The sequence below is a fragment of the Mchenga conophoros genome, linkage group LG8 (genome assembly GCF_057382185.1).
Source record: "Mchenga conophoros isolate Kocher_MC1m ecotype Shallow Benthic linkage group LG8, M_conophoros_male_GT1.1, whole genome shotgun sequence".
In the NCBI taxonomy this organism is placed as follows: Eukaryota; Metazoa; Chordata; class Actinopteri; order Cichliformes; family Cichlidae; genus Mchenga; species Mchenga conophoros.
The window spans coordinates 28,046,796-28,169,613 of record NC_140533.1 but is presented as its reverse complement, the minus strand read 5'-3'; the positions used below and the strand labels follow the sequence as shown (position 1 = coordinate 28,169,613).

The 122,818-nt window shown below is 41.6% G+C and overlaps 4 protein-coding genes across 8 annotated transcripts; 2 read left to right on the top strand and 2 right to left on the bottom strand.

Annotated features, from left to right (window-relative positions):
* Window positions 1-14,151: 14,151 nt before the first annotated feature.
* On the bottom strand, window positions 14,152-24,535 carry gprc5c (G protein-coupled receptor, class C, group 5, member C). Of its 3 annotated transcripts, none has more exons than XM_085285420.1 (5): window positions 24,336-24,535; window positions 20,742-21,749; window positions 18,691-18,791; window positions 16,887-17,013; window positions 14,152-15,023 (listed from the first exon to the last, which is right to left on the bottom strand). In XM_085285420.1, exons 1-4 carry the CDS (start codon window positions 24,496-24,498, stop codon window positions 16,921-16,923), a joined length of 1,365 nt encoding a protein of 454 aa, XP_085141546.1. In that variant the 5' UTR covers window positions 24,499-24,535; the 3' UTR covers window positions 14,152-15,023; window positions 16,887-16,920. The 3 variants fall into 3 exon arrangements, with proteins under 3 accessions (XP_085141546.1, XP_085141547.1, XP_085141548.1); XM_085285421.1 differs by having other exon boundaries at window positions 16,887-17,010; XM_085285422.1 differs by lacking the exon at window positions 16,887-17,013.
* Window positions 24,536-31,863: 7,328 nt separating this feature from the next.
* On the bottom strand, window positions 31,864-41,604 carry gpr142 (G protein-coupled receptor 142). The gene is made up of 3 exons (XM_085283454.1): window positions 41,462-41,604; window positions 35,243-35,397; window positions 31,864-33,345 (listed from the first exon to the last, which is right to left on the bottom strand). The coding sequence occupies exons 2-3, from the start codon at window positions 35,379-35,381 to the stop codon at window positions 32,387-32,389; spliced, it is 1,098 nt and encodes a 365-aa protein (XP_085139580.1). The 5' UTR covers window positions 35,382-35,397; window positions 41,462-41,604; the 3' UTR covers window positions 31,864-32,386.
* Window positions 41,605-52,788: 11,184 nt separating this feature from the next.
* Window positions 52,789-58,842, top strand: btbd17a (BTB (POZ) domain containing 17a). The gene is made up of 3 exons (XM_085285415.1): window positions 52,789-52,919; window positions 54,319-54,610; window positions 56,738-58,842. Exons 1-3 carry the CDS (start codon window positions 52,835-52,837, stop codon window positions 57,810-57,812), a joined length of 1,452 nt encoding a protein of 483 aa, XP_085141541.1. The 5' UTR covers window positions 52,789-52,834; the 3' UTR covers window positions 57,813-58,842.
* A 2,376-nt stretch (window positions 58,843-61,218) lies between these two features.
* On the top strand, window positions 61,219-101,135 carry map2k6 (mitogen-activated protein kinase kinase 6). 3 transcript variants are annotated; one of them, XM_085285416.1, is made up of 13 exons: window positions 61,219-61,289; window positions 61,455-61,578; window positions 80,625-80,691; window positions 82,359-82,407; window positions 82,935-83,048; window positions 84,527-84,646; window positions 85,081-85,197; window positions 85,322-85,373; window positions 87,270-87,397; window positions 90,148-90,225; window positions 90,963-91,102; window positions 94,282-94,327; window positions 95,201-101,135. In XM_085285416.1, the coding sequence occupies exons 2-13, from the start codon at window positions 61,488-61,490 to the stop codon at window positions 95,276-95,278; spliced, it is 1,080 nt and encodes a 359-aa protein (XP_085141542.1). In that variant the 5' UTR covers window positions 61,219-61,289; window positions 61,455-61,487; the 3' UTR covers window positions 95,279-101,135. The 3 variants fall into 3 exon arrangements, with proteins under 3 accessions (XP_085141542.1, XP_085141543.1, XP_085141545.1); XM_085285417.1 differs by lacking the exons at window positions 61,219-61,289; window positions 61,455-61,578 and adding an exon at window positions 72,431-72,449; XM_085285419.1 differs by lacking the exons at window positions 61,219-61,289; window positions 61,455-61,578 and adding an exon at window positions 80,451-80,471.
* Window positions 101,136-122,818: the final 21,683 nt, after the last annotated feature.

The window sequence follows — 122,818 nt, the reverse complement described above, 5'->3', positions numbered from 1 at the left end:
ACAAAAGTTTGATTCATTTGTGGAATGCAAAGTCATGGTTAAGATGATCAGGGAGCTTTGAGAACCTTTCAAGTATGCCAGGCATTTGAGTGCAGTGGAGGCCATGGGGTCGGTTTTCTCCAAGAGCTCCACCAGCTTCTTTCCTCAGGAGCAGCCTCACCCCTATTTTTGATTTAGGAAAAGTTTCACATGGCCCCAAAGTGCAGTCTCAGCACTCCTCTGGGCTTTCTGGGAATTCCCTGAGGTGCTGCAAAGATGAGTCTTGAGTTATTTTACTACAACAAAGTTTCTCTGTGTGTAGGACGTTTTCATTAGCAGGGATTCGATGTTTAATATCCAAACAGAAGCAAAATATGCGTTCAGTTTTTGGATTAGGAGCCCAAAGGACCAAAAAACAAACCAGCAGTAAAACTGGTGTGCACATTTTTTGTTTGGGTTTATTTTATTGGGAGTTTCTTAATTTAACAGCTGACAAGTGTTCAGTGAAATTAAATAGGGTTAAAGGATAAAAGCCTCAAACTTTAGACATCGTTTTGACTTTTTAGAAACTGCTTTGACACAAACAACACGCAGCTTTGCAGTGGCTGCAGGCTTTCTGCAGGATTAGCTTTATCACAGATAATCCCAGTGAAAGCCTGGGTGCACAAAAGGTCTGGGAGTATTTCTAACAACTTGTTGCACATTCACCCGCGCGGTGGGAAATATTTTCCAGGCAAGTGCGAGAAATGTGATAAGACATAAAACAACCACAGACTAACTTCTAAGTGATAGCAAGGAGACGTAAAATAGCCATAAAAAAGCACAAAAACCCACAAAGAAGAATAAAATCAGCACAAGTTGAGTCTCAGAACAAGAACTAAGAGACTCAAAACGAAGGTAAAGGGATCAAAACAAGCACATGTCTTGAGTTTATGAACTTTTAGTTTGGTTTTCTGTAATTATCTTCTGGTATCTTCTTAGATTACGCTGTCTTTAGCTCCATGTTTTTCTTTTCCTCCATTCCTGGTCATAGTTTTTGATATATTTATCTTTATGTATTTTTCTTTTTGTTTACGGTTCACTTCCATTCTCCCATGCCAGCTCCTTTGTTTTGGGTTCTTTTGTGTCTGTGTTTTCCTGTTGAGTTATCACGTTTCACTTCCTGTATTATTTTGTCAGTTGTCTTTTGTGCCTTGTGTTTGGTTTTCTTCGGCGTCTCTGTTGTTCCCCGCAGCTGCGATCACTTTCTTTTGTAGCTCCGTGTGAATAACAAGCTTAAGTTTTCCCATTTCTTTGCCAGTGCATTAGTTAACACTGCCTGTAATGTTTCTGGTTGTTCTGTGTTCCTGCTTCTATGGTTCCTCCTGGATTTTGTCATCTGCTGGATTCTGGATTCTGAAACTCAGACTGGCAGCAAAGTGTTGATTATCATTTCTGTCATGCTGTCTGACCTCAGATATGAGGCATGCATATTTTCCTCTCCTACGGGTTGGTGGTGCAGAATAGGTTTATTTGGTAATGCACCTCTAATAGGGCAGCACTGCATGACTGAGGAAACAGTTTCTTGCTGCTGGTGTGTTAACAGTCTGGGCAAACAGGGAAGAGTGGCACTGATAACTCCCGCTGTTTTGTGAGTCCGCGACGATGAGCTCAGTCTAACAGGTAGCATGGAGGTGTTTTGGTGCTCAGGTGTCCTTCCTCAAGGTCCTGATGGCTGACTCACAGCACCAGCTTTGTCCTGAGCGCACAAAGACCACACTGTTCACTCACTCGTGGAGCCGCTGCTTCCATAAAATCACAAGGAAGTGAACAGTGAATGGCCAGAAGTGGCAGAAAAATATTTGTGTGTGCGAGTCAGTTTACCAGGAAAACAAATAAAGTGTTGAATTGCATTTAAGCATATTTTTGAATAAGAAATCAGTGTAAATTATTGCTGTTGGTGATGGAAAAAACTACATCACAGCACAAACTGGTTGTTGACCTAATCCGATTACATCATCTTTATTGCACATTATCTTTCATTTATGACAAAACTATCTGAAAATGTCTGATAATCAGGATCCAGAATGGAAGTGTACAAATTGCAGTCATGACTACTAACATGTAACAGGCAGTTTAGGGTCATCTGTTATCTGAAATGTAAGCAAGGCTTGGTTTGCAGCACACAGTCCAGTCCAGTGTCTTTTCTTGGGTAGCTTGTATCCATGGCAACATTATTGTTTCTAAGTTATTTTAGAGGTTACTTCTGTGCAGATCAGAAAAGCATGTAAGCTTAACATTTTCCCAAATATTAGAGTTTCAAAGACCTAAACTAGCGTTGACAAGTCCATCCATCCTCCTGCTGCTCTTCATCCCATGAGGGCAACAGGGCAGAGACATCATTTCTCCAGTGCCTTGTGGATCTACCCTGGGCACTCCTTGCAGTAGAACATGCCTGAAACACCTCATCTATCAGGTGTCTGTGTGTTATGTTAGGCAGTAACTTAAAAAAGGTGATCTATGGAAAATATGATTGTAAAAACTGTCTTTGAAATCTGTAAATCAGCTGAAACAATCACATTTGCTTATATTGTTTATCCCCTCACACCACACAAACACACACCACACTGCACTTATATTGTCTGAACTTTGTAGCACAATGAGGGGTTTTTCCCTCAGAGGACGAGGCAGTAACAAAGTAAACAAGAGCGAGGCGGCGGAGGAAGTGTCTAATTAAGCCCAAATGAGGAAGGAGCTCCTCAGAAATGCAGTCAGAAGATAAACCTCAAGCATAATGAGCTGTTTTTGCTGCTACAGTTTCAGCAGGTGCACATCAGCTGCATCAACCCGGGTGATCGTATAATTTCATTATTGAAAACTTTGAACATGTGCAGTGCATACATGAGGAAGAGGAGTTTATATGTGTGGTAGAGGGTTGTGCACACTGTGTGTTACAATATAACAAGTGCTTTTTCCAAAAAGAGTCAGCTGCCGTAGTCACATTTATTTTATTACACTGCTGTGCTTTAAAGTGTGTTTACTGTATGCTTTTTGGACAATTGCAGCAGCTAAAAGTTAAAAAAAACCCCAAACCTTATTAATCTTATTCTGGGCCTTTGTGTAGCCCTTTCATTCATCCCCTGTATCCAACTTTAGATTTTGGCTTTTGGCTCATACTCTGACCTCAATATTTTAAACTTTGACCATTTGTAGCAGTTATGCCACTGTAAAACAAATGTATACGTAATCCTTTTAAAGCTTTCGGTATTTTACAATCTATTTCTTTTAAGAGAATATAAGACTGGTGTGTTCTGTGAAAGCCAATAGAGCCACATTAGTGGTGTGAGTTAATTTTTCTATTATGAGCAATCAAATGTTATCAGAAATCACTGTTTTGGTGCATTGACCCTTTAAGTTAGATTTCCTATAAATCACAGTCAAAATCCATTAGTAAAACAAGAAATTAACATCAGGACATGACATCATGTCCTGGTCCAGAGCATCACACAGTCAGTTCAGTGCCAGTCTGATCAGGGAAATCCAGAATCCTGCCTTTTATGAATTAGTTAGAAAAGAATTTTACTCATTATGACCTCCAATTTTTTGTTTTTTTATTGTTCTATTTTTCTATCGTGTTATTGTAACATTTGTAACCAGGGTTATACATGTTTAATATGAACATACACCACTGTAGCACAATATAAATGCTAAAAAAGCTTCTTTGAAAAGTCTGTAGTTTTCTTTCCCAGGTGAACTTAAATAGTGTCGATGCTCATTCTTTGAATCTGACAGATTGGACTGAACTTCCAACCAGACTGTGGTATAACTCTGTGTTTTCACCTCAGGTGCGCCAGCTGGTAAATCATTCGCTGCCGCTGAGGTCACATGAAGGTCAGTGATGGTTGAGCAAAAGCAAACTGAATTCTTTTAGTGTTTGTCAGGGAAGCACAGGAACACCGACCAACCAGGTGCCTTAAATATTAACACTTGGGCCACCAGCACAGTTCACTGTCGCTAAAGGAGACGGCTATTAGCTCTGCACGTTTCAGCTGGTAGAGATGCCTTTCTTGATGCAACTATCTCGATAGGAACAGCAGTGAAAATGCTCATGAAAGACAGGCTTGGTTTAATCTTTTTTTATTATAGTGTTAACATAACAGTGTATTTGAACGCTGACGTGAGGCCACCAGGTGATGTCCTGCTCGGTTTGGTTTAGTGAGAGGGGCTGGAAGGCAGCAAAGCGGTGGGAGATATTTTGAAGGGACAGAGGTGCTTTGACTGGAGCTGTGAAGTGGCAGAGTATGGGTCTGGCTGCCAAGTACACCGAGCCGAGTCTATCAGTCATTCCTGGAACAAATGAAGGACAAAGTCAAATTACTTTTATGTTACATATTGACTATGTCTGGAAGGAAGCTGACCTTAGTGTTGGTGTTTTGCATCATTACAGACATTATTTAATGTTGACAGAGAATTGCCTCATTGCTTTTATTACCAGTGACAGTTTAGCTGACGCAATTTATCAGACTGCACCTAAAACTGATTTTCATCATCTTAATATTACATATAATGGACTCTGGAGACTCTGATCAAGCTGTCCTTTTAAATGTATTAACTTTAACTTTTATTGCAGTCTAATTTTTTTTTTTAATTTAGTTTTATGTATTTGAAGTTGTTAATTAACTTGTGTCTACAAAGGTTGGTAAAAAAAGCCTTTGTTTCAGGCCTGCTCCAGGTGGAATAAGTTCCCTTTAAAATACGTGTTTCTTGTCATTTTTAATAATACGCTCACTCAAACAAATCCCAAAGATGCTTAGTGCTGCAACTTTTGCCTGTGTGCGAGTATCAGCTCTGGTAAACTGAATTTTGGTAGATGCTTGTTAGGGTGTTTGAATTGGTTATCTGCTAATGCACCCCTTGGAAAGTGTGCCTCACCTCATGACGCTGCCTTTCACACTGTGTACACAGTCCATTACTGTACGTCACATCCATGCCATAAAGTGGCATTTATGGATATTAAAGGCTCAGCTGCAGCGTCGTTTCTTGTTTGCCTCAGTTTATTTCCAGGCTCAATAACAAGCTGTGTTTGTGTTTGACTGATTGGACAGACTGCTCCGTCTCTCACATACCTGGTCTGCCAGTAGCTCACAGTCTGTTTCACTCCTGCCGTAGATGTTCTCACATTGTCGAATATTGTTATGTTTTATGCACCACTTTTTAATAAAAGAAGGAAAGACCAAACATGTCGAGTTGAGAGGGTAGATGATTCCATTACTCTTTAAGTAATCCTTGAAAACAGGTCTCACCCCTGGATGCTCCACAGGTGTTAAGAACTAGCTCTTAACCAGTCCTTAAGTGGTATTTATGCTCTGTCTGAATTGCATGTTGCATGCACCACAACAGTGATTTAATATTCAAGAGCTGCATTTCTGCTTCTAGTCCTTTTCCCCCCCACCAAACAAGAAGGAGACTAAAATGATTAGATTAGATAGAACTTTATTAATCCCTCGGGTGGGTTCCTCTGGGAAATTCGATAAATGCAAACTCGAGCTATAAATAGAATGATTTTAAAACTGATTCAATTTTCAAAAATCCACAAAAAATAACAGTTTAAATGAGCAAAAATGGGAATGAAAAAACAGACACATTGAAGAAATACACAGAGTAAGGAAGGATGATATAAATATAGTATATAAGTGTATCCATTCAACATGAGAGCAGGCAGGCAAGGATTAAGGAGGGAAACAGACAAGGACAGGAAGTAAAACAACAAAGCTAACCAATTACCAAAATAAATCTCCCATTGTGCCAAACCACTGTCCATGTGGACTGAACATGTAACACAGCATTTGTCTTTGTATTTTGAACGTTAAACTGTTCTTCTGTCGTGAACCGAGGTTTGTGCAAGGGCCGGACCCAAAAGCGGACTCAATACACTCACTGAGAATTAGGTACAAGACTTTATTTACAGAAAGAATGGGAACAAAACAAGGATAAACAAGAGCGAAGCAGGAGCTGGTGGGAACGGGCACAGCTTATAGGGAAGGCGTCCCGAGAGGCTGCGATCGGGTCCACGGGAGCTCTGCAACAGGGCCAGACTGAGGAGTAACTGGAAAGTAACTGGGTGATGGTTTCCTTAATGAGAGCTGATGACGGAGGTGGAACGAGAAAGCCAGCACTGGAGGAAGCGAACAACAGGCGGTGAATCAAAGGTGAGATGGTGCAGAGACCTGTACACCAGGAAGCAGAGCTGCAGACAAAGACAGGGCGAGGGCAGGCGTGGCCGAGTTACCCCAGTAAGTGACTGAACGAACTGGCGATGAGTAGCAGGCAGCGCTGGCTTAAATAGTCCTCCAGTAATTGACAGCAGATGGGGCTCAGGTGTGATGCAGGAGGCGCCACCTTCAGACAGACACCTTCAGCTGTATAAATTTTGTCTCCAAGGGTTCCGCCCTTGCATGGGATTCTGCATGGGTTTTCTCCCATTTAGGTTAATCTGTGCTTCTAAACTGGTTTTAGGTATGACTGTGAGTGTATATGTTTATTGATACTAGGGTATCTATGTGAATGTTTGGTTTCTCTACCAAATTAAGCTCGCTAACCTGCTGGTGTATTTAAATAAAAACTGTGTTAGTATTACAAACTGCTGAAATCAATTATAAATACAAACTGCCCCCAATCAGCTGATGGGCTCTCGTCTCATTCCATTTTTTGGATTCAAATTTAAAATTTCCCCTTTGGTGACTCATCATGCCAACCTTCATTTTCAGTTTTTCTGTGAGACACAGAAAGTGCTTTTGTTATCAAAAAGAAGTTCATTTAATTCAAATGAAGAACTACACGTCCTCTTGTGAGCCTGCAAACCTTGCATAAAATGTAAGTTCTGTTTTTAGTAATAACAAGTTGAGGTCAGCGCTTTATCATTTGACTCTTTCCAGAACATGTTCTCCTGTCCTGTCTTATCTGTTCAGCAGCTTCGACATTTTGAACAGAATTCTTATTACACCTTCCATCATATGGATGTGATAACCTCTGGTGAAAACACACGTGTGTTAGGCGGGACCTTTCAGCCTAAAATAGATCCACAGCGCAGCCTTGCATCACCGCCTCAGGACAGTTAGAGGTTATCAGGCCACAGCAGTTGGCTCGGTTATAAATCACAGCCAACAGCATCAAGTGGCCTGAGCTGGTTTAATAAAGACAAGTGAAATATGAGCATGGGGGAAGGTAGTCGAGATCTGTGGGGATACAGTCAGTGGGAAGCAGGAAGAGGATCAAATAAAGCATTTAGCCTCTAATTATGTAAAAGCATTGAAAATGTGGTAAAATGTGCCTTTGAACTGTTGTTTTTATTGTACTAAATATGAAAAACTATACGGTTTAATAAATCATGATTCTTGGGTCTTGAGTGTATCCAGTCTGACTTTTTTCAGATCAGTGATGTAGGGAAGAGGTTTTACAGTCCAGGTGCTGCCTGCTGTTACTAACACCTCGATATCAACACTGTATTATTTCCAGCCTGGGTGAAACTCTGGATCTCTAGAAACTTCTGACCACAGTCTGTATATAAATGAGAGACTTACCCAACTGATCAGTAATAATTTAGACCAGGGGTGGGCAATCTCAGTCCACGAGGGCCGGTGTCCCTGCAGGTTTTAGATGTGTCCTTGAACCAACACAGCAGATTTAAATGGCTAAATTAGCTCTTGCAGTTCTCCAGAGGCCTGGTAACGAACTAATCATGTGATTCAGGTGTGTTGACCCAAGGTGAGATCTAAAACCTGCAGGACACCGGCCCTCGGGGCCTGGAATTGCCCACCCCTGCTCTAGATGATTTAGTATTTTTTTTATTTAGTATTTATTTATTTATTGTCATTGTCAAGAACAATGAAATTGCGTTTGGGGCTTCCATACAACCCAAAAAAAAGAAGAAAATAATAAATACCCCTTAAAACCCAAGTGTACATATTTAACCCAGTGTGACTCCAATGCAATAAGACAATCCTTAGCAATAATGTTCGTAGAAATTCAGACAAAGACCTGAGAAACATGACAAAATACAACAATGCAACCCATTCAATATTATTGTACTGTGAGATATGATATCAGATATGATAGTTATCTATTTAAGAAAGAGGGGGGGGGGGGGGCAGGAGGGGGAAGAGAATAAAGATATGATGCACCAATGCAGACCAGTTCATTGCTATTAAGAAGTTGGATATGGTTATTGTCCGTGAGAGGGGGGCAGAGAGTTCAGGAGCCTCACAGCCTGTGGATACAGGCTGTTGGCCAGTCTGGATGTTCTGGCCTGTATAGACCTGTACCTTCTCCCTGAGGGCAGCAGATGGAAAAGGTGGCGCGCAGGGTGATGTTGGTCCCGCAGGATACTGTGCACCCTCCTCAGACAGCGAGTGGGGAAGATATTACTGATCTCTGGCAGACTTGTTCCAATAATTCTGGAGAATCATGTGCTAACAGCTGTCTAAATGACTCGGCTAAAGTTGGTAGCATGCTTGTTGTTTTTGTCTTTGCACTAGGATGATGTCGGTGTAAATGTGCAGTCATATTCGTTGTGTTCCCACTAGTGATTTCAGGTTAATCTCGTTGAAATGACCTTAACGCCACAACACGGCAAATCTCCGTTAACGAGCTACCGCCGATCGCCCCGTGCATGGGGCTAGACAGCCAACACGTTAACGAGCTAACTGCGCTAACACACTAGTTCCCACCCATGTAATTGAGCATTGCACGGCACATCCAACATACTGTTTTACTTTAGTCCATGACTCGCTTACCTTCAGGGTCATACGTCACATGAAAACCAAAATAATTCCAAACGCCAGATCTGAATGGGGGAGGTCCATGTTGCAAGGAGAGCTTAACTTCTGTCTTGCTAGCTTGCCCTGCGCTCTTCCTTCTGACTATGCTGTCTGTGTTGAGCGCTCAGTGGATCTGCGCTCGACAGTGCAGCCTAGGCGGAGTAGTCGAACGCAGATTCACTGAGCGCTCAACACAGACAGCATCGTCAGAAGGAAAGTTGATAAAATAAATTACAAATGTTGTATTGTACATATGCGTACCGAACCGAAAGCACTGTATCGAACGGTTCAATATCGATACGAATATCGTTGCACCCCTAGTAAATATGTTTATCTCTTGTGATTTTAAGTCAAGTGTCGTATTGATGGAAATGTCAGAGGGAAAAATGAATGTGGGGACAGATCAGCAGGAAATTGGGAGCAGCGTGATCATCCCTGGGTCTGATATGAATCGTATCTAATCAGGAAGTGCACTCACATGTTTCTGTCAGAGGAACACAGCCTTTAAATGGCTGAGGGTTATGGAACCATAGCAGCACTGGTTATGCTTTCCTTTTAATGCATGAAGTTAAATATACAAATATTTAAGTATGGAAGGAAAGTCTTCTAAGAAAATAAACAAAAAAAGTAAGGCCAGTTAAAAATGCAAAGCTGTGTCTCGTGGGAAAGTAAATTTGCACAATAAACATTAACACTTGAAGCAAAGCGTTTGTTTTGTCAGTTTAACAGCCAAAAACAAAAGCACATGTAGTTTTAATGATAACCATATCTAATCTGTGCTTTCAGAGACGGCATGTGCAACACAGTCAGCAGGTCTGCCTTTGAAAGGCTCCGAGGTGTATCAGGAGAGCTGGCATTTGGCACCTAAATAACTGAGATGACTCACATGTGCTGGACTGTACTGAGTAAACAGACACCATGTGAGGCTGTTTGACATTGTCAACATCACACTGTTTTAGATTTCTGTGAACTTTCTCTGCACCTCCTTGAATCCTTCCAGATTTAATATTTAGAGGCTACTGGCTGATTGAAATATGTCACTCTGCTTTGTTTTTTTCTAAACAGAGAGTCATCTGATGGAATATAACTGAAACCAGAACCAATCATGTCTCTCCTTTGATGACCTTGATGAGTTCAGACTCCTCTGATGAAGCCAGCCGTCTGACGCTGGATCAATCAATCGGTTTGCAACAGTTGATGAACATGACTGAATTTGGCTCCTGCGGTTATGTCTCTCATGTAACATCCACACAGCATGATAACAACTACATTCTCATGTTACTGGACAGCCAGTGGCTGCACTTTTATTCAAACAGATATGTTATTTGTATTGTTGCGATGGAAAAAAGTCAAACTTCAAGTAGAGGACATGTCCAACTGGCCATTTTATTCATCTTTTTTTCTTAGAAACTGTGTGTACATATGAGCAATTCATGTAATTAACATTACAAGATCATTTTATTTGCTGTACATTAGAAACTATCTGTGCTAGCAGACTGTAATCCCACATAGTAAAGGCAGTAAAGTCCACTTTCTCTTGCTTAAACTCGGTTAGACACGCTTTCCCCTGAAAACCTTTCTTTCATGTTTAATTGTGTTTCTGTGTCAATATTTAAACTGAATTTGCATAAGCTGTTGTAAACTGAAGACTTCCTTCAAACGAGGCATCAACTTCACACTGAAGTGACTGTAGTTAGTTACTGATTTCACCAGTTTGTTGACATCCATTGTAATTAGGACTGTCAAATCAAACTCTTCAGGCTTGATGCTAAATTGTACAGAGCTTGCAGCAAAAGGAAGAAAACATACTCATTAAGATGCCATCACTCTAACAAGTCAGTGCTGACGTTCCATACTCATATAACCCCCTATTCTGTGAATATATTGTAGATAGTTCTGGCACATTGTTCACATCATTAAATCTCACTGTTATTGTTACTGAACTTTGACCGTTGCATCAATGTAGCAGTTCTTCACACTAGTGGAATGTGGTGACTTTCATAGAAAGACAAGCAAAGACGATGACAAAATGACAATAAAATGTAGAAACTTTAAATCAAAAATCTATCCATCAATTTTCTAGCATGTATCTGAATTTCATCCAGGTGAACACCAAGGTGATCTCAGGCCATCCGGGAGATCTCCAGTATATCCTATCCTGGCGACTTTTCCTTCCAGGACATGCCTGGAACACCTCACCTAGGAGAAGTCCAAGAAGCATCCTGGTCAAATGGAAAATGATCTCAGCTGGCTTCTTTTGATGTTAAGGAGTAGTGGATCTACTCCAGGGGTCCCCAATCCCAGTCCACAAGGGCCGATGTCCCTGCAGGTTTTAGATGTGTCTCTCCACGTTGGTTGAGTGTTCTCCACGTTGGTTGAGTGTGGAGTAAGTGCATATGAGAGCATGAGGGTGGGAATGGATGTTTGTATCTGTGTGTGCCTGTATTTCTGTGTCTATATGTCAGGTTGGGTGTCAGGCGCCACCTCTCTGGGGACATCTTAGGCCCTCCAAGGTATGGAGGCCTATCTCCCCCTACCACCACTTCCCCTGCCAGTGGCGGACTCCCTCAGACATCGGTGCGTTGGTGGTTCTTTGTGTCCGGGGATGGGCGTCCAGGTACACACCGGCTCACTCCTTGGCGGCCGCTTATCGGGGCCTGGAGCCTGGGGCTCGCTCGGGCCACTTCGGAGGTGGGGTGCCCCCGGCCTCTCGGCCTGGGGCTCGGTCACTCAGGCACGGCTGGCTGCCGGCAGAGCTCACGGGCGCGTCACTGCAACTCCCCCTGGCTTCTGCTCCGCGGCTGCTGAGTGAGCCCTCATCTGGGACTCTCCTCAGCTCTTTCTGGGACAGTGGCGCGGCTGCCCCTCTGTTGGTCTTCCTTGGTCTCTTGTGTTCTGGGGGCCTCTGGATGTCTGGAGTTTTGATCTCCTCCATACCTGCTTCATGCCCTGGAGGACGGGGCTGTGGCCCCCCCACACCCTCTAGCAGATCATTACATGAAGGAACCTTTTATAAATTAAAAAAAAAAACAAACAAGCGCGTCCATGCTCACAGGTGTACACACGGGTGATCAGACCCACAAACTACACCCTTTTTGGCTCCTACCTCAAAGCACACTGTGTTCTGTTGATCTTATGTGCTGCACAATAATGTTTAATATTTAGTATTTACTGTCATATTCCCATATATCATTGTGATGTTGTTTATTCTATTACTCTTGTTCTCTTCTGCTTGCTTTCTTTTTTTCTTTCTCAGCAGGTGATCCAGGTGATTGATATATGCATTTTTTTCTTCTTCTTTTTTTTCTGCCCGTTCTGTTGGTTTTTGTCTTTTGCCCTTCTCCCCCGTCCCTCTTCTCAGCTGTTTCTCTTTCCCTCTTTCTTTCTCCCCTTCTTTCCCCCAGTCAAGTCTGTCCTGTATTCAGTAAGTGAAAATAAAATGAACAATAAAAGGTGAATCAAATGGACCATTACGGCAAGGCTGGGATGGTCAATTTGGTAAAGTAAATCCGTTGGGCATCTTTCTTTGCCTTCAGACGACAATTCTGATGGCAAAAGAGCCAAACGGGACAGGCAAAAAAAAAAAAAAAAGAAAAAAAAAAAGTTTTTAGATGTGTCCTTGATCCATCACAGCTGATTTAAATGGATAAATTACAGTCTCAACATGTCTTGAAGTTCTCCAGAGGCCTGGTAATGAGCTAATCATATGATTCAGGTGCGTTGACCCAGGGTGAGAGTTAAAACCTGCAGGGACACCGGCCCTCATGGACTGGGATTGGGGACCCCTGATCTACTCGGATCCCTCCCAAATGACTAAACTCCTCACCCTATAGCTAAGGGAGAGCCACCCTTCAGAGGAAGCCCATTTGTGCCATTACTATCCATGATCTCATTCTTTTCGTCACTACCTACAGCTCATGTAGGTGGTTTTTAACTTACAATATAAAGTTCCTCGAGGTAACTGTTGCTGTAATTTGACACGAAGTAAATACAATCGTACTGAATTAAACATGGGTTGCTTTTACGCTCAGCCTTCTCTTCACCACCATAGATCAGTGTCGCATCCACATCCAGGGATTAAAAATATTAGTGAAAAATAAAGGTGGTGTATTAGTAAAACAGCTAAACTTACTGCAATGAGTCAACCAAATTGTTTCTCATATATGCTAATGTTATAATGCTGATGCAGCCTCCACGGCTTCAACTTGGCTCGTTTATTCAGCCACACATTTTCTTGGTTAATGTTCCAAAGGAGTTCCTGATCCTGCACAATAATTCCTCCACATCACATGCTGGTCAAGGTGGTTAGTGTTAGGATGTTTTGAGTTTATTATATTATTTATCATTTCTAGTCTTTGGTTTCTTTGTTGGAGTTCTGTCTTATGGTTTATGTCTCTGTGTCATCCTTAGTTGCTGTCTCCCCTGTCTGCTCTGTGTCTGTAAGTTCAGTCTGTGTTATGTTTCCTGTTTTACTTTGAAAGTCCATCTCTCATGTAAATGCGTCTGGTTTTGCTTCCTTTGTCTCGTTAGGCCTGATTTGCCCAGCTGTGTTTCCCTCCTGTTGCCCATTCCCTGATTGCTCCTCTGTGTATTTAAGCCCCGTGTTTCAGTTTGTTGGTGTTGTGATCTACCCTCGTCTTGCTGTGTTTTGTCTGCGTAAGCTTATTTTGGATTCCTAGTTTTGTTACCCTTCTGAGTTCAGCATTAAAGCTGTTTTGAGTTCACGTTTTGTTTCCGTGAGTCTACATTTTGGGTCCACCATGCCTGCCTGCACACAGCCGTCACATGACAGTTAGTGAGAGAAAACGTATGCGTTAAGATGATAAATCATTGAAGATTATCCACTTGTTAATGTGAGCTGCAAAAACAACCAAAAAAAGCAGCTGGACTGCTTGAGCTCGAGCTTTTGTGAAAGGGATATGGGAACACTCACCAAAACAACAGGCACTACAGATTTCAGTGGAGTAGAGTTCACTTTATGGTATATGACATTTTATAGGACGACTACTGTACAACAAAGAATGCATAAGACTATTAGTAAAGGTAACTGAAAGCTAAATTGTAAAAGATATAATGGCAGATTCTGGTCATTAACACCCACATAGTTAAATAACGTCCCCTCTCTGCTGGCAGTACCAATTTTGCTCATACAATAGCAGTTCTTATAGTTACATTTACAACATTCAACTCTATGATAAACTTCCTTCAAGAATTTAAAAAAAAAAAAAAAAAAAAAAAAAAAAAAAAAAATATATATATATATATATATATATATATATATATATATATATATATATATATATATATATATATATATATATATATATATATATATATATATATATATATATATATATATATTATTTTTTTTTTTTTTCAGTTTTTGCTCAAATGAATTAGATTTTTTTTTTTTAAATTTTATCCAAAGAAATACTGACAGAAAAGTTGATTTTTCAGATATGAAAAAAAGTCTTCTATGAGGAAATATACTGATTAATAATAAGCTAGCAAAACAGGCTAACCACAGGCAGGTCTCTCCAGTGTAACATGTATTGAACATAATTAAATGGCACAGCAGTGCTTTAGACAGTATTACATATATACATTTATCCAGTACATTCGTGCATCATGACTCACTGAGAGCATTGTACATTTAAATTAATTCAAAAACTTCATTTCATGTGTTAACTTTGTGGTTATCAACAATAATCACAACCCGGGCTCAAAAACATGACTTCAATAATTACATTTAACTGTGCAAAATATCCTTCTAATCTAAGTGAATGCAATCTAACTTTAATGCGTAAATTGAAAATAATGTTGAGTCAAAGACACTTGAAACATTTCCCAGTTTTTGTGGCATCAGTTACGTGACTTTCATCTGTGTGTTTGAGCTCGCGCTTCCCTGTCAGAAAAAGCCGAGCACTGCACAAGTTTTTGTTCTGCAGCAAAGCCGCAGCTTCATTCCGTGCTTTGACTTTCAAATGAAGCTCTTGACTGTCTGATACCCAGGGGAACATAATAAATCAGTCAATGGGAGGTTTATCTGTTCCTCAGTGGGATGACCTCCCATTCATCTCCATGTACTGGGGATGAAGGTTCCTCTTAGGACCAGCTTAGGGAACCACAAACAATAGAAAACAAAAGGTCAGCAAGTATAACCGAGAAAATGTGAACCGAAGTTACTCTGATGGGGTCTGGCGAGCTGAGGCACGTTCACCACTGGGATGTCCTCTGCAGACCATGCCCCTGCAAAAATAAGAAAGAAATTACTTGTTTTTTGGTGTTATATACCCTCTGAAGGATTCAAAAGTGTTCAGCTTGCTCACTAATGGAGGATATCGTCAGCATGAGTTACATGATCACTGGCAGCCACTCCCTAGTTTCCCTTTTGCACCCTTTGTGGGTTTATTACTGTTTTGTTTGCTTATTCTTTTACATAATGTAAGAGTATTAGTCAGTGGAACCGACAACCATTTCCTTTTGCATTGACATTTGCACACCTCCTATATTGCTCTGCCACCATCGCTGAAACCGAGCTCGTCCTAAAGCTAATAAAAATTGAACAACAGCTACATTTGTGTGTCTCAAAGTTTCACAGGACTGTTTTGTGTTTACCTTTGCTTTTCACACACTGTCTTGTAGGGTTTATTTACCTATCCCATTTGGTGTAAAATAACTGTCTGAATTATAATACTACTACTACTACTACTACTACTACTACTAATACTAATACTAATAATAATAATAATAATAATAATAATAATAATAATAATAATAATAATAATAATAATAATACATTTTATTTATAGGCACCTCTAAGACCCTCAAGGTCACCTTACAATAACACAAGAAAAATAGTAGCAATAAAATCTAATACACATGGCAAAATAAAATTTAGACATAAGGTAACCCCCCCCCCCCCCCCAAAAAAAACCCCCCTCCACAACAACAAACAAATAAACAAACAAAAAAACCCACAAGTATAAAAGCTGAGCATGATAAAAACGAACTTAGACATTACTCTCATAACAAGAGCTTTTTTATGTTTATCACTACATTAAGAGTTATTACTTCTATAAAAATGATCACTTTTTATAGCCACGCTGACAGAACTGCATCTTATCTGTTTTGCATTTATTGAATCTGTTTTGTTCTTTCATTTGTCGTCACACTTTGTAAAGAATAGAAACTTTTTCAAGTTACATTTTTAGGGTTACTTGTAGAACTTGCAAATAAAACAACTTTTATAAAGGTCTAAAAAAAACCTACGGATACAAACTAACCTGAACCTGACTGGATGTTGAAAAACTAAAGAAATATTTATAGAAACTTAAAAATAACAAACTGACTGGAAACCACTCACATGTTCATGTTTTACTTAAAACATGGCAGCACGTGCGTGGCTGTTTTTCTTTGCAAATCTAAAAACCAAAACAAACCAGCAACACTTCTAATGACACGCTCACAGTCCCACCTGCATATAGATATCATGACTTCCTGCAAAGAAATCCTAAGCACTCCTGAAAAAGTCTAAATGCATATTTTAGCATCTTTAAGTCAATCTCTACATTAACTAATGCAATTATATTAAATAAAGGTGACAACGAAAAGTCTAATTTTGCGTTTTTGTAGCCCATGAACATAGAAACATTAGCTGCCTTCCTCCATGAATGAGAGAGCTGCACACATTTCAGAGACACCTTTAAAGCCTTTAGGCAAGAATTTCACTTTTTTTTTTAAGATAAATGACAAGCAGTGAAAACCAGTCCCCCAAATCAAGCACTACCTTTTTCATCAACATCTTTTTCTTTGATTATTTCCCAGAGGAATGACACAAGAAGTACAGAGTGCGCTCAGTCCAGGAGCATATGCACAGAAGAGGCAGACACAAGGCCTATAGAGAGTGAACGGCGCAAGATAAGAAAAAAAAATCCAGACAAAGAAGTGATTCATAGTCAACCTGTAGAAGAAGTTGCTATGGATACAGCAGGACCTGAGAGGTCAGAAATGAGCAGAGGCCACGAAGAGAAAAGCATCTGGAGTCAAGCAGGTGATAAAGAGGAGAACTGCAGAGTGACGAAGGAGGCGAGTCAGCTGCTTTCGACCTACACTTGTGTGTGCGTGCTGTGTTCCCGGTCTCCTTTTATGTTGACGGTGTGCTGCTCCCGCTGTTGGCCGCAGAGCCAATGGAAGCTCTGGGAATGAAGATGTCAAAGGACGGGTCTGGTAGCTGCTGCTGTGTGAAGTCATAACAAAGCCGTGACAAAAACATCCAAGAATAGGGACGAAGTGTGTTCACAACTGCCTGCTTGAATTCAAATGACTTCATAAAGCTTTTACATGAAACATAACCGTCATGCCTTTGGTGGTTCACTGCATTTAAAAACATTTTTAAAAAACTTTTCACAGAAATCGCATACTAACTCTTGAGATATTTCCGCAGCAGGTACCGGACATTTGAAAAAGTATGACAGAGCTGACTTGCTTGCAAAGGAAGCGGCACAGAAAGGATATGATTTCTGCATGTACAACTGTAGCATTAACTAATTAGATAGCTGCCAGGATTTTGAGTTAACTGGGAACTCTGTGTTTTCCACTAAATAAACCCTGACTGCACTGATACCACACTCAAAATGCATTTGAATGGTGACCTTGTATACAAAGTCATTAAGGGAGTATAATAAATATTTCATCAAGTTAGATTTGCTGTTAGCCAAATTGATATTAGTCATGTTAGAAAGTTTTTAACAGTTAACTTCTTTGCTAATGCTAACTGCTCAGCCAATGTGATTGGTCAGTTGCAACGTTGATCCTGGACCAAAACTGTTATGATGACATAGGAACAGCACCAGCGTGGGGAAATCTGATTGTGCCCATGCAAACAGGCAAACAGGCCTACAGACCGATCCACGACCATCTAGTAACCAAAGGTAGTAGGAAAAATGAGCATTCCATGAGATTGTTGTGATTGGTTGCTGGGGACTGAGAGCAGAAAATGATTGCCTAGAAACTACTGGCAACAAAATCAGTCTCAAGGAGGTTTCTGGTGCAACAGATTTCATCCACTGACAGCCAGAAACCTCCAACTACTGCCAACCAGCCGGCGAATAAACATTTCACTAGCAACCGGGGGTTATATCACATGCAATATGGTGGACAACGTTAGCTCGTTCAGTTACTTTAATCTGTGACCTCATTGCAACATTTTTAAAGAGTTTGTGATATTAGTCAGTAGTTTCAGGCCTCACAAGCTGACTGGATGTTTATTTTGTGTCCTTATTACTACAGTTTAGTTTAAGGTGGGTCTAAATTATTACTGAGTTGGGTAAATCTCTCATTTATATACAGACTGTGGTCAGAAGTTGAAAATCTTCCCATGTGACCTCTGCGCTTTTGCTTTTCTAAGAAGAACAAGTGCTCTTTAGTCACAAGGTTGGCTCAACCCTAAAGCGTACCTGGTGTTGTGGTTTTTACAGACACTAACGGTGCGCATAATTTACAAAATACATGCCATTTTGAATCTAGTGATTATATAATGCACTTTTTTCTAGAACCCGAGGAAACGCCTCCAGCTGGATGTTTAACCCCTGGCATCTGTGACATTAGAATTAAAGCTGTGATTTAGGCCACACGTGCTCCTGACAACTTTTAAATGTCCACCTGCTTTATTCATTCTCCCATTTTCCTTTGCCTGTTGTTAATTAAAATGCAAATATGGACTAAAGTACCTTGGAAGTGATGGTTGCTGGTGTTATGTGTATATGGTGTTGATGAGGTTTTCACGCTCTGTAAAAGGTTACTGTCACCACTTATTTCCATAAAAATTTGCCTAGTGCAGGGGACAGGTATGTGTGCGAGTGGAGTGGTCATATTCAAATGTGTTTTTCTGTGAATGTATCACTTTTATACTCACATTTCCAACTCCTTTGCTGATGAGAGCCAGCTCAGTGGGCTGGTACACCGAGTTACGCATCTGACCGGTGTAGCCGCTGTATGGAGACACGGGCTTGGAATCTGTGATGAACAGATATAAGAAAATAAATCTTTTAATCACCCAACAATCAGTGTGTGATATCTGTGGCCCTCTTAAGTGCTACCTGGCAATAATCCCCTTCATCTTCATATTACAACCTGCCTGCCCTCCATCTTTTACAAAGTGCCCTGCAGAGATGGCACTATATAACTAACCCCCATATTAAACAGTTGCCACACCTTTGTCGCCGTGGAGACAGCGCAAACAGATGGCGTAATGATTCTAGTGGGAGTGATACAGCATTCACAGATGCAGTCAGACACTTATTAACAAGAATGATTCAGAAGGTAAAATTTTAGGTGGGAATGATGATATTCAGTTAATGGCAGTTTAGTCATACTGTAAGACTTAATGTAAGTTAATGATTACAGTCAAATGTGCTCAAAGCAAATTCTGAGACTTTTTATGACACACATTAGTCTGTGCTAATCAGGAAAAATGTAAGAGGCAGAACCTCCTCTGCATTCTTACACATTGTGCTTATCTGTATAGTAACATATTTTCCTTACAATAGAATAGCACAAAGCCAAAGCTACTCTTTCTACCTCTACATCACAGCTACCTAATAATACAAAAAAGTCCCTTACAGCTTATAAGCAGAGACACATCACCATCCTTGCTACAAAGAACCATCTTCCATTAGCGATCCGTGATAACTATCAGACTTACTGCTCTGATCCTTTGGACTGAGCTCAGATCAGCAGATCAGATTCTGTGGTGTCATCATGTGGACAGAAAACAACCTTTCAGGACATTTTGCTGCATATTTTGTTTGTTCTTGTGTTTTCGAGGGCTAGAAAACATTCATTCATCAGCGCAAGGTCATCGTGAGAGGCAGAGTTTGTAATAACACTAAAGCGAACCTCATAAGGATGGCTATTGTCTGAAAACGTGTCAGGGTGAATGCACTGAAGAGCTCAGACACCGTTCGGTTTGCAGACAAATAGATGACCGGGGAAATGTTTGCCTTTAGGAAACAAACCGAGCGTAGCTGCTCTGAAGAACTTTTATTTCACGGTCATGTTGTATATGGCTGCTGCAGGAAAATCAGGAATATTTGATTTGGTTTTATTGCTGCTATGTAAATGTTATTGCATCATATTCAAGGAAATAAAAGACGGAGCTAAACTACCACCAGAAACATCAGCTCCACTTTGCTTTGATGAAACAAATAACACTGAATACCTCGAGGCAACACAACATTTCTTCTTGGAAATTACAAGGACAAAATCACCCCAGCTTATAGTCTTTATCTCTTTCACAAAGGAGAGAAGATGAATCGATGAATTCATGTATTGCCCAAATCCAAATGATTTTTAGTGTTTTTCTTGTTTACCTTAAACTGGCCTTGATGTGAGATCCACAGGTTTACCCAATCATAGCTTATAAATTCCAAAACATGATTTTTAAACTTTAGACTAGCTTTAAGTTTGAGAATTGTAAGTTTGTAAAAATGTGACATTGAGTCATTCATGAATTCATCTATTCAGTAAAAAATCACCGAAACATCCATAAAAAAATCTGTAAACTGTATTTTAAACAGTCTTAAGCACTTGGAGAACTGATCTCACGTGTTGGTTTTAACATTTATGTACTCATTTTTTATACTCTTATAATCCCCCTTGTCAAAATTATGCTCAGTCTTGTGTTCATCATCTAATTTTAGGTCCTTTGACTGGTTGTCATTTTGACCACTGTAATCAGCTTTGGGTCTATTTGTCCTGGGACCCTTTTAAATGATGCCTTTGCGGATTCAGGCGTCCTATCTGAAGGTCTATTTTGGACAAGGTGCAAAATTGTGAAGCCATAAAGACTTATGACGATGTTACAATCCCTTTATAACAGTTGAAAAAACCCTTCAAAGTTAAGCGTACTTGTGAAGTTGCTTGTTTGAAGGTTTTCTACAGCAGCTCCAAGGCTAAGCTACATACCTTGGTTGGACTCGTCCATGGAGAAAGCCTTATTTTCCACATACACATTCTGGGAGGATTGTCCCTTCAGGATCGTCTCGTATCCGACTCCTTGGTTTTGGCAAAGATCTTCTGTGTAGTCTTGTTGACTCTCATCGTCACTGTTCAGACAGCAGACGTCAGGAATGGTGTACATGATAATGAAGACCCAGGCGTTTGCTACCAAAGCGATGGCTAAGGTTGGGTCATCCCACGTTGGACCCCCGGTTTTCCCATTCCCATACACGTACATGACGATCCACGCCACCCAAATACCCACTGAAAAGAGGCTTGTCACAAGGATGCAAGCGCCTTCCTTCTTCCACTGTGCGTGTTTGCCCATCATGATGGTCAGACTCGCCACCACCACAGCCAGGATCAGCACCATCACGTAGATGAGCGCCATGACAAAGTCCTCGTTAGCAATGTCACAAGGCACGGCTATAGCTTTGCTAGTTTGAGCTGTGGTGTTGGAAGGCACAATTGTAATTATCAGCCATTCTGTGTTGATGATCACCTCCACCAGCCACAGCCCCAACGCCCCAAGACACAAGACCCAAACTCGAGGCCCGCTGTTTCGTCTGGCCAGGATGTTCAGCCTCACACACTGCATCAGCTGGGAGGCGAAGCAGCCGCTGAACAGCACCCCAAAGAGGAACCTCCGTGAAGCACATGTGGAGAAGTTCTCTCCCACGATGAAGGCAAAGGTTAGGCAGAAGAGACCAGCAGTGCAGATCAGGAAGAAGGCGTGAAGAGCTACCGAGCTCTTGCGGTTGTAGTCTTTATGGAAGGGCAGGCTGGCCAGCAGCGAGATGAAGAGCACGAAGGAGAAGACGATGCCAGCTGCCGCTAAGGCCTCCAGCACGATGCCCCATGCAGCTTCAGTGCTACACAGATTGTAATAAATGGAATCCACGTTTGGGCCGCAGCCCTTAGGAGTACTGTTGCTGGCCATGGAGCCTGGGAGTTGCTCTGGGACTCTAGCAGCACCTGTTCAGATGGACAAACAGGGAATGTCTGGGAGAGACACGATAGGGACAGATTTGAACAAAGAGCTAAACCACGTCACCAAAGCTACATTAGGATACAGTTGTCTACACCCAGCTGAGCAAATATCACACTTGCATGAGTCAACGTCGTCATGTTATCCTGGAAAACGTTCTATAAAAAGGTGCTTTGCTTTTATTTAGAGCTTCAGAGAATCAGGGATCTGCAGTCACACTCCAAAAATGTGGGAGGAATGTCACTGCTGGGCTTTTTCCCAACTCTAATGTTAATGATTAACACATCTGTCAACAGACATTGTTTCTGCACATTTACACAACAGTGAGGAAAAAGTGCGTTGAACCTGAGGCTCACCTGCTAAAACTCTGGTCAACTCAAATCCAAAGGTTTTGCTTTTTAGTGTTTTCTGCTGAATTACATCAAATCTGAGCATCTGTTTTGTGAATAAACATCTCTGCAATCCTGGTTTTGTCTTTCTGCCTCGTCTGGCTGTTTCTTTTCGTCCCTATCAGATCCAATTACACCAAACTGAGGACGGTCTCTGAGTCAAATCGATAGATGCGGCGTGCGGACATTCGGTCTTTCTGACCTTCTGTTACTCAATCAGGAAGACGGATCTTTCTGGAACAAAGAGGCAAATATATTCTTTTTCTACATGTCCTCCACTCTGTCACTCCTCAAACAGACAGAATTAACTAATACATTTACTCCCAGTTTCAGGGCGTGACCACCGATCAAACAAAGTTCTTAGACCGTTCATTTTAATATTTGTTGAGTTGTTTTTTGTAACTGTTGCCAGGGGAAATATTATAAGCATATTTAAGGCACATCTTCAATTTCAATACTTTGGTTTTCTAAACTTTTTAGGCCTTTTTTGAGGATTTTTGTGCCGGTGAAACTTTAGAGAATGTCAAATGATGTCTTGCCAGAGTCGGCCTGGCAAAGACTCCAACACAGTCTGATGGCTATCTTTGGAAAATGTGAAGAGGGGCATACATTTTGGGATTTTACCTTTATTTTCATAAATGTGACATCTTTTTCATACTACAGCAATAAAGTAAAAACAATCAAATAACAAAGAAGTTCCTGTTTTTTGACTATATACTAAAGAAATATCTATTTTTTTTCTATTTTTCTGTGAATTAGAAAAATTGTCCAACTTTATACTAACAGGCCATTCTGGACAATGAGATACCAGACTTTTTGTAATTCTGGACATTAACTGCTTTAATTTTAAGAATTTAAGTCATGCTGACAGGTTTCTTTCATTTCTTTCAGCAGCATTTCTTTATCATGTGGACAAACTGAGACGTACTGTTGACATTGCACTTATTTTTCTTATATTGAGATATCCCAGGGTTTAAATGTGAAGTTAAGTTCCTTCACACTCACAGAAAGTGGATTTTCACCCGTTCGACCCACTTAGGATCAAAGTGGGGTATATGCGGCCTACATCCCTGAATTAATACAAGACATTGAATCTGATTGTTGCAATAACTGGAAATGTAACCACAGAAATGTAATCTGTAAAGTGGATTTTCAAGAGTCAAAAGGTTCTTCAGTTTTCTCTAACTTATGATATATGTTTAGCTACTTTACCACAAACTCGCACAGGTAAAACCTACTTTGTGCGCCTCCAGATGACTCAATAGGGCTTCTACACTTTGACCAGCACAGACAAGACATACACTCCAGGTACAAAATCTAGCATCCAAACTCATACTCCTCTACTCCTTTAACCTTGTGTTGTCCTCGGGATTCCCATATACTTGTTTGCCATTCACCTAGGGGTCATTTTTGACCCGAGGACAACACAAGGGTTAAACTCTTATATGGCCTTTTTAATGAAGTCTACTAATCCTATTCACTGTAGCTTTAAAAAACGTCTATATGAAGAAAGAAGCCACTTATAACAGTAAGAATAACTCAGTGAGTCAAAATTAAGAGGTGACACTAAAATGGGACGACAAGTTTACCATTACTATGACTACAAGCCAAGTGCCAGACACAATACTGCGGCTGAAGGTAATACATATTGCACCCTGCACTTTAATCTATTTGCTGTGGTCCTGTCCTCAGGTCTAGGTATAACTCTGTCGTGTATTTCTCGTACTGATATCTAACCTTATCGTGAGCCCATGGGATCACAGGAGTGGGTTTTCCATCAGGAAAATGAACTGAAGAGTATGCTGCAATTCGGGATGAACTCTACTTAAATCTGATTTTCTACATTATGCAACTGAATCTTTCTTATATTCTCTACCCCTCCTTTCAGCTGTACAATCAAACACAACAATGTATAACTTAAGTATTTGAAAGCACGAGCTAACGTGTCTAACTGTTGATTTCTCCCTAAACACAGCTATTTAAAATCTATTTTAATAGAATTGTTTTCAGTGAATAACTTTTCTTTAGTTGTTAATTTAGTGGCACAAACGGTCTTCCATAAACGATCCCCTGCTCTCTCTGTCTAAATACACAGAAATCAATCTGACGCAAAGCTCAGAAACAGGCAGTAAAGCTTCAGTGAGCGTGAATAAAGGCTGTGATGGCTGTGAGGAGTTTAACTACCTGGCTGTTCTCGGCAGATTTCTGCTGGGCGCGGCTCGTTGGTTTTCACCTGCTGCGAACGCGCCGCTATAGTTGGGCAGCAAACTGCGGCACAGCTGATCCGACCGCTCCCAAGTTTAGGAATCCTTTCACGAGCTTTTCCTCTCGGTGTGACTACAGTCATCCCCTCTCCACCTCTCCCCTCTTCGTCTCTCCGAGCACGCACGGAGACGCACACGCGCGCACTGCTGTTCATCACTTCAAAGGACACTACAGCGACCTACCCGCACTTCCGGGAGACTTATAACCCAAGAATGATTTTCTTAAAGCGTTTATGGCCCGGCAGTATCTGATTTGTATCAAATATTCTAGGATATTATGTATCATGTTACACAGCTTGAAGCACAGATATCCGTAAAACCAGGTCACAAACAGTCTTTAAAATATTGTTTAATATTAATGAATCACATCCTAACACACTGGATGTTATTGACTCCTGTTGTAGCGTCAAGGCTACAGCTGCCCTGTAAATCAAGCACATTTTAAAAACTTTAAAAAACGGCAGAAGTCGGGCCTCGGTGTTAGAAATGCGTGCAGATTAGTGCAGGGCACACTGGGCATGTGCAGCAGCAGCTACAGGCGAAAAAAGGAGTAAATACTGTTTTGTATAAATAACTCATTTGCAAAGAAATTTAGACTCTTGATAGAAGTCATTATCATACTCTGCAAAAGTTTTTAACAACAAAATACAGCTAAAATAAAAGTATTTTCTCACTTGTGGCCCCCTTCACAGTAATGACCATGTTTTTCTCCAGTGAAAGGCCACTCAGTTCTGTATGAGTACCTCACACCTTAAATGACACCGTTTCTATTTGTTTCCTCTGAAAGGCTTCCACACAGAAGCTGTGAGCTCAGCCAATTTCAGCGTCAGCCTTCAGTCATGGGAACAGTTTCTGTTTTATTGCTTTATGGTGGTAGCTTCCAGGACACTGCCACATTTTCCCCACTGAAAGCGTCCCTGTAAGGGTCACACACAGAGGCTCAGTATAGGCCATTTTATGTGGCTCTGCTCACAACCAGCTCTTAAGTCACTCTTCCACTGATAATGATAAACAGACATTTTGAGTGAACAGCTGGGCTACCTGAACGTGTGAGTGGTGTGTAGAGACATCTAGTGGAGGATTCGAAGAATTCAGCAGCAGGTGAAGGACGCCAACACCTGCAAGTGTTTATTTCTACAAATCATCTTTAAGAATCTCTCCTCCAATCTCCTTTGCAGAAAATCTGAATGCAGTCCTGTGAAAAAAAGATTTTTTTTGCGTTTTTCATGGGAAAAATGTACTTCTAATCAATTGATTAACAGTTCATTATCAAGTGTTAGCACCTCTGTAGAGGTTTTGGCAGTTTGTTAGTCTGAAGCATTCAGGTGTGTGTTAACACACCCAGGAGTGGACATCCCAGCAAATTCACCCGAAGGTTATACTGTGCAATGCTCAGAGATACTTCAAAAAGATAAGATGCTATATACAATATGAGTATAATACAACGATGCCAGAAAGAGTATTGCACTTAGTCTTATTGCACATGTGTGGATGTGTGTGTTTGATCAGTTGACGTCTTTGTTGTGGAGTCTGACAGCAGTGGGGAGGAAAGACCTGCAAAATCTCTCCGTCCCACACCGTGGGTGCAGCTACCACTGAAGGAGCTGCTCAGTGCTGTCACAGTCTCCTGCATGGGGTGGGAGATGTTGTCCAACAGGGATGACAGCTTAGCCTCCATTCTCCTGTCACTCAAAACCTCCACTGGGGCCGGAGGGCATCCTAGAACAGAGCTGGCCCCGCGGATCAGCCTGTTCAGTCTCTTCCTGTCCCCGGCAGAGTGGTTGCCGCCCCAGCAGACCACACCATAAAAGATGGCTGAGGCCACCACATTTCTTTTCTTCATTATTCATTCGTCATTTCATTTTTAGTTTCTTGACCATCAAATGAAAATAAAAAACAGTAAATCCAGGTAAAGCTAATAAATAAAAGTAAATCAGAATTCAATAAAGACGAAGCACAATTTCATATTAAATGGTGGATGTGATAAGCTGCCAGTTTGCCCAAATTTTGACAATTCAAGAAAAGCTTTTATTTTATTTTGCTGTCTGGCAATACCTCTGTTAGCCCAGAGAGGGCAGCAAGCTCCTTTTCTGCTCATTCTCAATCATTTTAATGCAGCTTCACAGATAAAAAGAGCTGCTGTGGTTAGCACTGCGGCCTCACAGTAAGAAGCTCCAGCTTCCTCATGCAGTCCAAAGACATGTATATTAGGTCCATTACCGGTTCTAAATCACCCGTGGATGTGAGAGTATGAGGCAGCCTGCCTCTTTGCGATGCCCTGTGACCAGTGGAGCCGGTGACCTGTCCTGGGTCAGGCTACAGCCCACCTGGAACAACGAGCTCGCTCTATAGTTCAGAAAAAGGATGGACTCTGATAATATAATACATTCTGACTGTTACATTGTTGCAACTGCAGCCAAAATGTCAACACTTTTATTATTTAAAGCCTCAACATTTAAAGACATAAGCTAGAAATTCTTAAAAGCTCTTCCCCAGTAACAGAATGTTTTGATGCTCGCTGCAGGTGAAAAATGTGCATTTATGTGCTATAATCAACCCTCTGTGACTCTCATGGAGTAAAAAAACAAAAAACAACCTCTTTTGAAATCGATGTGTAAGCGCTGACAGTACAGGTGAAGAATTAGGTGCATGTGAGGTTTTGGGGGAATGATTAAAAGACCAGTCCACACAGACCCTCATGCTTATAAATCACCTTCTGATGCTTCCTGCCTCATTTACCCTTAGTGAGGTTGCTGGCTTCTTTATTCACGATTCTCATTCTCACTTTTTAGCTCCTCCATCTGGCTATCACTGATAAGAATTATGCTTTCAGTTTTCCATTCTCTAAAATTAGGTCCTTCACCTGGCCTTGGAACCAAACAGTTTTTCTTTGAGAACTAAACATCTCCTTGCTTCCTTCCAGCAGAGCCCTGGTGTCCATCAGTTGTCTGTTTCCAGATAAAGATCAGACATATTTTGTTAAAGCGAATCCCTGCAGAGGTAGTGATGCATTATTCTTTGTTCTGGCAAACCCCATTTCATCACTCTGATTTCTTTCTCTTATTTCAACAGGATATTAAATCTGAAACCGAAGAAAAAGTCAGAGTGCAGACAGATAAAGTAAAGACAGATTAAAATAATTATTCGGATTCACTGTGCTGGACTAAAAAGTGCCCATGAAACCTATTTTATCAGCTGGCATCTTCCTTTATTACTAATATGATCAAAAGCTATTATTATTATTATTATTATTATTATTATTATTATTATTATTACTATTATTATGACAAGGCCAGATTTCAAACAAGTTCTTTTCGTCTGAATGTCCAGATTGAAATTAACACCTGAAACTACACAATGGAAATTAAACTGCACTGATCCTTTGTTAAACCTTTATTTTCCCTTCATATGAAACTACCCCAGTGTTTACATGCAGGATCAAACCAACATGCACTCATTGTCTTTAGATTCAAAGTCACGGACATTTAAAAAGTCATTTTTTTTCTTGAGTGGATGTTGTGTGGCAGAAACTCCTATCATCAAAGCATAAAATTATTAATGATGAAAGGCTGAAATCAAGCTGAATGCAAGTCTTTGCAACAGCTTAGCATTTTTTAGCACCAGCAACCTCAGGGAAAAGTGAATGAAATGTCTTTTGGCCAGTGTTACTTCCTGCATTGCTACTGAAACTACATAAAATCTGAACTTTTCTTTAAGTAAGTAAATTGGGCAAACTTCCTCCCTTTGTTGTGTAGTGTAAACTTCCTGTGTTTATTGCATAAGTGCATCTGATAGGACGCCATCACTCTCTGCTGTGCTCTGTCTTTTCATTTGATTCCTTGTGACACCTGCTAAGCAACAGGAAGGGCTCAATAGGAGCAGAGTGGGGGGCCATCAGCAGGTGTTTGAACAGGCACAAAGGACAGGTGTCAGGCAGACGGGGGCCGTGTGGCTGCCGGGGTTTACCTCCTCTACAGTGCCCTTCCCCCAGCGTCACCGCTCTGCTGCCTAATACGATCAGCAGCAGCTCTGTTCGAGTAAATCAAAGCCTGCTTGGACATCTTTGCGCTGTGTTATGTTTGATCATTCATCTCTGACTCCCACTCTCATCACCACCGTAAGGTTGCTGCCACCACACGCTCTCTCTCACCCCCCTCTGCTGTTGTGAGGCAGCAGGAGTCATCTTCAAAGAAACCGTTTGTATCTGCATCTCCGTACGAACTCTCAGAACTCAGCGTGAGCCGACAGCAGGGCCACATGAGCCTGCTGGTGGGGCTCTAACGCTACATGTACCGTTACAGTAAACACGGTGAAGACTCAGGATGGACGAGGGTCAGCAGGGGGCTTGGATTAGAAACTTTTAACCTGAAAGGATGGCCAGATGTACAAACCCAGTATGCACATCTGGGATTTTGTATTAAGTGTAAATAAAAACAGAATCCTGTGAGTCACAAATCTCATAAACCCATATTTTATTCACAATAGAGCACAGAACACACATCAAATGTTTGAAAGAAGAAAATGTTCCATTCCCAGAAAAGTATTTACTCAATTTTTAATTGGATGGTAGCAAAAAAGGTGGGATGGGGAAATAAAAAGCTGGAAAAGAGCTGGAGGAACATTTTGCAGCCAATGGTGTTAATTAGCAGCAGGTCATTAGCATGACTGGGTATAAAAGGAACGTGTTAGAGAGGAAAACTGCATCTACGACTTGTAGAACAATTTAAGAAATAATGTTTTTTGATGTAAAATTGCAAAGACTTTAAATGTCTGTGGTAGACAGTATCAGCCACAGTACATCTGTCTGTGAACAAGAGACAAAGCCAGAACTAAACCGTAGATGTCCATGATCTTCAAGCCCTCGAGCAGCACTGCACCAAAAACAAACACGCACGGGCTCAGAAACACAGCTGACCGTGTCGTCCACAAATGCAGGTTAAAGCTCCATCATGCCACTAATAAGTGAACATGAACGTTCCAGAAACACCGTCATCTTCTCGGAACCAAAGCTAATTTAAAACGAACTGAGGCAACATGATCCATGCTGTCCAGCCTAAAGAACAGGGTGACCATCCAGCTTGTTTTCAGCACTCGGTTCAAAGGTACAGAGGTGCATTAATTCCTACGCACATCTGGAAAGGCACCATCATGGCTGAAGTGTATATACAGGTTGTGTCACTGCCATCAATTCAAAATATTTCGGAATATTTTTCCTAAAAAATGAACTTTTTTAGGAAAAACATTTGATGTTTGTGTCTGGCACTGTGAGCATATTTGGGTTTGCAAATCACACACTCTGTTTTCCTTATGGTCAATGTAAACTTGGCCATTACTTTAGTGCTTTTCTTTATAGAAAAACACTGAACCACGAAGAAGAAGAATGTAACGAATGAATAAATTGTCATCTATATGTTGGTATTATTTGATAGTTATTGATATTTAGAGAGGTTACATTATTTATGTAGCCCACACACGTTCACTAATAATGTTGTCACAGTCACTACTGCAGATACTGATGTCAGTGTGTCTTTGACTGTTTCCTGCTCTCTCAGATCTGCCACTCATCTTGTTGTTCCCTCTGCTCGTCTCATCACTGTGGGGCACAGAGCTTTCAGTCGCTCTGCTCCTCGGCTCTGGAGCTCACTTCCTTCAGTCTTAAGAAATATAGATTCTCTTCTCTTATTTAAGTCACAGCTCAAAACCTACTTGTTTAAAGAGGCTCACTCGCTTTAATACAGATCTTACTTACTTTTCAAAACTTGTTTATTTGGTTTTTTTGTGTTTTTCTCATTTTTATTTGTTGTTTTTAGCATTTAAATTTATTTGAATCTACAGTTGTAGTGATATCTTTTAGGTTTTAGAAAGGCACCCTCAAATAAAATGTATTATTATATTATTATTATTACATCTAGGCTCATCCATGACAGCTACCTCTGTAAACAAACTAAAAATGAATTGACAAATATGTGAGAGGACACAAAATGCATAAAATCACCAGCCTGTCTCCGGCAAAGTACAAGCAGCCACGTGGAACCTAAAAACTCTTAACATCCACACGGTCACCAGTGACCTGTTCATGGAGCTTTCAGCTCCTCTGAATCCCCAAATGAGGATTTATAAAAGAAGTCTGAGGTTAAAATTAATGTAAGGAATTTGAAAAGTAAAGTCTTTTAGTTCTTGAAACTGTTTGTTTATCATGTGGCTAAAATGCAACTGAAATCTATGTGAAGAGGTAAAAATAAAGAATGTGTGGGACATTGTTCTTTGCTCCACTGCTCAGTAGAATAAGACAGAAGCAGACCGCTCCGTCACCTCACAGCTGAATCTCATACACCAAACATGATGCCAAGTTTCCCTGATAGAAGCGGGAAGTGTTCCCACAATTACAGTTATTTGAATTTTCAACCAATTTTCAGTTAGAGTATTCTGATTTCCCACAGACCCCTCCCCTCTGACCGGGTTCCCCTCTGTCACTCAATTTCAAAAGTCACACGAGTCAAGACTTCTTAACAGTTTAAATACATTTTCGATTTTTATTGAATGCAAACAGTTTTTGACCATCAAAGAAAATCCAACCACAAGAAAAAACAATTCACCAATACAAATAAAAAAACTGACAAATGCATTAAGTTACACTAGTTGTTCTCATCTCTGAGCTCGTTCATGGAAACTGATCATTTACGTGCAATTCTTGGACACTATAGGATGAAATGAGGCTCCAGTGTTGTTTGATGTTGAAAGCAGTGCGGAGGAAGAAAATGATTTGTTCTTTTATATCATAGTTTGTATATAAAGGCTGGAACTTCTAAGACTGCAAGTAGAAATGTGCCCTTTTGGCAACTTACATGCTAAAATGTTGCTGCCTTCACTATTCTGCAAGAGAAATACGAGCCCATTAAGCTAATTAATCATATTTAATTATTATTCAGTACCAATTTAGCTGTTTCTAATCAGTGCCGTCTTGCAGTAGGTTTACTTTAACCGGTTATACGACAGCTGTGTCAGAGTGAACTGGTATGACTGGAGCTGTGTGTGTGCAGGGAGCGAAGGCTGCTGTCGTGCACAGTGTGCAGTCCACAGACTCTCACCATCGAGGAACGAGATTCAAATACGTCCTAAATACACTTGAAATATTAGTACATAAAATATTTAACCATGTCCATAAAATTTTACACAATTTAAACCGTTTGCTGATTTTTTATTTCAGAACAGTAACTACTCTGATTTGTTTCTTTTTTCTACCATTTAAATGATTAATAAATGATTTTCCAGGAACATCCGACTGAAAATGAGGCCTCTGGTTGTAAAAACACATCTGTTTATATAAATGTCCAGGGGAAAACCTCCCTCGGCTCCCTCGTGATAGGACTTCAGTAAATAGTTTTGTGATGAGTGCATTGACTCAATCACGTATTTGAAGTCTTAATGAACACAACATAAAGCTCAACTGCAGAAAAAAACTGTTTATTCAACATTATCACTCTTATTCTGACATCTTTGCAGCTTCCAGAGTGAATATCACACCACGTTACATGACCGAAGGAACAGCAACGATCACTGATTGCACTTAATATGCAAAAAGTCTTTAATATTAACATGAATCTACATCTGAGCTTACATTATTGTTCAAAAAGGGATTTTGTCCTTCTGTTTTGTTTTGTAAAAATATAAACAAATCAGTCACATTACTACCATCTATGGAAAAAAAATCTACTTTTATTTCCTCAGATTCTTCTCAAGAAAAATAAATAGGCTGTCACGTTATCTGATTTACATGGACAAACAACACGAGGTCAAACACTGTAAGACGAAAATCATGCTAAGCCGCTATCAGGCCCTCTGAGAGCGCCCCAGGGCCGACCGGTCGCTGCCCACAGTCGTAGCTGGAACACAGTATGCGTCCCTGGGGTGAGGAGTGCACCGGGACCGTGGGATGATGGGTGTTTTGGATTAAGAGGACAAGTCACAGGGTCATGAGGGCTTTCTGGCCCCATGAGGTGACAAGGGGGTGAAGTCCCGCTGAAACCGCTTGCTGTTCCCACTGTACAGAGAGGAAATGGAGGCGTTGGTGGGGACCTGCTGCTGGGGCAGAGCGCGGCGAGAGTAGAGCGGCGACCCCCTGAGCAGTATGACATCCCGCACGGCGCTGCGGAAAGGCTTACTGACGAAGCAGTAGAGGAAGAAGTTGACTGCGGTGTTGAGCATGGCCAGCATGTTGGAGAGGTCATAGGCCAGGTGGATGCGCCAGTCTCGATGAACAGTGGACACGTACAGGTGGTAGATGACCACGATGGTTCTGGGCGCCCACAGGATTGAGAACACTGAGGTGATGGCCAGCAGCATGGCCGTGGTTTTCCCGAGTCTTTGCAGTGGCACCGACTTTGTCCCCTGCTCCTCCTGACAGCGCTGCTCTCTCTGCCTCACCCTCAGTGTGTGGATTATCAGAGAGTTCAGCACTAAGAAGATGCTGCACGGCAGGAAGTAGATGATAGTCACATGTGTCCATATGAGGACGGCGTCCAGCGCTGTGGGTGGATGGCTGTTCCTCCACATGTCTGACCACCAGAAGAAAGGCACGCCCGATGCGATCGATGTTGCCAGGACCACCCCGATAATCTTCCTGGCTCGTGCCGGGTAGCTGATCTGCCGGTGGAGGAGGGGGTGGCACAGCGCCACGTAGCGGTCCACAGAGAGCGGTACGGTGGACCATATGGAAGCGTGGTTGGCTGCAAACTCGGCGACGCTGACAGAGTGCAGCAGGAGAGCGGGGACATCCCGGTGAAAAACTGCCGTCTCCAGCAGGAAGCCGACGAAGATGATGAAGAGCTGGGAGAGAATATCTGAGGCTGTCACTGCCAAGAGGTAGTAGTACAGAGCCTTCTTAGTGCGGGACGCCAGTCTGCACAAGGCCACTACTGTGAGGATGTTTACTGGGACAAAGAAAGAAGCAGAAATGAGATTAAAAGGATAAAAGTCATGAAAATAAAAGCTCTTTAAATCTGTATTTTGGAGTAGATTAATAAACCTTTTAAGAGGTTTTTATTCGATCTGACTGTTGACACTGGTGATCACTTTTATGTCCCAGTGAATACTGAAATAAAGCAACCTAAGGATAACGGCCCAAATAATAAACCCCCCAAGATTTTCTGGCAAGACTAGATCCTACAAGGATTTTGGTTTAGCTGCATAAAGAAATCTGTGAAATGGGAACGGTTCACTTCATCTTTTTCTTAAAAGGCAGAGAGAACAAGCGCCGCACTGTGCTGCATGTCTGCACAACTTTCAGGGAATTTCAGGGGAAATTAAATCAATATTTGGGCCATCATCCCGAGTTTAAGTCCGAGACTTAAACCCAGGGGCTTTTAGGTTTTGGACCTTGTAATTCTGTTTATTATTAAATATTTTCTTTTTGATTCTTAGTTTGCGTGTTGTTTACATTTGTGGCAGGGGCTTCTTTGTGTATTTTCTCAGTCTTCTGAGTCTTTAGTTCTTAGTTCCAGTTACTGTTTATATGAATTAATTCCCTCAGTTTTCCCCGGTGTGTTTTGGTTTCATCAAGCTAAGTTTACTTTTGTGTATGCATTCTGCTGCTTACTTTCTTCATGTTTTACTTGCTGTACTGCTATTTCTGTGTTTTAAAATGATCAGTTTTATTCTCTAAGATAGTGTGCAGGGCCCTCAACCTGAAGGACAAACCAACACTGCGGGTGGAGATTTATTTTTTATATCAGCTGTTTGCTTTCATTTTTCGTTAGACTTTTATCTGCTGAAATGAAATGTTGCCTTTTGTTACTTCATTTCGCTAACAGCCTGCATGTGGTCGCTCATCTTGTAATTCATGACAATATCGTTGTTTAGTATTTTATGGATATTCGTAATGACAGCAAACTTAGCAAAGAAAAATACATTATGGCATGGCAGCGTCTTTGTGAAGGATAAATACAACCAAGTTAAGGCCTCACACAGGCCTAAAGAACAGTTGGTGATGCCAATGAAAGGTCAGTGGCAAAAGCACAGTATCTAAAGCTGTGTAGCATTTGACTGTGAGTGTTTTTCATTAGTATAAAATCACATAGAAAACATTAAATCAGCCCAAAAGTTAATTAAATCAATTTGGCATTGCAGTTTACTTGAGAGACTAAATTACTGAGATGGAGCACATTAATATTTAGACGTTACAGTTAATAATAAAGCATTAAATGTTTCTGTTTAAATCCTTGTTTTCCAAACTCAGAGTTTCTGCTTCTGCTTTTTAGAGTATGTTAAAAAAAGATGCTGTTTTTATTGTCTCTCTGCACGCTGTCAGACACACAATCTCCTCTGTACTATTTCATCTCAGATGTCTTGTCAGCAGTAAGGCAGTAAGATATTTCCACTGCAGCTATTTGGATCATAGTTTTTGACCCTCCAGGATTGCAGACGTTGGCTCTTCGGCCCTGAGAGTTTTTTCCCTTTGGGAGCAGTTATTTGAAACAGCAAAGAGGACATCTGAATGCCTCAATTTCACGTCATCACTGACTTGTAAAAGTGAAACATGATAATGAAGACGTAGCTGGTGTGAGTGCTGTCTGATATGCAAGTTGATCCTAACATGGTTGGCTGGAGTGAGGGATAATAATTGGGTAAATTCCCACACAACCTCATTATCAGCTAATGAAATTAACATAAACTGTGAAAACAGACATCCCCGAGTGTATTATCCACTATCCAGTCCCCATTATAGAAGCATTAATGTACCTCTAACTCACATTTATATTGATCTCTTGAGTCATGTGCGATTCCCTGTTTTCTGATTGGTTTATGTGCTGGCTCGGTTCAAAAGTGTACCTGGTACTCCGATGGAGAGCAGAATGCTGTAGTAGATGACGGGAATGAAACCCAGGACACATTTGGACTTCTGCAGCTCCTCGGGTTTCAGGCCCAGCTCCTGGTTGCCGGACGCCGTCACATTGGGCCAGTCGATCATGACCTTGGCGGCTCCCCTGGCGAAGTTAAAAAGAGAGAATTATGTTTGCAATTGATTAGCAAGGAGAGCTTTACAAACATCGGGTCACTCAACACAAAAAACAAGTTCAGTCCACTTTTTCAGCACATCTGGGGTTGATGCACTTCATACGCAGACCTTATTTCCCCCTCAAATACACCGAAAAGCTCAGTTTTGAAGTGCATTCAGTCACAGATTTTGGAAGACGTATCCAGACCACTGTGAACATGTGTAAACCAATTCCCTCCTGGAGCTCTTTGTGCCAGAACCAGACTAAACTGGTTATTAAAATGTAACCCACCCACCCACCCACCCCTCATGTTATTGAAGATCACATAGCCATTGCTTCTAAAATGAAAATACATCTTTATGTTCGCTGTTTTTTTTGTACAACGTTTGATTGACTAAAATGGTCATGACTGAGTTACACAAGCTAGACTATTTTAAGAAGGAAGAGTGTCTTTTTATTTTCAACCAAATGCAGATTTAAAGACACATCTCTGTCCAAATATGTCTCCCCAGGCTCCACTTGGTGATCTGTTCCTTCATATCCATTAACCAACATTAACTAAGTTAACTTAGTTTATTTTCAAATACTCACTAGAGCAACAACTCTTGATTCATCCACTGCTCAGAATTAGTCCTCAACACACACTCCATTTACTGGCACAAGTTACTGTTCTGTAATTGGAAAATATGTGGAATTGTTTTTCTTAAAGATTTACCAACTTTCTGTGAGAGCCAAAGGCAGTTTGCTGTCAGGCAGTCTGCAGACCAACATCCAAAACCAACATACGTTGTTGGCTTTAGTCTTTTTCTGTGTTTTAAACCTGCCATCTGTGATACTGAGCAGAAGTGGCTCCACAGTGCAGTGGTTTGCACAATCACCCAACAAGTGAAAGATCCTCAGTTTGATCCTGGGAGGAGATACAAATTCCTTGGGGGTGGTTTCAGGAAGGGCATCCGGTGTAAAAATCTGCCATATGAAATATGTGGAGCTGCCCCCTAAAATGCATAAAGGAGCATCTAAAGTAACTTTTATCTATAACACTGAGCAGGACTGAAGTTTTAGTTGGATGTTTCTGAATTCTCTGTATTTCATGTTTTCAAGTTATTTTTTAACAAATTGAGTGTCTGAGACTAAAAACCTGTTTTTGTAACAGAGTTGACAAACTTCAGATTGTTTTTTTTAGTTGATAACACAACTGAAAACGGTAGAACCCAAGCTAATGAGATTAAATGTCTTATATGAAGGCAGACATTGATGTTTGCAATATGGATGTCCCTGAAACTCCTCAGTATGGATCCCTGATTCTAGAAACCAAGAAATTGTATTCATCTTATTTTTGTCTGTGAAGGTTCTCAGTCATCCAGGTCATCGTAGTCAAAGTCAAAGTCATCTTATTTTTCTAACACTAACCAGGCATCTTTCTGCCTCACACTGACTGTACAAAAATCCCCAGGTGAGAATGAAAAAACAGGGCGGTGAGCTGAAAATAGCCAGACAACAATGTTAAATAATCAAAAGGTGTTCATTGTCGAATATTGAATATTTGTTAAGAAAGCACAATTTAAACTATAGTGGAATATTTCTTTAATATGATCTGGTTTACATGGATGTGGTTCGGAGGAACAAGATGATGACAGATCTTCTTTTGCAGACGATGCACCGCTCTCTCTGAGTTGCTCGGTGACGTCTGATAAACGATGTTTGCTCAGCCAAACTGTTTCAGAAATAAACCGTGGAAACAAAAATATGCTAAATCCACTTAGTTTGGACTCAGTCAATTAAACTGCAGGTTCACAACAACAGCAGATGGGCTGACAGCAATGACCCTTCCACTCTCCCACCACCACAGGTCATTATCTTCCCGTCCCCAATTTAACCTTTTCACCTGGGCGCCAGCCATCCTGTTTTTCTCCATCTGCCTGCTTTCCTTATTTACTTCCCTCATCCATGAGGCAATATTTGGACTGCGTTATCTCTCGAGCTTTCAGTGACAAACCATTTGTAGTTGCTCAACCAACATACACATTATCACAGAGCCACAATCACCCCATTTGTCGGTGTTTTCATGATGTAAGCGGGAAAATCACTATCACTAACGTGTAGTCATTTTTAAATTACTGCCCTTCCAAATGCTATTTATGTGCCAAAGCCCTGCATATAAACTATATGACTGGCACATTTTATGGCCCGTAGCAGGAATATGATCGTAAACTCGAGGAGCATCGAATAGCTTAGTGCACGACAGCTTTAATTCACCACAGCCCGATAAACCAGCAGGAGAGAAATGCAATCATGAAGATCAATGATGTACAAAGGAGAGAGGTCGACATGAAGGAGGCTGCCTGCTGCCCTTTTTCTCAATAGAGTCTTAATTTAGTCCCGTGGGAAATTCACCACAAGTCCTCCAAACCTCACTGATATGATATGAAGCGTTTTCTGAATTAGTGTCTTAGTTTAGACAGAAGAAGAAGTATACTAGACCCCACTCCACAAACTACTGTGGACTACTACTGTCTGATGTTACCTTTAGCTGTGGTGGATGCTGTTACACCCAAGCCGTAATCTAACTCGATGAAAGTATTAGCGTGTGAAAATTAAACCAGATGAGACTTGGGTGCAAAGTAATCCGTATTTAACTCCAGATGCTTTGTAATAATTCTGTTTTAGGATAGGTTATGTAGCTTGTTTCCAGATATTATGATATTTTTTAGAGCACCCCTTCTTTCACCAACTCTTTGGTCACTAGAAGTTGAGGTGACATTTTAGACAACAGGGAAAGAAACAATGTATATAGTTTAAACACCAAGAGCCATTTTTTTGGCATCTGCCCTTTTTATTTCTTCTGTCAAGTAAGTAACAGCTGGTTGGTACATCACCACACGCAGCTTTTTGTATGAGATGTTTTCATTAAGCAGCCAAACAGCAAGCATTAGCTAATACTTGTGTTTTAAAGGCGATGTTCCTGGAAAATAATCAAAAATGATATTAGTGTATTTTTAGTTCAGTACTGATATATGTAATTAATACTAAATATGGGATTTTTATTAGGACAGCATTTAATTCTTTCAGTCTCATCAGCCCCCTCTAGGTGAACTGCAGTTATTTTTTAAAACAATGGCATTAATGTAAAGTGGACAGGCTCTGTGACGGGCTCTGGCTGCTGTCACAACCATTTCTAATTGAAGGACAGTCTGAAAAGATATTCTTAGCTTTATATATCAGAGAGCTGTCCGTGATATAATCTGTACTTTGTGAATGAGATTGGGATCAGGCAGGATGCTGTTTAGTGATCGTCTCATGGTGGAAATCAGTAACTGGAGATTGTCCAGGTCCCTGTGCGATCCACTGAGTTTTTATTTTATTTTTTCATTTGGAAGTTTCTGGTTTCCTTCCAGTGCCATGTGTGCTTTTGTTTTACGTCTTCCTCATCTTCTCAGTGACTTCCTGTATTATTTGGGTAATAACATTTGTGCTTCCTTTTTATCCCTTCTTTATGACACCCTGGGTGTGTAAATACGATCTTGCTTGCTCGTGTCACTCGTCAGTTTGTCCTTCTGTTGTTTGTCCTGCTACTCCTTCCCCTTTTCCCCTGTTTTGTTTCACTAGCATACTGGACTTTGTGCATCTTTATTATTATTTTTTCTATCAGCCGTTAGAGGCATGTTCTTTTGTTTGTTTAACCTACTTCAGTGCATTTGGGTCTTCTCTCCAGTGAATTACTCACAGAGATACGCACATTTCATCCACGACCTATAACATTATATTCTAACATCACCCGAGAGTCTTTCACTCACCTGCTAAAAAGATATCTGAGAATCTTTTAAGTTAAAACTTAGGGTTAAATTAAATTTATTTACACTTAAACAATAAAACAGGTGTTTTACAAATATATTAAAACCCTCAACTCTGAAGCTTCTGTAATTTCATAGCAAAAGAGTAAAGAAAAGAAATACGTATGAGGATTTATGTGTTGTACTTATATGACCAAAGGCTCCAGAGTGTTTGTGTTTAAGAATTACATTTAAGTAGACTTAAGTCCAGGCTATAAATTAAAAGCTGCGTCCTTTGACTTTTCCCAGATTCTGAAGTAACAAAATAGAACCATTACAACCCTTTTTTTGTTTATAATTAGAAATATTCTCTTATCTCATTGCTTATTATGGAACAGCTTCCCACGTGTTCAGATAGGATGTCTTATTTAGTATTAATAGATGCTCAGCTCCCATAGGAGGTGTAAGGTGTATGCAGAGATGCATTCAGTGTTTGACCTCAGACAAAATGACGCATGTTTGCTGCGCTGAAGATGAATAATGAGATGTTTTTATGGCTAACTTCAAATATAGTATAAACTTATTAAGTCCTTCAAACTGTTTGTGCTGTCTGAATAATACGGTGGCTGTAAAAACAAGAAAAACAGCAACAAAATGACACTTTTTACTTTTATTCCTCTTTTTGATCTTATTGTTTTGTGTTTAAATGATGGGTTTGGCTTTGTTGCCTCAGGGCCACCGTATCATAGTTCAAAAATTTAGTGTTACTGGAAGAAGAATCTAGTTTCTCTATTTTGTTTTGGTTAATTTTATGTGTAAAGAATGACTCAAGTTATGAACACTATCACTAAATCAACTTTGTTTTGTAATGCACACCATTGTATTGACATTGTGTAATTATTTCTATAAAAGCCCTGACATTGTATCTATTTACTTACTGATAGCAGGTGGAACTGTTCACCATCAAAGACATGCACAGAAGACTGTGCAGCAGGTACAGTTTTACACTTCATCATATTTCCACATCAGAGCTGCATTCTGACAAAACGTTAATGTTTGCATTTGCAGAAATTCTCTTCCTAGATCAAATGGAAACTACAGTGTAATATCACAGATTAAGCCGAATAAGCTGCATGTGAAAAAAGGTGAAATATCCACTGTGGACCCATGAGACTCACTCGGTCTTATCTGCTACGACACCTGATCTGTTTCCTCGTGAGCTGCCTGCAGCAGCCGCAGTGAGAAAGATGATCGTCATGAAAGTCGAGAGGTTGCCAGAAAAACGTGGCACAGGGGACCGTAATTACTCCCGGCAGTCAGTAACCCAGCAGACGTGTTACACGCCAGCCAAGGACCTCTTAAATCCTGAAGCTTGGAGAGTTCTGTGTCTCCACTAGCTGAGAAATTTCTCGTGCAGACATTCACATCTACGCCTCGTGTCCCGTGGGTGCTATTGATTCTGGAGGTGGGAATGCAGCTCAGAGCTTTAGAGGTGTTTTATTAAATCCTAAAATTTACAGTCTTTTCAGTACGTCAGCAGCACAGACGGGACAGTAGAGTCAGTGCACATCAGCCTTAATCAGAAACACACCTCTATCTTTTTGAAGGGACACAGTTTTCCCAGGATCCAAATGCAGCTGGAGCTATCGGAGCTCTGCAGGGGGGTCAGTGTCCACGAAGCTGAAATGAACTCTATCTGTACTCCACTTAATTATTCATCAAGAGATGCTGCACCTGAAAGAGCAGCGCGTGGAGATAAAGGGTGCTGGCAGCATAACTGTACTGCAAACATATCAGGGTTTCGCGTGGCAGCAAGTCTGAAGACGTTTGGTGTTTAAAATCAGGAAAATTTTCTGTGAAAATCAAAACTTGACAGGAAGCAGTGGAGAGAAATCTCCCAGCTGTTCTGATCAGGAGCGCAGATGCTGCAAGATCCTGAGCCACGGTCACCGCTGTGGCTGTTAAGAAGATAGAATCCAGAAGAGCATTTTGGCAGAAAGTAACAGGCACGTATGATGAGAAACGCCTGCTTCGTAGCAGATTAAAGGGTGAAATAACAAGAAAAACACTTCAGGTCAAAGCAAAGCCAATTATGAAACATTTGGAGGCAACACAATCCAGACCCGCTTCTCCAAATGACTTCATAATAACTGTACTTTGATCCATCATCTGAAGTTGGAACAAGTCTAATTGCAGGACAAACAGAAACCTTTATCCTGTTACAACATACTCTGCACAAACAGGGGTTTTCTTTGGCTTAGTCTCATCGCCAGCAGACTTACCTTCACATCCAGTTTTCAATGTGGATTCTCCACCTGGGGTACAGCCGGTCCTCTGCACTGTCACTCCCCCCAGAGGCTCCTACAGAGTCCCTGCTGGACAATCCGGTTAGGAGACGAGGAGGAGGAGAAGAATCCAGGCAGCCGGTACATTACTGCTATGAGTGAACAGAATGAGAGGGGAGTAATGAGGAAGAGGGGAGTGAAAGTAAAGGGGAGGGTGAGGGAGGGAACTGATGTGTGAAGGAGGCAGGAAATGGATCAGAATAAATTGAGAGGGTGTGGGGAAAAAAGATGGAAAACCACAGTGAGTTCGAGTGGGAACAAAAAGTGATCACTTCTCATGTTGAAGCTTCTCGTCAGGATTTCGGTGTGAAGTGTGTTCACACTGGAAATGTGACAAACGAAATAACCTGTCAAAGCAGTCGGATTGATCCACATTCCAAAGTATATACGAACAACATGAGGGACGACACGTAAAGCAGGCTGTGGGAATGTGAAACATTTCCAAGCAGCAGCTACGTCATAAACACTAAATACTGATGACAAATGTGACAGGTCTCCAACGGAAGTGTCTCCATCACCCCGTAGATACAGCAAAATATGGGCCATCCTAGGAATTGTTTTCAATGAGGTTAGAATAATAATAATTATTATTACCATCTTATTAAAATGCAGAGATTGAAATGCAGAAACACAGTCGCACTGACACAAACATTTGTATAATTTTAATTCACAGCATTTCTTTTTTCATTTAAAATGTGAATATTAGTGAGAATTAGTAAAGGGAGATTATTTGCATCAGTAATATTTCCATTTTCATGTCAGCAAATGGAATATGAATCAAAAATACATTTGACAGGACAGGAGCACATCCACACAGCGAGAGGCAAGGCCGTACACTTTTATACCATATATATAGCTAACCAGCCACTTTATTAGGTACACTTTATTGGTATTGAATTGGTCACTCTTGTTTTCAGAGCTGCTTTAAGTTTTGGTCCATGTTGACATGACAGTTGCTGCAGATTTGTGAGCTGCACATCCATTAAATGAATCTTTTGTTGGACTACATCCCAGAGGTGCTTTGGTGACTATGGAAGCAGTTTGAGTACAGTGAATTCACTGCCATGCTCAAGAAACCTGTCACAGGCTGGGTCTCTGACCCGGCGCTCTGAGTTCATTTTGTATTTGTCTCATTTTAGATTTGTGATTAGTTTATGTGTCATTCCTATTTAGCTTTAGTTAAGGAAAGGCAGTTATTATTTATTGTTTCCTTGGTTTCTATGTTTGAGTTCTTGTATCGTTCATCACGTGTTAGGTCTCTTAAGCTTGTGTTGTCATGTCTAGTTTCAGTGTTTCCTGTTTTATTTTGAAGGAGTCGTGTGTTCTTTGTTCATTGTATTTAGTTTCACTTCCCCTGTCCTGTCATTAGGCTCATGTCAGTCAGCTGTTCCTTCATGTGTTCCCACTTCCCCTAATCACCTCCTGTGTATTTAAGTCCTCTGTTTTCAGTGTGTCATTGTCAGATCGTCTGCTTTGTTTGCAAGCCAAGAAGTAGTTTCAAGTTTCCTCATGTCAAGTCCATGTTCCTGTTGTAGGTTTTTAGTTCATTTAGCTCACCCAGTTTAGTTTGTTAGCATTTTGCCTTTTGTTTACAGTTATTTTGCCAGCCTCAATAAACGGCTCGTTTTCTGTTATTCAAGTCATGTTTCACATTTTGTTTTCGTCTGCATTTGGGTCCACCCTTCACTCTACACACAGTCAGCCCTGCTGATTGTGACAAAACCAGTCTGAGATGATTTCAGCTGGTGTGGTATCCTGCTGGAAGCAGCCATGAGGAGATGGGGTGGACATGGTCAGCAACAACATTCTTGACTTAAAGAGTGGTTATTTGAGTTACTGTTGCCTTCCCATCAGCTCGAAGCAGTCTGGCCATTTATTTTTTGAGCTCTGACATCACCAAGGTATTTTCTCCCACATGTCTGTCACCACATTTTCTCCTTTTTGGAACATTCTCTGTAAACCCTGGAGATGGTTGTGTGGGGAAATCCAAGGATGGCCTGAGTGTGTACGGTTTTTAAAAGATGGCCATAGTTTAGTTTTCAGGACGGGAAAATAAAGTGGAAGTACTATAAATCTACTCGCTTTCTAATGATGAGTAGATGGCGACTCTTCTGGATGCCAAAAAGATTGGATTGTATGCAAGTCTACTAGAAAATGACCCTCATCTCCATTTCTCTTTGACCTCAATAATCATTTTCCTGATGAGTTTATGGCTTTGAAGTCAAACTGAATAAAAAATTAAATTAATTTTGTGATTCATTTTCATTATTAGAGACAGAAAGGTCGCGGGGACAACTCATTTTTTGATAACACCCTCTGGTCACAAACACATCGAGAGCACAAGAACGCTGCTGGTGCTGTGTGGCTAACAAGGCTAAATGAATTATACTATAACATATCAGCATGGAGGATAAACACTGAGTTTATCCTCCATGCTGACAAACCACCGAGTCCCACTGCTGGAAAGTAAATAGAGGAAAATCTCAAAGTTTACAAAAATCAAAACAATTTCTGAGTGAAGGTTTGACGGCTAAAGAGAGATCCTGTTCAGGGTTTATCTGTTTATGTCTTCATTTCGATTCATGTTATTAAAGTTACTACATTATATGTGGTATACAGTATGGAAATACCCCAAAGCTAAGGACAAACAAGCCATGCCAGAACATCCAGCCACGCACTCCAGGACCAACAGTCGGAGGAGTGTTGGGGAGGGTGAACCCCTCCCTCCATAACCATGTCCCATAGGCACCAAGGCTCAGCAAGCCCCAGCCATGCACACACACTGACTATAGTAGGTTTTTAGGCCACTGATGGGGGGGCAGGAGATGCTAGGGTTAAGGTTTTTATCCTGTGACACATTTAAAGTCATGCTTACTAAAAAGGGAAAATATGATTTAGTTTTTACTGTTTTATTAGATTAAATTGGACGATGATGTCGATGGATGCTGGTGGCCCATATTTCAGTGCACAATAAAAACATAAACTCCACCTACAGCAAGAAAAGATGGAGAATCCAAACATGTTGCTGTCGGCGATGTAACAAAAATCAAATGTTGGTAGAAATAACCGAACTAGTAACTTTAACATCAGGATTGATTTCTAAATCTCTAAACCAGCATCTGATGCACAAAACACAATCTTAAGCACATAAAGAAGAAACAATTACATTCTAATAAACATATACTAACAAAGAGTCTTTATTATGATGTATGCTGCCTTTTGTCTCATTACTAGAAAGAATAATGGCTCTGAGCTGCAAAGGCTTTCTAATTTCCTCTATTTATTCTCAGCAGCAGTTGAAAGTAGCATGATTATGAGTGAGGAAATCACTGACATCAGGGGATCTGGGAGCTGACTTGTTGTTTCGTACATGACAAATGCGCCCTTAATTTAGCTAAACCCTTTGAGAAAGCCCGTCTCACGTCTGCAAATTGTTGACGATAGCAAAGCTCCAAAGCAAACAGCGCGTTAAACGAGCGGATCTCAAGAACTAATTCATCCAAAGCCTGCTGACAAACCATCTGCAAACCTGATCCCTACGTGAGCTCGCTCTGACCCAGCATGGCTGCCCTCGCCCTGCAGCTGCATGTCATTGTGTGTTTAGTTCACATAGCGTGTTATAGCTCGGACGCCGCCGTGGCCCCGAGGGTCACTCGAGCAAATAATGAGCCTTCATGCACAGACGCGGCTTGTCGTTGGTCAGTCCTGCTGGACGATGCACAGAGAACACATTTCTGCTGATTTTGGTGAAGCGAGCCGAGGTGCAGCTCCTTTTATGGGCAGGATACGTCCACATTTTATCACTTAAGCAACAGCCTGTACTAATACAAAGGTACATTCATGGTAGCAGTAATATAGAGGTACTCATAAATGGGATAATGGCCACTAAATTTCCTTCCTATATCTGCTTAATATGACTGGGTACAGCAGTTTACTTCTGGGAGTGACCTGCTTCTTTCTAAAATGAGAAGGACATGCTCCATTATATAACCTTCCACATGCTTTGTATTGATTCTACGAATCGGAGGAGATAGAAAAGCATTCAAAAAGGATATTCTTCAAGTTGGTGAAACGTGCTAGTTCAAAATGTTCAACAGATGTTCATCTGGGTTGAAATCTGGTGACTTTTATCCTAATCAAGCGTGTCCCTCTGTTCCCAACGACTTTGTAATCCCAGAAGAGACTGCTCTCATCAGATCAGAAATATTTGGTCACTGGACAGAAGTAATCACCCAGAACAACTTTGGATTGATTTGCAGTGACCCTTCAACCTCAAAGGACAAGCGGACCTAGATCATGGCAGCAAAATGCCACAGTTTTTAAGTTTTGTGATTTCTTTTGGGTTTTGTAAAGTCATTTATATCACACCGCTTGTGCATGCTCTTCGGTTCATGTTCTGTTTTATTTTATATTCCTCTGTGCTTTTTGTCATTTGTGTCTTTAGTTATTGGCTTTACATGGTTAAAGGTTTGTGAATTCCCATTCTGCTCCTCCAGTCTCGTCCTTGTAGGTGTTTCCATGTGACGTTTGGATATTTGAGTCTTTATCTTGGCGTAAGTTGTTTCCTGCTTTATTTTGTCTCATGTGCATCGTACTTCCATCGTCTCCTTATCCCTGATTTGCTACCTCTGTGTCTTAATCAGACATTATTGTATTTTTTATTAATGGTTATTGTCTTTAATAGCTCCTTGTTACTCATGAAACGATAACCCTTCAGATGTTTTTCTAGAAGATGCTCTTATTTCTTGTATGTGTTTACACACCAGGCGGTTGTATTCAATTATTTAGTCACCTTATCTGTGGAGGATGTATAACTCACCGAGCTGATTTCATGCTTGTAGAGTCAGCTGTGATTTATAGTCAGCCTTTGTTTGCATGCTGTAGATCAACCGGTGGAAAACAACAGCAGCTGTAGGACGACCAAAAAGAAAGCAGAAGCAGAAGTGATGCGGAGGCTGGGCCCGTCTCACAGGTCACCTCCACCAGGATGCTGCCTCAGCTTCCCGCACTGTCACTCTGTGCAGCTTTCAGACAGTAAGACTCTCAAAGGCTGAAACATGAGACAAACACGACCACCTTATCACCGCTCAGGCACACACTCATGACTTCACGCTCTCCTTTTGGCTGGAATTCATTAGCGTGTTTTCATACTACATTATTTTTCATGCTTGCATATGTGCATATGAGGCGAAATGAAATAAAATAATTGGTGTGTTTGCCATACGTGCAGCAGTAATCAGTAGTTGCCCCTGCCATGACTGATGTTACATTTCTGTGTTATTTGTTCAAGTCATACCAAAGCACTGAGTCTATCTGGCACCGATTCTCTGTTATTTATTTAAGAACGACCTCTGTGTGACATTTTGCAGTAAAGCAAACAAGCACATCATGATAACATCATTATTTAATTAATCTGATTACACGGTTAGATTTAAACACATCGGTGTGGACAACACAACCAGGCCTGAGTATATCATTAATAATAAGACAGGACTTTATAACAGTGGAAGGCATGTGAGCCAAATTTGGCCCTCTGGAAAAACTATTTCGCTCTGAATTTGAACTTCATTATATTTGCCTTTCGTCCCAAATCTATGGCAGTTTAGAAATGTAAACACGACCCTGACTTAATGTCCGTAAATATGAATTTACAACTCGCTGCTTTTGGTTTTATAAATCACATGTTTTACAGCCCTCTCAAACATGCCTGCATCCATGGAAAACTGGGTCCCCCATCCAGCCACACTGACCTGGAATCATAAATCAGTTTCTGACCGTGCTGTAAAAAATGTGGGAATATTAAAATGCTCTTCATCTAGTTTCCTTCAAAGAAGATCTTTTCCTTTCCTTTCTTTTCCTTTAAAAAAAAGCTTGGTTAGGTTATGATAAGTGTATTTGGGGTTCAAAACACAAACACTAAAAACACTTAACGCTGCGTTATTAACTCAGTAGAAACTAAAACCTCCCAAATGCACCCATTTAAAAAACATTTTTAACCTTTTATGCAGAAAAATGATCTTATAGGGGCCCTGCCTCACTTTTCTGTGCTGTTAAGTGATGGATGCTCATATTAAAAATGAACTAACAATATCAAGCAGTTTTTTCTTTTTTAGATTACTTTATGCTTTTTATTTGACATTCACACGCTGATGGATGCATCGAAGAGCATCTTGGGGTTCGTGTCTTGGCCGAGGATATTGGGCGTTCAGACGTAGATGACCTGCTTTCCTTTATGAGCCACAGGAAGTAGAACAGGTTGGTTTGAGATCAGCAACAACGGACAGATTTTGATTTCACTTTGACTAAACTGCATATTCGACACAGAGGGAAAGTCAACGAATCCATAATCTGTGTGTAAATATCAAACTGTAATAGTAACTGCCTCTTATCAGCTTTGCTACAGTGCATACATGTAAAGTAAATTATAAAGTCACCGCCCTGTGTGAATAACAGAGCAGTCAAAGGTAGCTTCAATTAGTGTATCTTAATAATTTATTACACAACATAAATATACATTACTAATCATTAGTACACATAATTATAATTTTATTGATTTTTAACAGTAAAAAAACCTAATTAATTATGCATGAGAATTAAAGCAGCTGCTGCACTTTAATGTTAAGGAATCAATAATGACAGTTAATAGTTTTGTCCTTGTTAGTTTGAAAAGGGGACACAGGACTCAGACAATACCAGTAACCAAAATAAAGCAGAGCAGTGTTTGTGATCCAAACCACAAAGAGAAACTGACATAAGATATGACAACACAAAGGAAGAATATTCATCAAATACACAAAACAGAAAGCCGACACCATCACAGTCTGTTGATACGGGATTAAAACCTTTGCATCTTTCCCTCTTACCTTTTTTCACTATTTTTTTCACCTTGACAGCTTTTTTCTACTTCTCTTTCTTTTTTCTTCCCTTTTTAATTTCACATGGCCATAATTAACTTTAAATGAATATAGATGCATATGATTACCTGACTTTTCAACAGTTAGTATTTATGTTCTTCCTGTTCTTATGATGAGGTCCTGTTGAATTTCTGCTGTGTGAGAATTTCACACTGCATAAGCATCTGTATCCTTTTAGGTTTGGCTTTATTTGTAGTGTTATTTATAACTGGCAGGGATCCTCACCAGGCTGACCTCAGGTCTGAAGCGTTTGGAGCAGATAGTGTCTCAGCAAATCAGAGATCTCTTCCCCCCTCACCTGAGCCCCACCAGTTTGTTTACAGAGCAAATTGGTCCACGGAGGATGCCATCACCATCACCATCATCCTTCATAGAGCACTGAGCCATCTGGAGAACAGGAAGCGCTACATGAGGATGCTCTTCGTGGACTATAGCTCAGCATTCAGCATCATAATACCAAACATCCTCACCACCAAACTAGAACATTACGGCCTATTCTATTCTATTCAGACTCAAAGTCTCCAGCTGATCTGCAGCTACATGATCTGCTACAGTGATAAAGTGCTGCACTCCTTTCCATCCCTGGTGTTTCCATGGAGTGATCCCGCACAGCAGTCCTGAATGTTGGCTGCAGTCAGTCTGCTCTCTAGTGGACGCAGCATGTAACTACAGTAAGTGTTACCGTCTTATACAGTAACACTTATACGTCTTTACTATGATTGACAATTAATAATATTTGTAGTTTGTACGTTGTGTGTTAAACAGAGATCTCATTTCACCCAATTAACTTGCTGTGATTCTTTAATAATTATAATTATAATTAATTATATATAATAATTAGGAGATTATTAGGGTATCAATACTGAGCATCTGCTAATTTTTCTAGTTAACAAGTTTTTTTTTCTTGTAGATGGTTAGAGCAGTGAGTGTGAATTTAAACAGCTTTGTTGAAAGATAAATCGAGGTTATGCTACCAAGTAAGCACAAATGAGGAGGAAATCTTTTCAGGGATTTCAACTCAAAAATGCTGCAAAGGTGAGCAGAGCCACAATGCATGGAAATATGCATCTGTGGTGTTTTGAGTACATTGAGTGCAAATGTCAGAATCAGAGAAACCCATATTATTCAACCCGTGTTATGTGATTAAGATTTTGCATTGAATGAGTGAATTTCCATGTCCAAAAATCAGGCTCCAAAGACAGTTGAAAGGTCCTTTGGGAGATGGATAATGATTCTGTGACTGAAATTACTCTGTACAGTTTTGAGAGAGTTTTGTTTGCTTGTTAAAGATTTGAGATCTCTTTTACAAATGTAGATGTTTGTAGAGGGTGAAGGGTTGTGAAGTGTAGGAAACCTTTGATTGTTGCCCAATCCAAATCTTTGAATGAGATTACAGGCTGTCATGAGCTTATCATCTGGAAATTGAAGCAAGACTACAGGTTTCCAATCTCAAGGGTTTTCCACCAAGCTGTCAAGGTGGAGATCATCGGGTTCTTGAAACACTTTAATGGAGTTTAATAGAAGAAGGATAAAGGATAGGTCTGGAAGTCTGACGCTGTTACAATCTATCCAAGAGTTGGGGGCTTTACTGAGATGAGTCCATCTGATGATCTGGTTAGCTAGTATTATTAAAAATGAAGTGCCTTCAGACCCATTTTCTCTCTTATAAGTCTCTCTTGTACATGAGACATTGGGTTGCAATGGGACTACCTGTATAAATACCTGGAGTGACGTTTAGGTGAACTAAATCTGACAGTCTGGACGAGACATTTATAGCTCGGTACCTGATGTTGCCTGCTGGGAATGAGAAGTGTGGCTGTTGCTGTGCAGGATTCCAGGATTTCTCTGTTATTGGAAGAATTATTGATTTAAACCAGTTTATAGAAAGTCTGATATTTTTGTTGTTATGTAGTTTGTGGGTTCTTTTAGATACAGTAATATATTATCAGTGTCATGGTCCCTGTGTCTCACTCTGTTGGCATATGTTTCTCTCTCTCTCCTCTGGCTCCACCCACACACCTGTGATCGTTTACTCACCTGCCGCTCACTAACCTGACTCTCATGGCCACTACTTAAGGCAGTGGCTCACTGCTTCTCATCGCTGGATCATTGTGCAACCTGCGTTAGTGTAGCTCTGGCTTAATTCAACTCTCTGATCCCTTGTGCTTTTCTAGCGCTGATCTAATCGTCTGTTTCTTGTATATAGATTACCCTGGACCTGTCCTTGTTTCCCTTCCTGGATTCCTGAGCGTGAGTGTTTTGGCAGAGTGGCGTGGAGCGAGAAGGAGCATGGCGTGTGTGATCGCAATCGAGCGTGCATTACCCTTCCCTCCTTCCGGTGGACCCTTGGTGCCCTCTACCCTGCACACTGTATCTAACGCCTGGTGTTCTCTAAATAAACCCTTTGACTTTTATTCCAAGTTCTTTGAATCTGCACTTGAGTCTGTTTGGCCCACATGACGATCAGTGTAGAAATTAATTTTGTGTTCTAAACTAAATAGCTTTTGATGCTGAAATTTTGACGTACTAAAATGGCAAGCAGTTCTATGTGGTGACTGTATGTTTGCAGTTAAATATCCAAGTAGGAAGGACCACCAGAGTTTGTCAAAGCCTTTTTCTGCATTAATATTGCTGTTGCTTTGGCTGATGAGGTTGAACGGTCCTCTAACATTGTTTTTCGCTTCCCTCTTTGTATCTGTTTAGTCTGATTCTCTCTTTATGAAAAGGTGTTGTACTTGTTTACGAAAGCATTACTTATGGAAAGAAATGTTGCTGAATTAAAAGAAAGCTGTGAGCATCACAGGAGGAAATTTTATCTTTATCACTTTATTATGTTATGACATAAATCAGAGATACCTGGAAGCCTGGAGGCAGACGACCAGGCCGACTGGTTGTAAATCTTCTAAAGGATGGAAATGTTTGCTCCCATGAATGTGACTGGATATAATTTAAGTAAATAATGTTACAGGAAGGCGAGGCCACTAAAAGGCTACTATCACTGACTGACCAAACATCCAGACACAGAGACCTCGTTTCTATCCAGAGTCAGACCGTGATAAGAACAGTCACATGATCACATTATTTAGAATCGACTGCACTAAACACGATAAACATAATCAGCCAAGACATCGGCTGTGGACTCTGAGTTTTAGTTTGCTTTTATACATATTTAAAAGGAGATTATGAGGAGATTAATTAGAGACGGTTATCGATGGTTTAACTTACTCACGGTCCTGATGAAGCGTGCCGTAGCCTGGAGCTGTGAATAAATTGCTTGTGTCTCTGTGTCACGCACATGTGGTGAACGGGGTGAACAGACTGACACACTTATCAGGATGTGGAGTTTGTAAATGCAGGCGGGAGGATATCCCTGATAAAACTGCTACGCTTTAAATATGTCAGTTCACCGGTCTTTATTTGACTTGATAAATAACTACACACTGTCAAGTTCAATTTTTCATTTAAAGCCTGAACCATGAAATAATTACAAAAAAATGTAAAGTTTTTGAAAGTGGAGGATTTATTCTAAAAAATAAAAAAATGTAATATTAACCTGTAAATATGTCTTTTAATTTACATCATATTCGCTACTTCTGCCTTTTTTTTAAATGTATTGCTTGAAAATGTGTTGTGCAATTTATTGAGCAGCCAAGACTCACAGATGCACGTGGGGAGCTGCTGCAGCTCAAACTGCAGAACATTCATGCTGGTTCTGATAGAAAGGTCTCAGACAACACAGAGCATTGCAGTTTGTTATGTATGGGACTGCACAGCCGCAGACCAGCCAGCGTTCCCACGCGGACTCCCCGTTCACTGCTGAAGGCACCAAAGATGGGCACGTGGGCAACGGAATATGGCCGTCTGATCACCACGGCCCATCTTGTTAACATCTTGTTGCCAGATACTGCAGCACACCTTCAGGGTCAGGACTGTTTTGTTTTGTTATATATAAGTAAATATAAATAATTAAGATTATATGAGGTGTTTTTGTGTTTTTGTCTGTGGCCTGGAGAGAGACTGATGTCAGCTTGACAACTAGGATGATTGCAGGCATTAACAAATTATCAGATGACTGTGTTTTTTCTTCTTTTTGAACATCCCAGCTCTACCCCCCCAGCCTCAGCTTTGTTAGTTCCCCACAGCATCACTGCTGGATCAATGATGTCCAGCCAGCGTTGATACCCAAGGATAGGAAAGTCAGGATCAAAGCGGTAGTCATGGAAACAACCCCGGCCTGCTTCCACCCACAAATCGATGGTGTTGGTAGTGGTGGTGGGCTGGACGTGGTGAGGAGAACCCCCAGTCTTATCCGTCATTCGGGCGCAGACCCCATCATCCTCCGAACAACAGGAAGCAGAATTCCAGGATAGACGGGGAAGGACAGTCAGGAGAAAAGATGGTGAAACAGGCTGCTCGCGTCCACGCTGGGATGCTGTTTCTGGCTGTCTGCCTTCAGATGGAGGCTGCCGCTTCTGCTGCAGGTACGTTGAGCACAAATACAGAACATTTGAGACATGCGGCAGTTTCTTTGTGTTAAAAGTCAATTCTTGCTCTTAGAAGATCGTTGGGTTGTCTTTCTGTAATATTGCCTTATTTATCTGTAAATGTCTCTATAAATTGAACTGAATTCATTCTCATGGAAACAGATTTTGATTTTGAGTGAGAGCAAACGAGTACTAAGGATGTGTTTTCTAGAAGTACATTTAAAGAGCCAAACTGTGAAAGGAGCAGGAAATAGTTTTCACTGAGATCACTTTTTACATTTTGGCGGCTGTATGAAAGAAAAAGTGACTTGACCTTCTTCTTTTTTTTCTGGGACACAGTGATAGCAGGTTTTTTATTTTTCAAACTCAGGCTTACTGGTATTTATTTTTAGCAGTTTACAATCAAATAGTTCATATTGGTGCACTTTCCCACATGCATTTGAAACTGGTCTCTCGTGTGCATGAGTAGTAGATTTATTTCTAATAATAAGTGCTGTACAGTAACAGTGGCTCTACTGTTACTGAGTTTTTTTTAAAACTCTTGACATCCACCTTTTCGCTGGGAATCCATCAGGGGTTAGGTTTGGGTTTTATTTGATGTTAAATATGAAGCTAAAAGGTAAAGAAATAAACAACTTTAGGTGTTTAAAACTGCTAAAACAATTATAAAAAAGAAGCAGATGTTAACCAAACACAACTGGTGGCGGAAGAGGTAAATAAAAGCAGTTTTCTTCAAAGCTTCTAAGTCCAGAGAACAAAACAAAATATATGTGGGGGACATTTTTTTAAGATAAACACATGATTCAGACCAAATATTTTGTGTAAGCTCCCTAAGAAAGTGCAAAAATCAGAGAGACTGTATTCACTGAGTGAATCTTCAAATATGTAGCCAAACACACTATTTAAAATTCTGTTTGCTGTGGTTCTCTCATCATCTGGACTCTTTTGAGGATGGTCTCCTCTCCTTCAGACTCCTTTGAACATCACAGCCGACAGACAGAAGTTGACAGCGTGCTCTGTTTGTGTCAGCGTGGGGAAGAAAGTGTCAAATATTTATAATGAATCAGAAAGAGCAACTATACTTTGAGAATATGAATCGAGGCTCACATCCCTGCAGTTACAGTAACTCTGTGGTCTAGCAGAGGAAGGAGGGGTGGCGGGGGTGCGCTGCGATGCAACCGCCTCAGCTGAGACAAAGCTTTAATTAAACATGACCCACAATCCTTCATTATCCAGACAGCGAGCGCAGCTGGGCTGATCAATGGCATGGATTTGGATGATACTACCCCACTATCTGCCCTAATAAATAACTCACACGCAGCTTTGTTTTATTTATGAAATGCATCCAATCCTTTAAATTCACCAGCTCCTTCTGCTTTCTCAAAAAAAAACCCAGGCATGGCGAAAGCTGAAGGAGCCCAGGATGGTGGCAGCAACGGGGACACCATCAGCCATTCCTTGGTCCTGGTGCAGCGTCTGGAGGCCCTCCTGATTCAGGGCAATGGAAGCGACGTGTCGCTGCGGGTGGAGACACCCAATGCGGACGAGGTGAAGGTGATCCAGGCCCACGCCCTGGTGCTCTCCCTGCAGAGTCCTGTATTTGAGGAGATCCTGCTGAGCCGCAACAGCAGCATGCTGGTCCTGAGAGAGAGCTCCGACTGTGCCTCTGTGTTTGACAAGTTTATCAGGTGAGGCGGGAACAGAGGATGCCCCTCCCCCCCAGCATCAGGGGAACATACACCTTTGTCCTTCAGGGTCACTTCAACTAAGTTTGATTGAGTTAGCACACCCTCTAGAGGGAGGAAGTGTGAAACTGCAGCTCTAAATATGAGCCCATCAATGATTACAATGTAAAGCAAATTGACTAATGAGGAAACTGCTGTGCTGTTCAGTAGCATCTGCTGTAGTGTAGCAGCACCGAGAAGCCTGCAACAGCAATCAATAAGCAAATCTATTTTTATCTCAGCTGCTAATGAGATTAATCAAATCACACATTACGCTTATTTTTCTTATTCTGCTTCGATTAAACCTTCTTGTTCTAAAGAGAACCACTTCGTTTTGATGTTAACTTAAGGTGTATTTTCTGTTAACTGCCTCTGGTTTGATGTTTGGATCATTAATCTGCTCATCCAAGTGCTTTTTCTTTAAGGAAAATTTAATAAATAACAAAAATAACTGGATTGGTGACTACGTGAGAGCACTCTGTGAGGGGGAAATCATCATGAAAGGAGGCCACTGTTCTGACTTTTTCTCATTCTCAGTCATTATCAACAAAGAATGCTTTCCAGCTGCTGGAGCAACAAGAGAGGTTTAGAGTCACCTGAGGTCACTATGAGGTCTTTAAAATGTTACGAATCCTGATGATTCAAGATTTTGTATGTGAGGAAAAAGGATTTTTAAGTAAATTATGGATTTAAGGGAACAAACGAAGGCTAACATTTCTCTGTGTTAACCTAAATTGGGATTTATTATTATTTTTTGCTATCATTAAGTTAGTTTGCTAATACCCCTGTTCTGTCATACTTTAAAGCAGAGACTGTATATAAAAGATTCAAGCTGTGTCCCAAAACATAGGCCGCATCCTTTGGAGGCTGCATTTGTAGACCGATTACCTCACTGCCAGGCGATGAAGGCTGTCCCAATTCGAAGGCTGCTCCAAACGCGGCCGAAAAATGCGTCCTTCATTCCCCCGAATTTGAACGATGGGTCGGGCTTATCCTTCGTGGCCCAACCTATCCCAGAATTGATAGCGCGGCCCAGCCAATTCCAGTTTCCAACAATGACGGCAGCTACTTAGTTTTAATATTACTCTAATTACACTTTCTGGGTCACAAATAAACTTTTAAAATATGTTCAGACGAAAATGCAGCTGTGTAAACTTGAAACATCTGCCGTTTATCAAGACATCACATATTTGCACAAGTGCTCTGATGTTTTCGGAGACGTCTGTTACCCATCAGATCGATAGCTATCCGGAGATTCAAGGGTCACTAAAGCCGGGGGAACAGTGAACTCCCAGCACATTGTTTTCAACCCTCCCCCACCGGGTCTGTCGCTACTCATGTTGAACATGATATATAAGTCATTTAGATAACTTCAAAATGTTATTGTTTGGCTTTTTTCAGTGTTTTATTTGTTCCTGAGTAAATCGGTTTGGCTGAGATTAAAATGATCAGATTAGATTACATTAAATAAACTTTATTAATCTTCCGTGGGTTTCACACAGCTGAATAAACACCAAACAGAAAACTGATTAAACAGAAGTGTGAGATGGTTGAGAATTTACGCCAGTGTCCTGCCATAATTTAGATGGCAAGGAGCAGACAGCTGAGTTTATTAAACACCACTGAGACAGCGGTGACGCAAATCTGAAGGCTAGACCCTCCCATTTCACAGCCTCGCACTTCCGGCGTTATCGGTCTTTGAAGGACCCGGCCCACGTAGACCGCGAAGGCCGGGTCCTCTGAAGGATGCGGCCTAGGTTTTGACATACTAATCTTTGGGAAAGTTACCCTCAGCCCCTTTGATGTGTACAGTTGGTAATTTAGTAAATAATGGTCCCAGTTACCTGCAACCGCATTAACAGAAAAAGTGCAATGTTATAATTATTGTATTAACTTAATTTTTCTATGATACCTAATTTGAAAGGTATCATAGTCAAAACCCTAAACCTAACTCTAGACTTAATGGCAGTGGATGCTAAGACTTAAGATGTCTGCTATGAAAATGCAGCTTTTCCAGCTTTAGCATGAGTCTAAGAATGTCTAAAATACACCCAGCAGTGGTCATAGAGTCAGCTTCTCTTCTCTGTGCAGGTATCTGTACTGTGGGGAGCTTTCTCTGCGTCTGGACCAGGCCACTCCTCTACACAAGCTGGCCACTAAGTATCAGGTGCTGAGTCTCCAGCAGGGCATCACCCAGTACATGACCCAGAATCTGGCCAGGGACACCCCGTCAGGCCACGTGGCAGGCTGGTACGAGTATGCCCTGCAGGCCGGGGATGTGACTCTGAGGGACAGTTGTCTTCAGTACATGGCCTGGAACCTGTCGTCTTTTCTGCAGAGCGGCGAGTGGGTGACCATCAGCAGCCAGCTGCTTATGTCCCTGCTGCAGCGTTCAGACCTCATCCTGCAGAGTGAGATGGAGCTCTTCTCAGCCCTGGAGGCGTGGATTATCCAGAACGATCCGGACGGTTTGACGGCTGAGAACGCTTTGAGAGCTGTGCGCTACGCCATGATCCCCCCACGGGAGCTTTTCCTCCTACAAACCCAGTCCACAATCCTGGCTCGCTATCAGGAGTCGGTGCGTGACCTGCTCTACATGTCCTACCAGTTTCACTCGGCCTCGCCACTACAGATGGCCAAATACTTTGACGTGAACTGTAGCCTCTTTGTGCCCAGGAACTACCTGTCCCCAGTGTGGGGGTCCCCCTGGATCGTCAACAACCCGACACGGGACGACCGCAGCATGAGTTTCCAGACCCAGCTGGGGCCCAGCAACCATGACGCCAACAAACGCGTGACTTGGAACGTCCTGTTCTCCCCGCGCTGGTTGCCCCTGAGCATGAGGCCCATGTACACCGAGACGGGCGCCATGCAGCCGACTCGCGTAGAAGGCGGGCGTCCTCGCATCATCATCACGCCTGCCACGTCCAGCACCGACTTTGCTGGAGTGAGCTTCCAGAAGACGGTGCTGGTGATGGCTCAGCAGCAGGGGAAGGTGGTGGTGAAGCACGTCTACAACTTCCACCAGAGCACAGAGGAAAACGGCGATTTCTTGGCCGAAGCTGACCTGTACCGCCGGACATCTGAATATCTCATGGACAGCTCCCTGTTCCTCCATATTGTTGTGAAGCCACTGTACCAAACCCTCATAAGCACCAAGAATTAACCTCACTCCAACCCTCACTCATATCCCATCATGGAGACGTGGACCTGAGTCATTGGAGTCACTGAGCAAATAAAAAACAAAGATCCTGATTCAGGACTGCCTGAGAGCATTTTGTGAGGGTAAAATCATAATGGAAAGATGGTGACAGTCTTTATTCGTCTTGTCCAAGTGCTGAAAAAAACTCACTAGAGGACCAAACAGAAATTAATCTGCCACTGAAATTAGTCCCCAAGAAATGCACCATTTCATCCAGGCTGAAGAGTATTTAATAAAAACACAGCATCCAACTATCTGAGAAAATTACTGCACCATAAAAACCTTGGGTATTAAAGTTTAAAGTGACGTATGGGCTAACACGCTAATAATTTTGGTCTTTTTATGGGATTTATTGGCACTCAGGAAAATACAGAACATCACCAGCTTCGTCCTTTATTCTTGAGGTTGTTCCTTTGTCATACACTGATTTGTTATTGGTGCTATTATACCCCATTTACACATAAAGGGGTCACAGCTGATATTCACTGCCCGGTGTGCACTGATCTAAAGCTTTGCTGATTAAATTATACCCTGATGTTAATGTATGCTGATGGATTTTGTATTAGCTGTTTTTGTTTTTTTGATTATATTTTGTGTTGTTGTGAAATATGGTTGAAAAATTGTAGATGGCTCAATTTTTTAAATCAGTAAATTGTTAATTCAGTGCTTACTGGAAAGTAAATTGATTTTTTTTAAACATTTTTCTTCTACTTGTATGTTATAACTTATTTAGAAACCCAACCTGTACTCCTTCTCACCGATGTCGCAGCACCTCGTTAGCGAATCCATTAATGTGATCGATGCTGTTACTTACATCCACTGCTGCATTAATCAGTGTCGCCTGGTAATAAAGATTGTTTCATAAGTTTTAAAAACTAAACTGAATATTGTCCTGATTGTCTTCCGGCTTATGTTTTGTCACCACATGCAAAAAATTATTTTCTGGCAAATGTCAGTTTATCAATTGTTTTTTTTTTTACTTTATCAAATTTATTTGTCAGATATAAAAACAAAACAAAACATGTAAGTAAGCAGAACCAAGCTTACATTTAAAATTTTAAATCATTTGGCTCCCAGCTATCTATGCAAACTCCTTCCTAATAAACGAACTCCCTAATAAGTCACTTAGATCTTCCAATCAAACTCCTGACGCAACCGAGGTCTCGTTTGAAGTCCAGAGGTGATCGGGCCTTTGCTGTCGTAGCTCCCAGACTCCTTATATTCATTCCTCTGAGTTGATCCAGTCTACAGCTGCCCTGGGGCGCACTGACAGAGGCGAGGCTGCCGGACACTGGCGCCACCGGGCCCTCTGACCACCACCAGTAGGCAACGGGTGAAGTGTCTTGCCCAAGAACACAACGACCGAGACTGTCCAAGCCGGGGCTCGAACTGGCAACCTTCCGATTACAAGGCGAACTCCCAACTCTCGAGCCACGATCGTCATATTGTCATATTGTTTCCTGCCCTCCTTTTAACTGTTTCTTTTTATTCTGTCTTATCCTTTTGCTCTGACCGACTGTGAAGCACTTTGGTCAACTTTGTTGTATTATTATGTGCTATAGAAATAAATTTTGATTTGATATTGCAACTGCTTCATTTAAGCAGACCAAAAAAAAATGCTTGCCTTAGATGGACACAACGCGTAACATCCCCTCCAAATCTAATAGACTTAAAATAAATAAGAAAAATGAAAAATTATTATGATATTTTTTCTTATTAAAACCACAAAACTGCTTTATTACATGCAAATAAGTTTTTTTTTGTTTTTATCACATAGATGTACTATTATGGCTTCATTAACATGTACTGTAGGATAATCCTGATATATTTCTGTGTTTAACTTCTACTGTGATTCTCAGGTGTAAGGCAAAAATTCAGAAAACAGATCACGTCGATTCCATCCTCCTCTTTCAAACTTACTAACAAAAACATGCTGAGACAACAGAAAGAAGAAGTGACATGAGCTCGTCACCGAGGACTTGGTTTCATCTTCTGAAACGGAAAAAACATCATGAACTTTTCTGTAAAGTCAAGTGTTGTTGTGATTTCTAAAATATTGTTGTGTTTTGTACCTCGCAGCCCCTGTAACGTCTTATTAACGTGATATTATTGCTCTACGGTTCACAGCGTTTTCTGTCTGGATTCTTTGCAGACACCTGAACAAAGAGTGTTTAAAACACCTGCGATTCATTTGATCAAGTTTCCTTTTATGCAAATTTATATTTTTTTTACTTTTCACTGCACTGACGTCACTGCTGACTCTTCAGATGATAATTCTATAAATAATAAAGTGATGCACAGAGCTCAACAGCAGAAAGCTGCACAGAAATGAAAGGAACAGTAATAATAATGCAGCAATAATTCTGCTGCATAATCAGTGCTTGAACTTTTGTACTTTGCTCGTTGCTCATATTAAACTTGCTCAGTCTCAAATAAAGAAATCAGTGCAGGCTCGAGTAATCCCTGAGCGCCACGGGTTTAAACCTTACTGACCTGCCACACTCACCTTTCTCCCACTGACTGTTTTTGCTTTCTCTGTGCTGACTTTGATCCATGGTATGATTTAATCAGCTAATTTAAAAAACATTGAACCAATTTCTATCATAATTCTTCCTTCGGATGTTCCCTATTGGGGTTGCCACAGTGGATCTGCTGCCTCCATCCCACCCTGTCCCCAACCCTCAGAATGTCCTCCTTCACTACATCCGTGATCCTCATTCTTTTCCTGGCAGCTTCATCTTTAAAATCCCTTGTCCATTGTATCCACGATCCCTCCTCAGCACACGTCTAAACTCTTTCAGCCTCGCTTTTCTAATTTGTCTCCAGTCAATTCAGTTTTATTTATTAAGTGGCAAATCAAAACAACAGTTACCTGAAGGGGCTTTATATTGGAAAGCAAAAACCCCACAAAGGTCACAGCGTATGGCCCCTGCATGAGTCTGAATCTCATGGAACTCTCTTCCTGTTAAAAGGGAGTTCTTCCTCCTTGCTGTTACCAAGAGCTCCCTTAGGAGTTCACTCTCTAATATCTCTAAGAATAATATAGAATAATAAGAAAAGAAGCTGAGAGTGACTTTTTAACGAATACAGATTGAATTTATTACAGAATGTGCAGATTTCTTAGCTGGTGCAAGATTTTTTTTATGTGTTTTACAAACTATTGCATCATGAAATCGATGCTGAAAATGTACAAAACCCACCAGAAATGAATATAACAGTCAGTGTTTCCATTGCATCCTGTGTGCACAGACGAAACCCACACCCACTCTTTTTTAGGATACGTTACAAACTTCAGCGTCTTTGCAGTTTCGAAAATAAAACGCCGCAGCGCTCACTACATTTCCCACAAGCCTCCGCGGCCCAAGCAGGAAGAACGTTCTCTCGCAGGGGCTCACACTGATCCAAGTTAGGAGCTTTCCGCTGCCAGCCTTGGCCCATCATGTAAGTGCTGCGGAGAATTCTTTGCAGTGCATTTGCAGAATTACCTGATTTCCCGACGGCCGTGCATCCGTCCCGGCGCCCTGCGCACGGACGCGCACGCTTCGGACGCGAAAAGGCTCCAAGTGCATGAAGATCGAGGCTTGTGTTTTTGCATCTTTGTTGCAGAAAGCGAGCCGCTGAAGCTCCAGTGCGAGGGCGATGGAGGGAGGGAGTGAGAAAGAAGGCAAAGTCTTTTGTGCTTCCCCTCCCCCTCATCAAAGCAAAGGGGAAATGTCTCAGTCGAAGGGAGGTAAGAATATGAAACCGATGTGTGCAAAACTAGCGATATGCAATCACGGCTGCACGAGCTGCAACGTGCACCGCTGCAGGTCTAGAACGGCCGGTGCATTTTAAAGTTAGACGGCTAAGAAGGGTCAGTTGCATTTCCTGTTTGAGATCTTCCCCTTTGCACAGTTCCTGGTAAGACGATGCTGTGTGGACTCACTAGTACTGGCGCTATTAGCAGCGCACAGGCAGGGATGTAGAGCACGGGGCGCCTTAATAGTCACGAGATAGACGGTCTTTATTAGGAACTCTGCACGAGTTGACGCGTGGCGCGTGCACGCTTTTCGGGGTAAATCATGAAAGCCTTGTCGCGTGCAGGGCTCTAAATATGTGGTTTGGTGCATAGGGGAGGGGGTGGTGGGGGGTGGCATGACGTGACAACCTGCAGCTGTCAGTGGACAAGTTTGTGTGTTTGTAGGCTGCAAATTTGTTTCAGGTCGTGAGGAGAGAAAATGCAACAAACTGATGGCAAAGCGACCCGCGAGCTTTAAGGTGGAGGGTTCAGGAACAGGGCGCACTCTCTGCGCTTTGCAAAGTGTGTCAGCTGCTGCTTCTGTCCAGCAACTGGATATGTGTCAAACCCCTGGGTGTCCACCGATGTGCAGCTTTCCCCCTTTTGCATGCCTGTCACACTTTTGACCCAACTTTACCACCCTGCAGCAGCAAGAGGTGGAGGAGGAGCTGTGCTCAGCTTCCCCCCTGCAGCCTCTTTAAGATCATCAGTGAATGGAGCTTGCAGTGGAAGAGCCAAACAGCTGCAGTGAGAGCAGCTCGGGCCTTTTTTCTCTCCCCTCACCGTGATTTCCAAGAAGTGCAAAGTGAGGCTGGTTTGTTGCACAACATGCAGCATTCTCTCTCTCTCTAACACACGCACACATGCACGCACTGAGAGGCTGCACAGGAGGTGAACAGGTAGGAGAGAGCAAGAGCCCCCCTAATGGTCAGATCCTGTTTATCTGCTCCAGTTGAGTGTCCACCCACACGGAGGAATTGTCTTGTTGCAGCCAGCTTATCACGTGGTGAATAATGCAACACGTTTTATTTATGTTTTGTAGATGAATGAGTTGGTTTGGGACTTTCCTGAGAGCAGAAGTCGGTTTCTGTTGTCATCCATTGACGTCGGTAGAAGCAGAAAACTGCACATGTGCAGTCGCACGAAAAGTGGATGTAGGCCCAGTTAAGATCTCGTCTTTGATTTAAAATGACATCCACTTGGTCACCTTTCAGCTGAGAGATGATTTGGTGATCGCTCTGCAGCTTTTCTCAGTAGGTGAATATATTTACTGATGTCTGCACGATGACAAGTCATTATAACATCTGCTCAAAGCTTCTGACATCTTGGACCTGACAAATATTTCTCCTTTAGTGTGAAACAGTAAACATCACAACAGTAAAAACTAGCCTCAGACCGATCATTTAAATGAAATGCAAACAAAAAAACAAAACAAATTAAAAAGATGTGTTGTTTCTCTGACTTTCTGTGGATTAGTATCAATACTAATAGATAAATACGCTCTCGTAGTACATTTGTAAATGATTAAATTTCTGATTAAAAACTCCACTGAGGTTTGCAAGAACCCTTCGGCTGATCACAGAGCACACAGCGTTATCGCCACAGGCTAAAGACGGAAAAGTTGGCAGCATTGTTAACGGGGGCACATTTTGCTGGCTGGCTGGCCAGGTCGCGCCCCCAGGTGTGTGTGTGTGTGTGTCTATGGTTGCGCTGAGCGAGTATTTTCACCTCATGCTGCAGAGGTGCGCTGTGTATTTGCATTTTATGCATCAAAAGCTGTTCCTTAAGCTACATTTTCAGACAAAATTCTGAGAGATATTTGCAGAAAGTGAAGTTAAGAAAACAGATTTTGGAAATGTTGGAAAGTGCGGCTCTTTCTTCTTCATTTTCTTCTTGGCTTTTTACATGCTGTGTCACATATGTGATTAGATTAAAACAGATTACAAAATGTGATCTTTTATAGACCGATGAAATTACAGAGCTGTGTATAAAAGAGTTAAAAATAGCTCCACCAACTACTATGGTAAAAATCTGTTCAGACATGAATACATCAGGATGAGAAAAAATACATTTTAATATGAAATAAAAGGACTCCTAAAGGCCTTTTACCTAGAACACATTTTGTTTATTGCAGCTTTGTACACTAGGGTAATATAGAGCAGTAATAAGTCAACTATAGCAATTATGTAGACCTTTGAAAAAAAATTTTTTTATAATTTACTTTGTCGCACATCATAGTACGCTGGTTATCTTTGGGTTTTCATAATTGTTACGGCTCTGATTTCTAGTGAAATTCTCATACCAGAGATGTTGGAGCCAACAAATATTTTTACTCGAACAGACAAAATACTGCTCAAATACAGAACTGAATAGAGTTCAGAGGTGCTTATTGAATTTTCTGACCTGCTATGTAAACAGGAGAATCCAGCGTTTTCTCGTGGGTTTATATTCTGTTTGTTGCAGGAGTGCATATGCACGCATGCAAGAAATCATTGAAAAATATCTATGAAGTGTATGTATCTATGTGTACGCTTTGCAACATAATTTATGGTTGGTTATCACACCCAAAAAGTCTATTTTCATGAACTATATTTCATCATTATTCATCACAATGTTGCGTTTATTGGTTACATTACATTACATATTACTTGCTATCAATAGCCTCATAATTTATGTTGTGATATTTCAAGAAAATTTGTAGTAATGCCATTTATGACGATATAGAGGTAACTGAAGCGCACAGGAACCAACAGTTATTAGTGCAAACTAGGTTAAAGGGAAGTTTCAACCAGCGACTGTCATTGATGATAAAGCAACTTTCAGCTGCTCCCTTATTTTTTTTTTAAGGGGTCGTCACAGCAGACACATCAGTATGATAAACTACCCAATGTGCCAGCAGCAGAAAAAGTAGAGCAAAGTACCCTGGGTTAGGGCTGTTCGATATAACGATATATATCGGATGACGATATAAAAACGTCTATCGTTTCATTTTACGCCATCGTTTGTTTCGTGGTGTCGCAAAATAAACTGTTTACAGCAATATTTTTTCATCGTTTTGATGGTCACTGTAGTGGCTATATTAATTTCTTAAAGTTCTCTCTTTCTCTTATATTTAATATAACCACACTACAGACGGACAAGCACCTGTTTTTATGCGTTGTCGTTAGCAACAACGACAGTAAAACCATCGTGTGTCCGCTTGTTTATTTTCCACATAAACCTTTCACAATAAAGCTCAAGATCCTGTTGAGACTTTTAAAAAAAAAAACCTGAATCACGTGAAAGATGCAGAGTATTTACGGATAAGAAGCAAAAAAGAGCCGTCAGGTGCTAAAAAGTAAACCTTTTCCCCGCAGCACGCCGTGTAATAAATACTCACAAAGAAAACGGCGGTCGTTACAACTTATATCTAAAAATGCATCATTTAATGCATCGGTTAAAACACTCGACTCCAGGTACACGACGCACAGCTGGAAACACTTCACGCAAGTCGAGCTGCCCGAGATTCACAGAATTTACAGAAAATGTTAAATCTTTGTGATTTATATCGTTATCGGGATGTTTTATATCAGGATATGAGATTTTGGTCATATCGCACAGCCCTACCCTGGGTAGTGTTTTCTCTGGACATTTTAAGTAAAAGTAGAAAGCAACTGCTTACTAAAGTAACTCTGGAGCTGCACAGTATTGCCAGATAATAAAATTGAAATTTTTTACTTTAATTTACTTTCCACCTGAGATGTTGTATCTTGGGCCGAGTTTTTTAACCAGTTGCTTTTTGACCTCCCATATAACTTCAGGTGTTCAGTAGTTTCCATCCGCAGCTTGTTCTTCCTGTCATACGAGTTCAACTCAAGCTAAATATTATACCAGTATTATTGTGCATGGTTTGATATGGCACAGCCCTATTCCATGTGTTGGGTTGATACGTTTTAGTAATGCCACACTGTTTCTTTAAAACTTTCAGTTCCCTTTCCACTTTATTCCGCAGCTGTTCCAGACCTTTTACCAGAGCAACATAAGTTAGTGTCAGCAGAAAATAAAGTGAATTTTAACACATACCATCTGTGTACAATATGAAGAGTTAAAAGGGCCCAGTGCTGAACCTTGTGGAACCCCAGAAGTGAACCAGAGTCAGTGTTATTCATTTGTACATACTGATGTGTATCATCAAGGTAACTATGTAACCATTTCTCTTTAGTTTCCATTAGTAATATGTGAACTACACTCATATGCAATGTATGTTCCTCTATGCTTTTAATGAATAACAAATACAGGCCTAAAATGAGACTTGAAGAGAACATTAAGGCCTACCTGGAGCCCACATTACCACAGCAAATGTCTCCCCTCTCTCTAAACACTGAAAGATTTACTGTGAAATGTAAGGACGTGGCTCCGGATGGGATTTAAATTACAGCGAGAGCGGCAGCTTCACAGGAAAACAGGAGGTAATTTCAGCTGTAATTATTGCCTGGGAGGGGCTCAGAAATTGCTCACATATGCATTCTAGACTGGATTCAAATGATTAGGGGAGGTAAATATTCAAATGTTTCATCTCCCCAAGAGAAACGACTCGTGTTCTTAAATGTTGGTCAGTCAAATGTTTTAAGAAAAACTAACGTTGACAGAAGTGTGACTGAAGAAGAGAATGTGATGAGGTTTGAGCTGCCTCTCCTTCTGTTCTGACACGGCTAAAAGTCTTGCTGCTGCTTCTACTTGAATGTTGCCCAACAAGGTTTTTACCCTGACTGCTGTGCACTGTGCACAGTGTCGGCCCTCCCAGCTCGTGTCCCGCCTGCAGCCCCGGCCGGCCCTCGCACCCCTTGCACAAATGTCCCGTTTGTCATGCAAATGGAGGCTGCGTTTTCAGCTGCGCGGATACTAAATTTGCTGTTTCGACGGACTGATTGTTGGTCTGCTTCCAGTTCTGTAGTGGCTTTTTCCCCCCTCTTGCAGTTACAGTAGAGTTGTTCAGAGCATTGTTCAGATGATCCACTGGATCCAGACAACAAATCATTCCTTTTTATTCCAGCCCTGTTGTGTAGAGAATAATGAGATATTCCAGAGTGTGTGTGCTGTGCAGAAAATGTCTCAATGGAAGCAGGATTTGAGATTTTCTTGCTGAGGCGAGATGAGAATGAGGGCGAGGATCTCATTACACAGCTCTGCACTGTAAGATAGTGAAGGCAAATAAACTGAGTGCAGATGGATGCAGATGTTAATGTACTCCTTGTAATTGCTGCATGTTTACCCGTGGGCTTTTTGACTCCAACCTGCAGCTCTTCTGTCTGTGCTGCTAAATTTAGAATTGCCTGAAAAATCTATGAAGATTGATGATCAGTCCTCCTGCTTACATGCCAGCTCCATAAAACACTGAGCACCATGCATTTGAAATCATCCTTTCGCCCCTTCAGTGGGGCGATGTGTGACTGTCTGGATTTGAATGCTGAACGTCTGCCTGAAGACAATTTAATTATTCTCCAGCATTTCACTCCTCATTTAGACGACAATGTAGAAAAGTGGTTTTACTGGCAGCTATTTTCTCTAGCTAGAATTTAAAACCTGTATAAATTGTACGAGTTCAGTCTGAAGGTACTCTTCATGCTGACATTACCCAGCAGTCAACAGCTTTTATCCATTTATTTTTTTAAGCACTTGTGTTGAATAAAACAACCCATCACCGGTTGCAGTTAGCACCTCGGCAGTGGACGGACAAAAAGGACAATTTCAGCCGGGTTATGTTTGGTTACATGTTTGTGCACATACCGAAAGAAAATACATTTTTTTTGATGGCTGGATTTAACAGAACATTTAGGTAATCACAGTTATAACATGTTTCTCCTTTGCTCGTTTGGTTCTTTTTGCATGTTTAATCATCAAATCATCATATTTTACTGAGGACAGTCTGAACCTTCAGCTACTGACCCTGAACTGTCCCAGTGTCAGTTCATTAATGTCTCTTATGTTTTGTCCACCGTGCACTGTAACAGCTAGATTTCTCAATGAGAGTACTTCGTGCAGATGGCTGCAATTTTAATGACGCGGTTTAAAATGGGTTGTTTAGCCTTGATTTTGTTGTGGCTCGGTGTGTTTATAATTGTAATGGACTGCCCTTTACAGTACTGTTTTAAATGTACATTTAACTTTTCTTTTTCTCTAATTTGTGCACGTGTGTGTGTGATTGGATGTAAAGACAATGAACGGACTCTCATGTCCTCTGCCTTTGATCCTTGTTTTTCTTTTCTTTTTTTGAATTGATGAGTAACCAATTCCATCAGAGTTGTTTGCCTGTTCATTCCACATGTTCTGGCTCCGGCCGTGGATCGAATTTTGACTTGGGATGGACGAATACATTTCCTTGGCATCACAGGGCAAAGTGTGATATTTTCATATTGTTATTGATGGCTCCAGGGCCATCAATGTAACTGTCTAATCAGGTTTTCATTCTGTCACAGCTTGGCACCTTGGGAGTGATAAAGATGCACGTGGCAGAAATGTGTCTACCGGTGTGTCGGCTACAAAGAAAGGCCAACCTGAAAAGTATTTTAATCCATAGTTAATGTGGCAAAACCTAACCAAAAACTGACAGCAATGAATATCTTCAGATTTACTCCCCGAGTTTGTCATTTATTTGACCCCCCATGGTCTTCTCTTTATGTGGCTTCTCTTTATCTCAACACATTACATGTCCTATTTTAGTATTTTCCCTCAATTTGCAAAGCTTTAACATCAAAACATTGTGATTGGTCAGTTGCAGGAGCAACACAAACAGCCATATGTAATCTAAAACAGGTCAAAGATGTTAATTTCGGTTTATCTTACAAGGACGCTTAATGCAAGGACACGGTCTCCCATATTAACTGTATGGATGCAGAAATTATAGTTCATGCCGCATCGGTGACTCAGTCTTTTTAAGTGTTCTGGAGGTGAAGACCTATTTGTTGACCATCATGAGTACAAGAGGCAGTCAACACTCTTCCCCGCTGGTGGGTACATTATTAAAATAGCCGTATTTGTCATGTAGCCTGTCAGACTTGAGTCACTTTGGAATTGCTGTAAAAATGTAGCTGCTTTGACTTTGACTCTGAAAAGTGCTTGATTTAAAAAAAAAAAAAGCTGGGCTGTAGATCAGTAAAAGGATTCAAACCTCATGTTATTTACATTTTTAGACAGTATCTCAAGGGAGGGGCTGTGTTTTACGCAATATTTTAGTCCCTAGACTGAATTTGAAGGTGGAAAAAAGCAAGCACTTCGAGAAATTGTCTTTTTTTTTTTCTGTGGCTATTTTGAATGCTTGCTTATACGTTTGTCATTACTGGTTTGAAAAATAGCCCAGTAATTAATCACTGAATATCTATCCACATGCACATTGGTTGGTTTTGCCCCTGGATTGTCCAGGATGTTGGTTCCCAACTACGTGAGTAATTTATCTATTTTTTGATATACGTTGAATTCATGTCGTCTGTAGTTGTTCACATGAAAATATTCTCCAACTTGTTGAGCAACAAATTAAAAAATAGCACTAGGAAGATGCCAGTCATCCAGGTCATGGTAATCTAATGCGCTTGGAAAGAAAAGCGACTGAACTAATTTATGTATGCTTCACCCCTCATACAATCCACCTACGATCCAGTTTTGAGATCCTTCCCAGGCGCCTTAACGCCCGCTCACATCTTGCCTCAGTTGATCTCAATAGGTCACATGATGGGGTGAGGCAAGGTCTCACAATGGTTTCACCTGAAATCTTGGCTGATAATGACTCACACAGTTTTTCACACCTTGACTTGTGTGATGGGGCACATGATCGATAGTGGGTCAACGGCCCATTAAAGGGACAAAGAAGCTTCCGGATGAGTGGTGAAAAGTCCTCAACAGACTTGAAGTCCACTCGCTTTTCTTTCCAGTCGTCTAAGAGAAGCTTTAAATGTTTTTTATCTAAACTTGTGACGCTAGTTTGACCCCATGGGACAACTCTATTGGCAAACCAGTCAGTTAGCCAGCCAAGTAGACACAAAGCGAAGTGTTTAAGCCAGCAAGATCTTTGATGTCCCCACATATTTAAGCCTTGGGAGGCCTTGCAGTCTTGTTCTCAGGTATTTGACCTGGTTTCAGCCTGTTGAAACAGCATTTGTGCTCTGAAGTGACCTGAAGTCGACACCCCGCTTTCTGCGAATCATTCAGGTTGAACTGAGTGCAAAGGAAGTGTAGCAGGAGCCAGTGACGACATGATTCCCAAAGGAGGTTCCAACAGCTGTAACCTAAAGGAGCTGCAATCTTTGGAAGTGTAGAGTATCTCACAAACTGCCAGAGCGGTCGGAGGGGGGACAAACAGCCGAGGGGCTCTGGCTGGAGTTATTTTCAAACCAGCCACCAGCCGCCCTCCCCTCTGTGCTGCTGTCTTTTACTGTCCTTGTGTCAGTATTTGTTGTTTGCTTCCTCCCTCCCTCTGTGATTGATCTCTCTTCCTCTGGCTCTGTGGAATTCCATTGAGGAACTCTTGGGATTGTTGGAATTCCAGCCGGAGTGCATGTGTGGGTTAGCAGCTGGCACCATGCGTTCCCCCCGTCATCCGGGCTCATTAGCCCTCAGGCCCTCACACATTGAGGCTTTCTGTATGCACTCTGCCTCTGTTTCTGCAGCACTGTCTTTCCTGCAAACATTCTTCTCTGCATTATTTCCTTTTTTCTTGCTCTCAAACTGTCATGCATGACATGCAAGGCTGGTTGCATGCTCATGCTGGGTGGGGCAGAAACTGGAAGCATTGTCTCCCTCGGCTCTTCTCTTGTCACCGTCACTTCTTGAGACGGAAATAATTGCGTGTGTTATATCTAATTACTCACCTTCCTTGTTCTCGCCGGTTTCAGTGGGAACAAGGAGTGTCTCCGTGCAGGCGCTCATCTCCCGTGGCCTCCCTCTGGCATTTCACTGCATACTTGAGCTCATGTGCTGCAAATCACCGGGAATGATATGTACTGCTGTTTTTAATTAACCCACACTGCCACTACCACAGTGTTCAAGTTTGATATTGAGCTCAGCAAGAATAAAAGGAGTTGTGCATGTCAGTTATGTAACATAATCTGAAGAAAGAATAGTTTTAGCTTGCTCACTACACTTCCTTGTATGCTTTGAAATGCCTTTTTATGCAAGTACTTTACTGACGGGCAGTCTTGAGTTATAAGCACTTTAGTTTATCATGCTATGCTATGTTATAATTCCACTCCACTACCTATCAAACTGAAATATAGTAGTTTGCACAAGTCGGCACCAAAGTCAATGAATTACCAGGACTCTGCATCAAAGCAGGAAGAAAGTAGCTAAATGGAAAGACTGTGTTCACACTCTTTCTCTTTGAGGCATTCAGATCTGATAAGTTTGAGTTGTTTCCTCCTTTCAATCCAAATTCTGTATTACAGTTTCCATGCTGGCTTTTAAGCCTTTAACTTTCCCTTAACATGGATTTTTGGTTTAGCTTTACATTGTCTGTCTGGCTACAACCTAAGTGGTAGCTCTCGCTTTGCAGCAATTTGTTCTTTAACCTGGAATAAAATGGACTGTATGTATAAAGTTTTTGCTTGAGTGCTAAAGTTTTCTAGTGTGTGTAAAAGGTCTGCATGGTTAGAAAACCCAAAGTCCACTGCAAAGTGAGCTGTTTTATAGGAAATGCTGTTTGTTTGGCTCGCCTTCGGATGTGAACCAAATAAGCTCTTTATTTTTTATTGCAATATCCAATGTTTTAGGAGGTAGCACAGTTAATGTGTGTAATGTTAGCATTATCGTTAACTGTCTGCATGAATGCCAAAGCTGTGTGGAGTATGTGTAAACTTTAAAATCTGATCTGAAGCCAGTGAACACTGACCTGTTGAGGGCTACTTTGTAGTGCAACCTAAACTTAGCTAGCATTGGCTAGCAGAGACTTTAGCTGTCATGATGCAGGTAATTTGGGAAATGCTAACAACGCTGCATGAAAATATTGTGTACCATGTAATGTAGCGTTTTCTTTGTGTTAGCATTTCTTTTTTGTGTTAGCATTTGTAAACTGTTAGGTAGCCTGGACTCATAGAATCTGCGGTTACGTTACATAACCAAGATATCAAGGCGTGGCCCTTAAATGATGGGGTATAAAAAGTTGCAGTGTGAGGAAAAGCGTCTGAATCTCTTCTGGTAGATGTAAATTTAAACGAGAGACCTGCCAATGAGCAGGTCCCTCATTTAAATTCATTTCCCTCATTTGTCCTTTTACTTGAAGAGTGTAGCAAAAATTGTGAAATTGCTGATTGTCAATTTTTGGCACTATAACATCCTTACTTGAAGCATAATTTAAGGATGTGGTCTTGTATTTTGTTACAAAGCTGAGCTTGTGCATTTTCCTTCCAGCCACAGAGATTACATAATGCTCTGCCCCTCCAACCCTCCACCACCTTCTCTCGGCTTCTTTCCTACACCTCTGTTTGCTCCTCTCTTCTTGTCATTTCTCATCAGAGTTGCAGCAGATTTTGAGATGTGCAGCCCTCAAAATGCATCTAAAGCAGCGCTTTAGATGCATTTTGCACCTACTGCCCTTATTGTTCATGTTGGCCCTGCTGCATGTTGCCACTGATTTTGCTGGAATATGCCATGCATGTTAATATTCCCGCAATAGTGTGGAGAATAACGCTGTCTCCTGGCTTTGAGGAACATGTTGTCTCTTGTCTCATGATCTCCTTGCTGCTGTAAGGCAGAAGCATTTTTCACTTGTGGAGGAAAAAGGATGCTGTCGCTTCAGTGTGATCACACAGTGAGGCTTTTGTCCTGACACTGAGGTCAATCATCTGACAAACTTCCAGGTCTGCTTAATGCATACAACAGTGCTAATCTTTCCTTTCTCTTAATGTGGAACTTGTCGTTACTTCCGCTACAGAGGTTGTGTTTTTATTTGTTTGTTACCAGGTTACCTTTTAAATCCAATTCAAGTTCCATCAGGCTGAGAAGCACGGATGAGTTGTTGTTATTGCCGGTTCTTGTTCTCACCTATAGAGAATATTATGTTAAAAAGTGCTATTGGCCTTTTATGCAAAAGTTAAATATGAACTCATTACTTCTGTTCTGCTGTGGTTTCTTTGACTGTGTTTAGTGCTTAAACTGATTGTTTATCATGTTGCATCTTTTTTGAATAGTGATAGAATCCACCCATGTCTCCTAAAGGGAAACACTAGTGTTGTTCGTATCTTTTCTTCCTGTCAGTTTTAAATTTGCATTCACAAATCTTTTGCAAGTAATAATAATTAAAAACAGCGTTAAACTATTGAAATGAAATGGTCCGTGTCCTGTCAGCTTTCATTGTTTGTGTTGCACTTAGTGTGAAGTTACTGTAACAGCAGGAAGTGGAGTTTTTGTAGTCATTCCAGTCAGCTAGCGAGAAGCATTTGTGGCAAATTAGCAGTCATGCTTTGGCGTCTCAAATCTCTCCATCATATAAATATCACTTTATCTCCTTAAATATCTTTTGGCCTTGTCCAGGCAGCACTCACTTTGAATGCTGTTTTAGTATGCCAGCTGATGTTAAAATGGAGAAAAAACAGTGGCAGTTGTCAAGTGGATGGTTTGATTCATTCATGCTTTAATGCTGTATTTTTATTTTTTTGTAGTTTCTTTATAATATACTGCTGTAGACATTGTATATTCCGGTAAAATGTAGACATGGAGGGATCTTTGGATCTTCATCAACGGACTGATGTGTTAAAGCAAGTCAAAGAGAAATTACATGTTTATTTTTATGGTGCTGTGAGCGCAGAGCAAAAGCTGGTAAATCTGAGCTTCTATAAAAGGACTAAATTTGTGAATATGCTTCATTAATTGATGTATTTGTTACATTATAACAGGAATAAATTTAGGATTTTCCTCTGCTGTATTTTTATCTGTTCCTCCTTTCTGAGCACAGTTTATTAAGATCTCCATCATACAGGCCTCGAGACTGGTTGGTGACCTCCCGGAAATCGGTAGTGTTTTAGGAAAAAAAGTGTATTTCCTGACCGGCTGGTGATTGGTTCCTGGAGGTTTCTGGCTGTTGCCAGGTGAAATCACCACAAATCTCAGTGTGATTCGTTTGGTTGCCTACCATTTGTGTAGAAGATGGCAATGTGTCTGGAAACACTCGCCATTTACTCTCTGAGATGTAGTGAAACTTTTAAGTTGGAAGGGTAGAATGTTCCCTTTCAAAGGAAAGGCTGTGCTAATATTGTAACATATTTACAAAGGTGGAACTTTTACTTTTAAGGCAAACATTCTTCTTTTTCAGTTTGCATCAAACTTTTCAGGTGCAGTACAGGTGTTTGAGCATTTGCAGACAAGTCGCTGTCCATTTGTTAACAACCAAAGTTGTTAAAAGTTGTGACACTGTATGTCTCCTTGCAACCTTGCACACTAGCAATTGACTGGTAGACTGGTTGTTTGCAGATTGTTGGCACCAGGTCTCTAGGCATGTGGTTGACACTTGATATTGAACTTACTCTACAATAGCTTGTGTTGTATAACCATATCCATAATAACCATGTGGTCTCTGTTAGAAATACTATAACTACAGTCCCTCCCCCCCAGTGGGAGCATCTTTGGTGCTCTTGGTATCTTGCCTGTGCTATGTTTCTTATCAGGTGAATAAACTAAGGCATGTTTTACAATATATCCAGTAAATGCAGTCCTCACTATTTCAGGCAGTGTTTTGCTGCCAAGGAGGAAGGCTAAGATTAGCCAGGTAGCTGCTGTGATAAGCATCAATGGATGTTGCAGACAAGTTTAGCTAACATAAACCAGAATAAAAGTGTTTTATCTAATGAAGCCTGTTTGACTGAATGATGATTTAGGCTACTATTTGATTCCTAAAAGGATTGTTTGGTTTTTGGATCAAATACTCTCCTAAGCTGTCTTTCTTCTATCTGATCTTAAGGTAATGTGCACGCTATCCCATTAAGTAAAATACTTTTGTGAAGGGAAGAAATCCCCTAATTTATTCCAGGGCTTATCTGTCCACTTGCTTAATCGTTATGAACTACCCATTAGCTGTTTCTGCAGCTTAGCTAAGTTGCCGTTAGCTCACTATTTATATCTTACTTGCTAACATATCACAAACAAAATCATATATGGGGGAATGGTAGCTGACTAGCTTCCCAAAACTCTGATACTTATCTCAGTGTAATATCAAACAGTTCATAGACTGTAACAAAGCAGAGATTTGAAGCTAACATTTGGAGTGGCTGCTAAGGGAACGGTTAGCCAACTAGCTGTAGTTTTGGCTATACAATTAATATACAGGTACAGTTGTTGTTATTTTGCTGATACTCAGGTGTACAGTATCTACACTGGTCTGTCTGCTGTTGGAGATATACATTAGATACAGAGGAATATAATAGCAGAGGATACTAGCTTTATACTACACTGCAGTTCACTTCACAGCACCATTGATAAGAATTGTTTATGGGGATTGTGCAACATTCCTGTAATTATCTATGCAAGTATTTGGGGGGAAAGGGGGATTTGTTTAGTTGCTAATGTGATAAACCACTTTAATAAAACATAATTGTCTCCTGGTCTCCTACTGAAACACACTGGCTGTTTTTTTTTCAGGAGTGGAACTCATTTGAAGCTTTTAACCAAGAATTCTTTGACTAATACCTAAAATTCCTGCCAGGAATGAAGTATTTCCTGAAGCTGCCTTGGCTGCCAGAGACCCACCAGACTTGTTAAGGCACATTGAAAACATACTTAAGTATGTCTCTACAAGGCTGTTGCTTAAGTGTGTTGTGCAGACTCCGTGCAGGTGTCATCTCTATGAGTGTTTTCTGGTCTTCAGTGTGAGTTGTTAGCACAGTGCTGGTTTCCAGTTGCTATTGTTGTCTGTGTAAATGCACGTAGGAGGGGCTCAAAGTGACATTTTGGTATAACAAAGCATCTTTGGAAAGTGGAGACCAGGAGGCCGGCAGCAAGAGGCCACCGGTGGAGGGCCGCATAGCACAGCGGCATCACACCCTGTTAGGAAAAAATGTGGGCACACAGGAGTGTGTTTGATCTGACTTAAGCTTTTTTATTTATTATTTTTTTAAATTACAGATCCGCTCACAGTCACTTGTGTGTATGTTTTATCTCAGGATAGCAATGTGAGAAATCCGAGTAATTGCTCTGGCAGTGCTCGTCAGCTTTTTGAAGAGCCACACCTTGAGTTTTCCTTTAAATAACATGTCACGACATCAAAGGGCAGCAGACTCTGTGGTTTCCTTAAATGTTACCTTTGAGCGTGCATCAGCTGCTCCAAGCATCGCATGCTTTTCCATCCATTCACCGGGAAGTACGCAAGCAGATCCAACATGACTGCCTGGCAGCAAACGCTGTGGTTTGATTACCCTTTGACAAGCAGCCTTCATGCTTTTGTGTCCTCATAAATTTATTAATGACAGTTTTTGCATAACTCTGCCGAGTTATACACATAGAAAAACTACAGCTTCACCCACTTTCTTAATTGTTCTGTCTGTTGTTGTCTCTGAGGGTCTAAAGGAACATGTTCAAATTTAGGATCTGAAGTTTGTATTTTAACATTGGGGTTGAATTTTGCCCCCAAATGTGGGCGATAAGCAGCAGCAGTGTATTCTGAGCAATGGTTAAATTAAGCACATTACATTACATAAGGTCCCACAATATCAGTCACCATATGTAAAATTTGGCAGCACCTTATGATAAGAATCATCAATAAAAGGTGTTTTTTTTTAGGTTTTTTTTAGGTTTAAAAGGGCATATTATGGGCCATGTGATATGGCAGTGATAAATCACAAGACGGTGAACTCAGACCGCTCTTCTTTTCCTGTTTCAGCCACTGTTTACTTTCATTTTCACTTGCTTATCTACTTTTGCTTTCACTAACAGCTGAGTTTGGTCAAAACTCACGGGTCAACTTTGAGAAGAGGTTGTGGTTTGAGTTAAATGTGTCCATTCACAACATGAAGAACGGTTAACCCATGTGTCAGAATATCACGCTGAGCAGATTTTCCTATGCATCTAATCGTGCTGCAGCGGGGCCTGCAGATCGGCAGCTGTGTTTGACTCTGCGGGAATGAGAGCGGGTCATCTTGTGGCCATTTTTCTGTGATAGTTTGACTGTTTAAGAAACCTTAACCAGTCCGTGCACGTCTCATTCACACATGACTTTCAACATGCCAGAAGTGTGAATGGCGACTGTGTCTTTGGGAGCTGCACAGTGTTGCTTTCTGACCGCAGCCACTTACAATAAAATGTGCTAACTTTGTCATTAGACTATTAATAAGAATTTCAGCACTCGCTGTTATGCGTATAGCACGTGGCTTTCTTCAGCATTTCGGATACACATGTGGGTGTAAACCTCTATGAGTAAAAAAAAAAAACCAAAAATCATTATGAGTACAGGAAGGAAGGAATTACGCAAGATCTACAGACATGTCTGTGCTCTCCACATGTTCATCATAAAGAAACAGGACAAGGACAATTCCTTATTTCATCCTCCAGGATGCTGTCTGCACATGATATAGCCTGTTGGATATATGGCTGTGTAATTATTGAGTGCACTTTTTGTGTGTGCATGTGTGTAATGTGCATTATAGACTACCTGTTGCCACATTGAAGTAGTTATTATCACTAAGGCCACATAGAAATGTGTCCATACACACTGAAATGAGCAAAAGTGTCTTTAGATTAATAAAAAACAAACTGAAATGACACATTGAGCTCAAACAGCTGTTGTTTTGTCAGTTTGATGAAACTCACAACCCACATGAAGAACAACAGTACAGACACACGTGTTTATTGCAAGGACAGAATAAAACCTGGGCGTAGCTTCGGGGTCAGAAAAAGGAAGCCTGCGTGGAAGTGCATCAAAGCTGCGTTCTATCTGATTGCTGTGGTTGCAAAAAGGCTTCTGGTTCTACAGAAGTCTGTGAGCCGTTTCCTGCCCAGTTTCCGGTTCCAGTTACTCATTTTGGTTCATTAAAAAAAAAAAGAAGTCCATTCTGAAAATATTTCAAAATGGAGGGTTTGTGTTGTGAAACCACACATTCATTGGCTAACGAGTGGTCAATTACAAGTCTTGTTATTCTTTTTAAGGTGAAGGTGATGAAGAGGCTCATCTCAAGGCTCTAAAATGAGACGATGATCTCTCAGTAACTACAGCCATCTATTATGGAGCTGTAGTTTACTTATTTAGTGCTTTTCTACTTTAAGTGCTTCTTAGTGCTTCTTTCACACGTTCATACAGTGCATTCATTCATTTCAGGCACTCACTCTGTTACCAGTTATAAATTATAATGAAATAAAAAAACCAAACTGAGCAAAAATAAGTGAAACTCTTTAATAACTGTTAACAAATGATTTAACGGCAGATTTGAGACTTTTCTGCGCGCGACTGCTCGCCTGTCGGATCAGTCCAGCGTTCACGTATCAGGAATTTGTCATAGTTCATTAGCTTACCAGCGGTGTGAGTGGTGTTTAGTGAATGCACATAAATGTGTGTTTGTAGCAGGATCCACACAACAGCTGGAAACAACGAGCTAAACTTCAGCTCCCGTTAATGTTTATTCACCGCAGGTTATTTTCATTACTGGGAATCGACAGTAATCTGACCCATATTTGGTCTTTATTGTGGTCAAATTTAACTGACAATTTACTCTGTAATTGATGTGAAATTGTAGAGCAAAGTTTCTGACTCCAGACATTTCTGTTATTTTTCAGACATGCATATTTGGATATTAGTGGGTCACTTCCTGGCCCGTTGAACATGCATAGACACCAGGGTTTCCTCTCATTTGTTTTGAGCTGCTAAACTGAAAGCAGGTGTCTCATACCAAAGGTCAGACCTGCATGTGGGTGTAAACTGCATGGTTTTGCTTTTTGTAGAGCAGGCTGATGGGGGTGAGCAGAGGCACAATATCTATCCATTTCTTCCCCCTAAGACCCATCTGGAAATGAATCTGACGATGAGCAAACTCTGTCTGGGCTAAGCTGCTAAGAGCCAGTCTGAGGAGGTTGGAGTCAGTTGCTACCTGCAGACGAAGAGAGCATCGACACACTCGAGTGCGCGTATTAACGAGGCGTCTGGCCGTTAAACTGTCAGTGTAGCATCTCCACATGGAGCAAGCACACCTGGGCTCCCAGATCTCCTTTTCTCCTTCGGCTTCTTGTGTCTCAGTGTCAGTTAGGATCTGGATTCACCCACTGCATCCAAGCGTGAGTACGGATAAGATGCTGTATCAGCAGAAAATGGAAAAATGCAGACGTAAAGCACCGCATTGTAGATTGATCCAGGCCAGGTCAGGGAGTGCTAACTGCGGGATCTTTCGGTCCCTTTTGCAGCAGTGGGCGTTTTTGGCTTTTCAGTGGCCGGTTGCTGTTGAAGTATGAGGTCATCTGTGTTTGAACAGTTGATCATCCTGGAGTGCAGATATATGCAGGTATTTCTTATGAATTTCCCGCTTTTAATGTTGTTGACAGCTGCACGTTGGCTGAATGGACAGAAAAATGCACATAATCAGGTTTACAGAGCGAGCGCTCTGGTGTTGCCGAAGGGGAGAAAACAAAGGCCGAGGAGGATGATGAACTGATCTCTCATCCTGAGCTATGTTAAGAAGTTAAGTATGCTTTCATTTTGGGGTACGCTCCACTGCCAGTGAACCCATCCTCCGGAGCCTCATGAGTCTGCTCTGTGCTGCTCTGAGCTTCACTCAGACTCCACTGTTACACAAGTTTGCACAAATACAGGGAGTTGCAGCAGATATGTGATTTACTGTAATTCAACCAAAACTGTCATCTTGAGGTTTTTGCTTCTAGAAGTGTCGAAAGAATTCTTCTCTTGGTTTGATGTCACAGATCTTTGATATTTGTTTGTATGGAAGTTTTAAGACAATCTCACAGTTTTGCAGTCATTGCAGGTAAAATGTAGTCATTTGTATGACTCTCAGACTCTATTATGAACAACTAAAATACATATACAATGTTGCCAGATTGTGTAGTTTCAACCCACATCTTGGCAACCCACAAACCAGTTCAAGGAGCTAACCTCGGCAGACAGATCAGGTAGACGATGAAGAAATCGTTGCTTCCACACTTCAGCTCTGTGTCACATGTGCAACAAAGTTGGAAAGATTTTCACCACTTTGAGTTTCATTAATCACAAATCCCTAAGTGAAACGTGATACAAACAAACAGTCCATTAAGTGAATTAAAACCAAATTTCTCATGAAGTTGGTCATCCTCCAGGTGGGACCACTAAGGATAAATTCATTGAAATCACTTCATCTCAGAATCTTCAGGAATGCTGAGAAGGCTGAGAGGTGGCAGGCTGGTGGATTGTTGCTGAGCCAGCAGTAATGAGCTTGTACTGGACTGCTGTGGTGATGAGAGCCTGTAACCTGTGAGCTCCGGGTAGTCACCAAAAGAATAGGGTTGCAGGCACGAGCAGGACGAGCTCCGGGGTGACGGAGTAAGGGCACTCAGACATGCTGAGGGAGCTCGGAGTAGAGCCGTTGCTCCTTCATGTCTAAAAGAGCCAATTGAGGTGGTTTGGGGCACGCCCAGCTGGGACGAGACGCCAGCAGGAACTGCAAAGTGCTGCTGGGGACAAGGACGTCTAGAATGCCCTGCTGAGCCTGCTGCCACAGCAGCCTAACTTTGGATAATTGGAAGATAATGGATAGGTTTTGCTTGTCAACAATTAGTTTGGGGGGAAAAAAAGCTTTTGCTGTTCTTTCACTGGGAGACAGAAATAGACTCCCCGGTGTCTGTCTCCCTCTGCCTCCTTTCTCCTCGTTCGTGCAGAGCTGCACATGCACAGCTGCCCTGTTGTACCATTAATGCTGGTGGTCAGTGTGGCTTGAATCATCAAGCTGTATCAAATACTCCCCAGTTGTAGTCAGTGGTTCTGACGACGTCTCCTGGTGTATTTTATTTCAAACTGTTCATGCGGCTGTAACTCTCACAGCTTCTCTCTCGTGTTGTTTTGTGTTTGTTTTCAGGTAAGAGGAAGCGGGTGCTCAAGCTCCCCAAGGAGGCGTTTGAGCAGGCTACCAGTACCAGCTCAGTGTAAGTGTCATTTCTGCAGAATGTTACTGAAACATGCACGCATGCTTCTATCTGTGTGATTATTTATCCCGGTTTGCACGTCTGACCCTTTCTTAAATCAAGTCAGAAAGCTGAATATGTGAAATGAAAATCTGTGCAGCAGCAGGAAATAGGAGGAGGAAGTTACGCTCCCACTAATACCATCTTTCTCTGTAAGCACGCTTTTACAGTCAGCCACACCCTCAAGCAGTGTGTGAACATGAAAGAGTAAATTTCTTTGGTCTTAATTACCCTGATAACTGCACGTTCTCGCCACAATAAAAGCCTCTGTTTGGAGCTCTTTCTCCACATTTTTGATAACATGAAGCTCAGTCTGCAGCTGACTTTTGATAAGAACAGGTTTTCTGCAACCAACAAAAAGAGTTAGTGTTCAGTGTATTTTTAAAGTGTGTCCTCTTCATTAAGAAACCTGCAGCTGCAGAGGCGTTTCTGGTTCAGAGCCAACTTGTAGATGAAATGTCAGAAACACTGTGGCTGCATTATTGTGTTTAACTGTGCTTCTCATTGTTTTTAAATTACAAAAGTATCTGTTTAATAGTGTAGTATTTTTCTGCTTATTTTAATTTCTTATTTTGTGTATTGCATCTTATTTAATATATCTAATTAATCTAATATTTTTATATAGTTTTGTTATTAGTTGTTTACTATGTTTTTTTCACTGTAGTATAAACAGGTTAAGCGAATAGTATAAAGCAGGGATGTCGAACTCCTGCAGGTTTTAGAAAACACCCTGTGTCAACACACCTGGATCAAAGATTAGTTCATTACCAGGCCTCTGGAGAACTTCAAGATATGTTGAGGAGATTTAGCAATTTAAATCAGCTGTGTTGGATCAAGGACACATCTAAACCCTGCAGGACGCCGGCCCTCGAGGCCTGGACTTCGACACCTGTGGTATAAAGGATGGACGCAGTTTCCAGTCCTGAAAAGTGGAGCTCTCTTCCACAGCATGTCTTTATCCTGTCTTCCTTCTCTCACCCTAACCAATCGCAGCAGATGGCCCCGCCCCTCCCTGAGCCTGGTTCTGCTGGAGGTTTCTTCCTGTTAAAAGGGAGTTTCTCCTTCCCACTGTCACCAAAGTGCTGCTCATAGGGGGTCACATGATTTTTGGGTTTTTCCCTGTATGTATTATTGTAGGTTCTATCTTATAATATAAAGCACCTTTAGGCGGCTGTTGTTGTGATTTGGTGCTGTGTAAATAAAACTGAATTGAAGCCAGGTCTTGTTACATCCTGTCTCAAAACCAAGATCGTAAAAATACTCAGTTTTAGGTTTAATACCAAACAGATGTTGCTGCTTCCGTCTCTCATATACAGTCTGTGTTCTCTCCACTGGCTCTGATGGGGAAAAAGCTCAGTTATTTATTTCAAGATTCTGACTTTTTCTAATTTTAATCGCTGCTCCCAAAGCAAAGGACATTTACCTTACAATACGAAGCACTCTGAGGCGACTGCTGTTGGAAGTAAATAACATAAAATTGAAGTGAATTGAAAGCCAGAAGCATCTTTTCATAGTTGGTGGTTTTTGCAGAAGAATAAATTCTGCTGTTTTGTGCCTGAAATGTGCGACGTGTCCTCTAAAGAACACTTTAATCTGCTCATATGTAACCAAATGTTTTTGTGTTTCAGACCCCCCAGAGATTTGGATTCGAAAGCTTGTGTAACAATTGGAGAGAAGGTAATTTTATTCCTTTGGCTCATTTACTGTCTTCTTTTCCCCCTTTCCTAATCCCATTCAGGGTTTGATGCTTGTTTTTCCTCCTCTCGTCGCGGTCTCTTACATAACTTCTTACTTTTTTCCTCCTCCCAGTGTAATTTTGGTCGATCCACATAGGTTGGCTTAATCGCGGCTCTGTTGGCTGTAAAGAATGTCCTGATGAACATTACAGCTGAATTGAACACTTCTGATTGTGGTTAGACTGGAATGCTTTTTATTGCCCATCAGGCAGTAAAAATATTTATTTTAAACTCCTCAAATAAGTGGAATTTTCCATTGGCAGGGCTGGCTGCTCGTTCTCTGTTCGAGTTGGCCACAAGTCAAAGAGATTTCTTTTTTTCTCGTGTTTGAACAATTGGAAACAAAAAAAAATTAGGAAGTATCCTGCTGCATCGTGGAGGAGACTTTTGCATGGCTTTAAAGAGACATGAGAGATTCCTCGCCCTGTGGGTTTGGTGTCCACTGGAACTTGTCCTCCATTTGTGCAGAATTTCGAGGTGAAGGCAGATGACCTGGAGCAGATCTCCGAGCTCGGCAGAGGAGCGTACGGCGTGGTGGACAAGATGAGACACGTGCCGAGTGGCCTGATCATGGCTGTTAAGGTAAAAGGAAAGACGATTTCCAGACTTCAGGAATGTTTATTTAGCCATGAGCCCATTAAAGCAAAGTGACAAACACACAAAACACACTCGCTCCTCACCTGATGCTCTGCTTTTGGAAATGGAAATGGAAACTGCTCGTTTTATAAATGGAGATCCAGTTATTCCATGCAAAAACTGCAGAGCGCACAGGGAAGGAGGTCAGGATGGGACTCTCATCATCATCTCATCATGATGTTAATGATGATGATCGATCCGTAGGCCTGCAAAACACCTGTACATCAAACCAAAATACAAACATACTGATATATATACACACATACATGCGCAAACACAGTCGACACAATCTACATGACATAAAATAACAACTCAGTCCTGGAGTAGGAAGATGTATGCACTCATTAATCCACTGTTGAGTTACCATGTGCGTCACACTTGGCCCACAAAAACAGAGACAACGGCAAAGTCTGTGTGTAAATATAAATATAAAGGTCAGTATAAATATGTAGACTTGAAAATTACAAAACTGTTCCATAGTTTTTGTTCCACAAATAGAAATACAAAAGGTTTAATCTGTGGTTCCCCCAATCTGTGTCAAAAATCTGAATCTGTGCGTTCAGCAGTTTTAGAGTTTATGAAGGATTTTTGATTCCTGCTTGATTAGTGATCCTGATTGCTGTTCTTTGAAATGAACATAAAAGTGCAGTTTTGTGTGTGTTGACCGCACACATCACTCTACGTATGGCAGTGAACAGTAACGTATGTGGGTGGAGTGGTTTGTAAAGCAAACCTAAGGATCTTGTGGACATTTGTTGGGTTTCTCCTGCTGGGCTGACAGATCAGGTGTTCTTGGCCGTCCAGCTGCCAGGTTACTCTGACTCTGATTTTGTGTTGGTGTCAAACCCTTTTTCTCTTTTTTCGTCACCACCTTGGGTATTACAGCTGGAGCTTTGCTTTTATTTATTTACCGACCATTGTTACTCCAGAGGAAACACTTTGCAAATATCCTTCCTGGGCATTTATTGCTTCATTCATTCTGTTGCATATTTCTCTTGCATTAGTTTTTATTGCAAAGCTAAAACACATGAGTTTATTTATTATTTAATTTAAGTTTATAATGATAGTGATTGGATGGTGTAAATATTGTATTTCTCTGCTCCTCATTATGTGGTATGGGGAACTGAAAAGTCAAAGTGAAAAGCTGAGGTGGGGATGTAATCACATTCAGACTCCGTTTAGTTTTACTTGATTTTAAACTTTGACTTGAGCTGCTCTGCTCTTTCCCCTCATCTGCAGTTTTTGGCCTTTCTCTAATCTCTAACCCAGATTAAAAAACGTCATGTCTGCTCTTCACCTCACGACCAGCAGTAGGATAATGCTACCCGTGAAGAGGCTGCACATTTCTTGCCTGTCTCCCTGCTGACATCACAAAGTGCGACTGTTTTCGCTCTGACGGTTTGTTTCTTGTCATCCTTCCTCAGCGCATTCGGGCCACGGTGAACACTCAGGAGCAGAAGAGGCTGCTCATGGATCTGGACATCTCCATGAGGACAGTGGACTGCTTTTACACCGTCACCTTCTACGGAGCACTATTCAGAGAGGTAGAGTCACAGAAAGGCTGCTGCTCGTTATTCATTTTCTTTGTGCGTTCGTGGCAGTGTGTCTTTTTGGAGAGAGGAGTGAAGGAAAGTATCTTAATATATTCCATAGTGCAAAAACAGTGAACTCTCCGTTGTTCAACCAGTCAGGACAGAGTCATTCAAATCTCTCACAGAGCGGTCTTGAAGAAGTAATGGATATAAAGACTAAAACAGTTTAAGAGTGGGGTCGGGGGGCACCTCTGCAGACCGTCTGATGCAGAAACTTCCTGCAGCAGTGAGTGGATGTTCAGGATTTCCTCACTGGGTCTGAATCACTGGAAAATCTGTCACTTCCTGTCTGTTTGGAATCCGGCCGGCGCCTTTTTGTTCTGCCGCTTTTTTCCTTTTTTTTTTTTTGTCCTGATCTGTTTCCAAATCTGCCTGTCTGTTGCCAGGGCGACGTGTGGATCTGCATGGAGCTGATGGACACCTCCCTCGACAAGTTCTACAAGCAGGTGATTGAGAAGGGCCTGACCATCCCCGAGGACATCCTGGGAAAGATCGCTGTCTCAGTAGGTTCACTTAAAGCGGCATAATGTGAATGATTAAAATTTAATGCGAACACTCAACTTAGCTTAATGACACATACGGGTTATGTAACGCTCATTTGCTTATTGATGGCCTTTCTCATTACAGATAGTAAAAGCTCTGGAGCATCTCCACAGCAATCTGCAAGTCATACACAGAGGTAAGAGCCTTAGATTGGAGACCCATTAAACTCTCACTGCCAATTTCCTCTCAGCTGCACGCGGCTGCTTCTGTTTTCCGCTTCCATTATCCCTTCAGACTCTTGCCAGATCTTACTGGAGAGCCACAGCAGTGCGTCTGTGTTAAAGCAGTTAAACGAGCATCCGTCTCTGGTTCTGGGTCAGAAAACGGTGGATTGCAGCCTCACGTGTGCGGTCGTCAGGCCGGCTGGTGCAGCCTCAGCAGCGATGGGGCGCTGAACTGGACCGAGTGCTTCAGACCACTCAGCTGGCGGGGCTGCATATGACAGCACATGTATCGAGCGCAGTTAGATTGAACGTTAGCTGTCGGATTATTTAAGACAATAACACGATTCTGCTAAATTTATGAAAATGTTCTTTTTGTCTTTGGAGTGAGTACATCCCATTTTGGGTTATTTAGACTGAAATACTCAATTTTGCTCTACATGGGCCTGATATCCACTGACGAGGACATTATACTGCTACTGTTCTATCAAAATTTTAAACGAATATCTTCATATGTGGCTCTTATTTTTCATAAAGACAAAAATAAGGTAAAAAAAAAAAATCTGGTAATTCTTTGTTTTTACATTTATTGGGCCCCAATATGCCCAAATAGCAAAGAGAAATTAAAAATGCATGCTGTGGAAGAGTTCGGGTCTCAGGAGGTTAAAGGCCAGTCTGTGAAAATATTGTCGGACATAAACCGGTCCATGGTGCATAAAAGGTTGGGGAACTCTGGGTTAAAGCATCATCGCTGCCTGATCTGCACTGGAACACAAACGCATCTCAAAATACGCACAAATTATTATTATGTTCAAATCACTATCATTACAGAGACGATGCTGATATGATGTTGTGTTGAAATGTAAAAGAAGGCCTAAATTAGTTGAGGTTTGTCAATAATTTGAACAAATCTTTAAAATAAAAATGCTCAGATTTTTCGTAAATAAGCAGAGTTTTTATTTACTTTGTGCTACTAATTCTTACTCTGCTTTGCAGTTCATAGAGTACAAAGTTAGCTTCCTAGATATTAGTGACCAAAACAGTCTTTAGTTGTTAAGAATAAAAACACAGTTTATGTCACGTAATGTAATAATGATGTTTTCACGTGTTAGGAGAATCGTTGCACCACTTATCATTAAATGTTAGTACGTTTTTGTCAAAATAAATTATGAAATTCTTAAATAGCTTCACAAATATGTGATAAATGAAGTGTGGTTTGTACAATGGCTATCTGTAAAATACATTGATACATGATGTTGGTGTTCGCTGCAGTGGATAACAAACAAAGTTTTTTATTTTTTAAATTTTGCTTTTGTTTTCAGTTTTTTTTAATTATTTTTCTCTAATTATTTTTGTATTTTTATCAAAGTTTTTTGTGATAATTTTTTCTTTTTTTCCAGTATGTTCAGGTAAACAAAATACATATTTTGCTACGTTTTGCAAGCATCTGACTTTAAGCCTGGTAGTTTTTCACTTCAGACTTGCCATTAATTTAACATTTTGTTAAATGTATATAATAGATTTAGTTAAAACACACATTTGAGGATGAGCAGCAGAAGCTTTGCTGAACTAATATGTTGTAGCCACAGAACTAAATCTTACAAACCTCATGCTGGTATTTTAAGAGTTGATTCTTCCTGTGTCAAACCTCTGTTACCACCGTGTTACTGTTGTTGGGTCAAAGTTGTCAAAGTCACCGTTAAAGCAGCTATACGTCACAGAAATGAAGACACCCGTCGGTCTGTAACAGCGACCGCAGTCTGCAGCTAGGTCAGCCAGCTGCTAGGTCAGCCAGCTGCTCTCTCAGAGGGAAACAGAACTAACAGAGCGACTGTTCGCTAAAAGTCCTGTTTGTTTGGCCGTCTTTCCAGATGTGAAACCCTCCAACGTCCTGATCAACACTCAGGGCCAAGTGAAGATGTGCGACTTTGGCATCAGCGGCTACCTGGTGGACTCTGTGGCTAAAACCATGGACGCTGGCTGCAAACCCTACATGGCGGTAAGCAGCGCGATGCTTTAAGGAATGAAGTGAAAATAAATGAAGTGTAAAATAAAATTCTTTCTGTAATTAAAAGTTTAAAAAGTCCAGTGTGAGCTTCCTAAAGAGCCACCAAACACAGCTCAAAATCTTCTCACTTTGTTGATTGTTTGATTGATATTATTTTGTTATAACGACCAACGTGAAGTTGAGTGTGTGAGCTGACAGCTCCATGCAACGATACGACGTCTGCTTGTCGTCATCCGAACGCCATTTCTGGAAACTTTCACGATGTTCTGTGGCGAGATCGGACAGTGCAAACATCAACTCTGTTTAATTTATCTTTACTAGTTATGAACGCTGGGCCTCCTAATACGACCACGCAGTATTTATCAGTCCAAACTTTCCAAACCGGAAGGTAACTCAGCAGGTGAGGAGCAAGACCAGGAGGATGCACAGTGTCCAGTTGTTGTCCAGACGAATCATGACTTTGAATCAGGAGGAGAGCCCGATGCACTCACTGCAGGGGCACAAACACGAGGAGACATATGAGGGCTTCAATGACGCGATCTAAAGACAGCAGCTGTGTCCAGAGATGCAGGAGAAGATGACCATGAGCAGGAGGTTCTTCAAGTTTAAAACACAAAGGCTTTGGATTCTTGTAGGACAAGTACTGAAACTTTTACACCTGTTAATGAATCAGAAGTAGTTTACAAATGGAAACTATATGAAAAACTTTAAATTTATAGGTATTATAGACATTTTTTTAGGCTTTTAGCGTCATTTTGTTTGTGTACCTGTTGTTACGTCCCAAACACCCCCCTCCCTCCTCCTGCTCCCTGTTATGCATGCCGGTGATGTGATCGTCCGTTCGTCTGGATTCTAAAATGGACTTTGACAGTCAACAGTCACTTTGACCTTACAAAACACAACTCAGGAATTCATACGCTTTAGCCAAACGTCTCAGAGTTTTAACATTTACAAAAAGTTCACAGGTCATTTTACTGCGACGGCGTTCTGCAAAAGCACACAACTCGGGAACAGCAGGCGAGACTTTGACCTTATTTCACAATTGTTTGAATACTGATTTGGTGGCCACCTGTTAAATGCCTTCAAGGGCCTCGCTCGCTACATGCGTTTTATCATCTGGAAAGGCAATAAATATAAACCGCAGCAGGTTGGCTGATGCATCTAACTACGAGGCAGTAATTCTACACTTTACTAAAACTGAAAGCTTGGAAGCATTTGATTGTTACAGGAGTGTGTGTGTCCTCGTAGACAAGAGAAAACTACAGTGTAATTGAGAGAAACGTGGCTCTGTTTTCCTGGATTGAAGAAGCGACTCTTTGGATTTCCAGGAAAACTTTCTTATAAAAATGAAATAATGCTGCGTCTTTCGGAACGATCTGGATAACTTAAAATTCCAAGAAAGCCTCCTAGTTTACGCAAGGATCCAGTCTCATGGAAGCACATAATTCCCAGCCTGTTCAGTTTAACCAGTGTTCATGACCACCGGAGGAAACATTCGTCTCACGCACCTCATTCAAACATCATTTGGTACACTTCAAAGATTTAAGGTTATGCTTCTAAAATACATTTTGGCCAATACTTGGAATCACAAAGAATTAAAGGTCAGGCTGAAGAGCAGCAGCACCTGGATTTAGTCCATGCAGGTCAGAGAAACTAGACAAAGATTGTTAATAATAAAAAAAAAACGTTATATACATCGCCAACTTTAAGCTGCTGCCAATCAGCTGTTTTCCAGATAAAAATCTGTTGGTGCTCGTAAAAGTAAAAATTCAGTCACTGGGTACATGCAGCCCCTGAACCATGACGGAGCCTCCACTGTGCTTCACAGACACTCCTGTTGTGCTTTATGTCTGTCAAACTTTCAAAGATTATTATAAAGAAATGTGAACAAATGTTTTTCTGTCTGCTAGCAACTAAGTGTCTACATACACCACTTAAAATTGGTTCTTTGCTAAGTTGTCAGTAACATGTAGACACCACACTGGTTCAGCCTTTGAATTAGGTGCTCTTTTTCATGCTTCATTTCACTTTTATTTATATAGCACCAGTTCACAACAAAGTGCTTCAGTGATTCATAGGTCAGTGTTCAGCTGCGTACCAAAAGCATTCCTCTGAAAATGGTCAGATACAAGGACTGGGCTGAAAAACGGCCAGTGTCCAAAGGAAACGCTAAAATATCTCCAGAGAGCCGGAGAACTATTGTTCAAGGCCGCTTTAAAAAAAATTACAAGTAAGTCTGACTGCCTGGATGGTTGTTAATGACACTGTTATTGCTGCAGTCTTGGTGTCTTCAGAGGTTTCTTTGAATTTTGAGGATTTGCGCTCATAAAAATGCAGCAGCACCCACGTCAGCCTGAATGTTGACGAATGTTACGACACGTGGATACGTGAGCAGGTATCCCGCTTTGGACGGACAACAAAGGGAAGTATTTTTACCTGGGGGGGGAACGTAGACCAGAACATACTTCCTGTCGGTTTTGGCTGCAAACGTAGATTTTGTGCATTAAAAGTGTCTTTAGATCTGCGACCCCGAGTCCCTCATTATCATCCACACGCTTAATGAGCCAGTTACTCTTTAACCACTCGGCAGGCCACTGGTTGGCTGAGGGTATTTAGAGCCAGGTACGTTGCTCGGTCTGTGTGTGCACAAGAGCTTTGGGATTACGGGGCAGCGGGGCTGGTTATCCTTGACAACGGCTGCAGTTATTGACATCATCATGTGACCTTCTGTCTGTCCACAGCCGGAGAGGATCAATCCTGAGACCAACCAGAAAGGCTACAACGTCAAGTCGGACATCTGGAGTTTAGGAATCACGATGGTAAAGCCGCCTCGCGCTCCTGCATACGTTTGTTCACCTTTTCTGCATCGCTGCAAAAAAACACGATTATCAGTTAAAAATGAAAAAGTCGTGAAATATTCATAGCTTTGCAGCTCAGGCCGGACCGAGGAGGATGTTGGCATCAAGGATTCAGCAGTTGACTCGCGCTCGTCTCTGCCTGTTCGATCGGCTGTTCGAGCAGCGAATGTTCCAGCACAGTCTGAATTTTAAAAGGGCACTAAATGGGTTTTAAATAAAAGAGGAAAATTGTGATTTCAGAGTAGTGGAAGGTTTTTGTAATAATTGTAAAATGAAGAATGAGTGGTCCAGACTGAGCGATCAGCGTGTGGGATAAAACCTGCCGGGCGCTGATTGTTGGAGCACCTGTTGTTCCTCGAAAGCTGAACTGAAGGAGGTGAAGCAGCTGAGGAGGTTTTAGTGTGAAACTCATTAATGCTGCAGTAGCAGTGAGAGGAAAAACTACAGTAATGTTAAAAACTGTAACGGATGTTTGGGAAGCCACGTGTGTGCCGCTCTGCTGGAGATGAGTGGGATCTTTAGAGTGTGCTTGTTTTGGGGTCAGTCATTAAATGACGCTGCGACGTGGGATGGATTTGGGTGAAAAATCACATGAATGCAGCTGTGCAGATATGTTTGTGTCAGGTTATGTGTTTGTGCTCACTAAAGCACTAAAAACGCTCCTTGACCTCTTTGTTTTTTTGTCTTGTTTGCCTCAGATCGAGCTCGCCATCCTGCGCTTCCCGTACGACTCGTGGGGGACACCTTTTCAGCAGCTGAAGCAGGTGGTGGAAGAGCCTTCGCCCCAGCTTCCCGCCGACCAGTTCTCCCCTGAGTTTGTGGACTTCACCTCTCAGTGGTTCGTGTTTTTCTGGTTTATTTTCTTGCTTTGTCCAACTTTCTTCCAGCCTGATCCACGTCTCAGATTTACACCCAGATCTTTACACAGGAGAAGCCTGCAGAGTCGCGAAGCTGCTACAGATCACAGAGAGATGTGTACTGATCCCAGCTGAGTGGGCTTCAGATGATTTCCCCTTTATTCGATTGGCTTCATTGTTGCTGTTTTTGTTATTCTTGTTTTCACAGGATGGGACTATCTGAATATGCTGTAAACATGCAACTGTGCACTTTTTACGGATCCCTACGTATTAGTTTAATTACTCTAATTATGTAATTTTGTGTCACTGTAATTTACAAGAACTGAGCTGCAAATATTGTTTTGAGCATAAATACTGTGTGAACCAGTGAGGGTGCACAGAGGTGAGGCGGGAGGCTGGCAGGTTTGGGGGTCATACGGGCAGGATGGCAGGAGAGCGCAGGTCGCTGTTAGCAGATGACTGCATGAATGTGAGACATGATGGCGGTAAAAATGAGGCGGTGGTTAGTTGGTAACGAGCAATAATAAATATTCTAAAGAGAAAAACACGGGTCTTTGAGAATGAACTGCTCAGGGGTTTCCATGTTTAATAGTTGTAATAGTCTCTAAACACTGAGTATAGTTTTTGATTATATTGTTTTCGTAATTGTTGGAAACGAAAATAATTATGTTTGAGATATTCATCAAGTTCCTGTTGTGAGTAAGAGCACAGAGAGATGGAGTATAAACAAAAGTAAAGAGAGAAAAGCGGGATGTCTTTGCGTTTGCGTATCGTTTTTGGATGTTTGTCAAAAGCCGAGCGGCTGTTTCGTGCATCCTCTTCTGTAACGTTACTCCTCCAAACTGTAACCGCACCATTGAGAACGAGATTATTGTGTTTGTGCCTCCAAGATCAGATCTTCTACATGCCAAAAAATCTTTGGTTCTGTTCTTTCTTTGTTGCTTAGTGACACATGCAGGTATTTGTGCAGCGAGAAGACGTACGGCGAGTGAGCTGAAAGGATTTTCTTAATTTAAGACGGGCATCACAACCTTGCCTTTAAGAAAAGGGAGGCCGTGATGATGCAGGTGTAAACCTCACCTTACTCCAGTGCAAATGATGTCCAGTCAGTCAGAAGTTGTATTCATGCATAGCTCTGGAAGTTCAGGAATTGCAGAGGCTGCTGTGATGCACAGTGATGAGGGTTCATGAAGTAATAATGTCAGCTGGTTAAATGGCAAATGGACTGATTCTTATACAGAGCTTTTCTACACTCATAATCTGATGGATGCATTGGGGAGCAACTTGGGGTTAGTATCTTGCCCAAGGATGTTTGGCGTGCAAGCTGCAGCAGCCAGGGATCAAACCAGCAACGTTCCGATCAGCAGATCTGCTCTTCCTCCTGAGCTACAGCCACCACAGTTGAAGAAGGAATGAGGAAGAAGTGCAAAAAACCTTCAGAGATTAAAAATCACAGATGAAAAGCAGATATGGTGGACAGATTTGGTGATTTTTACCCTTCAGCTGTAAAAGGTTGATGGGGTATTGTTTCACTGGTGGGCCGGCGACATGGACACCTAGGTTTGTGAATGCAGTAACTTAAGCAGGAAGTCACCGAGGATTTTCAAAATTATACCACAGGTGTAGATACTAAAAATCCCGAAGTTTGAATCTCAGTGATCTCAATCTTTGTCCAAGTTTTCTGAAAGCTTTGTGAATGCACTGACCTGAGAATGAGGTTTTATTTATACAGCGCCAAGTCACTGCAACAGACTCCTCAAGGCGCTTTATGTTGTAAGGTAGACCCTACAATAATACATACAGAGAAAAACCCAACAATCAGATGACCTCCTGTGAGCAAGCACTTTGGTGACAGTGGGAAGGAAAAACTCCCTTTCAACAGGAAGAAAGGCTTATCGGTAGACTGGTGGTTGCCAATATTTTAAATACTGTTTCACTCCACCTGCACTGCAGCACCGACCAAGCTGAAAATGCAATAACATTTATTTAAACTTGAGTTAAAAGCAACTGGTCTGTTTTTTTAGGTACTTGAAGATGTTTCACACCAGAGAGGTTTCCTGAAAGCTGTTGGGTTGTCACCTTGGAGGTGGTCCAGGTGGATGTAGGGCCATCTTAAATCGTCTGTCTTCTCTGTCCAGAATGCAAATGTTTGGATGCTCAGGAGAGTCTCTTCTGCTTGTCAGTCCAAATATATCGCTGAGCTTTGTCCTGAAGATCTGACTCGTGTATTGTTCAGTTTTCAGTGATCAACTTTTAGATGATGTGAAGAAGTGTTTGGGAAGACAAATGAAATGTCTTCAGGAAGCTTAAAGAAGTCTGGCAGCCTTTGGAAGACTGAGAGCTTACAGTGGCATGCAACAACAGCTGGAACATTGACAAGAATATCTCCTGTTACCGGTTGTTCCACATAGAACTGAAATACCCCCCACCCCACCCACAACATGCTTAACATGCAAATAACTGAAGAACCTTAGTAATGTGGAAACTGCATAATTGTGGCAGTGATGTGAATACTGAACTCTTTTCGCCCAGCACTGCCAACACCAGCAGACTTCTTCTTCCTGTCACTAATGTAAAGTGATGCTGCCTTTAAGCAAAGCCAAATTATTGGATTGTTTTTCTTTTCTTTGTAATGTTTTTTTTTTTTGGCTTGTTTTGAACTTTTTGGGGGCCGGCTATTTGCTGGAGTAGTGCATGTTCATCTGGTTTCCTATGGGAGATTCAGGCTTAATGTGCAGCTGCTGAATGAACGTGATGGTCAGACGCCTGCCTGATGGTGTTCTGTGAATCTGGGTGAATCTGAAATGCTTACATGATGTATGGCTGCTGACCTGAAATAACACTCGATCACACTGAGAAACGAGTCGTCCTCCAGTTTCGATCATTGTTTCCTGGTGATATCAGAAAATGATGCCGCACTTTGAGCAGTACTCAGAATGCAGAAAGACACTGATGTGACTATGTTCTTTGGTGCTTGGGTGACTCATCGTGCTTGGTTGTATTTTTTCTGTTACCTTGAAACCCTCGGAGGCTGGCAGTCTGCGACTTCTCAGACGCTTTCATAGAATAACACTGAATCAGACGCTGGAACAGATCTGTGGCAAGAGTGGGGAAGTCCACCATTTAATCTTCATCTTTGCTTTTTTTTCTTCTTCTGCAGCTTAAAGAAAGTTTCCAAAGAGCGGCCGACTTACACAGAACTCATGGTGAGTGTTTCTGTGTTAACAGATTATAAGCATGACTTCCCTGCAAGCACCTTGTAATGCTGCTAATCAAACACTGGGGGGTGCACTTAGATTGTTATTTACAAACCCTGTATTTGACGCTTGAAGCCAAGATGCTTCACTGGTCTCATCCATGGAAGGTTTACTAAAGGTCCAGTAAAAGCTCAGAGTATCAGGGGGTGCAGGTGTTTGAATGGCTGCAGCTTAATCAATTAAGCACAAAGAGACCCGAAATGGATGCAAACGAACAACAAAAGACACAAAAATGATTTTTTTTTTTTTTTAAATGTGCAAAATGACCATGAACCAAGACTTCCTACAAGCTCTAAAATGACCAAGTGATGCAAAATAAAACTCAAATGACTGGAAATCAACAGAAGACACAGAATTAAGAGCTGCAAAGTCACCAACAAAATGAATAGAAGCAAAATGATGCACATACATGTGAAATCGGCGCATAAGGACAACAATCGGATTGTTTACAACTAAGATTCATGAACCGACTATAAACAAATACAAAATGTCCACATAAAGATGCAAATCGTGCCGTTGAAAAGTTGAAAAAAATTCAATTCAATATAATTTATATTGCGCCAAAGTATGGCAACCAGATACAATTTGACCAGAAAAGGCAACAAAGGTGTCACTACAAGAGATGACAACAAATGAGTGTAAACCAAGTGTCAAAAACTAAAATCAGATTGAAAACAGCTGCAAAGAAATGCTCTAATGACCATAATTACAATGCAAACTGCAACACAACAACACGACAGCCTCAAAGTTCAAGGAATTGATGCTTTAATTGCTTTTTTCTGATTTGGCTCCCGACTAACTCGGTGTCCGTTTCCTCCTCAGCAACATCTCTTCTTCACTTCCCACGAGGCCAAAGAAACCGACGTGGCTAGCTTTGTGAAAGTCATCTTGGGAGACTGAGTGCACTGGAGGGAGGGGGAGGAATCTGTTAAAAAAGAGGAAACAAAAAAAAAAATCCAAGAAAAAAACACCAATCGCAGCCCCCCCCCACCATCCCATTTACCCGCAGGATTCCCTCTCACCCCTCCCTCCAGTGGCAGACAAACGGAGCCCAGAGGAGCCGCTGACGAAGCAGAACGAGGAGTCTGTCCCCGCCCCCCACCTGGCCTCAGCCCCCCCCTCTGTGCATCACCTGGCACGGTGGGAGGAGTTTGGGAGACGGGAGCCTCACACAGAATCTGGAGTAATTTATGATGTGTGTATGCAAAGCCTCCCCGTTTGATTCGATTTGCCCCGCCGCTGCGCTCCTCCTCGAGCGCTGTTGTTAGCGCGCTGACTCTGTGGCCTCCACAAGGGTCGAGTCAGTTTCTTTTTTGCTGAAAAGCAGAAGCGAGAAGATGTGCAGATTATATAAAAAAAAGAAGAATGATATAATCTATCTGTGTATAATCTAAATGTTTGCATACTCGAAGCAAGTGTTGCATCAGATTATTAATTGACTGCATGTACAGAATTTCTCTCTGGGTAAAGACGGGCTCATGTGGCCAGTGAGGAACAGTTGGAGAGTCCGATTGTTGACTTCAGGGGCTCCCCCCAGTGGTCACAAAGAGGTACTGCACTTACACTGCTTTCCCCCCTGATTACAGTGGAGGTCAACTACACATTTTGGGCTCTTGGCTGCCTGTGAGCGTGAATGTGTGCGAGCTGGTGCATGACATGTGTGTGTGGGGCATGTTCACAGAGCTGCACGGCTCCAAATCCAAGTAGAAACGCAGTTTTCGTGCTCCGCAACATTTTTTTTTATGGATTTTCTGCAGCCTCGCTGCCCCTGTAAGAGCTCAACAGGCAGGGCAACACTCTTACGTTGCTTTAAAAGTACAGGCGACTGTGCATCTGCACATCATGTTCAAATGTGACGCATGTAATAAAGAGCTTTATTTTAAAACTAGTTAGTATGGTAGTCTAGTACAAGCATAGACTGTATATTAAAGATGGAAATGGCCACCATGACGCCACCGTGTCAGCAAGGTTCTGTAATTTGAAAGGCGTCTAAATAAATTGTGAAGTTGTGCTTTTTGATGTGACTGTACCCATGTGGTCGGGGTGCCCCATCAGCAAACTCAGCGATGACTGCTGGTTCAAACACGTCCATTTATTTTTAATGTATTTCTAATTTGACCCCTCAAAAGACCCCAAACAAAAGATGTGAGAACAATGAAAGTTGCGAATAGATCTCAAACTTTTACACTTTACCGTGATATTGTAAAGTAATGTAGCCAAAAGCACCAAAGTCCAATAGATATGAGATTCTGAGGTCCAGCAGCTTTGGCTGGTTTGAAGCCACTGACTGCTCCGTCCCTGATCCTTCCTGCGTGAAGCTGAATCGCAGATCTTTGAGACAAAGGCGGAGCCGAGTCGCAGCCGTGCAGCTTCGTGTCGCTCACACACACTTTAAATGTCGGGGTGTGTGTTTGCGTGTGCGTGTGGGCTGTGTGGGGGAAGATTTTCTCCTTGTTGTCTGTACTGAGCCAATCACAACCCTCTCCACTCACCATGAAAAGAACTGGATACTATTGCTATTATTATTATTATTAATATTAATTATTGTTATTATTTAGATCCAGGTTTTTTCTCCCCCCTTCGACATACTTACTGCAGTTTCTCTTATTTATTATAACTGCTGTTTTCCCTTTGGATACTTGACCGAACCATTTGAGACTCTCCTCACGTGTTTGTGTGAGCTGTGTATGGTTTTTGTTTTTCTTTGTGTTTTTTTTGTCGTGTTCTTCTTGGCTCAAACACGTGAAATGCTTTTAATCTGTAACTTGCAAGCCTTCTGTGTGCCTCTATATAGAAACCGTCTAAGGAAAATGAGATGTTAAGAATGATGCAGGGATCCGCTCCCTCCCTCCTCACACGCTGCATGGCATCATAATCCCACTTTGTGTTCCTTGTTGTACCGTAGCTCATGCTCATTTTTTTATGTTTTTATGCTTGTGTTCATCTCTCTCGTTGCCTTTGTTCTTGGCCTCTTTCTCGCAGTGATTTCTGTGGAGGCCGAGCTGACGCCTTCTAGATGTCATGTAAGAATTACTCTGATGTCAAAACGGGAAACTTGAAGTGTTTTAAGTGGCAGAGCTGAATTATCACGTGATTTCTTCTAATTTTGACTTCTGGGGCCTTAAACTGTGTCAAAAACTGAACCAAAAACACTTCTAATCTGTTCTGACAAGACTTTTACCCCCGAATCTGCTCGACATTACAGCATCGATAAATCGTCACTATACAACCACAAACCCTAAAACTCGGGGGTCCACCTTCAGTCGATTTAGCTGTTAGAGTTGCAGTCAAACTGGACATCAACATCATTTAAAGCTGTATTAAATTATTAGTTTATACGAATTTGAAAGAACTTTTGGGCCATCCGGGGGTACAGCACCCTGTAAACATATCATTGATATTTATAGTCCTATACACGCATCATATTTGCTTCTATCTATTCATGCTTAAGGTCATCACAACAAAAGGCTTCTTCCCCGGACACTCCTGTCTGCCAACACTCCCTCAGACGTGGTTTGCTGCTAATATCAGAACAGATCCGGTATACACACCTGCAAACAACTCAAACAATCTCAGCTGTAATCAGAGCTAACTGAGAGAAAACAAACTCCAGCTAACAAAGTGGAAGGAGATGATAATGCTCCTAATTCCTCCTTACCACGTCCATTAAGAAGACTTCAGTTTTCCATTCCAGCATTCCTGTCTCCAGGATCATACTGTGCACGCATCCGTCCAGGTCTCAGATATTGAAACACAGTCGTGAGACGTGCAGCAGCAAAACAGACACACACCCCTCCCTGAACCCGATTGAAGCTGACTTAGGACCCAGTTGGACTTGATTTATCATTGTGTAGAGGCTTCAAACACACAGGAAATGTAGTCGGAATAAACAAACCTGTGTGGCACTTGGCCTTTACCCGACTAGCTGTCCTCCCTGAAGTTCAAAAACATGTTAAACTCATAGAAGACGTCTGAATAATGATGAGCTTTGACTGAAAAGTCAGAGGACACGTTTCCTCAATACTAACTCGGCAGATCTTCCTGGGAGGCAGCGCTGGTCCGACTTGCTGCCTGAGCGTGCGGGTACAACACCTTTGATTGTCCGGAAATAAGTCACCACCAACTCCAACACAGCGATCCGGGACGCAGTGAGACCCATGTGGGTGTCTGATCAAGCCGTCTGGTAACCAAGTGAACAGCAGAAAGGTTGGCGCCTATCAACCTTTCGCTATTCAACCAAACTGAAGTCGATGCAGAGCTTAGACAGCTCAGTGAGTGCTGAGGGCTGTAAACTCCTAGATTCATGGTTGGGAAAAATGGTTTTTAGCTTTTATTTTTTGTCAACCAGGACAATTTTACGACTGAGCAACCACATTTACCCAAAAACATCATCTGTGGACCTCTGGGGCTCTATTTTAAAGAAATAATGTTCTCTCTGCTGTTTTGCCAGACTCCAAAACAAAGTCTCCTGCCCTCAGTCGAGTACAGTTCGCTCTGTCATGTTATCAGGGAAGTTTCCTGTTTTGATGCAGAGTAAAAACCTTCCTTTCACCCTATAACCTGCTCCCCGTTGGGCTCCAGTCCCACAACCTTTGGCTTAGATAATTCCTTGAAGTACTGCGAACACGCCCATGCCCGCCTCACAAAGCTGTCTTATTTTTCTTTATGAAGCTCTCACCGTTCTCTATTTTTCATCTATAGTTCTCATTTTCTGACTTCACCAACTGTTTCTCTGTGGTGAAGCTGAATGTGAGGACTGGCAGCAGACAGAAGTCATCGCGGCGAGGACATTTAAGGGCTTCCTCATTAGTGCATCTCTGTAGCGAAGATGGAAATATACTGGAGAGACTTTTAATTGCCCCTAGTGTTTTTAGGCCATGATGAAATTAACAAAATTCAAGTCACACTTTCTGGAAGCAGAGCAAAATTATCCATCACAGGTCGAACCTCGAGATTCTTTTTTTTCCATTAGTGAAAAATGGTTATTAACCTAACTTAGCAAATGTGACCAAAGAGCTGGAGCCAGGCTTAGGAGGCCGGGAAAGGTAGTCGAACTCGTCATGGCACGCGTAGACTCGGAGCAGTGGATTTAGGTTTGTGTGGCGTTCGTAGGTGTTTTAAGTGCCTAACAGTACATATCTGTGGTGTACATTTACATTGAAACACTTGTCTGTCTTCGTGATTGATGCTTAAACACTGTTTTGGTCCTTCAGTTCCTGTCCTGGACCCACTGACACTGCAATTTGCTGTGATGTTTTGCACTGTACCGAGGAGTCATATCACATTGTCACATTTACGAGTGTGTTACTGTAAGGAAGCAGTCATTCAGTCGATGAAGGGTTGCCCTGTGTGTGGTCATTTTCCATCTTTTTTTTTTTTTTTTTTTGTGAGAGGGAGAGTTTGGAGTTAGAGGTTCTGACTTTTATTTAACTGAAATTGTGATACTGTAAAAATTCTGAAATAATACCAAGCTTTTCTTCAACTGCTCACTTTGTTTTTGCTGCTGTTTGCACTCGTCGGCCATGCTTAGTCTGTACAGCTGTCAACATCAAAGATGAAGGGTGACACTGACCCGACGGAAACCTGTTACAGAGCAAAGGCTTTTATTGTGAAAAACCTTTTTGCAAAAGCCCGCGGATCGCGTTTGGTTATCATGTTACAGGTTAGCGGCCTTGTAGTGATTCTTGCCCACAAATATAGATGGAAACATTTAGTGCCACCATATAAACGACACCAAAACCCTTTAGTCTAAATAAAAATGAGCCATTTTCACACAAGCTCTCAGACTGCAAGGATGCAAACGTAAAGCTGAAGCCTCGGTTTATTTATGACCCTGTTATGTTTTTACACAGGACTGTTTATCATACCTGACCTGTTTCATTTATCTATGAAAGATTTTTAAATGATTCTAATGTCTTTTTGTCTTTGATGCAGACAAAGAGTGAAAATAGCTGTGTGGCCTAACTTTTGGCGTCCAGTATTTGCTTCAAGCCTTACGCAGCAGTAAATCACAGCGCTCGTTCTGTTAGCGCTGATTCACCACAAACATCACAATGTAGTTGTTAAACTCTTTGCTCCACCACGAGGCCAATTCCTCTAAACGACACTCTGTAGGAGAAGCGGTTTAAAAAGATGTGGCAGCATTTTTACCCACAGAACTGTACGGCCGGGGTTATAAATGAGGCCACTCAGTCACCTGAAGGTTAAACACAGTTTACTGTGAGTGTAGAGCTGACTAACTGGTGATTGGCTGTCAGTAGACAGGCGGCTTCCTGTTGTCTGCTCGGTGCGAGGGCAGCCTCGGCCAGCGCCCTGACCTGAGTTCACGTGTGAAAATGGCTTCACTCGGCGTGACTGAACGTCTGCCGAGAGCTTGTACAACTTTAAGTGGGTTTAGTGTTAAAATCAGTGGAAAAAATTTAAGTTCATGGTTGCAATTCAGAGGAGATTAAATTAAATATTTTATAGCTGCCACTGTACAATATGAACTCATAAAAGACAGAATTCTGACATTCTGGATTGCACGCCGCTTTCCAAACATGTCCACACAATGTGCACATGGTAAATTGCATTTTTTTTTAGTAGTTTCACAAATTTTTTCCACAAAATAATTGAAAAAAATTCTTTAGATTTGTGTTGAAGAAAGAATTTTAATTTTGTAGTTTTGCTTGTTCTGCCAAAACACAAGAATATATAATGTATGCAGCTAAGTAATGGGACACGTGCTACTGACATACAGAAAGAAGCGGGAGAGTCACTTTATGTGGTTGCATCAAGTTCTTCATAACTTAAAGCTACTTTAGTTTCTCTTACACTGAAAATAAACATTTTATTAAATTATATATTTGGGTTTCCACAAAGGACAGTTGTATAGACAGCACACACACACACACACACACACTAATGAGAAACGCAGCAGGTTTTGTCTGAGACCCTTCTAACTCCACACAACTCTTTGTTTCCTCTGCTCAGCGCTGACATTTCTGGTCCACAGTTGATTCATGTTCACTTTTCAATAGGCTGTAATGAGAAAAGAGTCGAGTTTAATCACACGTCACATGGGATTTTCCTCTGTGTGTGTGTGTGTGTGTGTGCGTGCACATTTGTCTGTCCCATCGTTGTGCTGGCCAGAGAGCTCTGCTATCTTTACTCTGCTCTTCCTCTTTGGGAAGATGCTGCCAGATAAAACAGTCATCATGCTTCTCCTCCTTCGTCAGAGCTGCACCCAGAGAACGGTTTTCCTTTTTGTTTAAGTGCTCCTTTATACATGCCTGCCCACACGTGGGAATTCCCATCCATGAGTCTAATTGTGGCCCGCTCTCACCTGCTGAGTAAAGCTTTGTCGCTGTGCATCAGCAAGGGTAGGATGTCCGAGTGGAAACTGTCCTTAGTGAGCAATCTGTTTTCACATCCCTCCACAATTCACCCTCTTAACCTCCAAGTTCATCCGTGCAGCGTCCAACAGCAGGCATCCGTTAAATCCAGTAGACGATTGTTCTTTACTGGAACGCCACACACTTATTTATTTCGTCTTTTTTTTGATTTTGAATGTCAGACAGAGAATCAGGAAATTTTGCTCACCTTCTTCCTCGTCCTCCAAATGCGTCAGCAGATGAATGAAATGCATCAAAAAAGCCTGCTTTGTGTGGGAGGCTCCTCCGGGCCTTTGGACGTGCGTTTGGCCGGATTATATCGAGTGTAAATCTGTCGTCTGTGAACCGTGCTGAGCCGTCTGTCGAAAACTACAACGAGACTTGTGAACCGTGGCGCTTTCTGTTTCTCAGTCGCAGGTGGTAAACTGCTGGTACACACAGCTGTATGTGATGTTTGCGGTGTTGTTTTCCTTTATTCGGGGAGGGGGGGTGGGAGGTTGCAAAATAATCCAGAGATGCTACTGTATGTGGAAGAGAGCCTTTTTTGTTGCTGTCGGGTGGGTTCGGGGGGTCGGGACGCTGTGCCCCATGGGAAGTGAAGTTCTCAGTATATTTACACGTCTTTTAAGCCTCTGCTAAAGACTGATGACTGTTCATTTAGAGCTCAATGAATTTCTATAAATATTTTAAATTGCTCAAACTGATTGTGTGCAATTGTAATGATGGAAATTCAATAAAAAGGTATTTTTACACAATAAGCTCCGTTTGCTCTGTTGTTACAATTAGTTCTAGAAGGTGAAAGGTCATGGAGGCAGAGATGGCAGACAGTTTTCAATGGGACCGTTTGGTTTAACACAAATGCTACAACTGCATTTATTATACAGAACACTTGGTTAACTTTAAAATTAGGCTAAAACACTAAAATGCTCGTATTCATTTTCCATGGCTTTGCAGACAACAGGGCATCTTTCATTTAAATTACAGTTGACCGGAGCAACCTGCTAGCAGGTAAGGAAACTGCAAGGAAGAGGTTTTCGGAGCTGCACCTCTTTGCAACCAGTTTCACCTACAGCAGCTGCCAGCAACCACTCACCAACCAGACGTGGATACACACTTCTCGCAGGTAACTGCCCGCCACGTGCTCAGTGACCTGTTTCTCTATAACGCTGTGTGCAGTGATTGCACCAGTATGATTAATGCATGCAGCTTGATAACCAAGCTTGCTAATATTAGCTGCTAACTTTAGCCCTTCCAAGAATGCCCAAGAAAGAGGAAACTCCTCAAAGCAGCCGCAAAAGTTACTGGAAAGGTTTTACATCTTGTCTGGAGGAAAACCACTGAGGCAAAGGATGTCCGCTGTCACCACGACTCAACTTCAGATAAATGGAAGGCAATGGATAGATTGCGACGGAAAGCCGCTTAGTAATAACTCTGCTTCCAAGAAGTACTTCTTGCTACTTTATAAAGAATCTAGCATGATTGTAACCATAGAACATTTTCTGTTACAAACATGCAACATTGAAAGAAGCAGGACAAAAGTCTGACATCTTATAAAGAAATGGATCTGAGCCCAGACCCCCCTGATTAAGTTCTCTCAGGTTCAGGTGAAGCACCTATGCTCAAAAAAAATGAAAGGAAGACTTTGATCAGAGTAAATGGCCTGTATTTGTATAGCGCTTTTCTAGTTCGTAAGGACCCCAAAGCGCTTTACACAACCAGTCATCCACCCATTCACACACACATTCACACAATGGTGATGGCAGCTACATTGTTGCCACAGCCACCCTGGGGTGCACTGACAGAGGCGAGGCTGCCGGACACTGGCGCCACCGGGCCCTCTGACCACCACCAGTAGGTGGCAATGACCGAGACTGTCCAAGCCGGGGCTCAAACCGGCAACCTTCCGATTACAAGACGAACTCCCAACTCTTGAGCCACGATCGCCCCGATAGCATCAAGCTGGATATTGAGCTGGTCAGTTAAGTAGCAGAGGGGATTGTTTACCAGTTTCGGATGCTTTGGTGTCAATGAAATTAACATGTGCACTAGAGGGGCAACGATGAGACAACCACCAAAATAGGAATGATTCCTGCCCTGTCTTTTCTGACTGTTTTTTTTTTTTTTGTTTTGTTTGTTTTTTAAACTAGTTTTGCGTTTGGTTAGTATCGGTGTTACTACTGGTAGCATGAGGTGATACCTAGACCTTACAGAGGTTGCACAGATCTCTCCAACTCATCCAGGATGGCACATCAATACTTGCCATTGCCAGAAGGTTTGCTGTGTCTTTTAGCACAGTCTCAAGGATGAACAAGGTGAGCAGTGCCAGAGCTACAAAATGACCTCCAGCAGGACACCGGTATGAACGTGTCTGACCAAATGATCAGAAACAGATGTCTGTGAAGGTTCTCAGTCATCCAGGTCATCGTAGTCAAAGGAGCTTGCAAAGAAAAGCGTCTGGACTTCTTTAAGTTGCTAAGTCCCTCTGTGGGGGGTCACTCCCACTAGGTTTATATCTGGGACTCTCCACCATTTGACCTTAGAACTGAAGAAGCTTCTCGGATGAGAGGTGAAACGTCTTCAAGCAACTTAAAGAAGTCCAGACGCTTTTCTTTGCAAGCTCCTTTGACGATCAGAAACAGACTTCATGAGGGTGGCCTCAGGTCCGATCATCCACTAGTACTCATCCTCAGGGCTCTGTGCTCCTGACCAGCACCATGGAGACATGAGTGTACACATTAGTTTTGACCCTCTCACTGAGCTAACTCAGCCAGTCCCTCAGCATTTTTGTGCTCTCTGCTCATGATGAGTTCTTCATGTTAAATCACTTTTTGCTTTTTAAAGAACTTATTTTAACTCAACAACAAACAAAAAAGGAACTTCAAGGGCAAAATTGCGTTATACTGCTTCACTTCGATATGTAGTCTGCAAGTAGGGCCGACGTGGGCCGCGAGTTTGAGACCCCTGGCGTAAACCGAACAGGAGCAGGGTGGAGAGAGACAGCCAGAGAATGTTTTTTGTCCTGCCTCTGGCCATGCTTCTGCTAAATGGAGTTTAGTATTTAGTTTGATTAGTTTAGGGATCAAGTGATCATTCCTCTTAGATTGAACCAAATTGTGAAGTTGGAGAGTTGTCGTTAGACTCATTTTTTGAACCCATTTGTTACACACTTTTGAAAAGGGTGAAAGAAAAGTTGTTTTTTGTTTGAAGACAGTTTGAAGCTCGTCAGCGATGGCAGGAATTCTGCGAATAGTGAAGTATCTGATTTTAAGGGGGCTTCCACAATAAATGTGTACTTTGATTTTCTAATCTACTATAGGTCTGTAAACTGATTTAAATTTGTCTGCGGACGTCTTCAGGATGGTCTTCTTGTTCAGCTTTACAACACTTTCAGTTACACATGGAGCTCCTCTAATATATATAAAAGCAATGACCCTTCGACGGGAATTAAATTTTGAAGAAGACGACAAAGTCGTATTGAGCCAAATCTGCTGAGTAGCGTGGCTGATGAGAGATATTTAAAACCACAAGATGCTCTGACATGTAAAATCAAGAAAAATTTCCTATGCTGCTCTATTTCTAGATCACAAATTAAATTGAAGCGCATTAGTGGCACTGACCACGTTAACTCCACTGGACAAGAGGTCATATTCGCTTGAGTTGTATCCTTCTATTGATGCAGCATTCAGATGATGCTCAGGCGGATCTGATCTACTCATCAGCGGTGTATTAGTATCGCATTGAGATATAGTTGAAAACATGGCAACTAAGTTTAAGTGTTAGTTTGTTATTTGGAGCAAATGGGGTTTATGAGCATCTGATCATTGCTAAGCTGAAGGTTTCTATAGGGACAATGCTTGGACTAAGATAAGATAAGATAAGATAACCTTTATTAGTCCCACACGTGGGAAATTTGTTTTGTCACAGCAGGAAGTGGACAGTGCAAAAGTTATGAGGCAAAAATTAGAATACAATAAGAATAAATACAGTACACAACTGTACAGAATAGAATAAAATAAAATACTATATACAGTAGAATAAAATAAATATACAATAAGATAAAAATAGAATACAAATACAAATACTATATACAACTGAGTAAAAATACAACGATGACAGAAAGGATTATTGCACTTAGTATTATTGCATATGTATGGATGTGTGTGCTTGATCAGTTAAAGTCTTTATTATGGAGTCTGACAGCAGTGGGGAGGAAAGACTGCTAAAGGCTTTATCGGATCAGCTAAATCAAATGCATGACCAGAGTGTCAGTACGTCGAGCTTTATTCACTGAGAAATAGAAAAAAGAACTTCATTGGGGATTACGGACAAAAAGTTCTGCCAAAAGAAGGCAGGAATCAAGGACAAAAGCTCGAGGTTCTCAGAGACCACCGACATACCAGTTCATAATGGAAAAAATGTCCTATTTACTCATAAATTCTAGTTTGAGTTTAGTGACCACAATAAAAATGGAGATGCAACAGTGGAACAAGCCCACATTGAAACACGGTGGTATCTTCTATCTCGATTTGGACATCTGGACTGGAATTACGGACATTTCCTTTTTACGATTCCTCATAAATGTGATCTGATCTTTGTCTAACCCTGAATTACAGACAGACACTCTCTCAATAAATTACATACAAACAGTTATACTTTGCGTATCTTTACTGAACACAGTGAGAAATGATTCGCTGTCCAGCCTGAGCTACAAATTCTTCAAAAGCGTCTTAGAGTCAGATGTTACAAAATGAAACTCAAATTAATTCACCGGTTCAAAACAACAGTCACCTCTAGTATACTTTTGTAAAGTAAAGACCCTACAATAAGGGAGAGAAAATCCCAATATCAGATAACGGCCTATGAGCAAACACTTGGTGACAGCAGGAAGGAAAAACTCTTTTCACAGGAAGAAACCTGATCCAGCCCTAACTACATGCTTTTAAACAACTGAAGGCTCTGCCTCCCATTCTACTTTTAAATACTCTACAAGTAAGCCTGCAGTCTGAGAGCAAGGTGCTCTAATGGGGTGATACGGCACTATGAGGTGATGGATGAGATGTGTGAGCTACTGAAGTGTCCCTCCCATAACTAAAGTCGTACAAAGTTACTAACAAACTGCTTATTTCCAGAACTGGATGAAAACCTTGATCTCAACAGCTTTCAAAAGATCTTTAGAAGATTCGTTAGAGATGCATCAAAATCTCTAAGAGGCATTTTTTTCAAAATAAGACAAACTCTCTACAAATAATGTCGTTTTGTCATAAAGATCACACTGAGATCAAAACATGTAATCTAGAAAAAGATAAAAATAAATAAATAAATAAAAAAACACCTCTAGAAGTCTTACCATAGCTTTCATGTGTACACTCTTAAACAGTGAATAGGACTGATGTTAATGGAAGGACACCACAAAGGAAACCAGCTGTTTAGCACACCAACATGGAAACCTCATTCATTAACCTCACACAAACCTTCCATTCCTGTGAAGCACGGTGGAGTGAACATCAAGGTTTAGGCCCACATCAGCACCTAAAAGCAATATGTTTACTTGGGAACTAATATATTAAAAAAGGTGATAAAAGTCGTCAAGGACCTGATGTTAAACAAGCAGTTTATGGTCACACTTTTAATAATTGCAAACAGTGGGATCTGGCACTGCCTCGATCCGTGGAGCACGTCCCAGTTTTTGCAACCAACAGATTTGGAAGTAAAAGTGTGTGAAGAACAATTCAGTACTTGAAAATCCCTTAATCCAGGTGCTGTTGTGGAACCTGAAGTGAGCTGTTCAATCATCCGAGAAATGTTGATGAACGGAAGCAGTTTTGTTGGAGGAACATTCAGATCCGTAGCACTGGGTAACACCGCATAACCAGCAATCTGTGTAGGGTTAATGTTTTGCTTTAGCCACATGTTGAATAGGCACAATTTACACTCAACAAAAATATAAATGCAACACCTTTGTTACTGCTCCCATTCCCCATGGGATGGACGTAGAGACCTAAAATTCATTCCAGATACACACTATAACCATCCCTCCCAAACAGTGGTCACAAATCAGTCCAAATGTGTGGTAGTGGGCACATCTGCCATATTGAGATAATCCATCCCACCTCACAGGTGTGCCACATCAGGATGCTGATCTGACATCATGAGTAGTGCACAGGTGTACCTCAGACTGCCCACAACAAAAGGCCACCCTGGAATGTGCAGTTTTGTCTCACAGCAAAATGCCACAGATGCCACAAGCAATGAGGGAGCGTGCAATTGGCATGCTGACAGCAGGAATGTCAACCAGATCTGTCGCCCGTGCATTGAATGTTCATTTCTCAACCATAAGCCGTCTCCACAGGCGTTTCAGAGAATATGGCAGCACATCCAACCGGCCTCACAACCGCAGACCTCGTGTAACCACACCAGCCCAGGACCTCCACATCCAGCAGGTTCACCTCCAAGATCGTCTGAGACCAGCCACCCAGACAGCTGCTGGAACAATTGGTTTGCACAACCAAACAATTTCTGCACAAACTGTCAGAAACCGTCTCAGGGACGCTCAACTGCATGCCCGTCGTCCTCATCGGGGTCTTGACCTGACTCCAGCTCGTCGCCGTAACAGACTTGTGTGGGCAAATGCTCACATTCGATGGTGTCTGGCACGTTGGAGAGGTGTGCGCTTCACGGATGAATCATGGTTCACATTATTCAGGGCAGATGGCAGCTGAGAATGTCCCAGTTCTTGCATGGCCAGCATACTCACCGGACATGTCACCCATTGAGCATGTTCGGGATGTGCTTGACCGACGTATACGACAGCGTGTACCAGTTCCCACGAATATCCAACAACTTCGCACAGCCATTGAAGTGGAGTGGACCAACATTCCACAGGCCACAATTGACAATCTGATAGACTCCATGCGACGATGTGTTGCACTGCATGAGGCAAATGGTGGTCACACCAGATACTGACCGGTTCTGGGTCCCCAGACCCCCAATAGCGCAAAAAACTGCACATTCCAGGGTGGCCTTTTGTTGTGGGCAGTCTGAGGTACACCTGTGCACTACTCATGATGTCAGATCAGCATCCTGATGTGGCACACCTGTGAGGTGGGATGGATTATCTCAATATAGCAGATGTGCCCACTACCACACATTTGGACTGATTTGTGACCACTGTTTGGGAGGGATGGTTATATTGTGTATCTGGAATGAATTTTAGGTCTCTACGTCCATCCCATGGGGAATGGGAGCAGTAACAAAGGTGTTGCGTTTATATTTTTGTTGAGTGTAAGAAACAAGATGTTCGAGAGGCGATCCATCCACAGGAGACCGTCCTTTGTTTATTGATTTAATAGCTCACCAGAAATCTTCTAAAGTACTAGAAACACAAGTGAGAAGCGGACTCGGAGGTGAAATGAAAAGCACAGAGTTGTTGCTGTTAAACAGTTTCAAATTTTAATTCCTTTTTTCAGTCTTGATTAGAGAGGTTTACACAGAACTGAACATCTACCATAAAACATGTTGGGTTAGGGGTGTGTTCAGATTTGTTAGCCAAAAGCTCAAAAAATGAGATGTTACAATTTAAGTTTCAATCATTTTGTCAAACATAAGGCCAGAATGGGCCTGACGCAAACTCTAATCCAGCCCCTGGACAACTTTTTCACACTGATACAGATCTCTCCCACAGCCACTCATACTACAGCAAATTATTTCTGCTATTTTTACATTTATTTCTGACAATTTAAGCCCAAGACTCAAACTGACAGATTGCTTTCTGCATTACATACATGTAGAAAAATTACAACATACTGTCTAAATTTTTAAACTTTCATCACTGTGCAGCTGAACTACTTAACATTAATAAAATGGGGATTTTGAGTGGGCTTTCCAGCTTCCATCAAAGATCATGTTTGTCTGTAAATGTGATAAACAGTAAAAAAAAGTAAAAAACAAAACATATTTTCTAAGGTATAAATGAAGAAGTAATTGGTCATTCGTATTACTTCTCAAATCTATTTTTAAAAGACTAAACATCACAGCAGACTTGCTTTCTTATCTTTCTTTCCTTTGATTGGGCTCCTGGCATGCGACCGATGTGTTTGTATAGTAAAAAGTCACGTAGTGCAGCAGCTCCAAAGCGCTGCGCTTCAGTCAGGGCTGGGAACTGGACCTGTTGAACTTCCCCGCGTGTACAGTGTGAGGATATGCTGTGCAACAAAAACAATAATAATAAAAAATAAAAACACAGAATCTCCTGAATACCCTGAAAAACATGGAGCTGGATGAGCGCGTGAGGGGCTATGAAAGGAAAACAAAGAAGCTAAACAGAGTGCTGAGAGATGGCTGGACGAAGAGCGAGGAGGCCCACGACAATGTGAACCACCTGCTCCTGCATACTGCCTGTTTTGACGCACATCCCCCCCCCCCCCCCCCCCCCCACGCCCACTCATCCACTTTAATGTTGGGAAGACGAGTGTATTTTAAGCTTCATTCTGCACCACACAACATCTTCCTTCCTGCCATCTCTTTGCCCCTGGGGACCAAAGTTCAGCCTACAGTTTGGAACCCCCCCATCCTGCATTCGTAGAAACGAAAATAAAGCCTCAAACATGCACCAATTTTATGTTTATTGTTCAGTAAACTTCACCACATTGTTTTTTTTATTTTCATCAACAGTTTTTTTCTTTGTTTAGTTTTTAATTCCCCATTAATGAGTTTTATCCGTGAATCACTCACGTCATCTGAGCTTCCTCTTTGCCTCAGAGTGTGTTTACTGTGTCACTGTTACACAACACTTTGATTTATGTATTACAGAGGTATTCAGATTTATTGTTCATTCACACAGCAGGTGGAAGGTTTTGTGTTTGCAACCACAAAACGCCCACTGAATGGACTGATCTTTGGATGGATGTGCAGGTGCTTAAATAAGAATTTGCATGCGGTGTGTTACTGAGTTACGTTCATACGGTGGATTAAAGGTTTTTTGTTTGGCAGCTGACTCACACATGCTTTTAACATGGTTGGAAACATTTTGGATGTAAACAAAATTGAAATACCAACATAAGAAAATATTTCCTGAAGCCTCCCGAGCACTGAGGATGATTCGCAATCTCATCATCGCTAATTTAAAACATAAAAAACAAAACTTCAAAAAGTCAAAGCATTCATTAGAAATATGGCAGCAGTTGTCTATAAATAATTGCAAATTACAAATAATTACATGTATATTAAATGAACTTTAATGTGTTAGTGAACAGCTTCTGGTTTTCATTGTTTAATAGCAAATTAATGCACATAACTTACAGACATTAGTTTGGTACTCTTAAAATTTTTAAATGATATTTAATGTCAACCATGTAAATGTAAAGATTTAAAGTATCTGTATAACAGCAAAACTTTGGCACAATTGGGTCATCCAGTAGGACACTGATCCCAAACACTGCAGCAAATCTGCGACAGAAAGGCTGAAAAAGAAAACCTCAATGTGACGCAGTCAAAGCGCAGACACCAACCCAGCTGAAATGTGTTGACGGGACCTTAGGAGATGCTATGCATGAAAGCAGGACAGCGAAATTCAATGATCATGAAAATCATGCTTATGCTCACACCAAAGGGAACCCAACATGTTCATAACTGGCTCAAACTGAAGTTTCAGGCTTCAAAATAAATAATAAAACAAAAAATAATCTTTGGTCTCCTATGAGAAACAACAACTAACAAATTCGGAGCCTGTGATTAAAGACAGCTCCACCTACTGGCAGGTCTGTACGAGCAAGGAAGTCACATGTTTGACAGCAAGAAGGTTGGAAGAATCATTTACAAGGTAAAAGACAATAACAAAATATTCAGGAAGTTCAATTCCAGAAGATGATTGCTCATAGGTGTGACTGTAAGTGTGAGCTGTTGTCTGTGAGCCAGACTGGCGACCAGTCCTGGGCAGTGTTGGTCAAGTTACTTGAAAAAAGTAATCAGTAACTAATTATTCGCTTACGTCAGTGTCATGAAACACTCTCGCGAAAAAATCACGGTTTTAGTAACGCAGTAACACAGCGTGGTTACGGGAAAGTAACAGTTTACGAGTAAAACAGCCGCCTCAGCTGTTAATTTGATTAACGATCAGTGTGGGATGTGTCACTTTCCTGCTGCCATGACTTCCTTTTTCAATTCTTGCAATAAAGACCTCTCAGCTCTCCTCTCTTTTGTGTCTTTTCTGGCAGTTCATGGTCATATACACTAGGGATAGGCCAGCAGGGGCCTTCCAATGAAATGTTTGTGTTCCAGATTTTTCCCTAATACCTTACAGTTCCGTTGTATGTTGCAGTGCAATTAAAGCTTATCCAAAGAAATACGACCAAAATAATAATAAGTAAATGAAACCACCCACTATCATTGTTTTTGTGTGCTCGTTTTACCAAATGAGCATTAAATAGGGCCCTCTAGCTCTGTTAGCTATCATATGGAATCTTAAATGAAACCTCAAATGACATGAAATACTATATAACCAAAAAATGTTCAGCGGAGATGGAAAAAACTGGCCCCTGGATGAACCTAATTGCTGACCCCGGATGCACAGCGTTCGTGCTGCAGGATCTGAGCCACCAATTATACATAGAGCCCAGCAGGAGATTCCTCGCCGCACGCCTGCCATCCTGCTGCTGTTGCTGCTGCGTGCACTGGTTTGAATTTCTGAATATAAGCGACTGGCTTCCCATACCGACAGCTGATGATGTCATGGAAACTCTTCTGAGCAGCGCACTTAAAAAACTGGAGAATGATTTATAATGAAATGCAGCCCCTGGGACTTTTTTTCAGGGAGGTTTGGGTTCGGCGCTGGACTCTGAGGGGGGAAAGGTTTTTTAATGTTCATTAAATTTATGCTTTTAGGTAACGAAAAGCAGCTTTTACATCCTGCCATGTCCAGCCTGCAGACATGTGTGGCCTTAAAGGAGCCCCCACAGCTTCTAACTGTAGATGTAGCTCATCAAAGACTCACTCAGCTCTCTCTTTCCGCTCTGAAATGAGCTTAAATGCAGTTTTGGGAATATTTTCAGTCTTCTCAAGGTGAGAAAAGATGTTACATGAACAAAAAAGCTCTCCTCAAAAATCCCAGATCCTTAATCTCCTCAGGCTGCTAATAGACCAGGCATGCCAAAAAACTCTTTGTGAGGAGAAGAGCTGACACAAAGGAGGGGAAGAACTGGACTTATTTGGAAGGAGGATGAGGGCCGGCCCTGGAGGTGGTGGTGAAGTTGGAGGTGGTGCAGAGGGGGAGTGCGGCCCATGCACCTGCATTAGTGTAGCTTCTTGGGAAAGAAAACAGGATCTGGAAGTCAAACAACATCCTCCAACCCCCCACCTCTTCCTTTCCTTCTCCTCACTGTATCCCAGAAATGTTTATGCGGGTTTTCCTGCTCCTCAGTGTAGACAGAGAAAGAGATGAATCAGTCGGAGTTAGACTTGTGTAAGGGTGGGATGGGTAAGGGGGAACTTCCATCTGCCCCTGACATGTTCATTCATCTTTTTTATTCAAATAGTCCCTCTGGGAACAAGCGCCTGTCTGATCCTGATGTGGGGAATGAAAACACAATAACACATCATCACTCTGCTCTAATCTTAAAATACGACTGCTGACTGTGACGCAACTTCTTTCATAGTAAAACTGATCCCTGCTCTGGGAAAAAAAAAATTCCAACAACCAAATACTGTAACACTTGTGAATCACATCCAGCCGTGCACACGCTTCCTGGTGCAGGTATTACTTCCTTGATGTATTTTTTTTGGAGTACAGGGATGGGAGGTAAAAGAAGAAAAACAGTGACTAAGGAGATTTTGAAAATGCACTAAACAAAGCAAAAACGAGGAAACCTGCTGCAGTGATACGTGCCTAAAGTCAGTCCATGCTTTCCTCACTTAGCCCGTAATTCAAGATAGCAGTCAAACAGTGAAAAACAGGAAAATGGAATTGGACGCGCTGCTACAAAAAACTACTACAAAGAAAACAACAAAACACAGTAAACATTCTTTTACGTGTCTTATTTTACACGTTCCATATAAATCTCCTCAATAATATTAAATCCTTGCAATCGTAGACTTAGTACCTGTAAAGATTCCCCATTATTGGAAGCTGGATTTGAAAGCTTTGAACTGCTACATCACAGCGTGTGTGGAAATATACAAAAACATTTATTACTGTAAAAACAGAACAATCATGTAATGTCATTATACATTATACACCAAAAATATCCATTGTAACATTTTTAAATGATTAATTTAGAATTAGGCAGTTTACATTTCAATTCAATTCAGTTTTATTTATACAGCGCCAAATCACAACAACAGTGGCCTCAAGGTGCTTTATATTGTAAGGTAGACCCTACAGTAATACAAACAAAAAAGAGAGAAACCCAACAATCATATGGCCCCTTATGAACAAGCACTTTGGCGACAGTGGGAAGAAAAAACTCTCTTTTAACAGGAAGAAACCTCCGACAGAACCAGGCTCAGGGAGGGGCGGGGCCATCTGCTGTGATTGGTTGGGGTGAGAGAAGGAAGACAGGATAAAGACATGCTGTGGAAGAGAGACAGAGATTATTAACAGATATGATTCAATGCAGAGAGGTCTATTAATACATAGTGAGTGAGAAAGGTGACTGAAGAAGAAATATTCAGTGCATCATGGGAATCCCCCGGCAGCCTACGTCTATTGCAGCATAACTAAGGGAGGATTCAGGGTCACCTGGTCCAGCCCTAACTATATGCTTTAGCAAAAAGGAAAGTTTTAAGCCTAATCTTAAAGTAGAGATAGTGTCTGTCTCCTGAATCCAAACTGGAAGCTGGTTTCACAGAAGAGGGGCCTGAAAACTGAAGGCTCTGCCTCCCATTCTACTTTTAAATACTCTAGGAACAACAAGTAGGCCTGCAGAGCGAGAGCGAAGTGCTCTAATAGGGTGATATGGTACTACACGGTCATTAAGATAAGATGGGGCCTGATTATTCAGTCCACAAGTCTCTCCCAGCCGGAATTTGCGTGGAACTGTCCATAATCTGAGCCACTTTTTAATTTCCTTTAGATTGACTGAGCTGACCCAGCCACGTGGAGCCATAAACCAGGGTAAACATAATGCCAATACCAAGCCTGGATAAATGGGTAGGGTTGCATCAGAAAGGGCATCTGGTGTAAAATCATTGCAAAATCATTCATGGAGATGAGTTTTCCATACCAGATCAGTCACTTTACCTTACTTCACCTCCGGTTGTTGTTAACCAAGTTGGTCAACGGAGCACTGGTGGAAATGGTGCTACTGTTGGCTGAAGATAAAGGAAGAAGAAAGAAGGAAAGAAGAGCAGGAGTTTGGTGGTGAGAGGAAGGCCTTTAGATGTAAAGTGAGAGAGCTGACTGATATAATCGAGGGAAAGGAAGGAATCAAGATTTATTGTCTGTGTGCTTCCATGGTGCAGAAAGGAAAGAAGAGGAATCAAAGTCAGTAGAAGCAAGAAATACATGTGTGTGAATGAGAAGGAGACAGGTGTAACAGAGGCAGAGAAGGTAGATGAGTTGAAATACCTGGTGTCAAACATCAATGCAACAGACAGGCAGGAGTGACAGAAGAGAGAAGAACGAGCTGAAGATGAGCACATCAGCTCAGGGTGAATGTTTTGGAGACAAAGTTAGAGGCAAGGCTGAGCTGTTTTGGACGTGTGCAGAGGAGAGATAGTTGATATATTGCAAAGGATGGAGTTTCCAGGCAGGAGGAAACGAGGAATACCACAGAGAAGATTTATGGATATAGTGCCGTGATGTGGTGCTCCAACATGCTTGGAAATATCATCAAATTGCTCCTGGCTGTTACAGTAGCTTATTGTTTTTCCTCCAAATCATCAGCATTTATAGTAAACCACAAAATGCCTTTGATGTATGTAAGTTATACCCTATATGCTGCATGAAAAAATGTAGATGTCAGGGTCATGGGAATGTTGTTTAACTGTTTTTTTTATTATCAGAAAAATAAAACCTCTTCTCTTTATTGGCTTTAAATCTAATAACTTTCTCTCAATACCTTGAATTTCATTGGATTATTTAAAGTAAAAGTCTTTAATAGTGAAAAACCCGAAAAAGGCCCACAGCTTCGGCCCAGCAGCACTGCCTTCCGTAATTCATCAGCATATTGATTCATTTGCAAAGACTGAGTCGCACAGCTGATGCAATGCATTGAAAAAACTTGGGGAGACGCTTCTTGCATAAAGTATTGTTATACTTTACTAAACTAACCACACATGCACAGAGTGCTCCTCATGCCTGTGGACCACAGAGGAAGCAACGGCCCAAGGAGGAAGTGAGCATGTAACTTGTATGTGGGGCCAAGGGGAAGAAGAAGTGTTAAAGTTATTAGCCGAGTGGGAACGGTGCATTTAGGGGGCATCCTGTGCACAACAAATGCTTCCTGATCCTGCCCACAATGTCACAAAACAAGCAGAGAAGGACGGGCAGCGGAGAGCAGAGGAAAACGGAGAACTCGAACCTCCAGACGTGAACCTGCTAACAACAACACACAGGTGGAAAATATACAGCACCCATGGGAAATTACAGCCAGCTTCAATAGAGGTCCTCACACTCCTGAATGGAAAGTCTATGTTTTTCATTTTAGCAGACACATTCCTGAGTACACACACACACACACACACACACACACACACACACACACACCTCCTGACTTGCAGCACGGATAGCTTATTAAACTGCAGAGAACATCAAATTACTGGACATTATGAAATTATTGAATAACATCTGTGATGCAACAGAGCAGCAGGATTGACAAAGCCATGTTCCTGGCTCTCCGCCAGCCCTTATCAGCCGCAGGTTGTGCAGCGCTGTACCTGAAGCCGACAGTGATCTGATGAGGCTCATCAGAATCGAGATAATAGGTGCAGGATGTTTTCATCCCTGGATCTGGACATTTGCGCCTCTCTTCAGTCTGGGTTTTCTGTTTCTGGCTTAGGAACTGTTTTCATCAAGGGTTTTAGGCTTAAACTGAAAAATGTGAAATAAGCTGGAGAGCGGGAGAAAAAGAGGATGTTTGCAGTCATCGGTGAAGTTTAGGAGTAGAGCAGTGTTTAAGGGATCACATGGTTAATGGGAGAGGGGTACTTTACATATGTTGAAGAAATCCCCTTTATTCAGAGGGACATGAAATCATTCCAAAAAAAATAAGAGACCATGAATAGAAGTAAAAATGGACACACAAGTTAGGAGTCCTAAACGTGCTGCAACCAAAAATAAAATAACAGCTGCAGCTGGGATACACCTGCATGAGCAGGAAGTAACTTAAAAGTAAAAGCTTTCCCGAGACGATCAACTCAGTGAGCAGCAAATACTTTCTTCTTCTCGGGAATCTTGCTTCCTGTCTGTTTCTGGACAGTAATGTCAGCTGTGCAGGAAAGGCAGGAAAAACTGAAGAAGAAAAATCTGACGTGCAAAAATAAAAATGTCACGTTCACCCTCCTGTTGTGTGCACCCCCACGCCCCTAACTGTAGTGTTCCGGTCACAATTGACCAGTTAGTTTTAACAGCTCTTAAATTAACACAAGAAACATTTTTCACCACCAAATACAGGTCAGTGGGTAGATCAATGGGTCATTCAGCGGGTTAGAGGCCAAAGGGGGTGGGGTGGGGTGGATTCCCATTCATTTCCTATGGTGGTCATAGGAACACTACAGATGTAACAAAGTTGATTAAAACACTCAAAATTCAACGAAAGAGGTGCTTATCACTTTTATGTGTTCAAATGCACAGTGTGGAGGATGTCATAAGGCCTCGAAGGAATCGGATGTAAAACACAATATTTATGAGTTTTAAAAATTTGTAAATCTGTCAGATTATAACTGAACACGACAGGAAGGTTAAGAAAAAAAGTCTGTTTAGTCACACCAAAGCAAAAACAAAGGTGTTTTGCAAAATAAAAGGAGAGTTTTTCCATTTTGCGTTCGACTGTAAATTGTTTATAACGACAAACATTTTATGGAAAAGTCATCATCTGAAGATGTACGCCTACCTTAAATATATTACTGCATGCAGATTTAATACAATTTAAAAAAATAAACTGAGCTCTGCATCACCTGAGTTAGCTAATCTGCTACAAATCTGCAGCTAGGCCGCAAACAGAGCAGCGGAGAGAGGAAGATGCAGACAGGAGAGCAGACAAGAGGAGATGCAGAGATGAAGGTGGATCCAGGAGCAGAATCTTCAACAGTAGCAGCAGGAAGAGGCGTCTGTGACTCTGGAGCTGATTCAGGAACTGAGTGGTTCTAAAGCAAACATGGCTGTAGCTAATGCTAGCAGGCTCTGGAACAGGAAAGGTGATTTGAGGTTGACTTGGCCCTGAAGAAACTGGAAATGGAGCGTTGTTAACCAGAGTGCAGGGTGAGCAGCAGTGAGAAGAAGAGGAGCGGGACCTTTGAGGTGCTGGATAGCAGAGAAGATGAGGAGCTGGCAGGCTGAGCAGCCATGACCACAGCTAGGGGAGCCAAGTTTTAAGGGGTTTAACTGCTCAAGAAAAAAAATCATGTGACCATGATGTTTTTTTGCAAAGTTTTTATTTTTGAGCATGAAAGCCATACAGAGGTGGGAAGACAGGCAAATAAGGAGAAGCAGTTACCAAAATGAAGCAGAGTTTTCGTTTTGCTGGTTAATGTTGAAAACTTTGGCGAGTACGTGTTTAAGCTTCCCTGCCATCTGATTCCTAAAGCCGGTCTATTCCTGTGTGTCCGGTCAGACACGTATGGGCCTGTCTGGTCAAGAGGGGCTGTAGGTGCTCCTGCTGTGCCTACGTGATGTGACCCAGTGCCAAAACATGCGTACCACCCCTGCCAAAGGCCACCCCTCTGGCTTTTGTTTGGTCGGCTGGCACTGACAGGTTCAGCTGTTATCAGAACTCTTGTAGCAATCACACCTCACACGCCCTGGAAAGAGAGGATGATGCACGCATACCAGGGCCACCCTGCTGCTGTTTTCGCCCTCGCTCTTTCATCAGTTACTTGTTTTTGTGTTAACAATCAGAGTGGAGCTTAATGCTGCAGTTGTCTGAAATCAACAATGAAGCCAACGTGAACTCGGTCGTATTAGATTATTCTGTTATTATATGTTACCTTATATATGTAATCAAAGTAGTTGAATTAGAATACTGCTGTAGATCACATTATACCCTTTAATATAGAGTGTGTGAGCTGTATGTAGTTTAGTTCTCATTATACTTTTGAGTTAACAGAACATATTCACATATTAGTTCATTAGATAAATGTGCATCACTCTGTATCCTTGATCTGCTGGGAATGTGTTACACTGTTTTCTTGACATGCTTAATTGTTGAATCATGAAGAGAAGGTTGTAAGCAGGAGACTCTGTGTCTAAAGACAGGGGAGATAGACAGACCACATTCCACACCCCCACCTTACAGAAAGCAGAGAAACAACTGCCGAGGTCATAACTTAGGCGCTGTAACAGAGAAAAAATGTGATGTTTTGGCTTTTACGACTAGCTGGGGGCCAATAGAGACTATAAAAAGCTGAGCAACCCGTCACCATTTTGAGACATGTGCCTGACCCTCTGGTAGCATCTCTCCCGTCCGGACGTTGTAATGCTCTGACTGTTGAATTGTATGGAAATAAATGATTGTTGATTGAGCATTTATACACCGAGTATTGTCCCTCCTTCAGCCCAAAGATTCAAAGAATTGGGAGAATTCAACAACTTGGTGCCGTGTGACCCGGATCTTTGGTGTGCTGAGGAGGTGCAGATTTGACCTTTGGTGAGATCGTGAGGCGAGGTGAACAGAGGACCGGTCCAAAAATAAAAAGGTAAGCACAGCCTGTTGTATTATAAATACCAAATGTGCATATTGGGCTTTCCAAATTAATCTGTTCACTGAGTCACATGTATTTTCACAGTAAATTTGTCGGTGTCTGGTTTTTGGCGCAAGATACTAACAACATAAGTTGAGGCTGAATTCCAGTGTGTTAAATAAACTGCTTCTACCGAGAAACTAATAAGACACTACGTTGAGCTAGTTGCAGCCACTTTACCTTCCACATTTAATTTTGTCTAATACTGGCTTCTGTAGCAATAATACATTAGAATTTCTTCTGAAGACGCGGCCATTAGTCCAGTACATTGAAGTCGAGGTTTGTTTATTTTGTTTATGGTGTCAGTGACGTCCTGGCTTTTGCCGGCTATGAAATAGAAGTTGATTTAAGGAAAAGCAGATGCTGGCTTCACGGTGCGGTTGAACGCTGGCAACGCGAGAGCGAAACACGTCCGTAGGTTTGGTTTATGATACGGCGTGTTCCGGTGGTGCGGCCGTGAGTGCAGTAGTGGTTGGTGCTAGTTTTAGTACATTGGATAGAGGTTTTGACGGTGGTTTGTGGCGTCAGTCGAGTTTTAAGGGCTGCGGTCATAAAACAAAGTAAAATTTTAAGTACATAGAGCAAAACCTGGTTTATGATGTCAGGTATAACTTCGGGGATGCAAGCATCACTTTTATGATGCGACTTTGCCCCGTTGTGGCGGTCATAAGCGCAGAGAAAGGGGTATTTTGGTCTATGGTGCAGTGTGCTTTAAGAAGATCTAACAGTTGAGCTCAGAAGTTTCTGTGTAATCTTCCACTGATGAGGAACGCTCTCTGTGTGTCACACTGATGGTGTAACGCGCTGTGTGTGTAAGGCGCGCTCTGGCTATGTGTGAGGCACGCTGAGTGTGTTTCTGTGTGTGAAGTCTGAACACAGTGACAGTGACGGTTGATGTGTTTGATTAGGAGGACACTAGAGCAAAGACACATTTTAGGATCAAAGGTTGATGTCTAGTGTACCTGTGGAACATTTTGCCTATGGAGTGGCGACCCTCCTGTTCGTGGACGCGCGGCCAGGACCGGCGGCGTCCGGATGCCGAGGTGGTGACTTGGGGAGGTGAGGGCCCCCGCATAGCTACGGAAATAACACTGGAACGGCCGTGTAATCACGGGTTCACATTTATTCCGGACTAGAACAAGACACATTTTGCGAACAAAGGTTGAGTCTAGATTAGTAAAGAAATATAAAAAGGTTGAATTCCTCGTTTCAGTGGTTGAAATTGTTGTGTGCCTGTCCCCTGACGAGTGTGAAATTAGAATAAAGAGGGAATTTGGAGCCACATAGAGATAGACGGGCATAATTGGGTGTATTACTCTGTGGTGTAATAAAAATAAAAAGGAGAGATAGTAAGAGGTGTGCAGTGGAGAATTATGGAGGAGTAGAGAGAGGAATGTGTTGGGAGACTGGCGTACAGTTTACGCTGTCAAGGTAGGCGTGTTGCCTGCTTATCTGTTTAACAGTGATGAAAATGAAATTAAATAAATCTCTTAGTGTGTTAATACAGGAAGCTGCGGACCTGGACCAACTGCCCCCACAAGCACAGCGGCCGAAGCAAAATTATAGGTAATGGGAACCACACCCAGCACGAATCAGCAGCTGTGAAAAAGACAGCAGCAAGGAGAGAATTAGAGGAGAAATTAAGAGAAGTTTTAACACATAAAATTGGGGCCAACGGACTTGTGGAGGTTGGGAAGGCGTCCGGAGCATCACAACAAAAAGGTGAAACAAAAACACACAAGCAGAGAAATCTGAGAGAAAGGCTCCTTTTAAGGTAACGCCTAGTTTGAGAAAAGATAAAATTAACCTGCTTTTATACAAATGCACATACACGCAATGAAGAAACAGCTTACACTCATGAACACGTGAAGATTTTCCAGCAAGGTTAAAGAAAAATTAACATACTTAAATGATGAAGTCTATACATTACTGACAAAGAAACCCTCTGGGTTGCAGGAGAACAATTTAACTAAAAAAAAAAAAAAAAAAAAAAAAGGAACACTGGTCTAACCAACCAGGCAAGACGCAACAAATTTAGTGGTTAAAAGATTCAAATTGTGACATGTTTTCTGTTGATTGATTAATAAAAGTGATTACTGAATGAAAGAAAGTTCCTTTTTTGGGCTTTTAAACATGATCTTAAGAATTTTAACATATACCGGTGTTGTCCTGTCAACTTGGTGGGTTAGGAGTTGATTATATCGGGAGACAAAAAACAAAAAAAAGGGGGAGAGAAGGCTGACACAGGGCCTGGCCCCATTGTCTCCCCTCTGAATAACACAGCCAACACAACATCATTTTCCTGTTCGTTTGTTTTTGTTTTGTTTTGTTTTTGTTTTTTCTATACATATTTAATTACAGGCTGCTTTGCCGGCCCTGAAAGCCGAGGCTGACTGGACTCCTGCTCTCCCCCATACGTGACACTGACCAAATGCTGCAACAGCTGGACCCACAACAACGACCTGAGAATGTCAACAGACCTGCAGGAATGTGATCTCATGCAGCAGAGACGGAGAGCACTAAACCTAAGGCCCGTTTCACTACACGGGGGAAATTCCCAGACTGCGTCAGCTGACAGAGCTGTGACGAGACGCCCGCCAAGCCCGAATGAAAAGTAAGGCCGAGCGAAAGAATGCTGACCTTGATAACTTTGCATTCACACTGTGCAGGACAGTGATGGACCAACACGGATGATCGGGTGGCGAAAAAGGGCGTGACCGAGACAAGAGGAGTAACTGAGGACAGAAGGCACCTCAGAATGGACAAAAACACAGAAGAAGATGCAGGTTTCACCTGCGGTGAACATCGACACTGGAGAAAGGACTGCCCCAATTGGGGTCAGAACCAGGACGGACTGAATTTTGAGCAGCAGCAGCAGCAATGGTCGCAAACAAACTGAAAAGGAGGGGGGCAGGACCCCAGGGCATGCTTCAGGCCGTGGTTTACCCAGAACACCAGAACAGGAAAGTGATGAACACACACACACACACACACACACACACACACACACACACACACACACACACACACACACACACACACACACACACACACAGATTCAGAATGAAGTGAAATACACACATGAACACGTGCACTCGTTGAGTGAGTGAGAAATGACACACACACACACATATACACACACACATACACACACACACACACACACATACACACACAC

Bases quoted from the DNA above. Each gene is read 5' to 3' on its own strand.
- gprc5c (XM_085285420.1), bottom strand. From the start codon at position 24,498: ATGACTGTAGTCACACCGAGAGGAAAAGCTCGTGAAAGGATTCCTAAA. The intron at 18,792-20,741 runs GTATGTAGCTTA...TGTTCATCACAG, and splicing joins CATGGACGAGTCCAACCAAG to ATTCCAAGCCCGTGTCTCCA. The intron at 17,014-18,690 runs GTGAGTATAAAA...GACTTCACACAG, and splicing joins TCAGCAAAGGAGTTGGAAAT to CAGCAGCTACCAGACCCGTC.
- gpr142 (XM_085283454.1), bottom strand. From the start codon at position 35,381: ATGATCGACTGGCCCAATGTGACGGCGTCCGGCAACCAGGAGCTGGGC. The intron at 33,346-35,242 runs GTACACTTTTGA...TCTTTGTCCCAG, and splicing joins GCTCTCCATCGGAGTACCAG to TAAACATCCTCACAGTAGTG.
- btbd17a (XM_085285415.1), top strand. From the start codon at position 52,835: ATGGTGAAACAGGCTGCTCGCGTCCACGCTGGGATGCTGTTTCTGGCT. The intron at 52,920-54,318 runs GTACGTTGAGCA...AAAAAAACCCAG, and splicing joins GGCTGCCGCTTCTGCTGCAG to GCATGGCGAAAGCTGAAGGA. The intron at 54,611-56,737 runs GTGAGGCGGGAA...TTCTCTGTGCAG, and splicing joins GTGTTTGACAAGTTTATCAG to GTATCTGTACTGTGGGGAGC.
- map2k6 (XM_085285416.1), top strand. From the start codon at position 61,488: ATGGAGGGAGGGAGTGAGAAAGAAGGCAAAGTCTTTTGTGCTTCCCCT. The intron at 80,692-82,358 runs GTAAGTGTCATT...TTTGTGTTTCAG, and splicing joins GCTACCAGTACCAGCTCAGT to ACCCCCCAGAGATTTGGATT. The intron at 90,226-90,962 runs GTAAAGCCGCCT...TGTTTGCCTCAG, and splicing joins GGAGTTTAGGAATCACGATG to ATCGAGCTCGCCATCCTGCG.